Source organism: Martes martes, assembly GCF_963455335.1.
Source record: "Martes martes genome assembly, chromosome: 2".
NCBI classification, from domain to species: domain Eukaryota; kingdom Metazoa; phylum Chordata; class Mammalia; order Carnivora; family Mustelidae; genus Martes; species Martes martes.
In genome coordinates this window covers 55,645,924-55,755,605 of record NC_137889.1, presented here as the reverse complement: position 1 = coordinate 55,755,605, position 109,682 = coordinate 55,645,924, and the positions used below count along the sequence as shown (strand labels likewise).

Genomic DNA, 109,682 nt, shown 5'->3' with positions numbered 1-109,682 from the left:
CATTACAGTGAATGTCTGGCCTGATGTGGTGAGTGAAGCAGACAAGGCATGTGTCCAGGTTAATCAATCCTTCACATTCTCACCTCTTGCTAGGACAAAACCTTCGGAAGTGCAGTTTAAAGTAATAGTCGGAGAGCATTTTTGAATTTTTGTAGAACATTTAGCTGTGATTATACCTGGCTTGGGATGGTAAGAGTGAAAATATGTTTATATTCACTGGACATGCACCTCATGGAGCTGGGGTATGGGTTATTTGGATGAACCTCCCACCCCTTGAGCTCCTAGAACTTGACACACCTGAATACTGAGTGCATAAGAAATAACCATTTGGAAAGCTGCTTTTGGAGTGGAGGGTTTTTGTTTTTGTTTTTATTTTTGTTTTGCTTTTTAATCATTTTCCGATTTTGGAGACTACTCTTCAGATCGTGTCCTTGCCTTGCTTGAAGCTAGAACACCAAATGCTATCTCCTGTAACAACCCAAATAGGTGTGTCATCCCATAACCAAGAACTAGCCTCAGAGCTTCAAAGTCAGGCCTGGGAGGTGGAACCTGGATTCCCAAGGTCTCTGCCCCTAGACACTTCTTTCATTTCAGCCACTGAGGCCTCTGTCCTGCAGCCTCCTGGGGCATGCCACTATTCTAAACCACACTGGGTCCAGGACGATTTTACTCTCCCCTCTAGGGGCTGTGGCATGTTGCTCGCAAACAGACTGTTCAGTAACTGTGAGAACTAAACAACCCAAGTGCAGAGAACATGAAAACAGACCTCATTTTTCCAAGTCCGGTTTGCTTTTGGTCTGAAGCCTGGGAGCGCGTGGGTTCAGTTTTGCAGAGGTGATCTACAGTTGTGCTGGCAGTTACCAGGAACAGAGTTCAGAGAAAGCCTGCAAGGCATGCGCGCTTGGGCCCACCCTCTAGAAGTGGTTGCAGGCCCTTTGTGGGGAGGTCTTCAGATGGACACAAAGAGGGAGCTTCTCCTGCTGAGTGAAGGGTGATAAATGAGACCCCCTTGCCTACACTTCACACACACACACACACACACGCACACGCACATGCACACACATACACACACTCCATCCCCTCCTCTCCCTGTTCTCTGGTGATTGCCTTCTGTCCTACAACTGCGGTGGCCCCCTTTCACCTGAGAAACGAGGATGGGCCCACCTCCACCTATCCTTTTATAAGGATTTTATAAGGTTTATAAGAGGTTTTTAAATAGGGGCACCTGCTGTTCTAATCACGGAGCAGTGGCAGGTTTCTAACCGGTGAAACTGATTTCGAGGAGTTACTCAGAAGAAGCACAATACTAGTAAATAGACCATACTGTAGACCCTTTACAAGGACTGCAGTCTCTCGTGCGGCCTCTTCTTCTTCTTCTTCTTTTTTTTAATTAAAGATTTTATTTATTCATTTGACAGACAGAGATCACAAGTAGGCAGAGAGGCAGGCAGAGAGAGAGGAAGGGAAGCAAGCTCCCTGCTGAGCAGAGAGCCCGACTGGGGGCTCAATTCCAGGACCCTGAGATCATGACCTGAGCCAAAGGCAGAGGCTTTAACCCACTGAGCCACCCAGGCACCCCTCCTGCGGCCTCTTCTTTAAGGTAGAGTTGCTCAAATGAAAAGGGTTCTAATGAGAGACGTAAACAATTTAGACTTCTCATTTCCTCGCTTGTTCTTTTCCTTTGGAACTCAAGAAAATAAAAAATTGGCAATATCTGTTATTCCTAGGGTTCTTGATTATCTGAGACGTTTGAGCTGGGATGGGGGATGGGTATGGTAAGAAAAGACTGAAATAACGGAATCCTCAATAGGCCTAAGACCAGGCCTCTCTGCTGAACAAAACAATAGGTAATGTGCTTTTCATCCTAAAGACAATGCTCTATTATTCAAAGAATCCCCCAGCATTGCTCTAGCCATATGGGTGGGAAACACTTTCTTGGGAGGTCAACCAATGTCCCCCCGGCTCTGTGACATCCTTGACAGCTGTTTCCTGGTGCAGCTCACCTTGCAGATATCCTTAATATGGCTTCCAGCCTTATCACAGCCAAAGTACCCTTCACCCCACCCCGCCCCTGCCATAATTCTCATGATTTGAAACTGTTTTATTTACATGATTATTTAGGCTTTTCCTCATTTTTCACAGATCAAAAACAGAACCACATGTAAGTGACACCTCCATTTTTAAAAGAAGGAAGACATAACTGCTAATCCCTGCTAACAAGTGCCAGATAGCTGATACACTGAGCTGGTTGACCTCCCATCCATGGCAAGGACATGCAATTTGGTTTGCTTTATGATCCTGGTATGGCAATTAGATGGATGGTTACCTTAGGCCATTTTGACTATTTAAAAACAGCTTATGGGTTCTTACTGGGTGAATCACAGGGCCTCAGTGGTTCTAAAAGGGGACCACTGTTGTATACTCCTGCAATGGATTCCATACCCATCTCTATCCATGCTTCTTCCTCAAACACTGAGGGAGGAAGTCTACCAGAAAGAGCCAAAGATGGAACCTGCAATTTCAGAATTATAGTTCGGTTTGGCTGTCATCTAGCTGCATGAGTTGGGGCAGTTCACCAAAAGGCTCTTCCCCTTAGCATCTTTATCTGTGAAATGCTTCGGACCTAGGAGATCTTTAAGGTCCCTTTGAGTTCTAAGCAGTCATGATTGCTCCAATAACCTGAAATTATCCTTGCCATGCTGCCTTTCCTTTTTGTCATGTTGTGAGAATGGTCAGGAAAAGACATAAAGACATTATTCCCCAGATACACAATGAACTCTGTTTAGCATCCAGGATTGGGCCGATGGCTCTGAAATTATAAGAAAGGGACTCACCTCTCAATCTTTTTTTTTTTTTTTTAAGATTTTATTTATTTATTTATTTATTTAAGAGAGAAAGCACAAGCAGGGGAAGGGGCAGAAGAAGAGGGAGAAGCAGAGTCCCTGCTAGGCAAGGAGCCCAAAGTGGGGCTCGACCCCAGAATCCCAGGATCCCAGGATCATGACCTGAACTGAAGGCAGATGCTCAACTGGGTCACCCAGACACCACACCTCTCTCTCAATCTTACATGCTCTTGTTGGTACAGATGAAACCTCAGGGTCCCAATATCTGAAAAGTTTCCTCTGGAGACTCCAGGCTGAGGTTCTACAAATGGAAAACTGTAGCTTTTTCTTGTAACCTAAGTAATGACTTAAAAATGTTTCAGAAGCTATATGTTCAATGAGTATTATGTCACAAAGTAGCCATCCTGGAGACTACTTTTTCTAACGTTGCAGCCATTGTATAAATACATGTTTGAATTCCCTTTAGATTCCCTTTGGACAATCTGCTCATCTCAACCTAAGAGAACCAGGCTATGGCTTCTTAGCCACATTTAGTTTGGGGCCCCAAGTAGAATTACATCGCCTGACCGATTTTTGCCATCAGTCCTTTCTAAATGCCCCTCATAAGGATAGGAATTTGTCATCAGTGACAAGCTACTGAGGAATGTTCTGTAGACTCTGAAAGGGTCTGATGCCAACAAAGGAAGCAGGGGAAGTGGGAAACATTTTTCGGGTCTTCTGCGGCAGCCACACTACAGAGGAAAGCATGCTATGTGTTAGTTCTGGTGCATTTTCTTAGATCCAATGATGCAGGTGTCTTCCCTCACTACACAGCTGCACTGAAGAGGTTTGAGAGGGACCACAGGTCATGGAACTGGAACACACTTCTGAGGCTTCCCGCAGGGTCCTGCATAGAGAACATTCTAAGTAAGTCATTTCTGTAATTTGGGGCAGTGTTTTATTTTTTTTTAGATTTTGGGGGTCCAGACCCGTCTGAAAATATAATAAAAGCCAGACCCACTTTCCCAGAAAGGTACCCATACCCTGAGATTTTGCACACTATTCACTATTTTAAAGGTTTTATGGACTCTGGAAACTTCTCCATACACCCCAGGTTAAGAACTTCTGCTCTCAAGGCTCTGTTGGCTAAACTGACGGGGTCAGCTCCATCCAGGGTATCCTGGCACTGCTTAGGCTCCCAGGAGGCCCTGCAGCCTAAAATCCAGCTACTTCCTCCAGGACAGGCTCACTGAGGAATTCCTGGGAGCTTCTTCCTTACGGCAGGATACAGGTCTGGAGTCTGCGGGAATAGAATGGGGTTACAAGACACAAGCTGCTAAGGATTTGGGGAAGTTAGTATTGCCAATGTTTCCAGTAGATGGCCTGGGAGAGTCAAACTGAAAGAAAACTGAATCCCGCTAGAAGAAAGGATACCTGGATTGGGAGACCAGGTCTGACTCATTTACAGATCATGAGGGGTCTTGGGGATCATCTGGTCCAACCCCTCCTGTCCCACCATTGTTGAGGGAACTTGCCAAAAGCCATGGAGCTGGTGTGAAGAAGAGCCACTCTTAAGCGCCTACCCCTCTAGGGAGGCTTCTGAGACTGGCACTGAGGTCCCATCCTTGCAGTTACTGCACTCACCATGTGGGGGCACCAGTGTCCTCCTCGCCTGTGGTCACCAGACTATAAAAGCCTGATTTTCAAGCAGAGGTCAGCCCAGAAATCATGCTAAAAAAAAGTACCTACTGCTTATTAAGCACTAGTGCAGATCAGACTCTGCTAGTAGCTTTATATACCCACATAACACATGTATATTCCTCACAGTCATGTTTCCAGCGCAAAGAAGATACGACCTCTGGACTTTAAGTAACTCACTGAAGGTCACAAAACTCATATGCCTCTAGACACAGGTAAAACCTCTCTGTGGTTCAGAATCCCCAAACTCTTTCTTTGGCAGTCTGATTCCTCACCAGATTCTACTGCTTTTCTCCTACACTTCCTTTTTCGCTGACTTTGAGGTGGCTGTATATTCGATTTTCATGTTCACTGTAACTGTAATCCTGTTGGAGAAATCAGGGGCACAAAGGAAGACAGAGGAGTTGGTTGCATGGCTCTTAGAAAGCTAGGTGCTGAGGCCCAGGCTCCTGTGGGCTTTGGGGTTGCCCCAAATCCAGGAGACGAATAATAACAACTAAAACATACTGAACTCTATGCCAGGCCCAGTGCTAAGAGATTTATGGGAATCATCTCAATATGTCCCATGTTGGCCCAGTGAGGTATGCATTTCAGTCCATTTTACAGATGAAGAAACTGAGGCACAGAAAGGTAAATTACTTGCCCAAGCTCCGCCCACTGAGTGGTGAGATTTGGACTCAGGTAGTCTGATGCAAAAACAGTATTCTTCACTTCACTGATATTCTATAGATTTACTCTTCTAGGAGTTTGTCCTTCCCCAACCTTATTGTCTTAGAATGATGTTTATATACACTTCCACAGCACTTTACAGTTTACGTGTGTTTTGCATCTAATATCTCATTTAATCATTCATTCAAAGAATACTTATCACTGAGTGTCTGCCAACTGCCTACCAACTGTCAAGTCCTTGCTGCTCCAAGTGCAGTCCCTGGACCGGCAACAACAGCAGCAGCCCCTGGGAGCTTGCTGGAAAGGCAAAATGTTGCACCCTGCTAGAAACCTGAGTCAGAATCATCATCTAAATAAGATTCCCAGATGATTCATTGGCATATTAAAGTTTGAGAAACCCTGCTTTTTGATATTTCCATGATAAATCCATATATATATATATCTCACTTACAACACAAATAGATACAGAGATACTGTGACTTGCTTCTCTTCCCACGGCTGACAATGTGGCAGTTCAACATAAAGAGCTTACAACTGTGCTTTGCACATAGTATGTACTCCCAACAAATAGCTATTAGTATAAATGACGGAGTCAAGCTGTGAACCATTTGATTTCTTAACTCTAGAGTCCTCTGGCCTCTGCAGAGCCTTCTGAGGCATCAGGCATTCATTCCAAGAGGCAGGCAATGATTGTGGCTTTGGCTTCCTTCCCAGCTCAGCCAGGGTCTAGACAATGTGGATTTAGGGCTCCGGAAGCTACTGTTTGTGTACACCTGATCCTAGAGCAGGGGCATCCCAGTGGGGATGTTGTTCTCCAGAAGAGGCCAGATATAGAAAGAGGGAGACCAGAAGGTTCTCAGGGGATCCCTCCTGGAAATTCAGCATCTGCAAACCTCATGCCCTCTGTTCTCCAGGATCCCACTGTGTTGAGGAACTTCAGTACCCCAAACCTTCCTAGACTTCCTGTCCTCACTTCCTGCCCCTATTCCCTTCAGGCCACCTGTACCGCCTGTACCGCTCCCTCTCAATCTGCAGTACACAACCTGAGAAAGAAATGGGCCGTGCTGACCAAGTCCTCCTCCTCAGGACTCTCTCCTGTCCATGGTGCCTGCCATCCTGCACAGTTTCCAGAACACGTGCCCTGGCACTTCCCCAAACATCCCTGCTGTCTTCTTGGAAACCGCTGGCTCCCCATCCTTTTTGGAGAACTAACAATGGAACACAATTATTTGTGAATAGTCTACCGTTTTATCTTTACTACTCTCTGAAACAAAAATTTAAATGTTACTTTTGATAAAGCAAAAGTTGCTTATGACAAAATCAATAATACTCAAATAATATAAAGTGAAAGATCCCACTCTTTAAAATTTTCATGAGAATTTCTTGACAACTTCTTTCCTCTGCCAAATGACCTGAGCTTGGAAGCCGTTCAAAATCAACTCAAAGAAAAGTTCTCATCAGACACTTCACTTTTCTCTATAACCTCATGTCTCCGTAAGACAATAAACGTTCGTTCCAAGGGCGATTTGCCTCGTCTCTGCCACGCGCCCGATCTCTGTCCCTCGGCGCTTCTCCCCCTCTCCCTGGCCCTTTACTCCCTAAGTGCGGCCCCGACCCCGCCTCCAGAGACCCCCCCCTAGGGGAGGAGCCTCGCGCCCTCCCCAGCCCGAGCGGGGCCCCGTCCCGCCCCGCCCCGCCCCGCCTTAGGGGCGGAGTCCCGCTCTATCCCACGCCCCGGTGCGAGCTCTTCCCCGGCGAAGGAGGAGCCTTGCGCCACCCCGCCTCTCACCACTTCGAGATCTTTCCCGGCTCCCCGCTCCCGGGACCACCGTTCCGCATTCATCTGCGGGCGGAGAGTGCGCGGACGCGGGCCGGCCGAGTCCTCTACGCCCTGCGCCGGAGGCGGCGTGCGGGCCTCGCCGCGGTGCTGGGGCGGGCCGAGGGGCGTGGGCCCGGAGCCGGTGAGTGCAGCCGCCCGCCCCTCGCCGCGGCCGGCGCGGGCGGGGAGAGGGGCGCAGGCCGGGGGAGGCGGCGTAGGCCCCCTGCACAGTGGTGCGCGAGCCGCTGCGCTCGGGAGTGCCCGCCTCTCCTGCGGACTGCGTGCAGTCGTCGCCTGCTGCCGGCGAGACATCGCAGTGACCGGCAGTTAGAAGAAGCGTGCCTTACGGGACTGCACCCCTGCCCCAGTTTTTTGGTTGGTTTATTCACCACTCTGCCGCCCTGTATTTATCCCTGGGAGCCTCCCCCAGTGCCCTTAAGCCTGTCTCCGAGACCCCCCCATCTCCTTCCCTCACCCCGAGAAAGAGTTGGGAAAAGTAGCCATTTTAGTCTCCCAGGGGGAGTGAGTGGTTAACCTCAGAGAAGAGGACGCCCTGGCGCCCCTCTTCTCCGCCACTAGCCAGCCTCACTGCCTTTAGCGTCCTGAAGTCCTTTACGCATCTACTCCCTTAAGGCTAGGGCGGAGACAACTTGCTGCCCGCGTTTACATCTCCGTGAGTGTACCTTAAATGTGCCCCTCTGTGAAAGAGGTTTCAAGGATTAGGTGCATTTCAGATGAAAGGCTTTCCAGAAGCTTCCTTTTTGTTGGAGAGGACCCGGGCACTGAGAGCTGGCCGAGGTTAAAGTAGGCTGCAGTCAGGGGGTCTCCTTGCAACCCAGCACTTTTGTCAGTATGGGCTCTCTAGTGTCTTGAAGATCTGACTGGGGGAAATGGCACTACTTTTTAGCAAATCTAAAGCACCACCAGGTGTAAAGTACACATTATTGGATGTGCTCCTAATTCAGCTGTGAGAAGGCGTGGATATAGTAACAGGCATCCTCGTTTTAGAGATACTTAATTGTGTTTTAGAATTGCTGAACTACGGGATAGCCACCCCCCTGCAAGGTATCCACGTAGTCCTTCAGGTTTTCATCATAACTTACAGAGTCTAGTGCCGGGAGCCGGGTGGGGGGGTGGGGTGGGGGAGACAGGTGGTTAAGTAGTGTACCATAGGTGAGGGGGGCGGGAAGGGACTCTGAGCTTCCAGAAGCCAGGGTGCACACCACTCAGACTCAAACATGTCAATGCTTTATGCATAAACTCTGAGTGAACTTCGATGATTGGGGGCAGAGATAGATGGGGTCACAGATAACCGTACATCAGGGTTAAAACAACCCCAGCTGTTTTCAGTTCCCAGGGGCGATTATCTGCAGTCAGGCTGGAGGTGGCCTTTCCATGCTCTGAACTAACATGACCCCGTGTCTGCACTTGTCATGGTCCTGAGCTCCGCCTCCTCATCACATACACAGTGCCCCTACTAGTGGGAGTGGTCCTGGGAAGTCAGTGGCTTCTTTTCCCCGTTTCTGCCTGTAGGGATGCCGGAGGGACCATCTGTGAGGAAGTTCCACCGCTTGGTCTCCCCCTTTGTGGGACAACAGGTGGTCAAGACAGGGGGCAGCAGTCAGAAGCTGACCCCTGCCAGCTTGCAGTCTCTGTGGCTCCAAGATACGCAGGTGAGTTCCTCCAGACTTGTTTGACACCTCAGGTAAATGGGCGGGCTCCATCCCTACATCCTGTGATTCCCTTAGAATTTGTCTCAAGACTTTGGTCTTGAGATTACTTCCTGGAGCCCAGGGCAACCACTCGAGGACCCCCACAGTGCTCATCCCCTTTAGGTCTGATGTTTAGGTTTGATGTTAGCCAGGAGTGGGCATTGCAGTGGCATGTGGAACTAGATAAAGTACCCTTTGCACGCATGAGCTGTAGATACTGATTCAGAGAGTCTGGAGTGGTTCTGGTCATCGAATGTGCTTCTATGGTTGGGAACTAGCAGGGACGGAAGGAAAGAGCATAGCCTTCTGATCTGGATTCTGGTGGCCTCATCCATGCCCTTAGCCAGGCAGAATTGCCTCCAGGGGCTCCCAGGGCTTCTGTGGTCTGGTTTGTGCCTCTTTAGGCCTGTTTCTTCCCCTGTCCCAAATCTCTCTTCCAGTCCTGTCGAACTCTCTGGGGCTCCTCCACCAATCCTTATTGCCCATGGTTTTGATGTGCTGCTCCCCTGCTTGGGCAGATCTTCCTTTTTTCCCCCAACTCTGCTCCCGTTCTCATCCTTTCACGTGACCATGGTAATTCCTCGTCTTCAGGATTCAGCCTCTCCATCACATCCTCTGAGAAGCCTGGCCTGCCTGCTCTGAGGGTGGGGAGAGACTTCTCTGTGCTTGCTGGGGACCCCGTACTTCCTCCTAATAGATCCTTATTGCTGAGTTTGTCCTGCTGGTTGAGTGGAGGAGACCAAGCAACAGGGTAGATGCATGCCCTCACCAGTATTGTATGCCTAGCACTTCAATGAGTGCCGGCTCTTAGGAAGCAAATATATGGTAATTGTCTGTAGAAAAAATAAATTAGCTCTGCTGTTTAGCTGTGAGCTCCTAAGCAAGTTGCTTAATCTCTTAGCTGTAGTTTCTGCAGTTGTAAAATGGGGATAAATCACTTAGCAGTTACAATTGTATTAAACAGACTTTGTGTCTGGCACAGGTGTTCAATAAATACTGATTCTCTTTTTCCCACCTTGTCCTTCGCACACACCTCGTGGGTTATAAAACCATTCTTGGTTAGAACTGAAAGAGGTCTTTTAGACCTTCACTTACCTTTTCTACCTTTGGAGATGGGGGCTCAGAGGGAGAACACTCCATCCAAGTTGATGTCGCTTGTGGGGGCCCAGGTATGCGCTCCTACCGGGAGAGTTTTTGGACTCCTTGACCAGACTGCTGCAAGCTTGGCAGGGGCAGGATTGGATCCTTTTATCTCTGGAACCCCAGCACTTAGCCCGTGCCTGTTACAGAGCTGGCTCGCAGAGATTATTTATGGAATGGCTGAATGGACAGACAATGTGTGGATGGGGAGCCTTGAGATGGAACTGGGAGCTGGTCTTCTAGTAAACCAAGGCAGAGATCGGTGTTGTGGGAGCCCAAGAACCCTGAGGGACACAGCCTTGAGGAACTGCCTGTCATGTAGGGGGCTAAGTTCTCATCGCTGTGCTCCCTTCTTTGCACTTCTGCCTCCTAAGGATCTGAGAGTTGAATTTGGAAAGTAAGACCTGTATCTACAACAGGGGAAACTATTAGGTAACAGTGAATGGGAAGGAGGGGAGCATATGACTAAGGCTCATTTGAGGGCCTCAGCAGAGAAGAGGTGCCGGTAGCCTGGAGTAAAAAACTTCATAGGGTTGCCTGGGTGGTTCAGTTGGTTAGGCATCTGCCTTCAGCTCAAGTCATGATCCCAGGGTCCTGGGATCAAGTACCACATCCGGCTCCCTGCTCTGCTTCCCCCTCCCCTCTGCTCCTGCTCTCTCTCTCAAATAAAATAAAACATAAAATAACATAAAATCTTTAGAAAAAAAAAAAAAAGAAGGCTTCATGAAGGAGGTGAGATTTGAGTTGGACCTTGAAGGATGGAGGATTTAGATTGACCAAAAGGAAAACAAAGGGCATTTCAGGTTTGTGAAGCAGTTATAGACAGGCAGCTGGAGATAGAATGAGCACACTGGGCTAATGAAGGAGGGAAGAGATTGGCTCCACTCTGTGCCACCTGTTTTTTCTGGCAAGTTCCTTCCATGTCTTTCCAGGTTGGTTCTCCAGTTTCTATATTAGAATTGTGTTTGCTTACTCATAACGAATTTAGAAGAACAGCTTATTTGTGTCTGGAGTGTGTGTTTTTTTTTTTTTTTTTTTTTTTTTTTTTTTTTTTTCCTCCCTTGACATAATGTCAAATCCAGAGGAGGAAGTCCAGAATGGTATGGGAGCAACCCGAGATCACTGGGCACCAAGCTCCTTCCGATCTCCCGTCCCTGGGGTGTGACCCTCATTCTCATGGTGGTAACAGGGCAGCTGAGATTCCAGCCTTTACATTCTAGGCAGGAAGAAAGAGGAAGGAAAGGAGATAGGGCAAAAGGGACCTAGAAGCTGGTTCATCTGTTTTAAAGAGCTTTTCTGAAAACCACATTTGACCACTCCTACGTATGTTTCACTGGCTGCCCCATCTCTAAGGGAGTCTGGGAGACAGAGATTTTTTAGCCGAGGATGTTGAAGCACCCTAAATCAGTAGCTGAGGTTATTGAGGTCCCTGTAAATTGATAGATTTGTTAGTAGGGAAGAGGGGAGAGGGATATTGGGAAGTAGTCAGTAGTCTCCCTGCACCTGGTCCATTATCTTCTCCTGAGAAAAGAGTGCATGGGGGATAAGTGTTGAGTCCTTACATGGCTGTTAATGTTTCTATTCCATCCTAGTTTGGGCGGTGTGGGAGCTCTCATCCACCCCTCCTACATACTTAGACTTTTTTTTTTTTTTTTTTTTAATACTTAGACTTTTAACCAGTCCTCCAACTTTTAGAAAATATAACAGCTTTATTGAGATTAGACTTTTAACCAGTCCTCCAACTTTTAGAAAATATAACAGCTTTATTGAGATATAATTTACATAACATACAATTCACCCACTTAAAGTGTGCAGTTCGGTGGCTTTTAGTGTCTTCACACAGAATTGTACAACCATCACCACAATCGATTTTAGAACATTTTCATCTCCCCAGAAAGAAACCTTGTGCCCATTAGCAGTCCCTCCCCATTTCATCCTTGCCTTCTGCCTCCAGTCCTAAGCAACCACTAATCTATTTCCTGTTTCTATAGATTTGCTGTTTTTTTTTTTTTGACATTTTACATATATGGAATCATACAATGTGTGTTCTTTTGTGAGTGGCTTCTTTTTTTTAAAATTAATTAATTTATTTGTTAGAGAGAAAGAGAGAGAGAGAGAATACACAAGCAGGCAGAGAGGCAGGCAGAGGCAGAGAGAGAAGCAGGCTCCCCACGGAGCAGAGAGCCTGATGCGGTACTAGATCCCAGGATTCTGGGATCATGACCCGAGCCGAAGGCAGCGGCTCAACCCACTGAGCCACCCAGGCGTCCCGTGAGTGGCTTCTTTTACCGAGCATAATGTTTGCAAGGTTTGTGTAGCACATGTCAGAATATCCTTCTCTTCAAATACTGAGTTTCCAGAGGGAACGAGTGGAGCCTTCCTCATCTGTATGCCCCTCTGAACCTAGCACACTGCCTGGCACATTGTAAAAGCTCAGTTAAGGGTCAGCTAATTGAAATAACAACAATGTCCCAGGAATTTAAAAGAGGGACAGTAGAAATTGCTGTAGTTGGAGAGAACACAAAGATGTCCTGACCTAGGCATTTTTGACCTGGTAGATCTTGAGGGGCATTTGGCATATATTTTCATCAGCATTATACCAACATTGCTGAATTTCCATCAGGAAAGTATTTTCTGGAGTGAAATCTATCATGCCCACTTAATTCTTTTTTTTTTTTTTTTAAAGATTTTATTTATTTATTTGACAGAGATCATAAGTAGGCAGAGAGAGAGGGGGAAGCAGGCTCCCTGCTGAGCAGAGGGCCTGATGCGGGGCTCGATCCCAGAACCCTGAGATCATGACCTGAGCCCAAGGCAGAGGCTTTAACCCACTGAGCCACACAGGTGCCCCATGCCCACTTAATTCTTGCTCAGTTTTTTATGTAGCTCAGTTAAGCCATTCCTAATATGTGGCAGCAAACTGCTGTGCTCACATTTGCTGATGAGTTATTCTGGAATTATTTAGAAAGGTAATGCCTTCTTTTAAGGAGAGGATTTCACAGACTGCTACAGTTAAAATTTTTATACTAATTGACAAATTGGAGATCATATCAGAACTATGATCTCTAAGTATGTACTTTTGGAGGCCAAAAAAGTAACGCAGGCATTTCCATTGTTGATGCCAGGGGTTTTGGTTTTAAAAGGCTGCTGGAATTTCAGAACATGCAGAACAGGCTCATCCTGGAATCTGGACTTGCATATTACATAGTAGGGCTAGCTATGAAAATAGATACAAAGCACATAGAGCATTCTTTTATATACATTTCCTGTTCTCATCCACTTTTCTTGAAATCGTTTTCATTTGGGATGAAGTTAATTCTTTTCCTTTGTACATTTTATATATATTTTACGGTTTGATCCATTCATCAGTGTTTGTGTCGATATTCAGTTTCTATTGATTGTTGCTTTTTTTTTATTGTGAGTTCTCTTGTGGCCATTTTTTCTACCAGATCCAATTTCAGTGAGTGAGAGGTGCCAAATTCTACAATATATAAAATACGTTGTGTATTTACAGCATCTGAAATGCAGTACTTTAGCTGCCATCCATTAGTGTATGGGTGTGTGTGTGTGTGTGTGTGTGTGTGTGTTTGCTGCTTATTTCTAACAAAGAAAAAGTATTATGAATTAAATACAGGATGACAGTTTGTATTTATTTCTCAGCTAATTCGTGAACACATCGGGAGCATTTCCCCTCCCTTATTCTAGGGTGGTCCTGCTCTCTAGCATGAATCTATGTTACTGCTCATCCAATTCTTGCTTTCAGTCACTTTGAAAACCATGTGCTAACTGCCTATACCACTGGAGCAAAGAGCCAAAGGCAGGTCCAAAATACTCAGCTTGGGAAAGCTTCCTCGAAGAGGCAAGAAGGGATAAGTTTGCATTATAAACATTGGCATATACTTCTTTAGTCTTTCCTTTTCTGGGTCTGTAAGGCTTAGGCCATTCAGGCTCTTATAGCACACCACCACAGACTGAGTGGCTTAAAACCAACAGAAATTTATTTCTCACAGTTCCAGAGGCTGGAGGTCTAAGATCAGACAGCCTGGCAGTTTTGGTGTCTGGTGAGAGCCTGCTTCCCGGTTCATAGACAGCCAGCTTCTTGCCTTCTTCATATCACATGGTGCAAGGGGCAGGGGAGCCCCCTGGGGCCCCTTTTATAAGGACACTAATCCCATTTGCAAGGACTTCACCCTGCTGACCTGATTACCTCCTGGAGGCCCACCTCCAGATGGCATCACGTTGTGGGTTAAGTTTCAACATACACATTTGGGGGGGAGGGGCACAAACAAGTCCATAGCAAAGACTGAGATCATGTTTGGTTTTTTTTTTTTTCCTAGGTCCATGGAAAGAAATTATTCCTTAGATTTGATCCAGATGAAGAACTTGGTTCCCTTGGCAACATCTCACTGCCAGAGTCTCTAGAAAAAGGAGAGAGGAAGGAAGAGGCCCAGGACCAAAAGCAGGCCTCGGGGCCCAGCAGCCAGAAAACCTCTCAGCCGTGCTCTCAGTCCCTGGAGCATGTTGCTCCCAGTGGAGACCGTGGTTTGGAGGGTTTGTGGGGAGATGCTGCTGTGGGAGCTGCGGAGAGGTGGCTGCAGGTCAGCTTTGGTATGTTTGGCAGCATTTGGGTGAACGAGTTCTCCAGAGCGAAGAAAGCAAACAAGAGGGGCGACTGGAGGGACCCCATTCCAAGGTAATGGTGTGGTTGGGCAGGCTCTGGCTGTGGCTCTGCAGGTCTCTGGTGTTTGACAGGCCCCCTGTGTGCAGGCTTGGGGCTGGGCTCTGTGGGCTCACTCAGATGGCTGTCCCACCGGCTCGCCAGCAGCCCGAGTCCTAGAAGAGAGTACCCGTGCTAGAAAGGAGACTGTGCCTGCATCCAGAGAGGGCTGGAAACATTCTGGGGCAGCTTAGAAGAACTTTCCCAACAGGCATGGCTCTTGAGAGTGGGATGGCACTGAAGGATGTTTTATGGCTTGACGAGTGCACTCTGAATTCAGGGACAGAATTGTCTTGGTTTTCATCTGCCAGTGGTGGGAAGAATATTTTGGTGTGTAAAACTCAGTCCCTGTTCAGGATTGTTACCTCCGTGTAGATTTCCCAGAGGGGTCATTGCTGGTCACTGAGAACGAACATCCTCACAGCCTTGCGTAAGTGCTCCTTTAGCTGAATTCTTTCTTTCTTTTTTTTTTTTTTTAAAGATTTTTTATTTACTTATTTGACAGATCACAAGTAGGCAGAGAGGCAGGCAGAGAGAGAGGAGGAAGCAGGCTCCCCGCTGAGCAGAGAGCCCGATGTGGGGCTCGATCCCAGGACGCCGGGATCATGACCCGAGCCGAAGGCAGAGGCTTAAACCACTGAGCCACCCAGGCGCCCCACTCCTTTAGCTGAATTCTTAACTAGCTTCATGTTGTTTGTATACTTTTTATCAGTTTGTAGAAGCTTTTGCATATTGCGTGTTAATCTTTGTGATATGTGATGCCAATGTTTCAAGTCTACCTGTGTCCTTTGACAGTGTTTGTGCCTTTTGGCATTCAAGATTTAAAAACTTTTTAGGGGCGCCTGGGTAGCTTCGTGAGTTAAGTGTCTGACTCTTGGTTTGGCCTAGGTCACGATCTCATGGATCATGGGAAGGAGCCCCAAGTCGCATCAGGCTTCACGTTCAGCAGGGAGCCCCCCTGAGATTCTTGCCCTCTGCCCTCCCCCCACTCATACCATCCTGCTCTTTAAATCTAAAACTTTTAAACATTTTTATTTGTTTTTAAAGATGTTTATTGAAGTATAGTTGACATCAATGTTATATCAGTTTCAGGTATAGAAAATAATGATTCAATAATTCTAGACATTACTTAGTGCCTACAATGAATGTGGTCATCATCTGTCACCAAACAATATTATTACTGACTATATTACTACATAATAATATATTATTATTTATTATATATTGTTTATTATTATATATTATTATAGAATAATATTATTATTGACTATATTCCCTATGCTGTACTTTTCATCCCTGTGACTTCCTTATTTTATAACTGGAAGTCTAGAACTTTTTTTTTTTTTAAAGATTTTTATTAATTTATTTGACTGCGATCACAAGTAGGCAGAGAGGCAGGCAGAGAGAGAGAGGGAAGCAGGCGCCCCGCTGAGCAGAGAGCCCGATGTGGGGCTCAATCCCAGGCCCCCGAAATCACGACCTGAGCCGAAGGCAGAGGCTTAACCCACTTAGACACCCAGGCTCCCTGGAAGTCTAGATCTCTTAATCCTCTGTACCTATTTACCCATCCTCCCACCTCCTGGGATTTTAAATTTTTATATAGTCAGTGATCAGTATTTTTTTTTTAAGATTTTATTTATTTATTTATTTGACAGATAGAGATCACAAGTAGGCAGAGAGGCAGGCAGAGAGAGAGGAGGAAGTAGGCTCCCTGCTGAGCAGAGAGCCCGATGCGGGGCTCCATCCCAGGACCCTGGATCATGACCCGAGCTGAAGGCAGAGGCTTTAACCCACTGAGCCACCCAGGTGCCCCCTGTGTGATCAGTATTTTTCACAATAGCTCTTGCGTTTTCCCTTCTTGCTAAAGAAGGCCCCTTCTAGCTAAAAGCCATACTATTCCATCTTCCAAAGTTTCATAGTAGTATGTTTTTATGTCCAGAACTGTAGTGTTTATTTATGGTATAATTTAGGGCTAGAAAGATGCTTTGGACTGTAAAGATAACTCAGACTGGATTAAGTGGGGAGACTTTTTTGGCTCACATAATTGGAAGTTTTGAGTGAGGGTGGGTTTTGATGTTGACTCAGTTCCCCACCTTGGGCTTCATGTTCTTGTCACTCTCCTGGGCCTTTTCTGATATGCTGGTTTTGTCCTTAGACCAGTAGCAAGAGTCTCTTTTGCAGTTCCAGGCCTTCTGTCTACACATGAAGAAAGAAGAGGGGAAGAGATAGTCATTTTCTAGAAGTTCAGATGAGCAAGCAGAGCTTTCTCAGAAAATCCCAGCCAACCTCTTATGGCCTGAAGCTGGTTCACGGGCTGATTGCTAAATTAGTCACTAGCTAGGGCAGTTGAAGCCTCAACCCTAACTAGGTTTTCTGAATTTATTGTCACAGAGTTAACACATATCATTCTCTTATTTTTAAAATCTCTTTTTGTGAAGTTATGTCTGCCTTTTCCTTCTTTATGTTTTTTATTTTATTTTTTATTTTCATTTGTAGGCAACAAGAAACCTCCTGTTTCTTAATTAGGCTTACCAGAGTTTTATCAACTTTGTTGGTCTTTCAAATAAATAATATTAGTTTTATATACTCTATACAGGAAGAGTATTTTCTGATTTTTCAGACGTTTGAGTGGGGTCATCATTTTGTTGTCATTTTTTTATTGGATTGTGATCAGGATATCAGTCTGTAAATTTTCTACTTTGGGTGTATTTGCAGTCAAACACATCATGGGTCTTTGCTTACGTTTTATGTACATAAATGAAGACAGTATGTTCGTAAAAAGTAAAACCTTATATAACTATTAAGTACAGGTTATTGCTTTGGTAATTTAAACACTCTCTCCTTGCTTATTGTTTGTTTACTTAATATGCCAAACGTGGGAAGAGGAGCATTAAAGTCCTCTAGGGTGATTGTGGTTTTATAGTTTCTCCTTGTCTTTCTAGTGTGTTTATGTGTTTGCTGCCCTGTTGTCCAAAGCATCAAGGTCTCTGACTTCTTTGCAGCTTTTTAAAATAATAGCATACCCTGGGGTGCTTGGGTGGCTCAGTCAGTTAAGCATCCGACTCTTGATTTAGACTCAGGTCATGATCTCAGGGTTCTGAGTTCGAGTCCTGTGTTAGGCTCCACACTGAGCACGGAGTCTGATTAAGATTCTCTCTTCCTCTCCCTCTGCCCCTGCCTTCCACCTCCCTCACTCTCTCTTAAAAAAGAAAAAAGAAAAATAAAATAATAACAGACCTTCTGTTTGCCTTTGGTCTTGAACTCTGCTCTGCTTGATGGTAATGATGCCACTCAGTGTTTGGCCCACATAGTCTTTTTCCACTTAGTGTGTGCTTTACAGGTGTGCTTTTTCACTTCTTTTAGGTATATTTCTTAAAAATGGCGAGTATCTGGCTTTTGTATCTCTTTAAACTCAAATTCCTTGTTTTGAAATGAGGTGACTATGGTATTTGGATTTTCTTCCATTTGCCATTTTATTATACCTAGTTTCTTTTTTTCTGTTGGATTTTTCAAGTTTCTGTCTTTCCTCCTTTCCCCCCACCATCTTTTATTCCTGTTGAGTAAGTGCAAGTACTGCTATTCATCTTCTTTCTGTTGGTAATAATGTTCCCTTTAAATTAGACTCATTTTTTTTCTTGGTTAATAATGACCAAATGTTTAATAACATTAAACTAATAACATGTCTCCCTTCTTATTGAAACTGGTTTTTTGCTCCTTTCCTTCATCCTTCTGAGAGGAGGCCTTTGAAATAGTTCCACTTCACCACTTCTTTTGTCTTGTTGTCCACCCTATTTCCTGCGGGAGTGAGGGGAGGGGTGAGATAGTTCAGAATTTTAATTCCAGATTGTTAACTATATAATATTATTTATTATGTGTAATTAAGTTAATTAATATTAAATATACATTAACATGTATATCTTGTTTTTTTTTAAAGATTTTATTTATTTATTTGACAGACAGAGATCACAAGTAGGCAGAGAGGCAGGCGGGGGTGGGGGGTGGGGGCTGGGAAGCAGGTTCCCTACTGAGCAGACAGCCCAATATAGGGCTCGATCCCAGAACCCTGAGATCATGACCTGAGCTGAAGGCAGAGGCTTAACCCACTGAGCCACCCAGGCGCCCTATCTTCTTTGTTTTTATTCAATTTTGCAACCCTTTATTTTTGTGTGCGTAATGCTGATTAACAAGTCTATTCAGTAAAGTTAGAATTCCAGTGAAAAGCTGTTTTTTGTGAAAGCCTCAGGGCTCCATTGTATGTCAGACAGCAGGAAGTAGCACTGAATTTGGTGTGAGACTTAGTGACCTTATTTACAGCCTCCAAGGAATCCTCCTGGGTAGCGATTTTTCCCAGTGGTCTGATGACAAGCATACCAGCTTCTGTGCGGATGCTTCTCATCTCAGCAGCAGAGTGATTTGGACACAGTCACTCCAACAACTCAAATCTGACATCTCTTTCAACACTCATTGAATGAGCACAAATCTCAGAAATGTGGGTCCGACCCTCTAGATCAGGTAAGCTAAATGCAGTCTTTCTGCCCAGTCCCCCTGACCTCATCAGTGCCAGCTCTGAAGTGTCAGGTCTGGTGGTGGCCACGAGCCCTTTCGTCTTACCTCGAGGATCAAAACTGCCCAGTTGATTGCTCAGTTTCAGGATCATTCTCTGCACTTCATTGTCTCCTTCAGCCACATCCTTGAAACGAGCTCCTGCAGAAGCATCCATTTCACTGAAGGAGATAAGGCAGGCTTTTTTTTGTTCTGGTCATTTCAAGGAGTTCCTGAACCATTCGAGCCCCCTCACCGACATTCTTCAGTATAAGTTCAGATCCAGTAACCTGGAAAGCAAACATCAGTCCTGTTAGCAACTGCCCAAGCACAGAGTGTCTTGCCTATACCTGTGGACCAAGGAGCAGCCCACCCTTGGGAGGCTCAGTGTCAAGGTTAACAGACCTGTCTGGATGAAGTATTGGGAGCTCAACTACTGCTGAGAGTTTCTGAATCCGTTCCTTAGAGCCAGCCACATCACTGTGTGTGACATTAGGTTTTTCCTCCACCTGCATCATGGTAGCTGTTGGATCAATCTTCGGAGGCAGCAGAATATGAATTTGGTACTTTGTTCTGTCCACGCCAACTCTGATTCCTTCTTCAGGGCCAGTAGATGCTACCTGATCACTGAGCTCCACCACAGAGTTGGCGAACTGCTTCACATTGATAATATACTTTGGGTCCTCCAAGTCCACGCTGATTATCTTTGTATACCTCGCAACCCTTAAAGGCTGTTCAGTCTGCAGTGTTTGCTTTTCTGTAGCCAAATCCCTGAGTGCTGGTGGGTCAGGCCAGTGAGCTCGGTAAGCTTCTTAAGACGTTGTCGCATGTCATCTTCAACCCGCTCTGTCTAGAGTCAGTGCTCTGACCATACGTGTTCAGCAAAACACTGTCCCCCTCATCCAGAGTTAGGCTTCTCATCCTCCTCCTCCTCTTTGTTTTCCACGGATCAGCACTGAGGTAATCTGGCATTTTAGGAGCTCCAAGTGCCTCAGCTCCTTAGTGATCACACAGCACCTCTCTCGCTTCCAGTGGTCAACAAGGGTATCTTCTGATTCCAGAATTCCTTCTTAACGTGCTATAGTTCTCAGCTGTGCTATCGTCCAGTCCTCTAGATCTCTCACAATACATATTATGCAACCCAGGGCTGCCCTTTCTGTCTTAACCCTTTTCCTCTCCCCTTGGCTTGAGGTCCCTGCTGATCTCATTTCCGCTAGGCATTTATTTTTCCTTGAGTAATTACCTCAGATACTATGGTAGATGTGTCTCCGAGGCCTTTTCCTCTGAAGTTGTCCTGTTAGGGGTACCTGGGTGGCTCAGTTGGTTGAACGTTCAACTCTTGGTTTCAACTTGGGTTGTGATTTCGGGTTGTGGGATCAAACCCTGATTGGACTCTGCTCAGCACAAAACCTGCTTGTCCCTGTCGCTCTGCTCCTCCCCACAATGACACACCCGGGATCTCTCTCTCAGATAAATTTAAAAAAAAAAATTGTCCTTTTGTTTCCACGCCAGAATACCACCTAGGTCAGTTATATGGATATTTCCCTTCAGATATGGAGTCTGGCTGATTATCTGCCCTTACATAGTAACCCATTGTGTCTTTATCAAAGATCAGAAAGTTTCTCCTGTGTCCTTGGAATTCAGGAAGTCCATGGGCATACGGGTGGGTATGTATTTCTCGGTAAATCTTGACAGGACTGGGAGCGGTACCTCTCTAGTATCCATTTCTCTGTCCTTTGCAGCAAACTCTGCTTTTGTGCTGGTAGCCACACCTCCTGAGCTTTGAGACTTCTGTAGGTCATGTTGTCTTTAGTGAACATGTATGGCCCTGATCAGAGAAAATGGAGTGATATATATATATGTTTTAATTACTGCATTTAGCCCTGGGAACCATCCCTTTTCTCTCTTGGGGTCTTAGCTTCTTCCCTGGGTGAATCTTGACTGTGGAGTGGGAGCACTATGGACGTGTGATTTAACTCTTGAGTGGGAGCTGTATGTACGTGTGCCCTGAGCCGCATGCACTTAGGACCTTTTCTTTCTTCCAGGTTGGTCCTGTACTTTGGTGGTGGCGGCTTCCTGGCATTCTATAATTGTCAGATGTCTTGGAGCTCTTCCCCAGTGGTCAGACCTGCCTCTGACATCTTGTCGGAAAAGTTTGATCGAAGACAAGCGTTGGAAGCTTTGAGTCAGGAGCAGCCTGTCTGCTATACCCTGTTGGACCAAAGATACTTCTCAGGCTTAGGTATGAGTGATGGGAAAGGGATGAGACTCACCACCTGTGTGCTTGAGGCAATCACTTAATCTCTTTAGCTTCACTTCTTCATTTTTTAAACTAAGGGAGTGAGGGACGCCTGGGTGGCTCTGTCCGTTAAGCAACTGCTGTAGGCTCAGGGCGTGATCTCAGGGTCCTGGGATTGAACCTCACATCAGGCTCCCGCCTCAGCGGGGAGTCCGCTTCTTCCTCTCCTTCTGTCCCTCCCCACCACTCATGCTGTCTCTCTTTCTCCCCCTCTCTGTCTCAAATAAGTAAGTAAAATCTTAAAAAAAAAAAAAAAGTAAATAAACTGAGGGAGTTAGATGTGGCAGTTTCTAACTTCTCTCCTGGCTTCAGAATTCACATCCTAATTACATTATCATCTGGAGTCCGCCCATGGCCACATCACAGAATAACTTCCTAAAGGGCAGGAGTCCTGTCTTCTTTCTCCTTGAATCCTCCACTGCCTGGTGCAGCGCCTGGCACACTGGAGCTACTCAGTCAGTATCTGCTGGGCACCAGAAGCTGTGCAGTTTACTGAGGGAGAGCAGTGTGTTTGTTAATGGGGCCTCTCGGGCAGATGGGGCTGCCTGCTGGCAAAGCACAGACGCCTCAGGCCTCCGTCAGGATCTTAAAAGACATGGGTAAAGAGGCAGCTTCCTTCCCTCTGTTCAGGTGTCATGCACAATGAAACCGTGAGCATTTTCCAGGGGGAGGGAAAAGGAGCTGAGCGATCTGAAAACCAGAAAAGCTAACTCGCAGAACTAGAAGAACTGATTGCTCTTACTACCTCAGCAGAGGCCTTAGTGCCCTGTGACTGGCTGCTGAGGCAGTCGAGGGAACTGATGACAAAATCACCTCATATCCAAGGCCTACTGCTGGCACAGCTCCCCTCAGGAGCAGGGAGGAGGCCCGGGGCCTCCCCAGACAGCGGCCTTGCATTTTCACATTAAGACTATGGGAGCCCCTGTGCCCTGAGGGAGAAGGAGACCTCCAGAAGGAGCCTTTGGGTTATTTTTAGCAGGACCTCACGCTCTACTAACTAGTCATTGTTACCAACAATATTAGTAACAGCCGACATTTTTCGTGTGACTCTTAATGTGCTAGTCGTGTGGCTTCAGCCTTCCTGCTATTCTGTAGGATAATGACTCGTTAGTTTTCCCTTTCCTCACACAAAGAAGCCAAAGCAAAAGACAAACTGCTGGTGTGTGGTACGGCTGAGGTAGGAATCTAGGTTTGCCAGGGAATTGTAGAGAAACAGTTGTGTGTGACTAGGGGTGTGATTATGAAGCCACTGCAAAGAGCAGTGATTTCATTCATCCATTCATCCCACGCAAGCTGAATGCTTGCCTTCTACCGAGTTCAAAGTCTCACCTTCAGGAAGTTATTAATGGCCCAGCAAGCATGGGCTCAGTTCACTGCAATTTCAGATAGATTATGACAAATGCCTGGTAGAAGTTAAAGAAAGTGCACCGTTGGGACATTTTGAAGAGTTATTGATTCTGGAAGGAGGGGTCAAGACTGGCTTCACCAAGAATGAGGCAGTAGTAGAAAAATAATGAAATAATACCTCCTAAATGATTTATATCTCAGGCATTATGCTTGACATTTTAAATAATAGCGGCTAATATTTATTGAGTACTCTCTGTGTACTAGCCACAGTGCTCAATGTGTGTGTGTGTGAGAATTCTCATTTACTGCTCACAAAAGCCAGGTAAGCAATCCCTATTTTACAGGTGAGGAATGTGGAGCTTATAGAAGCTAAGGAACCTGTCAGGGTCACGTAGCTAGGGTCTGGTTGAGTGGGGCTCAGATGCCGGCAGTCAGCTTCCACAGGCTGTTTGGATAACCTCTTTCCTGTAACATGGGCCACACACAAGTTTTATTTTGTTTCGTCTCCACAGCAGCCTTAAAGGTAAGTATGAGCAAGTCCAGTTGGCAGACAGGGAGGTGGACTCAGAGTAGGTGACTTGCCCGAGAGCCCGCAGGCCGTGAGAGGGTTGGCCCCAGTCATCCACAGGAGCCCTCCCACCGCCATCGAGCCAGCTTCCATTTGTTTTGTCAGTTTGTGGATGGGGCTCATGACCGAGGTGTTCTTTCTCCTTCCCTTGTCCTCTCCCTGCCTCCCCGCAGGGAACATCATAAAGAATGAAGCCTTGTACAGAGCAGGGATCCATCCCCTTTCTCTCGGCTCGCTCCTCAGCCGTCAGCACCTCGAGGCCCTCGTGGATCATGTGGTGGAGTTCAGTGCGGACTGGCTTCAGGGCAAGTTTGAGGGCAGACAGCAGCACCCGCAGATCTACCAGAAAGAACAGTGCCCTGGGGGACACCGGGTCATGAGAGAGGCGTTTGGGCCTCCAGGCGGCTTCCAGAGGCTCACATGGTGGTGCCCTCAGTGCCAGCCCAGGTTGTCTCCTGATGAGCAAGGGCAGGTCCAGCTCTCCTAGGGGACGCCCGGCCGTCTTCACAGAACCTGGCCCTTGAGGGGCTGTGATTCCTGAATGTCCAGAGGGCGGGTGTCGTCAGTGCTTGGGCTTGGCTACAGGAATAGAGGGTGGGGGGATGGGTGTCAGGACTGTTGTAAGCCGTCTCACTGGACTTAGGTTGAAGGCTGTTCCTACGGGGTTAGATGTTTTTTTGCTTCTCTCATTTCCGTTAATTCTTCCATCTAATTCTGCCATTGTGGAAGATGAGGAAAAGTCAGGACGGTACAGGGAAACACCTCCCAGTGGGGCATTGAAATGAAAGCGCCTGCAAAACAGCTCTGCCTCCACGTTGCTTTGTATGTGCTTGGTTTTGTGTTTGAATCCTTGGTTGGTTGTAAGGCTCTCCATTTGAGAAATGGGACAACAGAAGTCTCTTTCTTCATTCCCCTAGGGGGATCCAGGGTTGAGGATGAGTCGTGCACGAGAGGAGGCTGAGGCTGACTCAGCCTCCTGCGTGGATCCTTACCCATGGGATGGAGACCCCGAGAGAAGGGCCAGAAGAGGAGAGGGACCAGGGAATTGGCCACCTTCCTGCTGTGCCCAGTGGGCTTTAGAAAAAAGCTACTTCTCTCCACAGTAAGGTGATATTTTTGTGACTGTTGGTGTGTTGAACAGTGCAGGAATCAAGGGTGGCAGAGACACACTGTCAGGTTGTTAGCGACAGCCAGAAGAAAATAGGACAGTGACATGAAAATAAATCTCTTTGTTATTTTCTGTTGTCATCTTTATTTGGCGGTCAATGCTCTCACACCGTGAATAACAGGGCTCCCAGTGAAGGTGGCTTTGTAGGGCTCGCTGAGTTGGCCTGATGGGTCCATTTAAAAGGAACAGGGTAGGGAGGGGGTGAAAACACACCTGCTCTTCTGCCCATTGGTGTCCTGCTGACTTGAAATCTGGCAGAGCACAGGATTTCCTCCTGTTGGACCAGCCTCTGGCCTGCAGCAGATAGTGAATTGCATGAGCAAAATTGAAAACAGTGGCTAATGTTTCCATCTTCCTTTACTCTCATCTCTCTTACTTCATCAAGATTTGTTACTGGGGAAAGCCACTTTATGGCAGACCTATAACCTGTAGAATAGTTCATCTGTACTTAATACTTCCCAATGGAAAGCCTTTAGCCTAATTCTTGCTGTATCATCTGTAGAAATCCCCATGGTGATGAGTACTCTGTCACCGTGTTTTATAGATGAGGAAACTGACCTCCAGACTAGAGGCTGAGGAACTTGCTTAAGATCATATGGTTAACAAGGCTCAAGGGCACGCACTTATCACCCACCACTTTGTGTTCTCCTCTGTATCAGGCCTCCGTAGCTGTGCCCCAGCACCGCCCCAAGCGCTGGCTGCCATCACTGGGGGGATGTTCCTGAAAGCAGCCAAGCTTCCTTTGTTCCATCTTCTCTGCAGATAGGCCCCTGGGAAGAAGCAGCAACTGTGGTGTCTCATAGGTGAAGGGTTCTGTCATCAAATAATGCTCTACCCCCTCTCGGAGCTCAGTGGGGCTCATAAAAGCCTCCAAGAAATTCTGCAGTAGAACAAAGTAAAACACTTTGTGTTTCTAAACCTTATTTTACCATGAAACCCATTTTACCATTTTACCTTTACTCTTCTTTAGAACAGTTCTTATATCGAATCTAAATCCTTCCTGCTTTGTTAAGAATCTTACACACTGTACCTCATTTCTCTCTTTTACTTGACAGACATGCCAGTTCTTTGGGCCTTAGGTTATGTATGCCTAAGGAAACGGCACGGTCTGGGAGACTTAAATGACGGAAATTGCTGCTCTTGCAGTCCCGGAGGCTGGAAGTGTCCCCTCAAGGTGCTGGCAGCTTTGTCTCTCCTGAGCTTTCACTCTAGGCCTTGCAGCTGCCTTCTGTGCCCAGACCTTTTTCTCTATGTGTAGGCACTCCTGGGGCCTCTGCCTCTCCTACAAGGACACCAGTCCTATAGATGGGTTAGGACCCCATGCTTATGATCTCATTTCACCTTAATTACTTCTTCAAAGGTCCTATCCAAATATCCTACATGGTAGGCTAAGGCTTCAAAGTCAGAATTGGCTGGGGTGTGTGTGGTGAGGGTAGTAGACACAATTCAGTCCATAACAGGATACAAAGGGGTTTTGGAGAGAATCTTCAAGTTTTCAGAGGCCATCTCTCTGCACTTTTGTTTTTTTAACTTAAATTAGTTGGTAAAAGCCTACTTCCAGACCAGATAGTCTGAAAATCCTATTTGAGTGATAGATTGCTATTTGTATCTACAAGAATATATTTACTCGTGTGTGTGTGTGTGATGTGATGTGATGTTAAGATATATGTGGGGGGGCACCTGGGTGTATGTACACATACACACATGGGTGTGTGTACACACACATACATGTGTATCCTTAATTCTAATTGAACTTTTAACCCATACAGGGTAACAGAAGTGTGAAATGTTAGGCATAAGCTGGGGCAAAGATGGTGTCCAGACCATTTCCTCTAAGTCAACATCTGATCAGTACAGTGGGTCCAGAGTACAGGAGCAGAATGAGATGGGGAAGGTCTGGAGACATGAGGGGAGGATTGGGTGCCATGGCCCACGCCTGTGTCTGCACCCATTGTTTTGGTAGAGAAAGAAAGAGAGAAGTGCTATTGCTGTTGTTGCTAAAAGTGCTAGAACTGGAAATAGCAGTGGGAATGGAAAGGAGGAAGGGTATAATGGCATCATGGGGTCAGGCTCCTGGGTGAGCTGGGAGTCGGGAAGCCGAAGATACTCAGGCCTGGCACTCACGCTAGAGGAGGCCAGCTGCTGACTGACAGGGGAAGTCAGCTGGGAGCCGAGCAGGTTCTGTGGGGGAAGGTGATCAGATGTGAGGCATGTTGAGCTGAAGGTACCTGTGCGGCACCCCAGCTGGGGGGAGAGCGTAGTTAGGACATAGACTGGGAGGCACAGATTTGGGAGCGTTCCTCATAGTGGGATGGTCAGTGAGAGAAGGTTAACAAGGGCCGTCACATGGCATGAGAAAAGATGGCAATCACTGTGGAACCATAGAGAAAGTCTTGTGCTTAAGTGGCAAGAGCAGAAAGGGAAGCCAGTCAATGAAAGATCAAATGTAACAGGAGGAAAAATAAGCTTCAGGTAGAAGTGAATAGTCCATAAAAATAAGTTTCAGGTAGAAGGGAATAGTCCATAATACTGGCTTATGCTGAGTTGAAGGAGAATGAGAAGAGGCTTTTGGATTTGTCAGTCGATCACATTTGAGGTCATGATCACCTCCAAGAGAGCAATTTGTGCAGAGTGGCTCCAAGTCTGAAGGGACTGAGACCTGCATGGGAGCTGAGGAAGTAGGAGCGGTGAGGGTGTTCTGCCCTTCAAGATGGCTAGTCCTGAAGGAAATGAGAAAGAGGAGGTCAGGGAGGAGAATCACTTATTAAAGGGTGGTTATAACGTGAGGATTTGTGTATGAGGTGTTGAGAGCAAACAGTAGGAGGGCGAGAGCACGCCAGCGCCACCAAGATAACTGGGCAAGCACAGGAAGACAAAAATAGATCCAGAGAAAATTCGCTGAAGGTGAGGTCTTTTGAAGTACAGAGGAGGAAGGGGAAGGTTTGTAACAGCTGTCCTGGGAATTTAGAGCTGCTTAGGGTTCCAGGGAAGGGTTATAGAGTCACACTGGGGATCCAGGCTAGATTGCTTCACCTCCCAACTTTCTCCTGCAGGATCCAGTAGCTGAGGATCAAATCCAATGATACAGATGCTGTATGAACCCCTAGTCAAAAGTGGTCAGGGTAAGAATGGTAGGAGGCCAAGAGGGTGAATGAGAATATTTACTATTGAAAAATTTTATTATTATTTTTAAGTTACAGATATCAAAAGATTCAAGTGATATGAAAGTTTACAGAACAGAGCATGGAAGAGTAACTCTCACACCTGCTTCATCCTCTCAGGAGCAGACTTCTTCTGATTTCAGGGACTTAATAAAGTTTATAGAGTGGGGGAAATAGAGCAGCTAGCCGCTGAGTTGTAGGGGTTGTTGTTGGGACCATCAGAATTAAAGCGGAAGTACACAGACCGGGTTCTGTGTGGAAGAAATGTAGAAACAGAAATGTGGATAGCTGAGTGAAACCACAGCTGCCGTGCTCCCTTCTGAGATTTTATCCATCATGGCAGGAGGTGCTCAGAAAGTTTCAGTTAGTCCCCAAAGGAGGGAGGGAAAGGAGGCATAAGTGGAGTGAATGAGGGAGCTAGAAAAGAGGTAATGGGTGTGTGTGTGGAACAGTGGGAATTACTCAGATTGTCCATGTGCCTTCTGGATGGAAGGAGAGGTCTTTTGCTTGGCAGAATTACAGGAGAGGGATGGGATACATAGAAACAGGTTTCACTCAGAAGTAAGGAGAGGTGAGATTTGTACTCAACAGATTCTAGGGGAAAGATTTATTTATCTCCTGAACTTGAGTTTTGTGATAATTGATATGGTGAAAAACTTGATATTTAATGTTAGGTTTCAGTGGCCCTAGCCATTCAGTAAGTATTTCTGATATGCCTCTTAAATGCTGGGTCTGGGAACACAAGGAGGAAAAATACAAGAAAACCCCTACACTAACAGGAGGGGGTTGGCTTATTACCAAGAGTGTTAAAAGTCTTTCAGTAGGGGGCCACCTGGATGGCTCAGTTGTTAAGTGTCTGCCTTTGGAGCAGGTCATGATCCCAGGGTCCTGGGTTCGAGACCCATTTCTGGCTCCCCGCTCAGTGGGAAGCCTACTTCTCCCTTTCCCACTGCCTCTGCTGGTGTTCCCTCTCTTGCTGTGTCTGTGTCAAATCTTCAAAAAAAAAAAGTGTTTCAGTAGGTTAGAGAAAAAATAGTGTATGGGGTGGGGAGGATGTAAGTGTGCTCTGAAAGTTCCAGTTCAGGGGTGCCTGGGTGGCTTAGTCAGTTAAACTTCTCCCTTCTGTTCAGGTCATGATCCCAGGGTCCTGGGATGGAGCCCCACATCCTGCTTCCTGGTCAGTGGGGAGTCTCCCTCTCCCTCTGTGCTCTAGCACTTCTTTCCTGTCTCTCTCAAGTAAATAAATACAATCTTTAAAAAAGTTCCAGTACAGTCCCAATATAATCAAGTGTGTGTTTTAGATAAATTACTCAAGTTGTCACATGGGAGTGCATGAGGAGAGATGGGAAGTGGACTTGAAAAATAGTTTGGGAGAGAAGATAGGGCTTAAACCAAGATGGATCAGAGAGGAGAGATTAAGAGGAAAGAGGTTTGTTTCTTAGGCTCCATAGACTTGAATGATTTCAAAGGGGGCAGGTGTAGGAAGAGAAGGGAGTTAGGGATAACAGCAGGATTTGATAATTAGGCAGCTGGGACGCTGTTAGTGCCATTATCTGAAGAAGCAGTTTCAGTGGGGGGGAGATTTCACTTATGGACATCATAACTTTGGAGGACATCAAAGAGGAGGAAGTACTGTCAGTTCGGTAAATACTCATTGTGCCCCTAGTATGTGCCAGGCACTGTTCTAGATGCTTGGGGGTACGTTAGTGAACAAAATAAAGATGTCAATCACTGAGCTTACGCTCTAGCAAGAAGAAACCGACACTGAATATCATGAGTGCATTTTGTATTATATTAGCACGTGATAAATACTATGGGGAAAAAACTAGAACGGGATTGGGAATTAGCAGTGGACGTGGGTGGGAAGATCCAGCTCCGGGGGGGGTTGGCGAGTGGAGAATCCCCGCTCTGCCAGGAGTCCGCTTCTCCGTTTGCTCGCGCGCGCTCTCAAATTAAAAAAACGAAACTAAAAACCAAAAAACAAGGGTGGAGATATAAATTTCCGTATCATACACTCTTTATACAGGGGTAGAAACGCTTCAGATCCATTTTGGGGATAAAGTGGGGTTCAACACATTGAAAGAGGTCCTAGAGTTTAAATTCTAGGGGTGAGGTAACTTCGCCCAGAGAGAAGGGAAAAGCCTTGGGGGCTGTGAAGCAGGAAAAGGAGGGGTGTTACTGCTGCACCAGGTGCCCGCTGTCCTCTGCGGCCGTAAGAGCCGCGCGGAGGACTTTTGCTCCCGTGTTGGTGGTTAACGCCGACAACTCGGTGGCGGGGCCCTGCCGGCTCTTAAGAAGGGTCCGCAGCCTCGCGCGGACAGTACAGGAGGGGCGCGTCACTGAAGAGCTAATCTGGCCGCAGGACAAACACGACTACACACGTGGAGGGATTACTGACAAAATCCTCGCGAACTCTCGCCTGCTGGGCTCACGCCAAAAGCCCACGCGCAACGGGACCAGGACTCACCGCATATACGTTACGGCGCCGGGTCTGGGTTCGGGCTCCAACTGCTACATAGGGGAAGCGGAGGAAAAGGCCCACCCCCGTGGAAGCACCAATCCTGCTCTACCGTCCTTTTCTCTTCTCCAATGGGCGTTCAGGGTATGGTCGTCACGCCAGCCTCATCCTGCAGCCGATTGGCCAGCGTCTTCCTCGTGCGAGCGGTCCTAGCTAGTCAGAGCCCGTCAGCCCACCCCGTGAGCCCACGAGAAGTGGCGCGAGAGCTAGAGACCCGTTGAGGTGGGCGGGGAGTGGGCGTGGCGCCCGCTTGGGCCCGCCTCTGCCCCGCCCCAGCCGTCGCGCCTCCTGGGTTTAATCCGCTGAGTTCCTGCAGGTGTCCTCCAGGGGTACGGGAATTGAGCACCGAACCCCGGCAGCCGGCCGCCTGCTACCAGCATGGAGTTCGTGAAGTGCTTGGGGCGCCCCGAGGAGTTCTACAACCTCCTGCGCTTCCAGATGGGGGGCCGGCGGAAGGTGATACCCAAGATGGACCAGGTGGGACGAGCATCCTTGCATCCTGGCTGGGGCGGGGCGGCTGCGCGCGGTCCCCGGGCGTAGAGCCTGGCCGGTAGGTCCCACAATACAGGGCGAGGGGCGCGGCGAGCGGGTGCCGGAAGCCTCCTACCCTAGGGGTAGCAGACACCCACCCCTTCTGGCGGCCCCACCCGCTCAGCCTGGTTCCGCTCCCCTTACCCCATATCCGGCCCAGCTGGCCGACGTCCCTTCGGCGGGCCTCTTCTTCCCTTCCTCGCCCTCCCTCAGGTGATGGTCTTGATGCTTAAAATGTTTCTCTTCTTTCCAGGCGTGGGTTGTCAGGTGTCTTTTCGTAGGTCCTTCTGTCTTTGAGCATTGGTATTTATCAGTGTCTTAATAGGTGGTTGCAAAATTGAGATCATATGGGTAGATTAAGTGGGAGAGGACGTGTGAGAGCATATCACGAAAGGTATGAACTATGCAAATATTGCCCCAATACCTTTTCGGGAATGAAACCTTGCTTGCTCATCCTTCAGTTTTCGGTTACACCTCTTCCAAAAGCTTGCCTCACTGTCCTGCAGTCTGATCAATCCCAATTTCTCAGTGCGTCTTCGGTTTTTTTTATAACACATATTTACACTTCCAAGTTCTTATTAGTTACCTGTATTCTGTCGATTAGCAACATTGTTGGTCGCTTGAAGGCCAGACTTGGTTTTTATTTACTTACATTTCATCTGCCCCATTCTTGTGTCCTTTGCTAAATGAATGCTTACAGTGGTATCTATTACAACAAGAAAATGATTCTTAAGTGATTATTGAATGAATAGATACATTCAGCCAAATCCGTGGGTTATATCAAAACTTTAAATTCTTTTCTCTGATGGGAACATCACAAAGACTATTCTTTGTTTAAATATACTCTTAATTGGTGTCCTTTATTAAACCACTTTAATTTCCCATCAGAAAAAAATTCTTCTCTTTCCCTCATAACTTGGGATCCTTCTCATCTTCAAGGTCTAGCTTCAGTGAGTGCCACCTCTATTCACCATTCAGTGGAGATTTTTGGACACCTGTTCGGTGCTAGATGTTATGCTGGCTGGACCATGGCAGGATGGCATGTATAGACAAATAAGACCTACAAAGAGCTCACCATCTTGTCAAGTCAATAAAACATTACGATTGTTAATAGAAAATTCAGGTAGGCACCATAACAAGTTACCTGTGAAACTCCCTCCACCATTTTCTCCGGTACTACTTTGTAACAGTCCCATAGTCTTGTATTGTGGTTATTTGTGTATTGGTTTTATGATCCCCAAATCCCTTTTGGATTTAAGATTCTATATTTGATTCTGGATTTTTAAGCTGTTTGGATATAGGAATCCTGTTCGATGTCCCTTTAGTGAATTAATGAATAAAAGGTGGGTGCACTACCCTCAAGAAATCTCTAGCTTTTTAAACAAGTGAAACTTAAATAACTGTGGCAGAATATAGTAAATGCCATAAGGAAATTTCCAGTAGGGAAAGCTCACTGCTGGCTGGAATAGGGGATTCGTCTTTTGGGGGATGCCTAAAGGAATTACAACTAAACATTGCTCTGTGCCATGCTCAATAGATGTTTAATCAGAGATTCTTACTAAGAGTTTTTGGAGCGTTCTTGAAATTGTTTGCAAGTATTTATGTTACTGCACATTTGTGTGTTTTGAGGAGAGAACAGTGTCTACTGTCATCATATTCTTCCAGGGACCTGTGACCTAAAATAGTCACTGCTTTGTAATCCAGTTTGTACAGTCTCCTGAACACCTCCTGCGACAGGTAGTTTACTGCCTCTGGAGACTTGCCCACTCCGTCTGCAGACAGTTTTGGATTTTGGAAAGTGTTACCTTACAGTAAGCTGACCTTTTTTCACTCTGTTCTTCCTCTGGAACCAGAGTCCAGCCCTTGTTGTGTAATTCAGCACTTGCCATATTTTAAGAGAACTCTCATATTCTCTCTGAGAATACTGATATTCAAGCCAAATGTTCTATGTTCTTCCTTTAGTTATCATTATCTGTTGCTCTTTCCAGATCATTCACCAACCTGGCGTCTCCTTTTAAAGTCTAGTGTTCAAAGTTGAATGGTGCTCTTTCAGTGTGACCTGGTCATTTCAGAAATTAAAATTTCTTTCTTATGGATGCTGTATAAGACTGCTTTCACTTTGAAAAGTATATTTTAATTATAAAATACTTCAAGCAAATAGAAAAATAATGAAAATACTCTAACCAATTTGTGTCTATTTCCAAGATGTATAGTGTTTGCTATATTTGCTTCATCTTTTGTTTTTTCTTAAGAAATAAAATGGCCATGTACAAATAAAGTCCTTTTTTCCGTCCCCCCTCCCCCCTCCCCACTACATCGGTGTTCCCTGTCTTTTTTAGGTAACCTCTTCATGCTGTGGACTTAGAATTGTAGTCAGTCAGAGCCCTAATTGCACTTGTCTAGGATGATTTCTTCCATTCTGACACCCTGCTGAGAGACTTTTAAAATCTAGATCTTTTACCTTTTAGGTAAAGGGCATCACAATAATGGCTAACATTTATTGAGCTCTTACCTATGTGCCAAGCACTATTTTACATACCTCTTTGCATCTATTATTTAAACGTCCCAGTAACCTCATAAGGAAGGTACTATAATTTTTAGCATTTTGTAGATTAGAACAGAGGCATAAGATGGCTAATTAACTGCCTGAGGTCCAGTTATTCTGGGACAGAGCCTGTGTTTGACCCTGGCTGTCTCATTCCAGAGCTCACTGTCTTACCCCCATCACGTTGCTTGTCATTCAGGTGGTGGACCAGACCATACTAAATGAGCACTGTTCAACTTTGACCACTAGACTTTAAAAGGAGAGACGCCAGGTTGGTAAATGATTAAGCAGAGGAGACACGTTGAGTAGAGGATTGTCCAGAGTCAGCTAAAAATCGACAACACTTCCATGTGACGGACACAGAGTAGAAAATGGCCACCCTGAATATGTTCATAGTCCTGTGGAGAATCAGTTTCCAAAGGTCAGATAACCTAGGCAGTGCCAAGTGGTCTTTATTTATTTATTTATTTATTTGACAGAGAGAGAGAGAGCGCGCACGCGCGCGCACACAAGTAGGTAGAAGGGCAGGGTGGCGGGGGTGGGGGTGAGGGGGAAGCGGAGCAGGCTCCCTGCTGAGCAGAGAGCCTGATGTGGTGCTCAATCCCAGGACCCTGAGACCGTGACCCGAGCGGAAGGCAGAGGCTTAACCCACTGAGCCACCCAGGCACCCCAGTGCCAAGTAATCTTCAGTACACTTTGATTTCAGAAAATTTTAGTGAAATGAGAAATGTCTCCAAGTGAAACGATTTTAGAAAACACAGGAAAAGCGCTTTGTAAGTTATTAGATTTAATTTAGTTGGGGAGCCTCCTCAGTTGAAAAAACTACTGTGGGCCAAGTTACAGAGGACTGAGCATGCCCTGAGCAAGTCATAGAGGACTGAGCATGACTGAGCATGTATGGAGTGAAGAGAAAAGCAACCTGAAGTTGAAGAATACAAGCTAGAAGTATGAAGTTCGTTGAGGACATGTGGGAGTCCAAGAGCTGAGGTGTCTAATCAGTGAAGCAGGTAATGGTTAAGAGCAGAACAGTGACTTGATGAAAGAAACATTTTTGGAACACAAATTTGACAAGTGAGTGGGATTAGGAAGAAATTATATTGTGAGTAAGACTAATAAAATTAATAATGATAATAACAGTGTCCTAATAATAATAGCGCTTATTGAGTTTTTATGTTTGTCAGGCCCTATGCAATGCTCTTCAAGTCTTTTATCTCCAGTGTATCAGTTGACTTTCATTGAATAACAAACCATGCCGAAACTGAGTGACTTAATTCTGGAGATTGGGTTTATAACATTGTGAATGTATTTAACACTGCTGAACTGCACACTTAAAAGTGGTTAAGGTAGCAAATTTTATGTTCTGTATATTTTTCCATAATTAAAAAAACAGACAATTCAGTGACTTAAAATACCAACAACTTGAGTTCACAGTTTTCTGGGAGAGCTGGGGAGTTCTATGGTCTGGGCCAGTTTGGTTAATTTCTTCTGGGCTTGCTCAGCTGGCTGGCCGGGTTGTGGCTGGACAGTCTGGTATTTGGCAGACTGTAGTTTGGAGTGGCAAGGAAAGATTGGTGTTTCTGTGTTTCATCATCCACAGGCTAGCCCTGGTGTCTTCAGGCCTTTGCATGAGTCACATTTGCTGCTGTCTTATTGGCCAAAAAAAGTCACAAGGGAACCCACATGCAGGGAGGCAGAGAGAGAGAGAGACACCCCCCATCCCTTGATGGGAAGAGCCACAAACTTTTGTGGCCCTTTTGTAACTCATCACACTTAGTCAATCTTGACAACAACCCTAAAGTGACAAGCACTATTATTACTCTTCTTTTACAGATTAGCAAACAGTGATATAAAATAATGAGATAACTTGTTCAGCTAGTTCTAGGATGTTCTAGATTCTAGGATGTTCTAGTTCTAGGATGCCCACCCATGCTATCTGACAACCTCCATGCTCCCTGTTTGGAGGCTGTCTGCAATGAAGAGCTCAGGTTTGACTGGCCCCAGATCACTGATCAGATCCCAGCGCCATCACACGTGCTCCTGGCACATCGCAGATACCCTTTAATTCCTAGTTCCTTTCTTCCCTTCCCAACCTGGTTTATAGTAGCTTCCTTCCTTCTTTCCTTTCTTGAACAAATACGTGACCACCAAATGCATGGCAGATACTAGGTGCCGGAGATAAAAGAGTGAACAAGAGGGGCAAGACCTTGCTTTTATGAACCTTACTTACATTCTAAAGGAAGACAAAATGGAAAAAAAAAAAACAAAAACAAAAACCAAGTACAGTTGACCCTGGAACAACATGACTTTGAACTGTGTGGATTTACTTATACATGGATTATTTTCCCGCTAAGTATAGTACGGCACTGTAAATGTATTTTCTCTTTTTATTTTCTCTTTTTTTAAGCTTTATTGTAAGAATACATCATTATATAACATACAAAAAACTATGTGTTAATCGACTGTTTATGTTATCGGTAAGGCTTTTGGTCATAGTAGGCTATAAGTAGTTAAGTTTTGGGGGAGTCAAAAGTTATATGCAGATTTTTGGCTGTGCAGGGGTCCATGTCCCTTATCCCCACATTGTTCAAGAGTTTACTGTATATAACGTTTCGGATGGAGGTAAATACTACAAGGAAAAATAATAGCAGGGCAAAGGATCTGAGTGTCTAAAGTCAGGATACACAATTTGTAGGGTTGTGATTTGGGTCCAGAGACTTGACTTCTCTGACTCATTCTCCTCTCTATAAAATAAGACTGTTGGAGAAAAGGGTAGCATTGGTTACCCCTAGAAACTGAAAACTTTCCACACTATAGTCTCTTGATTTTTTTTTTTTTAAAGTGAGACTCTTCTAGCTCTAAGATTTGATGAACAGTACAGTACAATATTATTTGTTTTGTTGCTCGCAGTTTTTCTGAGTCCTAAAACCCCTAAGAGCCATTAAAAAAGAAAATGGTTGAATAGAGGGAACATAGGTTCACACATTTTCTTTTGCTTAACATGATCTTAGTTTCTCTCTCTCCCAATATTTTACTTATTTGAGAGAGTGAGCCGGGGGAGTGGGGGGAAACAGGGAGAAGCAGACTCCCCCTTGAGAAAGGAGCTTGATGCCAGGATCCATGCAGGGCTTGATCCCAGTACCCTGTGATCATGACCTGAGCTGAAGGCAGAGACTTAAAACCAGTTGAGCCACTCAGGTGCCCCCTTAGTTTTGCTCTTAGGTAACAAAGAAACTGGGAGGAAATGTGCACTTAGCAGATATTGATGGCTGACTATTTCTTTCACAGAAGGATTTGGCTGTAGGAATTCAGGGTTCAGTAAACTTGATTTCTACTGAGTTTTTAGGAGCCTATTCATAAATAGGGGCATGCTGGTGTGATCACCCAGAGGGCACATCATGGAAAAAGCAGGTGTTTTGTAATCGTGCATTTCTGGCCTCTATTAAGTCTAAATCCTGACTCTTAGCTAAATAACTTTTGGTAACTTAACCTCCAGGAGTTTCTTCATCTATAAAACAGAGGTACTGATCGCAGTCCCTGAACCACGATTTTCCAACTCGGAAATGGTCTGAAGATGAGAAATTTTTTCATAAATCTGGCTCAAAGTCATTTGGCAGCAAAACTGCCCCTAATTGAAGTGATCCTGGCTTAGTATAAATATTTGAATGTTTTGCTGAAGAACTATTAACAATTAATTATGGAATATTACTTCATAGCAGTTGGCTGTATATGCATCTTACTGCCTATTTTCTGAAGCACTAAAAATTCTGAATTCTGCTATACATCTGGCCATGAAGTTTGAATGAAAGTGGATGTAGGTCTGTAATATCTTCCTTAAAGGATTCTGTAAGGATAAAAAGTAATATTTGTATTGTGCTTGGCATGCAGTAGCTGTCCAGTAAATGGTAGTTATTAATCTTACATAAATTTGGTTAAATTTGTGGGTTTTTTCCCCATTCTGAGGAATCTGCATTCAATTCTGAAGGAAAGCTGTGGGAATGGTTGATAGCTGTTCACCTGTGGACTTTTCCTGGGAGTCCCAGTCCTGGGAGTTCGGTCTCACACTTTTAGCCACTGCACACTCTTCCTCCAAATGCCTTTCATCCCTGTTTTTCTCTCACTTGAGAGTTCTTGGGAGCGTACTTGATGTCAGACAACAGTGGAAAACAAAAGGAGGCTCTAGAGACAGGCAGCTGTTAGCTCTAGTCTTTTTTCCACCCCTTCCTCCCTGCCAGCCCATGGGAATCAAGCAGTGGAAATTTTCATAGTGAGTCGAGTTCTCCAGTGCTTAATAGTTATAGCTTCCTGTATCTTCTTGGTAATTTGAGGACATTATTGTTACAGAGTGAGGAACTGAAGCAAATAGGTGACAGGAAGAAGAATGTTGAGGGAAGGAGACTGGGAAGGGATTTATTGACCTGGCTCACTTTAAGAGTGGAGGAGGTGTGCTGATAGGAAGGGTAGTATTCTTTAAGGTTGTTGCTCTTCAAAAACCTGTCCAGCTTTTATAGGAGCTTATCGTTAGATGTCAGCCCCTAAACCATAAGTTGTAGCTGAGGATTAAAACATTTGGCAGTGCAGTGAAAGGAATCACTCTGGCCTGGTAACAACAGTTTCTGTGAAGAGCTGCCATAGAGCTCAGTAGTTGTTTGTTACTCTGTTTCTTTGACTTAACTGCAAAGCCTGAAGCCTGGCCTCTCCATACTTGAGAGGGAAGGAGTTGGTGAAGGGTTTTTAAACACTCTCAATGGGAGTGGGGGGGGGCGCCTGGGTGGCTGCGTTGGTTAAACATCTACCTTGGGCTCAGGTCATGATCCTAGGCCCACATGGAGGCTCCCCGCTCAGTGGGAGTCTGTTTCTCCCTCTCCCTCAGCTATTCCCCCTACTTGTTCACCCTCTCTCTGTCAAATAAAGAGAATCTTTTAAAAATGAATATGTAAATACTCTGAACATACTCATTTATTCATCAAACCTTCACTGAGTATATTTGTATGCCAGACACTGCATGAAATGATTTTACTAATATGGTGCCCAGTAAACATTAATTTTTATTAATCTTTTTTTTAATTGAACATGGCAAGAAAATGAAATTCTCATGATTATATATTTTTTTTTAAGCTTTACTCTTGTTAATATGATATGCATCCATGATAGGAAATTGAGGAAATAATACACATAAAAAAGAACATGGGCCCACTAGGGTTCAGGATTCACTGTTAACATTCCAAAGTGACTGCGGTATTTCCCACGAGTGGATATGCCATTAGGTATATTTTTAACCACTTCCCTGTTAGATATTTCAAATGTTTTCTTTTTCTTAAAAAGAGAGGGAGGGAGACCAGAGGTTGGCTGGATACACAACTCTCTACTTTGCACTCAGTTTTCCTCTGAACCAAAAACAGCTCTAAAATTAAAGTCTGTATAAAATACACAGCAATTCTTTCAGCTATGCTTGCTTTGAAACTATGGCTTTTTTTTTTTTTTTTCCTGGAAAAAACGATTTTTGTTGGGGGCTCTTGGGTGGCTCAGTGGGTTAAAGCCTCTGCCTTTGGCTCAGGTCTTGGTGTCAGGGTCCTGGGATCTAGCCCCACATTGGGCTCTCTGCTCAGCAGGGAGCCTGCTTCCTTGTCTCTGCCTGCCTCTCTGCCTACTTGGGATCTATCTGTCAAATAAATAAATAAATAAATCTTAAAAAAAAAAAAACGATTCTTGTTTTCCTTAGGGAGGAGTAAAGTTCAGGAAGCAGCTCATTACAGCTTACTAATTTGAAAAAGAAAGAGGATCAGAAATCTTAAAAGTAATACCTTTCCAGAGGATAGAAGACGTTTAACAAAGCCAGAGGTGGACAGTAGTTAAAGCAGTAAAAACGGTTTCTGCAGAATAGTCATTGCAATGACTCAGTATAGAAAAGGAAAGAAAAGAAAAGAGACCTCAGTATAGAACTGGGCTCAGTTCTGGGCGCCTGGGTGGCTCAATGGGTTAAAGCCTCTGCCTTCCGCTCTGGTCATGATCCCGGGGTCCTGGAATCAAGACCCGCATTGGGCTCTTTGCTTGGCAGGGAGTCTGTTTCCTCCTCTCTCTCTGCCTACTTGTGATCTCTGTCTGTCAAATAAATAAATAAATAAATAAATCTTTAAAAAAAAAAAAAAAAGAACTGGGCTCAATTCTGAATACAACAAGGAAAAGTGGGAATTTCTAGCCAAGGAACAGGGGTCGGTGGATGGAAAAGATGAAGATGGAACATCTGGGTTTAGGGACTTTCTCACCACACGACCTAATCTAGTGGGATTCTTGCCAGAGGCAGACCAGGGTGTTGGGATGATGGGGACTGAGGAACCCTGCCGGTCGGTCGAGGTGATCAGTAGCAGGATTCTTGCTAAAATTGAGCCATGCAGGTGTAGACACAGAAGTAGAAGAGTGGAGGGTTCAGAGGAGCCCGACTCAAGTTTGGCGAAGGAAGGATTCTGGCACCAGGAGGAAGAGCCAGCTTCTCGGAGTGGACTGGGCTTTGCCACCTGCCCATGGGTTCCGGGGACAAGGGGAAGACGTGGAGGGAGGCACGGGTGGTGAAGGGGTGGCAAGCAGGGGGGAAAGGAGGGCGGGGTTGACCTCGGCCCCTGGGGGGGCGGGGCCGGCCAGCCACAGGCCAGTTGGGGTGGAGGGAGAGCCCGCCCCGCCCCACGGGGGCGCCTCCCAGCCCGGCTCGGGTCTATGGAGGAAAAACTCTGCTCGGGCCCTACGATTCCCATGGCCGTGGCTGCCTGCGGCACCAAGGCCATGTCCCTGTTCAAGCGGACCTTTGTGCTGAGTCCAGCCGCGGCACCCCGGGGCACAGGCACGGGCGCCGGCTCCCCGCCGCGCGGCTGCCCCTTGTCTCCCGCCGCCTGGACCTCCAAGGACTGGCCGCGGGGGGAGGGCGTCTGCGGCCGGCTGCGGACCCCGCCGGCAGCCTGCCGCCGGCCCCAGTCCCACTCCTGCTCCTCCGCATCTCCCACCTCAGTGTGTCTTCTCTGTCCCCAGGACTCGCTGAGCAGCAGCTTGAAAACTTGCTACAAGTATCTCAATCAGACCAGTCGCAGTTTTGCAGCTGTCATCGAGGCGCTGGATGGGGAAATGCGGTGAGTGGCCAGACAGCTCCTTTTCACGTGGGGGAGGAGAGCTTTTCCTGGGGACCTTGAGCTAGTCCGGGACGTTGAGCCACTCAAGGCTACTTTCTGACAGCCCCTAGCATTGTAGTGTCTGCTTGTGGCTCATCTAGAGCGTGCCCCGCCAGAGTGAAGGAAATGTTCTGGTTGGAACACCCATGTATTTACTTTAGAATGCCCTTCCAGGCACTTTGCCATCTAATAGTGTCCCTCTGGGCCCTGCTCTTTCAGGGAAGCGGGGAGGAAGGGGGGTGGGGGATGGTGGTGTTTATTGACTCTTTTTTAGTCCTGGCAGCTGAACTCTGAGTTCTCTGAGTAGGTCATGAATTTTTCTTGGCTTCACTATGCTACTTTGCAATTCTAGTATATGGGGTTAATTCTAATAGAGTTGCTTTTTGTTGTTGTTTTAAGTTTTATTCAAGTAATCTCTATACCCCACCTGGTGCTCAAATTTAGGACTGCTCTGGCTGAACCAGCCCAAGTTGCTTGTGGGCAGATTGCCTACATGAACCTGGACCAATTGCCTTTGTGTATGATAGTAATAATACTGAGAAGTTATTGTGTTTTTTTACTTTATTTTTTATCCACAAATATACTAGTTCCATGTAAACACTTGGCCTGTTGATCTTTGTACAGTTGTTCTACGTTCATTAAATGTAACTCATTTTGGGAATAGATGTGACATCCAGCTGGCAGGGTTTTTGTTTTGTTTTGTTTTGTTTTTTATAAATAAACCACTGAAGTCCATTGCTCCCATCTAAGAAAGGAAAACTAAGATGTCTCGTTGTATACAAAAAGCTTTGGCTATCCTTTCATAGTTCTTTAGAGGTAGGGTCCTAGTAGGGTTTGCATAAATGACATGTTATTTTGAAATAAATATCTTGGAATGTTTGTTCTATTATATTAATAGTTCCTCCATTTTCACAGCCATGCGGTATGCATATTTTATCTGGTCCTCCGAGCCCTGGACACTCTGGAAGATGACATGACCATCAGTATAGAAAAAAAGGTTCCACTGCTACACAACTTTCACTCTTACCTTTATGAACCAGATTGGCGGTATATGGAGAGCAAGGAGAAGGATCGACAAGTGCTAGAGGACTTCCCAACGGTAGCGGAATTACGAATCTCTTCTGCCTATGGTTGTGTGTATAACTGATGATGTAATTGTCAGCCAGCCCTCATCCCTGTAGAGAACTGTAAAATCAGCAGTGTGAGGGCAGTGTAATCTAATGTGATGGGTAAGAACTCTGAAGCTACACTGCCTGGGTTGGAATCCCACCCCTTCCCCTTATTAACTGGTGTGGAGTGTTGCGGCCTGTGTAAACCTCAGTTTCTCCATCTATAGTGATAATAATAGTACCCACCTCGTAGTATTGTTGTGAGGTTTGAAAGAGTCAAGACAGGTTAGAACGGTATTAGCTACTATTACTGTTACCAGTATGTTGCCTAGAAGTCCAGTGTTTCTTCCTTTGGAAAGATACATTTCTTTTCTTTCTTTCTTTCTTTCTTTCTTTCTTTCTTTCTTTCTTTTTTTTTTTTAAGATTTTTTTTATTTATTTGACAGAGATCACAAATAGGCAGAAAGAGAGGAGGAAGCAGGCTCCCTGCTGAGCAGAGAGCCCAATGCGGGACTCGATCCCAGGACTCTGGGATCATGACCTGAGCTGAAGGCAGAGGCTTTAACCCACTGAGCCACCCAGGAGCCCCAAGGAAAGATACATTTCTAATTCCAGTGTTGTAAAACGTGGAATCTCAGGCTCACTCACAAAACCTGTTGCCTGTCTAATCATAGCCTAGGTGTAGAGAGCTGCTGGCTTCTGGTACCCTTAGCCTGGTAGCGTGGATATGCTCTTTAGGATGGGTCCAGCTTGGGGGAGGACCAAAGAGCAGGGTGATTGATCCTCTGCCACTTACAGCTGTGTGATCCCAGACAAGTTCCCAAGTTTTTCTGCCTCAACTTCCACATTTGTTAAGTTAGAGCTCAAAGGATTGATAAGTTCATATGTATAAAGTACTTTGAGGAGTGCCTGCTATATACTAAGTATTCTATAAATATTAGGCGTTCAGTCCATTCCATTGGACTAAAGTGGGTTGTCATTAAAACCTTGAGTTTTAGAAAATGTGACTAGGTCTCTTCTGGAATTTGCATGTCTTATCTCATAAATAAGTGCTTCCTTTTTTTTTTTTTTTAAGCGTTTATTTATTTATTTAACAGAGATCACAAGTAGGCAGAGAGGTAGGCAGAGAAAGAGAGGCGGAAGCAGGCTCCCTACTGAGCAGAGAGCCTGATGCAGGGCTCGATCCCAGGACCCTGAGATCATGACCTGAGCCGAAGGCAGTGGCTTAACCCACTGAGCCACCCAGGCGCCCCTAAATAAGTGCTTCTTTCATATCGTATAAATAAAGGGTTGATTTAGTGAAGTCTCATGTTCTCTGACAGACCAAAGAAGCCCTTCCTTTTGTACACAGTTGCCAGAATTTGGGAGGAAGAATTGTCCTCATGTGGCTGTTGCTACTGAAACAGATCTATATTCCTGAGCAAGGAGGGCTGTAGTCCACCCCATACAAAAGAATGTTTGAGAGACTCCTTTGGAGGAATGGCTATTTCAGATTACTGAGAGCATGTCTTTGGTGTCAAAGACAAAAATAAAAGACAATAAAGTTCAAACCAAAAGAAAAGAAATCTGTGAGAAGTAATTACGTGGAGCTGATACAGTACAATACAATAGAAAACAAGAAAAAGGAAAAAAGAACCTGTGAAGAATAATTAGGTGGGGAATGAGAGTACTCACCTAGAGAAGGTACCAGTGATTTGGCTCTCCTAGGAGACCTCTCATGACCTGAGCTGAAGACAGATGCATAACTGACTGAGACACCCAGGTGTCCTGATGTCTATTCTCACTTAAAAAAGTTATATTCTAGGTATTCTAGCTAGAGCCTCCAAAAAAAAAAAGAAAGAAAGAAAGAAAAAAAAAACTAAAACAAAAACCCTTCCACACTATTTTCGAATTGAGTAGATTCATAACAATTAAATAATTTCTAGTTGTGGGATAAATGTCATAGGTATTTGAAAAATCAAGGCAGCCCTATCTACTCAGCAAAAATGAAAGAATATGAAAATGTGTGAATGTCAGAATAATATGGGGGGATATAGCGAGTAAATGTTTAGATAATATTTCAGTATGCTTAGAAAACCAAAGTGGTCTTTATAAATATTGTATTCCAATGAGAAAACAACAGTTTGTTCAAGCAAATTTCAACATTAAGTCGATCCTTTCCTATGTTGGGTGGTAAGGTGAGAGAACAGAGCCTCCCCTGTGGAGAGCAGAAACTTGCTCTGCCAGAATAGAAGGGAGCAGAGTGCACAGACCAGGCATCACCATTTTGCTGGTGTTGACTTTTTATATCCTTAAGAATGTGAAATATACAAAGCTGTGTGTTGGTGAGGATGGAACTTCAAATCAGAGGTCCTTTCAGCCTGTCATTCCTATTGAGATAGGAATATATGGAAAATCATAGTGTCTTATTTTCATTGGGAAAGGTTTGTGCACCTGCTGATCTATCCCAGCATCTCCTTGAGACAAGATGCACAGTTTGAAGAGTAAAGCAGTGTCCTTGGGTTACGCGTGCCATCAGTTTCGGGCGAGGTCCTAGGGCAGAACAGTTAACTTGGCCTCACTCACACAGTACTGCTCTTAGACTGAGGTAAGAATGGCCCGCCCCTCCCGGCCCCTCACTTTAGAGGGCCCCACTCAAAGGGGTGAGGGGTCCCCAGTGCCATGGGAGCGTGCCTACCCAGATCTTATGCAGCTCCCCTTCTAGATTATATTCCAGGTATGTGGAATTCCTTGCCCTCAACTCCCTGAGCCTGCTTTTCGGGTTTGCAGTCTTTTTCCTTAGGCCTGTCTTCTCCAGGGTGAACTGTGCACCAGTGACCCTGCCTCTAGGCCTTCTGGGTGCTAGACCGAGTTGGGAGTGGGAGGACCAGGCTGCAGACCAGAAGCTGGGGATTGCCAGTCTCTCCTCTGTTGTCTTTTGGAACAAAGCCCCGAGGGAGATTTAAACTCACACCTGAGTCCTTCAGGTTGTGGTGAAGGTCTTTGTAAAAGCAAGAGAATAGTGCATACTGTTTAACAGATTACTAGTGTGACTGATAATTTCAAGATTTTGAGCCAGTATGGTGTGTGGGCCTCCGTTTGTGCTCTTGTCCCAGGTCCCACAGACTTTAGGCATAAGCCTAGACAGAGTGTTCTCACCAAGTGAGCCTCTCCCCAGTGTGTGTGCATTGAGATTGAACCTGGTGTTTTATGCTTTGTGGTCATTAGTTAGTATCATTTGAAGCCAGGCTTTCTAGAACTTTTCACTGTATATTATGGATTAGGGCTTATCTTTTTCGCCTGGTACTAGTGGATACTAGTGGTCTTTGAGACCTACCCCAAACACAGCTTAAAGAATAGCATAGGGTTATTTTAAAATGCTAATAGTGGTAATAACATATATTTATTGAGCTATGAATTAGTTATGAAACATATTTCACTATTCATTCAATGTTTGTATTGTTTTATGGTAATGTAATTTTAACATTTAGCCTGATAGTAGGGGAGACACTATAACTTCCTGATAGAAATTTGGAAATTGATGATAAAAACGGTGGCTCATCTCCTCTGTAGAATGTAAACTGTACCAAGTTTAAGTTTCTGTTCCTTTCCAGGCTGTGTATCCCCAGTGCCTAGAACAAAGCTTGTTACATAGGAAGTGCTTGGTGCATGTTTGAAGGAATGAGTCTTCCCTCTCATGAGGTTTGTCTGAAATGGGGCATTCTTCCTAAAATTCTTATGTTTATGTCCACTTTATTTTGAAACATCTCATTTATTATCTATTGGAAAGATGAGTGTAGAGTGAGACTTTGATTTTCTTTAGAAACTTTAGCAGTTTTTAGACCCTTCTGTTTTAACAATTATAACATTTCTGAGCTTATTACGTAATATGTAGAAAACTAGCATGACCTAGGTGTTAGGCTTATAGATGAATCATCTGGGAGTCTTAATGAGTTCTACTGTTATTTTATCTTATGATCTGTATGTACCATGTTCCCAGTGTAAATACATATTTCTTTTTTTTCTTTTTTTTTTTTTTGTGTGTGTGTGTGTGATTTCCATTTCCAGATCTCCCTCGAGTTTAGAAATTTGGCTGAGAAATATCAAACAGTGATTGTTGACATTTGCCAGAAAATGGGATTTGGGATGGCGGAGTTTTTGGATAAACACGTAACCTCTGAACAGGAGTGGGACAAGGTCAGTGTTTACAAGCTGTGTTGGTGTGTGGCGCGTAGAACAGAGCTGGCAGCACGTGCTGTGAAGTTCAGAGTGAGGAAGAAAGTTGTCTTTCCAGTTCCAAGATTTTTGGTTTTACAGCCCACCTGTGTAGCTTGAATGTCTCATCATAAACACTTAATAAAGGGGCTTAGAGTTGAATACTTGAAATAATCCATGCCCTAGGGAATTTGCCATTAAGTTAGGCCAAAGTGAATATAACCTGTCCCAGATGTACAAACATTAAGCTTCTAGAATTACCTCTGACTTGCTGTGAAATTTTAGATAAATGGCCAAATTACTTAATGTAATATAGAGATAGCCAAGGTTTTCAAATCTTCAAAAATGTGGTTTTGGTTATTTGCTTTCTTCCATCACTGAGTATGTGTGTATGTGGACACACCTTAGCATCTGAATCAGTCGCCAGTTTCAACTTAGCACAAGATGACTTTTAAACTCTGTGCCAGCCTGACCCCATTTGTTGAGGAGAAGTAGGTACCACTTAAACTGTTAAATTATATGTGTGTTTCCTTTCCAACTTTTTGAGTATCCAGAGGTACTGACTTAGGATCATGGGTGTGTTGTGCTGAGGAGTGAGTAACTCTCCAATACTGTACTTCTTCCTTTCCCGTCATCTCCTTACAGAATTAACACAATGGGAGAAGTTCCAAGTTTCTCAACCTCCCTCCCCCAGTTCATATGGCAGTTAGAAACGAATATGTGTGGGGATTAGCAATGGGAGACTCCACATGGGTGAAGTGGTCTTCCTTGGGAGGCAGGGTAGCTGGAAAGGGCAATGAGAGCAGATGATGTGGCAGATAAAATTATGATGACTTTTATTTGGCCTGAGTTTACTCCTGAGCAGCAGCTGCGTAGGATATGGCCAGGGTAGGAGTTAGGGGACAGGGAGAAAGTGCCTGTCTAGACAAAGTGACCTAATTGACCACGGGGACTAAACTAAGCATCAAAATACTGGATAGGAAGGAGGGATGTTGCCCATTTTCTGTAGGAATGATGTTTGTGAGACTTCTTCATCTCCTCAGTGGAAGCAAAGACATTTTAAACATCTGCACTATGTGTGTATTTTGTATCTTTAATAAAGTTTAAGTTAGGATCTCAGAAGAGAGTTGACTACATGCATACTCCCTGGGTGAATGTAGGTTCAAAGTCTGGCCTCTTAATCCTTTAGTCCTCAAAACTTGCTGGCAACATCTTTGCGGCTGCTGGGTTATGCTCTCCAAGTTAGCATGAGTGATGCTGCTGCTGCAATTACCCATTTATGAAATTAAAGCTAAAGCTGAAACTCCTCCGGGCCGGGGATCAGCACTGGATAGCTGCCTGGTGACTCCCTTTTCTGCTCTGCAGACCTATTCAGGAGACTCAGTGATAGTTTGTTGAGTATAATTTCTGATTAGATGAAATTCAGTACTTTGAGTGATTCTCCCCACCTTCAACTTTGGAGGAAGAGGACTACTTCCAGTCTAGGAATATTTCTATCCAAAGAACTGTTATCTTGAAATCTCCTTTTCCTAGGGCAGTGCCAAGGACGTACTGATGTTTTTAAATTTCTAGTAATTCTTTTTAAGTTTCTTTTAGCTGTCCACAGCTCATTTCTCTATTGTAGCATATCTTTACTCTTTCCGGAGTCTTCCATTCTTAGACCACATTTTGAGTGCTTTCTCTTTGCCATTTCATTGTGCCCTTTGATTAGTCTGGCTTTGCGTTTCTTTCATCCAGAGGCCCTCCTTGGGTCTTTCCCAAACATTTACCCTTGCTGTTGTCCACCCCGGAGTGCACCTTCTTTAACTGCTCTTCACCTCTTACAGTGTGTAATGGACATTCATTTCATGAGAGTATTGCATTAAGTTGTTTTGGAATACTCTTTTTAAGAGAGGAGAGCTTTGGCAAACTACTTTTACAGGAAAAAACTTCTTTGACAATCAAGAATGACGTTTACCAAGATCTCTTTGGAGAAAAGGCAGTTTCAGCAAAGTTGTTGGAACCCGCCTTGTAAGCCAGACCACCTGGCTTTGAGTCCTTTGCCTGTAACTTCCAGATGAGTGATCTTGGGTTATTAATTGACCGAATTCTGTCTGCCCCAGTTTGCACATCTGTAAAATGGTGGTAGTAATAATACGTGCCTCATAAAGGTGTTTGTGAGGACTGGATATGCAGAGTGCTTTGAACAGTGGCAAGAACAGAGCTGTGGTACTTTGTCCTTCTATGTAATGAAGATTTTGAGACACGGCAAGATCTTGAAGTGTCTTCAAGACTAAGCTCCACTTACTATTCTAGTTTCTATTAGAATGTTCCTTATTCCCTCATTGCCTTCACCCTCAATTTTAGATATCAAAAAGCTTACTGTACTAGTTTATTTTTTCAATGACCTTTTATTCTAGGAGTAGTGCATGTCCACAGTCGAAATATGGAAAAGCAGGTGAAAAAATAAAACCATCACACCAGCCAGAGATCAGAGGTCACTTTGGTTAAATCTTTTGTGCATATGTTTTTTATTCCTTACATGTACATAGTGCATGTTTGTGTTTTTTAATCAAAATCAGATCTTGTACATTCTGTTTGGAACCTGTTTTGGGATTTTGTTTTTTTTGGCTTTTGGGGTCTTTTTTGTAGCCAATGATCTCAGATGTTTCCATTGTAGTAAGTACTTCATTGTTTCTTACAGTACTGTCACTATGTCGCCGGGCTGGTGGGAATTGGCCTTTCCCGTCTGTTCTCAGCCTCAGAGTTAGAAGACCCCTTAGTTGGTGAAGACATAGAATGTGCCAATTCTATGGGCCTGTTTCTGCAGAAAACAAACATCATTCGTGATTATCTGGAAGACCATCGAGAAGGAAGAGAGTTTTGGCCTCAAGAGGTAACGGATGTAGGAGATTTGAGAAAAATAATTTTAAGTACTTTCTGAAAACAAAACAAAACAAATCTTTCAGTTGCAAATGATAGAAATGTGAACAAACTACCTTAGACAATGTAAGAGAATATATAAAACAGGTTAGGATTTAGTTTGCTTCAGAGTAGACTGGCTAAATCCCGGGGTTCAGACTATGTATAGTAATGCACACACACACACACACACACACACACACACACACACGCTCACACACGCTCACACAGAGGCTCTATCCCCGTCTTTCTATCTCTTGGATAGGCTTTCTCCAAGTGGTGGATGTAACAACTCATGACTCACAATCTACTAGCTTCATAAAGAAATTCTTAGGAAGGCCCAGTTGATGGGACATGGATCCTGTGCACAACCCATAATCAGTTACCGTGTAGCCAGTGGGCTGAGTACTCTGGCCAGACCTGGGTTATATCTTCCCAACACACATAGAATGGATTCCATCCCACCCCCAACCCCTGCCAAAAAGGATTCTATGGCAAGAAGGAGGAAGACCATAGAGAGGGAGAGGCAAAAACTACAGAATGTTCATTATAAGAGAAGAGTTGATCTTTGACTTAATTTTAAAAAAATAGGTAGTCAAGGAAAGCCTTGGAGGTTGGCTTTATTCAGAAGGACAGCTAGAAAATATTAGGACTATGTCCTGATTTTACTCCAGCATTTGTCTGTTGCTTTCCGTAAAATGATTTCCTAAAAGCAAGTGCTTTTAATTTTTTATTTTTTTTATTATTTAAATATTTTATTTGTTTGAGAGACAAAAGAGCGTGAACAGGGGAAGTTGCAGAGGCAGAGGGAGAAGCAGACTCCCCGCTGAGCAGGGAGCCTGATGTAGGCCTCCATCCCAGGACCCAGAGATCATGCATGGCCTGAGCTGAAGTCAGTCAGTTAACTGAGTGAGCCACCCAGGCACCCCAACCAAATGCTTTTAAAGTGAAAAAAAGGCAGGTGACAAAGTAGGGAAAATATTTGCAACTTATACGGCAAGTACGGGACTGATATTCCTAATATAAAAACTGCTAAAAGTCAAGACCAGCTACCTTATAGAAAACTGGGCAAAGAGATAATAGATTATTCACAGAAAGAATGATTTTTTTTTTTTGAAAGAAAGATCCTTAAACAGCTGAAAAGATGATCAGTGCCACTCCTAATAAGAAAAATTCACATAAAAACAACCCTGGGCTGAGACATCCTAGTTTGCCAAGCTTCCCAGGTGACTCCTATGTGGGCAGGGTTGCCAAAGAGCTCTTGACCACCCTTCCTGGGATGCCACGGCTCAGCGAAGGGAAGGTTTGTGTGAGGACCCGCAGTGAGTCAGGGGCCACCTGGAAGGGCCACTTGAGTCTCTGGGTCCCAGCCGGGGCTTGTCCCTTGTCATCACACTGCCTGTCACCCAGGCACGTTTCCCCACCATGGGTCATGTGCACCAGCTCTACGGGTCTGCACACAGTTTACTTCCTCTTCTGTAATATTGAATAGCTGTTAGACCACAGGACAATGGTGTGAATAAAGTGAGATAAACTTTGGCCAGGGTGCTTACTAAATGTCAGTCCAAACAGCTTAACCAAAAAAGAGAGAAAAGAACCCTGAGAGACTATCCAGCGCTGGACTGGCAAAAAGTCGTTAAGGTTGGTATTTTCTAAGAAAAACTGGGGACACAGGCACTCTGTGGCTGGGGAGAGTGTATCCTGGTGCAAACAACCCTGAGTGCTGGCAGCTTGGCAAGTGAATAATATGGGGGCTTAGTGGTGCAGCTTTGTTTCTAATAATTACAGTTTATAAGCAACTGAGATGTCTGTCTATACCGGACTGATTGAACGAGCTATGGTATATTCCCTTGGTAGAGCACGGAAAGAACTATACTACCATGGAGTAATCTCCAGGTTATATTATTAAGTGAAAAAAAGCAAGGTGTACAGCAGCGTAAACATACTCAACGCAATAAAATGTGTACAGTAATTATACTGAGAATAATATTGTTATTGAAATACTGAAACTGTTACAGAAACACTGCAACATACAGCAAATAGGCAGTTGTGTTCATATCAGTCTGGGAACCAAGATTTTCAGTCATAAATAAAAGGTACAAATATAAAACTATTAATAAAGTTAAGCAAAACTCCCATAATCCTAAACTGACTTGAAAATGTCAGCATGAAATTCCTGATACAGATTCTCTTTAAAAAAAAAAATGTCTCGCTCTCTCTACCAAGAGGTGTAGAAACAAACCAGTAATAATGGGTACTGCTGGTGTTCCAGCTTGGTCTTTTAATACTATTTTCCACCACACAGAATAGTGGGGGTAGGAACTGGGAATATACTGTCGTGCCAGGAAGTGAGGGAGCTATCAAAGTACAAAGTATAGGGTAAAAGGGTATAGGGTCCAATTTAAAGGTGCCTTCACTGACCACATATGGGACAATTTGAATATCGAAAAGAATAAAGACTGCAATGGGTTGAAACACAGCAAATGTGTTTAAATCTAAAGAGAAATGAGCATCTGCCTCCTGAAGGATGGTGTGCTCTCTTATCGAGAGGCACACAACGTCTGATCTTTGCCCACTTTTGATGTTAGCAGTCATTAGGCTTCATGTCTAGCTCTGTTCATTTATTGGGGATCAAGTCCCACATTGGGCTCCTTGCTCTGTAGGGAGGCTGCTTCTCCCTCATCTGCCACTCCCCCTGCTTGTGCGCTTTCTCCCTTCTCTCTCTGTCTGACAAGTAAGAAAGTAAGTAAATAAAATCTTAAAAAAAAAAACAAAAACCCATCACTGATTGGGTTTAATCTGTTGTAATTATTCTCACTATTAAAGCTCAAAATTTCCCTCCTTTGGTCAGGAACAGGTTCAGGTTGGCTCCTGAGTCCTCACGAGGGGACCCTTAATACTTTGATAGCTTCCTTGCCGTTTGGTATGTACAGATGTTCTAAGCTCATTTTGTACATTTCTTGCCTGAGCACTGGACTCATCCAGCTCCTAGGAACCCCAGGTAAGACACCTGGGCCAATGGGAAATAGTACCCAGCACTGCACTTGGCACTAGGGACAGTCACTGCTCTTAGGACAGTCGCTGTGTGTGTGTGTGTGTGTGTGTGTGTGTGTGTGTGTTTAGTTTTAAAGCTCAAATATCTTCTAAGTTTATGTTAATATTTCCAGTTCAGGGATTGTGACATAACTTCCTCCTCTGTATTACATTTCTACTTCATTTCTTCCTCATCGAGATTCATAATTCTCAGGGAAATCAGAGATGCTAGAATTAGTATATGCCATGATTACTCATTTGCTTTCCTCCCCCTGCATTACAGATCCTTCAGTCTCACAATAGAGATAATAATGCAACTACCACCAAAATGATTCTTGAAAATAATTGAAGACTATTTTTGCATATGCTATACTAATTTCCAATTTTTTATGATTGTATTTATTTCTGAATTGTCAGATTAGATGGCCACTGATACTGTAGTATCTCCCTTTCCCCCTTCCTTAGTCTTAGTTTAAGCTCATCTTAAATTAAGGTGAGCTTATATTGATGTCTGTAGTCATTTTGGTTGTCTGGAGCTCACACACTGATAGATAGGAAAAGCCCATGAGAATAATAATTCCTCATGTTTATACATATTGGTAATTTGTGACTTTGATATTTGAAAGTTAGTTTTTCTAGATAAAAAATTTTTAGCTCACATTTTGGGTATCCCATTTTCTTCCACTTTACAGACTGTTAAAATTCTAAGGATAACTTAATTTTCTTTTCCTTGTAAGTTATGGGTTCTTTTTCTCTTCTTTGGTGGTTACTGCCTAGATCCGTTATCACTGGAGATGCCAAAAGGTGATGTCCTAAATTCTATCATCCTTTCTGCATTTTTTAGCAGGAATTTTGGATTTTGTAAAAATGGTAGTGGTGTTGGCCAGTCTTTATTGGGGGAGAGTATAAAGTGACAATAACCATTATTCTTTGGGAAACTTAAGAATGACTAAAAATGAAATTAAGTTCTTTGCTAGCTTCAGAGACTCCTTTAAAAATATCATTAAAAATTGTTAAATCAATCACACTGTTGGAGTTGAAGATGTTATTTCACTTTTGAGTTACTAAGATCCAAGGAGGTAATGTTCTCATTGTGTAGACTCAGCTCATTCTCTCCCAAGACACTTGTTCGGCAGCATTCTTATCAGAATTGGGAATGTCATGTTAATCATTCATGACTTTGAGGCCTGACCATCTTCAGAATGTTTAACAGTTAGCTTGCAGTACCCTTGTAGCTGATTTTGTAAGGAGACTAATGCCTTCTGGAATAACAGGAGTCCTCTTTATTTGAAGTCATCGAAGTATTGCTTAGTACATGATGTAACAACTGTCCCTAAGGGACAGTTTCCCAGATATTTAACTGACTCCTAGGTTGTGATCAGACCCTGACTGGTCATCACAAATAGCCCCTTCGTGGAGCTTGAAATGGACTTGATCTTGGTGAAAGATGAGTACGCAGCTAAGAAAAACTTCACTGTAGATCATAGTTATTATTGATGAAGATTCTTTCCGGTTGCTTGTATGTTTTTCACTTATGTCCGTGCTAACTTACTTTTTAAGGTTTGGGGCAAGTATGTTAAGAAGTTGGGCGATTTTGCTAAGCCACAGAACATTGACTCGGCTGTGCAGTGCCTGAACGAACTTATAACCAACGCACTTCACCACATCCCAGATGTCATCACTTATCTTTCAAGACTTAGAAACCAAAGTGTGTTTAATTTCTGCGCTATTCCACAGGTAGGCAAGGGAGCTATTCTTGTGTATGAGAGGCGGAAGCTAAAAGGACTGGCATGGTGGTGCTGATGGGGGTGGAGAGAATGCATTTACTATTTTGGTTTGCTGTATTCAGGAATATGGTTCCTTTTAAAAAGATGACTTCAGTCTGTTTTCTTTTGCTGGGTGGGAAGGCAGGCACCTCCCCTCTGCCCCACAACCACCATACCCAGCTCAGCCTCCTTAGATCCTTAGTCTCACAATTAAATCTAAGGCTTTGGCTTAAGTTTAGGGGGAGTGCTGGGTAAAATATAAGTGAAGGTTTATCATTACAGAGTCTTACTTAAGGGCCCTGTTTCTGCTGTCCTTTTTCCTAAACTCGGGATAACAGAACCTAATCCTATGGACCTAGCCCCTCAGTCCTCTGGTACTTAGGCTTTTTTACATGCTTTTGCCAATTATTTCAGTTTTTAACTCAAATACATGAAACTCATAGGATTTAACTGATTTGGAAACTTGGGTTTTTTTGGGTTTTTTGGGAAGATTTTATTTATTTAAGAGAGGGAGAAAGAGAGAGAGCACGAACAGGGAGAGGGACAGAGGAAGAAGGAGAGGGAGAAGCAGACTCCCCGCTGAGCATGGAACCCGACACAGAGCTTGATTCTAGGACCCTGGGATCATGACCTGAGCCAAAGGCAGATGTTTAACCGACTGAGCTACCCAGGCACCCCTTGATTTGATCTTTTAATGACCAGTCCTGAGTGGTTGTTGCAGCTAAACTCTGCATGCTTGATTTAGGTCCCCATTTATCCCAGAAATAATTTGCCATGGAGCATGGGAACCATTCCCCTTCCCATTTGTCCCCCCATCCCTCTGTGCTTTGTTTTTCATGTATAATGATTATGTTCGTTGTAGGAAAAATAGAAAATTCTTTGTAGATACTATTTGAGATACATTTTTTGGCTCTCTAACTCATTACTCTAGCATAGAAAAAGATGTATGGACTTAATGGACTTTTTTCCAAATAAAAAGGAACTTTCGTGATCAAACCAAAGAATCATTTAAGACACAAAGACCCTTGATTCTGTATATTGTTGGGGAAGGGAGGAGTGGGAAAGGTCCAAGTTTTGACATGCTTTCTTCATGGGTATTTTTTCTTGGTTAGTTCCATCTTAGCCCTTTGGCATTTTCTTATCCTACAGAACGTTTTTTTCACCTTTTCAGAATGGTGATTGCTTAGAGTGCCATTTCTTTTTTCATGAAATGAAATGAATTTGTGTTTTTTCTCTTCTTCTCTCTCCCTCCTCGTATCTTTAGGTGATGGCCATTGCCACTCTGGCTGCCTGTTACAATAATCAGCAGGTGTTCAAAGGCGTAGTGAAGATCCGAAAAGGGCAGGCAGTAACTCTAATGATGGACGCCACCAATATGCCGGCGGTCAAGGCTATAATCTACCAGTACATGGAAGAGGTGGGTTCTTATTTAATGACCTGGAGAATTTGTGTCTCTTTTTAGGATTTAAATACTGTCCCTCTTTCAAGAGTTCATATTTGGCTACTAGATGATCCTAACAACTCACGGTGTTATGGTATAAAGAGACAGGAGTTGGTGTCCTTTATTAGAAAGAAGTGTGTGCACGGGTTGCTGATCAATCAGAGCCAAACGGCCCCCTGCTGGGAAGCTATAAATGGAGCAAGCCTTTAGGGTGGAGCCCCTACGGAGGATTAGATTTTTTTTTTAAATTTTTTAATTTTTTTATAAACATATAATGTATTTTTAATCCCCAGGGGTACAGGTCTGTGAATTGCCAGGTTTACAGCACTAACCATAGCACATACCCTCCCCAATGTCCATAACCCCACCCCCCTTTCCCGACCCCCCCTCCCCCCAGCAACCCTCAGTTTGTTTTGTGAGATTAAGAGTCTCTTATGGTTTGTCTCCCTCCCGATCCAATCTTGTTTCATTTATTCTTCTACCCCCTTAACCCCCCATGTTGCATCTCCACTTCCTCATATCAGGGAGATCATATGATAGTTGTTTTTCTCCGACTGACTAATTTCACTAAGCATGATACCCTCTAGCTCCATCCACGTCATCGCAAATGGCAAGATTTCATTTCTTTTGATGGCTGCATAGTATTCCGTTGTGTGTGTCTGTGTGTGTGTGTGTGTGTGTGTGTGTGTATACACACACACACCACACCTTCTTTATCCATTCATCTGTTGATGGACTTCTAGGTTCTTTCCATAGTTTGGCTGTTGTGAACATTGCTGCTATAAACATTCGGGTGCACGTGCCCCTTCGGATCACTACGTTTGTATCTTTAGGGTAAATACCCAGTAGTGCAATTGCTGGGTCATAGGGTTGCTCTATTTTCAACTTTTCGAGGAACCTCCATGCTGTTTTCCAGAGTGGTTGCACCAGCTTGCATTCCCACCAACAGTGTAGGAGGGTTCCCCTTTCTCCGCATCCTTGCCAGCATCTGTCATTTCCTGACTTGTTAATTTTAGCCATTCTGACTGGTGTGAGGTGGTATCTCATTGTGGTTTTGATTTGTATTTCCCTGATGCCTAGTGATGTGGAGCACTTTTTTATGTGTCTGTTGGCCATCTGGATGGAGGATTAGATTTTTTTAAGGGGGAAGATGACATTCGAGGCCAACCAGGCTTCATGGGTGAGCAGAGTGAAGCTGAGGCTTGTGCATGCTAATGCAGTATCTGACAGAGTACATCTCCAACCCCAGGCCAGGTTGCCTGACACCCAATCCAGTACTTTTCATTACGTGATAGGCCTCAACTGAGAAACCACAGTAGGGAATTGCAGCAAAGGAGAACCATCAAGTGGCAGCGATTTGTCAATTTTCTAATGCAGATCTCATTTCAAATGCCAAAACTACCCTAAAGACAAAACATACTTGTTCAAGTCAGATCTCCTGCTGTGGAGGGTATAATCCATGACTAGGTTCAAAAAACTTTTTCTTAGAGGCTAAAACTAATCACTAGGCCCTAGAGCGGTGGTTCTTAACTGAAAGGGCTTTTGCGCCCTCCCCCTCCCCCACCCCAGGGGACATTTTGCAATGTCTGAAGACATTTTTTTGTGATGGTCACACTGGTGAGAGGGGTGGCCACTACGTTCTGGTGAGTGGAGGCCCTGAGATCCTTGGGTTCTTACTAAAGATTGAACTACTATGGAAATACATGAAACATGAAAGACCTTCCTCCTTCCTCTCTCCCAGAGAGAACTACTGCTGCCAATAATTTTCTCCCTCCTTCCTGTCCTCTGGTTACACCTTTACAGGGATATGATGTGTAGTAGTGGTCTCCCCTAAACAGAATTCTGCAAAACAGTGATTTCCTCTGATTTCTGTTGCATAGTGCACATTCTCCTTGGAGTTCCTCCCTGTCTTCTGACAAGCTTTGGACCTCTTCATTTCTACCAAAGACACCGATAGAAGACATAAGAGCAGGGACCCTGGGTGGCTTAGTCGATTAATCATCTGCCTTTGGCTCAGATCATGATCCTGGGGTCTTGGGCTCGAGCTCTGGGTCCAGCTGCCTGCTCAGTGGGGAGTCTGCTTCTCCCACTTCCTTTGCCCCTCCACCCCACCCTCCCCATGCCTGCTTTCATCTCTCTCTCAAATAAATCAATAAAATCTTTAAAAAAAAAAAAAAAAAAAGAAGACAGAAGACCACATTAAAAAAAAAATCCTAAAATTCTTTTAGTGACTAGGTACAGTGTTTAGCCATTGACCAAAAAAATTGCTGCTAATGAGACTTGGGGACAGTCTAGTTGACCGTATCGCCAGCACTTACTCTGAGCTTGCTGCGTGCCTGGCATAGCAACTGACTAGGTGGGTACTATTAATATCAAGGAAACCTGAGGCTGGAGCCATAATTTGGGCCCAGATCTGGCTGACTTCCGAGCCTGTGCTGTTCGCTACAATCCTAAGGGGTTTGGATTACCCTTTCCAAAGTGAGTAGTACCATAGTAGTCACTTTTCCTCCATTTTTTATAAATGACAAACCTTTTATGTAATATGTAGTTCAGAGAAGATTTATTTGAGTCGAGAGGCTGCAGCAGAGGGTGGGCCACAAAGCTGAAAATAGTTCCTGGCCCTTTAAGAACATTTGCAGACCTCCGATTCAGGGAGTCAGTTGTTTAAAGCTACTCCATTGAAACTCAGTGTAATTTGGGGGACACATTAACGCTTGAGTTGATTTGACTGAGAAAAATCTCTGAAGACTTCCGAGTCTGAAGGAATAAAATGTAGTAATGGTTTTGATATCAGCATGAATGAAATTTCAAGTTAACTTTTTGTATCAAGTCCACAAGTTGTCTGGCTTTTCTTTTTTTTTTTTCTTAGGATTTTATTTATTTTGAGAGAGAAAAAGAGAGTGCACATGAGTGAGGGGGAGGGGCAGAGGGAGAAGCAGACTCCCCGTCTAGCAGGGAGCACAATATGGGACTCCATCCCAGGGCCCCGCGATCAGGACCTGAGCTGAAGGCAGATGCTTGAATGATTGAGCTACCCAGGCATCCCAGCTGCCTGGCTTTTTGCTGCTGTCCAGATACTAACACTGATCAAGTCTGTCCTTCGCAGGAAGACAGGCAGACACATTTATTCTGTCAGGTCTCTGGGCCTAACAGGTGGTAACCAGAATGCCCTTACAGGGGACTTGAAGGCTTTCCTCACGCAGCTCTAGTGTTTAAAGGAACAGAGTGACAGCCGACCGTTGCAGAGTAGGTGGGCTCCGTTCCTCATGTCGTGGGTCCTCTGGAGCAGCCACAGCTTCAAACCACTCTGATTACCTGTCAGCTGGTGAGAAGCTCCACCAGCTATTTTGGGACAGAAACAAATGCTGAGGCAAACAGCCAGAAACTATTATTTCTTTCTCTGCCAATGCTTACTGCTTGGCGAGGGCGATCTTTTTCAAGCTGGCGCAGCTTCCTGTCTCACCCTGCGCTGTGGTTCGTCTAGAGCATCACCCTGCCCTTCAGGCCCTTCTCGTGCTCATGAATCACAAGTGTGGTCCTCCGGTCGGCAGCATCTGGGGCCCCTGGGCACTTGCTAGAGTCTCACCGAGCCCCAGACCCACTGCATCAGAATCTGCCTTTACAAAGCTCCCCAGGTGATCACCTGTGAACAGAAAGTCTGAAATGCACTGTTGCACTCCCCGTCCTCTCCTCCTCAGCTGGCACTGCCTTTTCACTGTGGGAGGAAGTGCGAGATTGTGTTTTTTGTGGCATGAACCCCCTCCACTCCTCCACTCCACTCCACCTCTCCTGGGTGAGCCTAAGCCCTCCTGCTCCTCTCTCTTACCCCTAGATCCGCTGCCTCTTCATCCAAAGTCCCCTCCTCCCCCATCATTCCTCTAGTTGGTATGTGCGCTTAGGCCACTCTGCTTCCAAAAGGGAACAGGTCATGACTCTGGCTTGACTTTGCTCCTCTCTACCTACTCCCCTCCCCACTCTCCCTCACAGTTAAGCTTCTCGAAAGATATGTATACTTCATGCTATTTATTCCCATTTTTTTTTAACCCACCTCATGCTCGCTGGCTTTTTTTCCTACCTTGTCATGAGACTTCTCTTACTAAAGTGATTTGATGACCTTCTAATGACCAATTTTGAAAACATTCTCCCCAGTCCCACTATATTGACCCTGTGGATCTTTCTTACCTTAAAAACCCTTTCCTCTTTGGGCTTCTGTGACTCTGGCCTCTAGTTTAACATCTTACCTGTCGACTCCTTTGCCTTTCTGGCTTATTATACTGGTATTTCTGAGTTCTGTCTTCATTTGCATTTTTTCTCACTGCACAAAAGCTTTCTGGTATTCTCTTCAATGGCCAGGCTTCTTTCTCCACTACATGCTCGTCAGTCCTGACTTGATTAGTCCAGCTCAGGACTTGGTCATAAACTTTTTCTTTTTTTGATTAATGATATTACCATTCACCTAATCACGGAATCCAGATAACCCAGGCTCCTTTTTATTCTCTCTAACCCTCATCCATATGAAACTCCACATCCTGCCTATTCTACTTATAAGCTTTCTTACTTATCAGAATTTTGCATGCATTACTCTCTGACCAAGCAATTCTAGGACTTTATGTACAAAATTAGCTAGAAGATGTGCAGAGGTGTTTGTTGTAACATTGTGTCCTCAGTCCTTATTGGGAAGGAATTGATTAAATTATAGTACATTCACATTATGCAGTTTGTGTTTAGAAACAGAATGACATCATTTTCTAGGTTCTGGCATTAAGAAATGTCCATAAAAAATTACGTGAGTGAAAAAAGCCAAATTGCAACATAATCTATTTATAATCTATTTTAAAAATAAAATTGTGTATAATTTTATATGCACAATGTAGTCATATGTTTATATGTTATATAGAATGATAGTCATTTTTTTAAAAAGATTTTAATTTATTTGACAGCACAAGCAGGGGGAGCAGAAGAGGGAGAAGCACCTCCCTGCCAAGCAGGGAGCCCAATGTGGGGCTCAATCCCAGGACCCTGGGATCATGACCTGAGCTGAAGGCAGGCACTTAACCAGTTGAGCCACCCAGGCACCCCTAGATAGTCATTCTATGTAGTATATAGAATATATAATACGTATATGCATTTTATGTGTTTGTATATAGTTATATATGCACATGGCAACTGTTATAAAAGTAATTACACCAATTTACGATGTTATTATATTATTATAGCAGACATTTATACATTTCTATATAGAGTTTTAGGGCATAGTGAGGAAAGGTATAAAAGTAACTACACTAGCCTATGGCTGAGAGAGTAGAGTAAGGGAATTCTGTTTTTTTACTTTGTATTGCTTATTCGTTTTGAAGATCTTACTTGTTTATTTATTTATATTATTTATTTAATTATTTTTAAATATTTTATTTATTTATTTGTCAGAAAGAGAGCACAAGCAGGGGGAGTGGCAGGGAGAAGCAGGCTTCCCGCAGAGCAAGGAGCCTGATGTGGGACTCGATCCCAGGGACTCTGAGATCATGACATGAGCCGAAGGCAGACGCTCAACTGACTGAGCCACCCAGGCGCCTCTGAAGATTTTATTTATTTGGAGAGAGACCGGGAGCATGCCTGCAAGCAGGAGGAGGGAGCAGAGGGAGAGAGGGAGAGAGAATCCCAAGCAGACTTCCTGCTGAGTGTAGAGCCCGATGTGAATGGCTGGATCTCATGATCCTTGAGATCATGACCTGAACTGAATTCTGGAGTCAAATTTTAACTGACTGAGCCACCCAGGTGCCCCTGTATTGCTTGTTTTTTACAACTGTGACTCCATCATCTAAAATATTTATTGAGAGAGGGGTGCTGGGTTGGCTCAGTTGGTTAAGTGTCTGCCTTGAGCTCAGGTCATGATCCCGGGGTCCTGGGATCCAATCTCATATGCCGCTTCCTGCTCAGCAGGGAGTGCTTGTCCCTTTCCTCTGCCCCTCCCCCCAACTCATACATATGTGCTCACTGTTTCTCAGATAAATAAAAATCTTTTAAAAAAATTTAAAACATAAAATTTTTTAAAAAGAAAGTAAAGAGGAAATTGTAGTTTCATCCCAGTTTCTGTTTTTCTCTAAAGCTGTTTTGGTAGCATAGTATTAGATATTAGATATTATTTGCATATTTCTGTAGGCTTTTTTTTTTCAATTAAGTGAGCTCTGTGCCCATTATGGGGCCTAAACTCACAACCTCAAGATCAAGAGTCACATGCTGTCCCAACTGAGCTAGCCAGGTGCCCCTGTAGGACGTATTCTTTTATTTTCTTGTTATACTAGATTGTAGCTATGCCCTTTTGGTGGAGAGGTAGGAGGCTGGCAAGAATATATGTCTGTGGAAAAAAATACCCGTTATATAATGAGAATTTTGGGAAAAATTTATTTAAAAATACGCCTGCTCTGTCATCTTCCTTCTCTTTGCCTCCGTCTCGGCTCAGATCCTTGTCACTTCCCACCTGCATCATCTCTTAGCTGCTCTGTCAGTTTGAGTCAGTGGCCATTTGAGCAGGACCTTCTGTGTGCCAGGCACGGAGCTGGGCTGGAGTCAGACCAGTAAGATGTGGTGCCTTTGAGACTTGCAATCAGGGAGACTCATAGAAGTAGCTGAATTCAGTGTTAATTGAGAAAGTAGGAGTATGTGCAGGAGGGGCATGTGGCCCAACCTGGGGGTTCAGGTTCTTTTCTTTCTTTTTTTTTTTTTTTTTTAAGATTTTGTATATTTATGTGAGAGAGAGAGAGCATGAGATAGGGGAGGGTCAGAGGAAGAAACAGAGTCCCCGCTGAGCAGGAAGCCCCATGCAGAACTTGATCCTGGGACTCCAGGATCATGAGCTGAGCCCACAGCAGACGCTCAACCAAATGAGCCACCTGGCGCCCCAGGGCAGGTTTCTAGAAGACTTAACACCTAATTTGAGACTTGGGCAGTGGACAAGAATTGGCCAGGTGAAGGAGCGTGACAGGGGCATTCCGGGGGTTGTGGGGGGATGGTGTGAGTGAAGAGGGGAACAGAAGCGTGCAGATCATCACACGAGTTGTTCCAGGTGGGCAGCGGCAGATGAAGCTGGAGGTTCAGCGGGCTCAGGTCATGGGTGGCCTTGTGCTCCATGTCAGAGCTCAGACCTCACTCAGCAGCCCATGGGGAGCCAGTGGGGGTATCAAGCAGAGATTTCCATTTCTTTGGTGACGTGTGGCGAGCAGGTGAGTGGATTCAGGGTTCAGTAGAGTCAGAGCTCAGTGTGGAGGCTGGTCATAGCTCAGATGAGAGGCATGGAGGCCTCACCTTAAGCTGTAGTTGGAAGCATGGATGTGAGGCCCGGGTTCAGCAAATGTTCTGGAGTTGTGGAGGAAGTAGGAGGGCCAAGAGGCACCGAGAGAGGGTTCTGGGAGGACTACTCTGGCTCCCAGCTTCTGCTCTCCCCTTTCCTCGTCCAGCCTGTGGTCCACCCCACAGATTCCGTCTTGTTTGGCTGCATCTGCCCCGTCTTTTCAGTAGCCTTTTCCCTGCTGTCAAACTCTGAGCCGTCAAACCCTGCTGACATTCCCAGGCTCCCCACCCCGCGCCCAGCTCTGTGTGAGGTGCCAGGGAGGTGCAGCTCGATGCGGTGGCTCCCCGGCGGCAGGGACTCCCTGGTGCTCTCGCGGACAGGCTGCAGAACAAAACCGGCCTCCATGGACAGTCCTGCCTTATTAGTGGAGTGACTTTGTGTTATTCCTTCCGTGTTCTCTGAGCCTGTTTGCTCATTGGTAAGAGGGACATAAAACCTCCCTGTGTAGGGTTATTGTAAGAAGTAAATACAGAAGGTGTTTATAAAGTTCCTAGGACTCACGAAGTGGCACTTATAATTTTCTCCTTTCTTTGGCAGATTTATCATAGAATCCCCAGCTCAGACCCATCTTCTGGTAAAACCAGGCAGATCATCTCTACCATCAGAACCCAGAATCTTCCTAATTGTCAGCTGATCTCCCGAAGTCACTACTCCCCTCTTTACCTGTCATTTGTCATGCTGTTGGCTGCCCTGAGCTGGCAGTACCTGAGCACGCTGTCCCAGGTCACAGAAGACTATGTGCAGACTGGAGAACACTGATTGGGTCTTAGTCTGGAAGCTCAAGTTCACCATGAAATGGATTGGCCTTTTCTTCAAGAAAAAGGATATTGGTACCCCCTCTCCCCCCTTTTTCCCCTCCTGCTTCAATCCCTGAAGGAACTCTGTGGACTTGGGACTTTTAGGAACTGTGACGTGCAGTCAAGAAGCTAAGAATAAAAGGGAAGGCTACCTCACCCTCAGCAAGCAGGCCCTTGTGCGCCGTGCTCCCGTCTACACACCGTGGCCGGCAGCAGAGGGCCCCTCACTGCAGGTCAGGGGACGTGGTGGCCTATGGGGCTGCTGAGAGATCTTATCTAGTGTGAATCCTAGCTAGAATTATAATTAAATGTATTTAATTTGAAGCAACCTTGGAATACATGTCCTTGTACAAAGTGAAGTGAATTTTCTCAGTTGGGTTCCCATTTTTCTCATTTTGTTTCCTTCAGTTGATTTGAATGTAGTAGACGTCCATGCTTGTGGGTCTAGGCAACGGCCCCAGGTTTCCTAAGAATGCAGACTGTCTTCTGCCCACGAAGGCTAAGGACTGACTGCTGGGGGTTCTGGAATCGCTTCCTGGTTTAAAAGGAGGTTAGCTTTCAGAAAGAAACTGCAGGATTGCTTTGGGCCCCATTGTAGAAGACTGGCCTCCAGTTAAGGCTGACTTTTTAAGAAGACATCATATCTCAAGATGTGTTTGTAATAAACAACTGAATTACTTTGCATTTGTTGAGGGCAGCTCATTTGAAAGCCTGGGTGCACGTGGCAAATAGGAACACAAGAATGGAGTTAGTGATGGAGGGACAGATAGCCATCTGTGGCCCCCACAGAGCCAGCCAGAACAGGACCAGGAAAAAGGATCCAACTGCCTGGGCCCTGCACGCTGTGCCTGCTGGAAGTGAGCACACAGCAGCCTCGCCGCCTCTGCCAGCTTGTCACCTGCACTCCCTCTGCTGGCCTGCTCTCAACTTTGGCCAACTCTTCTAGCTGCATGCAGAAATCTTAACCATATCCAGGGGTTTTGTGGGTTTTTTGTCTTTTGTTTCTTTTTTTTAAAAATCACCAGTTTCTACATGGAGGCCTCGAGATAGGCAAGATGTGTTTTCAGGTGATGGGCTGGAAAGCCGAAGGGCATTTAGCCTCACTCTTCTAGCATTGCCGTCTGCCTTTATCCCCACACAAGCCAAGGGGGCGTGAGGCACCCTCCTCCAGTGACTTACTGCGAATCTCGGCCTGGGCCGGGGAGGACATGGTCCCTTCGAAGGGTGTTTGGAAAAGCCCCTCAAGCTGAGGAATCACTGGTGTGGGGCATGAAAGTACTTTCTAGAAGCCATTCATGCTCTCGGTGTATGTAGCCTGCTCTTCTGCAGTCCATTGTGTGTGGTAGTTTAATCATTGAAGCTGGCAGTTTTCCGCGGCAGGAATGCTGGCCTCCCGTGATTATACACATACACCGATTTCCTCCGTGTCCTTCGCTGCCACCAGACACAGTGGCTTAGTTTCAGTACACGGCACCTGCAGTGAACTGGTTCACTTGAGGCACAGTCCTGGACAAACTTGTCACCATGCTGAAGCCAGGCACTTGCGACACGGAGTACAGCTCTGAGCTGGGCTCCTAGCAATTTAAGCATCAGAACTTGGTTTGAGATTCCAAGGTAGGTGGTTAGAAATGTGTGTAGAAATGATGGATGAGTTCTCTACAGCCTGTGTAGGACAGAGGACAACCTGGTGAGTCATGGTCTGAGGTGGTTTTACTGGAAGGTTTCTTTCCCGGCTCAGTGATGACCTGTGGGACTTCCTAAGCTTCTGTATGGTTTAGAAGATCTAGGCCCCTCCCAGCTATAGCGTTATGTGACTTTTACTATCACTGACTTGTGCAAAGTCTTAGCTCTTGTGCCCACTCCTGGGTGCTTTGGAAGATCATTTTCCTTCTAGAGTTCTCTATTAAAATTGCTGGGTAAAATACAGGGTGACCAGTTCAACTAGAATTTGATGCCCTAGTTTTTTGTTTTGTTTTTTGTTTTTTTTAGTATAATTATGTTGCAAAATTATTGCACAGGATGTATTTCTACTAAAAAATTATTTGATCTGAAATTCAAATCAGACTGAGCATCCTTTGTTTTTGTTGAATCTGGCAACCCCACCCTCCGCTCCACACTTGAATCAATCAGATACATTTTGTCTCTGGCTTCCAGTCTACTTGATTTTTACTTACAGAGGAATATTTTAGCTTTTCCTCAGAGTATCTGACGCATCTGAAATCAGGGCTCTAAATTTAAAAACTCCGTCACAACGGACAGGAGCAGCAGCCCGCTTTGCACATTTTGGGAGCTTCTAGAGCTCCAGATAGACCTGCACACATGCACACCCATCTCCGTTTGGGGAAGTGCTTGGAGCAATTACTTGGAAGCCCCATTCTGTCTGAACCATTTCTCTGGGGCTGGCACGCACGTGTGTGTTGGGGGAGGAGAGGAGGCTAGCCATTTGTTAATTAATCTTAGCAGTTTGGGAAGCAAAGCTCTAAAGCCATGGTTCTCCAACTTAAGCATCCAAACTACCTGAAGGTCCCAGATTGCTAGGACCGTTTGTATCTCAAACCCCGAAACTGGCGTTTTTAACAAGTTCTCACGTGATACAAATGCTGGTCAGGAGCCCAGTTTGAGAACCATTGCTCTAAGGCCTTACTTCTCAAACTTTAATGAACACGTGAACCAGCAGGAGTCTTGTTAAATTGCAAGGGCAGATTCAGAGCTCTGGCCCAAATTCCGCATTCCAAGGTGCTAGGTGTCGGCCCTGCTTTTGGTCTGAAGCGTAGCTATCTGACACATTTTCAGAGTGGAAAAGCAACTATGTGCCCAAGCTTCGAAGTCTAAACTACACCCACACCCTCTTCTGGGTAATGAACAAAAAGGCCCGGTGCCTTCCCTTGACTGAATACCTCGTTCTGAAAGGCACCTGAGAAAAGCGTACTTGATGAACTGAGGTGACAGGGTGGTCAATGAGGTAATTTGAGGTTTATTTAAGTATTGACATTGATCCCAATCCCAAACAAACATTGCTGGTTTTGTTTTCTAACAAAGGCTCCTAAGCCAGGCGTGCAGACGCCCTGTGGTTCACCTGGGTCCTCGTGGTCCATGTCCCCTGGCTTCCTGGCTGAGCGCAGGGTGGACATGGGGCCATCCAACTGTTAGGGCGCAGGTTGAATTTGTCAACTACACTGAGGTTATGAATGTCTTCCAGTTGGAAATTTAAGAATAAAGTGATTGCAAAGTTGTGGCTTTTGGCCTTTGTATTATGCTAGGTTTCACTTTTAAGTTTTTCATTTGAGTCCGGCTTTCATAAATTTTCCCTTCCATATTCACCAGGTATTTAAGAGCCTAGCTGATGAGGCAGTTTCTGATCCCTAACTTCTAATTTCAATCAGAAGTCAAACATCCCATACTTCCAAACTAGTCCGGCCCTCAGCTGGGAAAGAAGTTAGGTACTGACGTCCCAGTGGGATGGGAGTAATTTCTTCTAGTTTCCTGTTCCCTCAAACACTAGTATACTTCACTGCTTGGGATTCTTAACCAGCAACAGAACCCAGAGACAGGGGAACTCAGAACAGGGCACACAGGCTCTGCTTCCACCCCATCCCAACATCGGCAGGGCCCAGGGCAACCTGGCCCTCCACTAGGACAGCTGGCTTCTGGCATCACCCACACGCCACGCTTGTGTGAGTCCCCACATGGGTTACTGCTGGCTTGGGGCTGGTACAAAACGGACTACAACTATGTTCTTAGCTCTTGAAATTAAGCAGGGGCACAAATCATTGGGGCTTGAGACAGTTTAAGGGATGAATTATAGAGCAGGGCTGATGAAAGTGACAGGGAACGACGAAGAGAGAAACCATGGTTTGAGGTAGGAGTTCCCTGATTTGAGTTTCAAGGACACCCGGATCCAGGAAGACAGGAATCTGCGGGGTAAGGACGGACGGACCGCGGCATCCCACCAGAACACAGACTTCACGTTAAGGGAGAAAACGTTTAATTGGCACAGTCATTCCTTTCCTGATTGAATTAACAGTGAAGCAGTGATTTTTATAGTTAAAGCTGGTTTCTCCCAAATGAGTGTCACTATTAGGCTGGGAGGCCAGTCAGCTCACGCCCAGCCGGTGGTGTTGGAAGGACAGTCTGTGAAGCGAGGACAGCTCTCCCAGCTGTTCCTCTTTCATTCACATGATCAGCTGAGGTGCACATAAAATAAAATGTTTATTTAAAAAGGAATCATGCCAAGGACAAGACCAGAGGGTCTTTGCAGCAGCACCGCAAAGCTCGTGAGATGCAGGTGCCCTGGGAGAATGGCTTTTTCCCAGGGCTGGCCCACTGGTTTTCTTTTCAACCTAGCCCACAGCTAGCGAGCTACTTGCTTAGAAGTACCACCGCTGGTGGGGGACTGGTCTTGTTAGGGACTCCATTTTCCATTCCTCTGGAACGCCTAACAGACCTCTGGGTCTTGGTCTGGCTTCTTGGTGAGTGCGGCCGGGGAGGACGCAGGGGCAGCAGGCACTATGCGCAGCACTAGTCTAGGGGGGGAAGGACTCACTTCGCTTGAGGTGGAGGCTCACATGGTCTAGGTGTGCACGGGGACTGCAGTCCACCCAACGGGGTGGGAGGTAGCCAGGCCTTGGATGTGTCTCCTTGGAAGACGGCTCTGACAGTAGACACGAGGTTTGGCCCAATCCCTCAGGCCCTGTCTAAAACCTCTTGTATCATATCTGAACTCAAAAGAATAAAAGACATTCCTACCCTCCATCTCCTCACCAGCCCAACTGGCTATGTTTAGGGAAATAGTGCCCCAGGGCTGGCAGAACTAATCCCACAGCAGATTAGATCTTTTTCCAGTACTGGTCAGTGCATGGAATACCAGCTACAATTTCTGATTCAATTCCACAATGATCCTGTCCTCTGAGGATTTTAAAGAAGCCTGGAAAGCAAAAAGGATATGCTTTAAAAGTGTGCTGAGTTACGAGCCTTGCCAACATACTCAGACTTACTCCAGGAAGACCCAGGAGCAAGAGACACCAGCCTAGCCCCAAAGGAGTCACCAAACTAGCCCCAAGGTGCTCTCCCGACCTGTTCTGTTCGCCCAGCAGCCCAGCTCTGGACCCCACTTCCATGTGACCCCACATAAGCAAGCACTGCATCCCAGGCATGGGGGAACTGTAAGGGACAAGCGCCTCAAAGCCATGGCCTGACCCCTACCACCCCTTCTCAGGATCAGCGTCTGCCCTCATGGCAAGGGAACCCCTGGGAGGTCACTGCTGAGCCCCAGGCCCAGTGTTTGGAGCAGAGCAGGACAAGATGACCACCCCATCCTGGCCCACAGACCCTGTGAGCAGGCAGGGAGCCGCCACTCACCATTGTCGCCCCAGTCCGTGTTCCAGGAGTTGCCCACCAGCCAGTAGGGTGTGCCATTCTCCACTCCCCAGCCCAGGATGCGGACAGCGTGGCCTCCCATCATTTCTCCAGTGACGTGCTGGTACACGCCTGAGAAAAGGACAGCCCGTTCAGGCAGAGACCAGGCTGCTGCCCCACTTCGCAGAGCACCCCTCCAACCCGGCTGGCCCACCACGCCCTCCCAAACAAGGTTAGAGAGTGCCCTGATGTTCTCTCAGAAGGCTCCAGCGGCCCGCACGACATGGGGCAATGATTTCAATAGGTTTTTGAAAGCCCAATGCCCAAATATGTTGAGTAAAGTGGAGTCCAACAAAATGTGCTCATTGCTTGCCTTGAAAACTGAAGCTATAAATTTTAATTTAAGCAGTAAATTTAATGTTACCATTCAATTCCAGTTACCTGTTCTACATGCTAGGACTCCACGTGAGGATTCATTTGTCAAAAGGGTTCTGTAACTTAAGTTTTAAGGTTCTGTCCTGGGAAGCACTCTACAGAGGTGAAGTGAGAGGGAGGCCAGGGTGGTGGCAGCCGGTGCTGACAGAGAAAGCTCACGGGGCCTGTGCAGCAGGCGATCCCCACACTGGTGAATCCCTCTGTCAAATTGGAAATGCACCCCTTTAAATTATAGGGAGGGACGACTGTTAAAAACAGCTAGCTTTATAATCTCGTCTTCCAGAATTATCTCCCTTTATCCAATGGTGTTCCCTAACTGTGGATAACGCTGAAATATTTGAGCAGGCAGAATGGAGACAGCAGGGCCAGCCACAGACACTGCCAGAGAAGGGGGGTTTCTAAGGCAGCCCTCAGGCCAGGGGTGTCAGGATCTCCAGGGTGAATTCCCACAGCCTCACGCAAAGCCAGGTGCTTCCTGTTCCCCCGTCCACGCAGAGCGTGGTTTGGGACTTCTGGGACTTCGCCAGCACAATTCGAGGTCTTCCTCCCTGATCTAGTCCTGTTGGTTCCCTGGAACCCACACCTCCCCTGCCCCCGCTGCCATCAGGGGGGCCAACACGCACCAGACTTGTACATCAGGAAGTCAGAATACACGGAGAAGGCCGCCTCTACCGGGCCGTTCTTGTAGATCTCCGCCATGATCTCCTTCTCGCTACTGGACACGCTGTAGGAACTGCATCCTGGCAAATGAACCGGCCGAGTGGGTGTGAGGCATGCCCCCCGCGGTGCCATCGTCAGCTCCTCACTGACTTATGGGGAGCCTCCAGGTGAAGCCTGCATTTTGGGTCTCACCCAGACCAGGGGTCATGGAAGGCTTCCCTGGGGAGGAATGAACGATGGCCCCAGACCCTGAAGGGGAGATGTGGGAGAGCACAGCTCTGCAGTGGGAGGGGCAGTGAGCATGAGACCCCGGGAGAAGGACAGAGCAGTGCCCTGAAGGTTCTAGGCCAGATCACTCCCCTGTAAAACGAGGGGTCCCTCCAACCCTAAGGGTCTGTGACTGACACAACAGAGATCCTGGGGCTGGATTCGGCATGGAGACAGGCAGAAAACACAGTGTGCTGCTCCCTCTGACAAGGTCATGACCTATCCTTCCTCCTGTGTTCCTGGCTCCAAGAGTCAACCGCCCTGGCCTCTCCCTTCCTCTGGCTCAGGAAGGGTGTCAGCGGGTCCCTGGCCCCGGGGTGCTGGGCAGCGCGGGCCCCACCTTACCATAGTGCTTGTCTTCTTTGTAGGATGGGGTGTAGCCTGGCTCGCAGATCTTGCTGCACTTGGGGGTATCCCCCTCCCCTGTGCATGGGGGCCGGGAGCCATTCACGTGGTGCTCACAGGGAGGGATGGAGTAGGGTCTGCAGCCTGCGGGGGCCCAGCAGAAAGGAAGGATCAGCTGAGAGTCTCTTCAGAAGCCCCTTGAGGGCAAAACTGCAGCAATGGTAACAGGGGTCAGACGTGCAGCACCGACACCTGCGAATTCTGCCCTGGAGGGAACTGCCTCCGATTCCTACTGGAGTTTTCCACCTCCCGACCTCAACTCTCAATCCTTACTTTATAATGCAAGCAGAGACCATTCTTACTCAAGGCTTAGAAAATCCATCGGCCAGATATGGGCTGATGGCAGACACTCACCGACATGCGAGTCATAGAGGCCACCGGAAACCAAGCCTTTTTTTGTCCAGAAGTTCCAAGCTTCAGCAGGAAAGCCCCCATTACAGCTAAGGAAAGAGCCACTTATTAAATTCACTGTGCGAGAACTTCTAAGCTGTTCCCAAACCACACTGCCTGCTGCCTAAGATTCCAGGGTCCTTTACCGATCCACCAATGCCTTCAGCAGCTGGCCTAAAAGTTCTCCTGGGTCCCAACCAAGCCCACTTCACCCACCCTGGGAGAGTCACTTCTTCCAGGGAAATCTCCCCAGCTCCTTGGCCTGCCCACCACCATCCTCAAAGAGACAGAAGGACCCTCGTGTTCATGTCTACCCTGAACTAGGCTGTCACACGGATTCTTAGTCAGCACACTGCAATTCCCTGGTGTTTTAATACAGGAAATGCTAATGCCGGGGACTGGGTTAACTGGAAGGAGAGGAGGCCTGGACACTTATTTCACTCTCAGGTATTTCTAATCCACAGTCATATCTGAGAACCACGGCTGTAAAACCAAGGCCAGAGTCGGCAGAAAGACAGGCACCCACGGTGGGAATTTCGTTTCTGCAACCAAGCTGGGGGCCCATCATTCCTCACTACAGAAACCAGGCGCCAAGGTTATTACATTCCATGATCAAGGAAAGGCAACAAGGAAAACAAGCAGGCTGGAGATCAGAAATGTCCCCACATATCCTGAGCCCATGTTTGTTGTGCCTGGACCGCACCACCCATATCCCGGGCGGCATCAGCCTGGCTGTAGGCAGCTCCTGGAAGGCAGCAGTCCCACCGGGGCCTGCTTCCAGACTCCCCGGGTCGCCAAGCTATCCCAGCAAAGGGCCGTTATAGGACCTGGAATACCACTCCTGCCCTCAGGGAGGCCTCAGCCTGGGGACTCCCACGGTGGGAGGGGCCGGGCTGACTCACCCGTCCCCACACTGGTCGCCACAGCAGGTGAGCATGTCCTCGGCAGACACCTCCACGCTGACGTGCCCATTGGTGCGGATGCAGATTCGGTCTGAAATGGCTTCCACGGCCCCAAACGCCTGCAGGAACGAGCCCCGCCCGGGTAAGCCGCAGTCCTGGGCCGTGGGCTCTGCCAGGCACCACGTCGGAGGACCACAGTGGACCCCGCAGACCTTCCGGGTGGCTAGTCTCCCCCAGCATCAGTGAGGGTCCTGGCACTCAAGTTTGCCTCTAAAGCGGGAGACCAATCTGCCCCAAATCTCTACCTGCGCACTCAGTTCCCTTCTAAGACGTGGTTTTTGTTAACATAAAGCAGCTCATACAGGGGACGATGACTGTATGATTTTACCAACAGGAGGCAGCTCAACTGGTCGGTAAGAGACAGAAAACAGATGGTTCAATGTACACCATGTGCACTTTACCACAGTTTGAAACAAAATTAAGACAGCTCACTGATACAGAGGGGTACTTCATGGAGCAGAGCAGGGCTCCAAACGGCTGGTATTTGCTGATGGCCTTGGAACAGTGTGTCAGAGAAGTAAGAACAGCTTTCCCACCCACACATGGGCCACCCATTCTTCCACCTCATCTTTGCAGTAACTCATGACCACAGGGATCGTCATGATTTGTATGTCGATGGAAACGGACATGCAATAAGTTTCTATAACTTGCCTAGTCACCTGGTGATCTGCTCTGACACCTGCCCCCCACCCCCATGGCTTGGGCCCCTCCCAGCCAGCAGGGCCTCACCCAGCAGGACCCACAGGAGCCCTGGTCTCGGATCTCTTTGATGGTCGGGCAGTTAGGCCACTGCTCCCGGGCATCGAAGCTTTCAGGCAGAATCATGTTCTCAGCAAACCAAAGTCTAGATAAAGGAAGGCCTCCGTGACAAACTCGCATCTTACAACTCTCCCCCATCCCTACAGACACTAGCCCCTGCCACCTGGGAGGGAAGGCACGAGGAAGCCAAAGGTGACATCTGTGGGCATGTCTCCTGGGAACTTTATACAACCAAACCAGGAACTCTACCATTTAGCACATCTTGTTCCCTGTGTTTCTTGCTAGTCTTATTTATGGGATATTTTTCAGGAGTTTGGCCACAAGATCTACATAATTGTGTTTCTTACTTCCCTCACTACCACCTTGGGTCTGCCCAGGGTCCCCACAACATTTTTTTTTTTTATTTTATTTTATTTATTTGACAGACAGAGATCACAAGCAGGCAGAAAGGCAGGCAGAGAGAGAGGGAGGAGGAAGCAGGCTCTATGCCAAGCAGAGAGCCCGATGCGGGGCTCGATCCCAGGACCCTAGGATCATGACCCGAGCCGAAGGCAGAGGCTTTAACCCACTGAGCCACCCAGGCGCCCCTCCCCACAACATTTTTAGCATCTTCGCCATTGTGTGATGTCCCGTAACTATTCCATCCACATTGTTAGGTATTTCTAATGCTTCCTACAAGAGTAGTATCTACTTGAAAATGCCCATTACAGAGTTCTCTAGAAAAAATGGAACACTGATGGCAGATCAGATAGCTTTTCTCAGATTCTCCTTCAATTCCTGAAGACTGGATCCACCAGGTCATACAGGGCAGACCTGGGGGCGGGCCCACTGGGCTCTGAGACATGTGGAGAAGCACAGTAGGAAACACGGCACTGGGGACTGAGCCCTGTCAGGCAGTCTCGCAGCTCCGAGGGAAGGGAGACCTCCACATGCCAAGGAAGCGTTCTTACTCCCTCTTTCCCGTAGTCCCAAACCAACCCCTGCTGTTCCTAGGGCAGTGGGGCAGGTGCGGCAGCATATCCATCCCCAGGTAGCAGGCACTTACCTCTGGGGTGGCTTCGGCCCACCCAGGAAGGTACCACACAACTTCTTCAGGTAGCTCCGGTCCACATTGTGGAAGTTGTGTCCAGCCTGCAGGAGAGTCCCAGCCACAGCAGTCAACAGAGGAAGTGTGCAGGGGTGGGGTGCATGAAGGCCTAACAGGGCCAGGGGTCCCGTCCAGCTCAGGAGAGCAAGGGGGTTGGGGGACTGCAAAAGAAATGTGTCTCCCCAAATTCATGTTGAAACCTAAACCTCAAGGTGATGGTACCTACAGGTGGGGCCTTTGGGAGGTGATTAGGTCACAAAGCTGGAGACTTGGTGAATGGGGTTAGTACCCTAACAGGAGCTGTGAGAGCTGGCTTGCCCCGCCCACTAAGTGAGACACTCCCCTAGAACCCAGCCATGCTGGCACCCTGAAACTGGACTTCCAGCCTCCAGAACGCAAGCAATGCACTTCTATTTATGAACCACCCAATCAGTGGTATTCTGTTACAGCTGCGTGGACAGCCTGGGACAGGCATCCTGCACAGCAAGTGAGGCCCTGCCCCAAGGGAGCCACCCAGGGGGCACGCAGCTCCCAGACCACTGGGTATCTTCTCGGATCTGCTACACTTGCTGAGGTCCAGAGAGACCCTCTATAGCCCTGAACATGGCTCATTCTTCATTCCTGTAGGCCCTCGCCTCAGGGCTGGGCAGAAGCAGGGAGCCGCCTGATGGGCCTTAACAACTACCAGGACTGGGGGACAGGGGCGTCCGGGGTCTTCCCTGCTGTGAGCACTTCCAAAGTTCGTTTATCCCCCGTGCACACGCACACAGCACGGGGCAGGGGGGTGGAGGGAAGGAGCAGGGAGGTTAGCATGGTCTGGAGTGGCCATGACTCTCAATCAGACCGACTCTGGGACAGACCATCCCACGGCTGCAGCTGCAGCCACCACCCCTGGGAGGCAGAATGCATCAACTGAACCCCCGGGGGAGGGGCGCGCACAGAAGCGGCCCCCACAGCTCACCTTCCACGTAGTGTTCCGTTTGTTAACATAGTGGACCAGCTCATCCGACAGCGGCTGGAAAGGCGGCCTTCTCTGGGCACCGGTCAGCACCACCAGGCAGCTAAGGGTGGCCAAGAGCTGCCACATTTTGGAAGCTAGATCTTCAATTCACCTAGAAAAGACAAGACATCAGGATGCTCCAAGTGCGTAACGTACACAAGGGGGCCATCTCAGGCAGCAGGGCTCTGGGGCCAGACACAACCCAGGAGTCGAAAGCCCCGTGTTCTCCTGGCTCCACCATGTGCCCCCTTCTGTTCCTCAGCGTCCTTCTCTGTGAAGCCCGGGGGTGGGGGCCGAGAGCCCTCAAAGACCAACAGCGCCCATGAGCTCCCAGGCCCTGTCTCACCACAGTCTCCATATATGCCCGTAGCACAAAGGGCCCTGCTGTGGACTGAATGTGCGTCCACCCCAACCCCCACCCAAACTCATGTTGAAATCCTAACCCCAACATGATGGGACTCGGAGATGGGGCTGTTGAGGGTGATTCTCATGAGGATGGGACTAGAGTTCTCACAAGAGACCCCAGAGAGCTCCCTCTCGCCCTCTGCGCCAGGAGCACACAGCAGGAAGGGGGTTATCTGGAAAAGCACCCTCACCTGACCATGCCAGCACCCTGACCTCACACTCCCACAGTGTCCCCAAATGAGAAACAAATTTCTGCTGAGCAGTCACCCCATCTGTAGAATTCTGTCATAGCCGCCCAGGGGGGCGGAGACGGGCTGTGTGCGCTTCTCCAGATGCCGGGGAGCAGGGAGAGAGTGAGCTGGGGGCAGGAAGGCCCCTCTGCGGCTGTGGCCTGGTAACCAGCGTGCTGCCTGGGTCTCCTGGAGTCCCCTGAGCCGATCTCAAGCCGGATTCATGCTCTGAGACAGGGCTGTTCACTGATGTGCGGCTGTCTGGGGAGCTGTGGGCCTGGGGCCAGCCCGGCCCTGCTGTTCCTCATAACCCAAGGCCAAGGCCACAGGCAGTACTGAGGACTACATCCGAAACCCGTCAACAGACCCATATCTCCAGGCTAAGAGGAGTTCGGGGCCCTCCCTGCTAGTGCCAAACTGCCTCTCACTGGGTTTGTCAAACTGGGTTCAAGCCTTTTCCAGGCTAGTGCTCTGAGAGAGTGAACATTCTTAGGTGATTAGGTCCCAAGGGGAGAACCACTAAGATTAGAAAAATGCAAAATGAAATCTATTTCACAAGCTACATTTGGGATATAAAACAAGCATAAACAGGGAAACAAGCAAAAACAGGCTGATGAAGCCCAACAGCACCAGGGAGGGAGAGCTAGTCTGGCCAGTGGCACAGGTCTGGGACTTTCTCTGGTTTTTCCAGTCAGCCAAGGGCTCTGTTTCAAAGACAGTCCTTCCAGGAAGGGAACCCATCACATTATAACCACAGTCCTTAGACTGGCCGGCAAGTCAGGAGACTGGCTCCACCTCTGAATCACGCTCTTAGGCAAGCAGCTCTAAGGAAAGCAAGGAATGTTCCGGGTGCCACAGTCTGTCCTTCCCCCTCACCCCTCTGCCAGGCCTTGTGGGAGACCCATGTGGGGGGGGGGGCGCAGGGGCGGGCAGTAGTTTCGGGGACTGGAAGGGGAAGGGTTTCCTGTCCCTAACCTCAGGGGCTTCCAGAAGGACCCACCTCCTTCCAGGTCACAGCTGGGCCTGCTGCCTCCCACAGTGAATTATAGTCAAGGCAAGATTTAAACTTGACGGCTGCTTAAGCAATAACTCATCCCAAAGGACAGAGGTGTGACAACAGCAAACAGCTCTGGAAAAGAGCAGGAAGAGACGCCTGCCTGGCCCCTGGGGTAGTGGAGAATGTATGCAACCCTGCCTGACACTGGCCCGGAACAGTCCGATCAACAAAACCATTCAGAAGCTTAGGGTTCGTGGCACCGGTGGGAGACGAAAGGCCTGTCTCAGGGCATGTGCCCACACCACTGGCTCTGCACTGCGGAAAACATAGGAAGGCCAAATGTTTACACCTGATTTCTCACACACAAGTGGTATGCGGAACAAAGATCTTGAATAAAAACACATGAAGGAAGTAAATGCACTTTAAAAACTGTACTATCCAAATGAGAAACACCTATGATCGACAAAAAGAACCTTAAAGAGACAGAGCTTGAATACTGAAAATAAAGCCTCTCTTTCTAGGAGAAAAACAAAACAAGATAAAAAGTGGCACACTGACAAAACAGTACTTCCATGTGCTTAGAGCTTCATTTCCTTAATATGCAAAAGGTGCTTAACAATCCGAATAAAAACAGAATAGAGAAATGGCAAAAGGACACACAATTAAATTACAGAAAAAGTAGTACAGGGCACCTGGGTGGCTCAGTTTGTTAAGTGTCTGCCTTTGGCCCAGGTCATGATCCCGGGGTCCTGGGTTTGAACCCCACATGAGGCTCCCTGCTCAGTGGGCTGCCTCTCTCCATCTCTCATGAATAAATAAAATCTTTAAAAAAAAAAAAAAACGACAAATAGCCATCAGATATCAAAAGTACGTAAGCACAGGGAAGTACAGATAAAATAAAGGGCTTGCAAAGGCTGGGCAGCTGGCCGGTCCCTGGCAGGGTCAGATATGGGACGCAGCGACGCAGGGTTGCTGAACCCCGGAGGTAGGCCCAATCACGGAGACGATGGCCAGGACATTTCTATTACTTTTGCAATCTGCACGCCCTCTGACTCAGCAATTTGATATTTAGAAATTAACCCTACTGGCCTCAAATTCGAAGATACAGAACAGGCATACAGATGTTTACTGAATATTCTCTGTATAATGAAAGACAAGAAACAAAGCAGGTGTCTAATAAAAGAATAACTGTTAAGTTACAGTAAATGATTAACAGAAGACAAAGCAGCCATTAAGAATGAACTAGGTGAAGTGAATCATATTGTCCTGATAAAGTAAAATATGCCCAACACACGCGTAAGTGGAAAAAAGCAAGTAGCAGATGAGTCATGGTAAGCGTGTGAGCCCAGGAAGCAACATACGTACCTCTTACCGTTACCACATGTAAAACATCAAAAAAGTATTAAAGTAGTATGTGTGGCGGGCAGACTTATTTTTCACTATCCTTTTAAAAAAATTAAATGAACATTCTATATTCAAAATTTGGCTCTTTTAGGAAGAAAAGCAGCTAGGACTACCCAAAAACCTGAGCCCCCAAATGTACTTCCAACTGACTCCTAGTCAACAGTGAGGCCTTCTCCTAGTGACTTTCTGCTCAAAACACTTAACCTACTCGTTTTCAGTGCCTTACAGGGAGGCTGGCGCTCCCATGACCATATCAGGGACCCACATGGCCTCTCTCATGGCAGGTGAATGTCTTGCCGTGTCCTCACACCTCGGAAGGAGCAACAGAGCAGAGGTCTCTCTCATAACATCTTCTGAGCAAAGCAGCAAAGCAGTCGTGTTCCCTTCCTTTATCCTGATACCCTCTGACTTATACTCGCTCGGCACCTTCACATTTCCCCACGACAGGAGAACCTCATGAACGAACACTGGAGTGTGGGCTCCAGGCACACGGGCAATCAGACCCACGCCAGCAGGGCCAGGCCTGGATGATAAGCCCATTCAAATCACAGCCGGGAGGGCTGCCCTCCCCGGCTTCCACCGTGACCCATCAGGGGTCCGGGAATGTGGCAGGGTGCCGAGGCAGCCACAGGGAAATACTCCCCACAGGTCACAGAGGGGCATCCCACAGTGATCCCTGGGGGCTCTGCCATCTCCTGAGATGTTAAGTCACGAGCAAGTGGGGAAGGGGAGCAATTCCATGGTAACTTGGACTTGAAACAAGCTTTCTCTGTTTTTTTCTCATGGCAGAGAACAAAGAGGCACCACCCATTTCCCAGACAGTTGTCTGTTTCTGTGCCGAGGGCTGTGCCATGGCCATAGCCAAGTCAACTCCCAAGGCCGCGAGGCCCCCGCAAGCGAGACTTTCATGCACTTGCCCTCCTTCTCTCGGTTCCACAGGTCCTCCTCCATACTTCCTGTCAACGTCATTCTCCCCATCTTAACCCTGCATCAGGGAGAACCAGGGACCCCAGCCAACTGCAGAGCCATTAGCTTGGAGGTCAGGAGCTCAGCTTGAACCCCTGACTCCAAGTCCCACTAGCACTGAGCACCCCAGGCACAGGGCGGTGGCTTTGGGAGAAAGTCTGGATTCGGGTTCAAGTAGTGAATAGGCTGCTGTGGCCCATGGCCAGGATGAGCACTGGGCTTGGAGTCAGGAGACCTGGGTTCAGATCTTTCCCTTACTGTGCACCCTTGAGTACCAACCTGCACTGAGCCTCAGCTGTAAAAGGGGGCTCATGACCCTTCTTTTTACCAGGTGGAAGTCAAGAGTGCCATGATGGCACCTGCTCTATAGCAGGAAAGCAGCAAAGGGCTGCTCCCTTGGGCACCCTCAACTCCCAGGTCCCACCAGCCACCCTCCTTTCTTCCCTCCCTGCCCCCTGCATCCCCACTTCTAGCCTGTGCCAGGTAACTCCCATTCACTCCAGGCGTGCCCAGAGTACCTTTACATCACAGTCTGAATTAAAAATGAGGTTCTAACCTCAATTAACCTCCAACTGGGCTTCCTTTTCTAGAGGCCAGGAGACTGCTGAGCCCGAAGACTGTGAAGTCAGATTTCTCCTGCTAGAAGGGACAGACGCAGATGTCCCAGGAGCAGTGGTGACCACCCCAGGGAGTGCCCGGCATCTTTCTGCATCTACAGAATCATGTACAGTGGACCAGCTACAGCGGCTGGCTAATGTGAGCTGTGCTCTCAACAAGCCGGCCATGGGTCGGTCCTATGGCCTGCGCTTGAAACAGAACCAGCTTTCGCTTCCCCTCTTTGGGGCAAATACTTCCCTTTTGTCAGTTTTGTGGTTTTGTTTTGTTTTGAATTACAGGACAGAATGAACAGAAAGTCCTTATTCTGTGAGAAAAGAGGGGCCCAAACTGGGTAAGAACAGTTGGAAGTCACCAGACTCGCTTGCAGGGCGTGGACGGGCAGAGGGAACAACTGTGGGCAGATGGTCCCTCCAAACCTCAGGCAGCTGGCCTTCCTGGGGGGACCTGGGGTGCCACCACACCCCTCTGGCCCTTTGCCAAGCCAGTCTCTGGCTATGAAAAAACAGGCTCTGGCACTTCTTCCCTTTCCAGACCCCTACAGCACCCGACGGTTTCTATGGAAGCACATGCCACTGAAGTTCTGTAGAATGTTGTCACGTGCGAAAGGGGCCTGTGGCCAGCAGATCATATGAACCCCCCTTACAGCATAATCATTCCCCAGACGACTTTGAAGCCATTCCCGGGACTCGGTGGACCTTGGGGCTCTGGAAGAAGACGGAATGGATGGAGGAGAGGAGCCAATGCTGAGTTGCAGGCTTTGGTCCTGATACTCTCCAAGGACATGACAACAGTTTGAGCTGCAACCCGAGCTTGATTTTTACCAAAGCATCCTTTTGAGGCTGTAGAGCCCTCGGGGAGACTGCATTCTCAACCTGCCCCAAATCTAAGGAGACGGGACACAGGTATGTGAAATTTCCAAGTAAGCCCAGCCGTGATCTTCTGGGCAATACAGACACAGATGACTGGGTCTCTGGCACGGCTCTCATCCCCTCCTCTGCTCGGCCTTGCCTGCTGCTGCTGTTCATGCACCGTGGGACCTTCTCCACAGCTGGCTCTAAAAGACCCCAGGCTGAGGGCCCCAATTCTGCCCATGGAATAAGGCTATATGCCCTGCAGATCAGCAGCAGAGTGCCTGCAGACAAGGGGGCAGGTGGACAGGCAGGAGCGCTGGCAAGATCGAGTGGGACCTATTTAGAGAACTCGGCTGCAACTTTCTCTCTCACATTCAAGGCAGCTGTTCCTGAAGTTTCGGCTGCTTTGGTGCACCACCTACACATCAAAACTAGGCAGCTCTTCATTTCCTCCGACGGCAACTTGCCCAGCTTCGCCTCCGTGCTGGGGCGGCGCCATGGGGGCTGACACCAGTGCCTTCATCTCGGATCGCACCAAAGGAGACCTTGCCTTTGAGTCTGAATCACGGCCTTGATGTTTCCTGTTTCTGCTCGTAATGGAACGTGTCTAACTGCTTCATGGCTTACAATCCTCAAATTAAAAATAACAAAACCAAAAGGGCTCCTCATCACCATCTGCCTCCTTAGAGCTGTGAGGATGAACAGGCACCAGCTGGCTCTCTGCGGTCTAGAGCCAGACTCCCTGCAGCTGAATGCCCCCGGGCGACTACTGTGTGACCCAGAAAGGGCACCCACTGCAGTGGGCCAAAGCTGTGTGGCTCACAGCTCCGCAGGCCCCAGGGGGATCTGGGGAAGCAGTGAGAGGGACCCGGCTGGGGGTGCCCGGGGGGCTCAGTCGGTTAAGCATCTGCCTTTGGCTCAGGTCATAATCCCAGGGTCCTGGGACTGAACCCTGCCTTGGGCTCTTGCCCAGCGGGAGTCTGCTTTCTCCTCTTTGCCCCTCCCCCTGCTTGTGCACTCTCTAATAAATAAAATCTAAAAAAAAAAAAAAAAAAAAAAAAAAAGGCAGCCCTACCTGCCTTACCCACCTAAACAGTTTAGGTCACTCACAGGAGGTACTCCCTCTGCCGCCCACCTTTCCAACCATCTGTCCCAAAATCAGGGACTAATTCCCACCAGGCTGAGCAGGGCAGGCCAGTCAAACTCCTCTCCCAAAGTGCCTGGAAACCATCTGGCTACAGTTCCCACAAATGGAACTCTGCTTAAGATCAGCCATAGCAGCCCACATCCTGCAAACAAGAAAATTATGACCTTGGGCTTCAAACAATGGACCCCGGGAGGGCCCTGGGCAGGTGGAAATCTTTGTATTGTTGAGAAAAAAGAATTTGGGCAAACTTCTGGAAGCTTCTGCTCACAAGCTTTACTCATGGACTCAGATACTGACTTGCTGAGATGCTAAAGGGGGCATTACATTCTCAAGTCTTGGTTTCTAAAACAGGCATACCACCTGGATTCTGAAGGACCCTAGCACTACTTTATACAAGCTGGCGGAAACCCTTGGAGATTGAAATGAGATTAGTGTTCCATGCCTCCCCAGCTCACAGGAGCACTGCGGCTCTAATTCGATTGCAGGCTAGATCCCATCTCCCTGCTGGCTGGGGGCTCAGGGGGCGGAGACACTGGCAGTGACAAAAGCAAGCAACAGAAAGACGCTGCCTCCCCAGCTTGGTTCTGGTTCCTCTCTCGAGGCCCCACGAAGATGTATGCACCTCAAAAGGCTGCTGGGATGGAAGGAGATGGTCTTTTTCAAAGTGCTTTCCATGCAGCCTGGCTTAGAGCAAACAGCCCCGATGATGAACTAACTGCCACCAGGAAATGGCTGTGTCCTCACTGGTGCGGGGAGCGCACAGCGCTCTACCTACAGGCTGGTCAAGCTGTGCCATCCCAGACTAGTCTTTTTCCCCCCTCAGAAAAATTATGATCACCCTACTTCTATTTTTTAAAATATTATTTGTCAGAGAGAGAGAGCGCGCACAAGCAGGGGGAGCAGCAGGCAGAGGCAGAGAGAGAAGCAGGTTCCCCGCTGAACAAGGAGCCTGATGCAGAACCCTGATCCCAGGACCTGAACAGAAGGCAGCGGCTCAACAGACTGAGCCACACAGGCATCACCACCCTACTTTTAGCAATAAGTCCTCAAATAATGGTTCATTCTGCTACCTTGACCAGCAGAACAAAGCACTCCCAAGCACCCACAGGGCTCAGTGGAGGAAAAGATGGCTCCTAGCTGATGTCTGACGATGCCTCAACCCCGGAGTGGCCACAGGCCTGGGCTGGCACCACCTTCCCAGGTCTTGTGCAAGCCCAGAGGCTGAGTGACTGGTGTATGTGTAAGCACACCCCACTCCAGCCCAGGTCAGAAGGTCACAGAGAAGCCCAGCCCCTGCTGGGTCCCTTGGCGGAATAACTGGGTTGTTCTCAGTGTTTTAGACTGGATCAGTTTACTATTTTGGTGGTATCCATCCCATCCTCCTCCCCTCACCCTTGCTAGTGACTAGGTTATCTTGATGACCAGACTGAAGTGAGTTAAGAGCCTGGTAGAGACAGATAACACTGGCAGGCAGCTTCCTGGGCATCCCACAGTCCAAAAAAACAATAATGCTGGAAAAGGACCTCTGGCTTGTATCGAACTTGTTTTACAGGTGAGAGAAAGTGGTGCCTGAGAAAACAACACGAGCGAGCCCGGAGGAGTGTACCTGAGGAGGGACAGACAATTATGAAGAGATCAAACTCTAAAACTCCACCACAATTATTTTAGTGACCTCTCTCATGTCACAAGCTTGCAGGAGCCACAGTGTTCTCATCTGTAAAATGGAAGAGTCAAACTGCACTACCCAAAACTCACAAGCATTCTGAAAGTTAAAAAAAAAAAAAAATTAGAAAAGGTTATCTAATTGCAGAAGTCCAGATACCTGTTAGGATCTAAAGAAAGCTCGGTGAGTTCTAGCTGTTAACAAACACATTAAAACTACAAACACAGTCAGCGATCAACAACAAAAATAGAAATCCTCAATCACCAATGATTTCTGAGAGCAAAGAATTATCTGAATTCCTGGTCATCGAAATGAAAAGAGCAACACCATTTCAAGCCCATCAGGTGGGTAAAAATTAAAGTCTAGTAATACCCGGTGGTGGTAAATGAGGAAAAGGGACCCTCACCCACTGCTGGCAGTACACACTGGTAAAACTCGGACAGCATTCTATCAGCAAAATGGAAGACGCACACATCTTACGACCCAGGAGTTAACTGGACTTCTCCTGCTTTCGCCCTAGAGAAACTCTTGGGAGTGCCAGAGAGACACCAGGATTTACTGCCCTGCCTACTGTGAACAGTGAGAAAGTAAAAACAACCTGCCCCTCAGTAGACACTAGACCTCCATGTATCAAGAATAACCCTCATAAACAGAAGCGGGAAAGGATACGGATGGCATAATTACAGTTACATCACTTTTACTAACAATTGTTCAGGGACTGATACAAAGTAATAAAAGCACCCCCCAAAATGTGCAAAAGAATTACAAAGAGATAAGATAGGAGCTACCTGTCCCTCAGGAAGACCAGAAGCAGGCTCTGGAGTGGTCATGAGGCTTGCAGAGCAAACAAGCCAGAACCGGCCTCTGGCCAGGAGGAGCTGTGTCAAAGAGGAAATGTACTTCCTGGGAACCCCACAGAAGCCTGAGCTGTGTGAGCCCCAGATGGCGGGAGGGGGGTGGGGATGAGGCTGGAGGGTAAAAATGAGACAGGTTAAGTCTAAATATATACGGGCATTTGATCCCTTGGTGGGATATGAACATGAACAGCCACGGAAAGACCCAGGACTTACTGCCCACCCAACCTCAGGCAACTTCCGGAAGTGTGCTCGGAGCTTAAACCAAGAGGTGATGAAGGACACAAGACCAGGTGTAGACACTGCTGACTGCCTCCCAACATCCACTGAGTACAATATACACCTGCATGTGCCCAACTACATGCATCAACTTGTCACCCCCACTACCTCTCTGCACATGAGGCTGAACCATATGAAAAGTGCCTGATTTCCTTCCTTCTTGATCTAGAAAAATTCCCAGTTCTTACCATCTTTCACATTTTCCTTATGTCAAACTATCTAAAACAGGCAGCAGACACCATGAGCCCTTACTCGGAAATAGGCTAGTCCTATCCTCCCAAGGACAGGGAAATTCCACACAACCACAACTCCGTAAGACATTTAAGAAAATCACCCAGCAGACGCCCCACAACTCCCCTGAATGTGCTCTCCCTTGCTTCCCAATCCAACTGCCCAACAGGAATACAAAATATCTCTTACTCCTAAAATGTGCTCAACTTCCTACCCCCACGCCCAGATCCTATAATTGAGGAACAAACCAACCAGCCTCAGAGAAAGGCCTCAATTCAAGCCACTGAATCAGCAGCACGTGGACAGGTTCATGGGGCCAAAGAGCTTCCACCCTCACCACCCACCCGACCAGTCCAGAAACAGAGATGCCCTGACCCAACAGCAAGGGAGTTACTAGAGCCAGGGCTGGGCTGGCTTGTGGAGCCCCCAGATAAGGGATCTACACCTTTCCACCGCCGAATGGCAATACCCCAGCTCTGGGACAGATGCCCAAAAAGATTTGAGCAGAAGCTTTCTCCAGGGTACCTTCAACTCTCTCTCTGGGAAAGTCACACAGGGTGTGGGTGTGTGTATGGGGGAGGGGGTGCAGCTCAGCCCCTTTCTCTATAAAGTTCAAGGGCTCTAATCACCATCACCAGTGCCAACAGGAAACAATTCTCAGGGTGCCTGGCTGGTCAGTCAGTAGAGCATGTGACTCTTGATCTCACGGTTGTGAGTTCAAACTCCACAGTGGGCACCGAGCCTACTTAAAAACAAAATAAAACAAAACACCGAAACAATTCTCCATTATTTAAGGATGTTATGGAAGAAAAGCAGCCCTTACCCAACCAGACACCCTTCTAAACCTATTCACCTTATCATTCTGAATCTACAGATTCAAGGGGATGAATGCATTCCAGCTGCATTTGTGTCTAGTGGAAGCACCCGAAGATCAGTTTTTCTAAGCAAACTAAAGAGGCCAGATCTCCATTTGAACCACTGGGTGTGAGGGACTGGCAGAGGATGTGGGGCCTGGGTTAGTGTCCTTATCCTTGCACAGCCTGTTGGCTTACTCAGTGCCAGGGAAAGAGAATGACCTAGGCCCACTAAGGCAAATGCAATTCACATCTACCTGGGTGGCCTGTTGAGCCCCCACACCTCACCCCTCACTGCTACCCAGATGCTGCCTCTCCCAGCACTCCAGGGTCCTCAACCGAGGGAAGAGGTGGTGCCCCAGAGACTGCCCTGCTTTCCCTTCTCCCAAACAGTCCTGGGCCTATGGAAGGCACTGTCTCCCTTCCAGGACACTCGAGAGGTAGGGAGTGGCATCTTCTCCTTCCAACCCAGCCTCCCAGGGAGAGAGCGACTGGGACTCCCAAGCCCTTTACCTAGTCTCCTAACCCCTCTGCTTAAATTTGTCCTCCCATCAGCGGGTTTAACTCATCCTGGGGCCTCCACCCTACTCCACCCAGTTCCAGGTTCCAGTTTTCTGGTTTCTATTTCCCGGGGCCCCCAGAATTGTGCATGTGGTTCTGTGTAGAAAGTTGCCCAAGCAAACCCTTTGGAATAAGAAAACACCTGTAGGGAGGCACTATTTCAGCAATTTCCTGAGGAAACTGAGGCCCCGAAGCTCACAGGGGGCTGGGAGCTGGATTCCACGCGAAAATCACCAGGATCCAAGCCAAGCGCTCCCCGCAAGCTCCTCCCCCGGAGCTCCCCCGCACACTCCCCAGCTCCTCCCCCGCTGCTTCCCAGGCCCGATCCCGGAGACCCGCGGACCTTGGGGGTCGGGCTGAGCCCACCTGGGGTGGAGAACACAGCCCTAGGAGAGGGGGCCGGCGGGCGCCTGCTTTCTGGTCAGAGTCGGGGTGGTGCCGGGCTGCCCGCCTGGGGTTGTTTTTTGGCTTTTCTCTCCCCAACGACTTTTAGGAGCGTGCGAGCTGCCACCCCTGCCCGCCCCGCTGGGGCAGCCCGAGGGTCCCCCGCCGTCTCGCCCCCCCGCGCCTGGGACTGGCTGGGGGCGCAGAGGGGCCCCGGCCTGCCCGTCCGCCTCCAAGGTCACTTCCACCGCGGCCGCGCCGCGCTCGGACCGCCCGTCCGCACTCACCGAGCCCCGCAGCAGAGAGCCTGGGCCTGCAGCCCGCGAGCGCGCAGGAGCAGCCGCCACCACCGGTGCCCGAGCAGCCGCCGTAGCTTCCCGGAGCCTGCCCCGGCGCCTATTTACCGCGCCCAGCCCCGCCCTGCGCGCCCGGCTGACTCGCCACGTGACTGCTGCTAGCCCGGGGCCGGCCCCCAGCCCTCCGCCCTCCACCCTCCGCCCTCCACCCCCCCCCAACGCCGCCTCCGCTACGGACTCTGCGCCCGCCTCTGCGTCGCTGGGGGTGGGCTCCCGGCCCCGGGAAGAGGGGCTCCCAGCCCTGTCGGCGGCCTGCCTTACCGATGGGGGCCAGAAGCGGAGGGGAGATGAAGGTGGCCCTAAGGGCTTCCATCCAGCCGGGACAAATTCCCCAGGGGCCGCCGCCGCCTGAAAGCAGCCATTCAAAGCCGGATGGATCCCTTCTTGGAGGAGGGGATGACTGTCCCTTATTTCGTTCATTCGGAAACCACTGAGCTGGGGGTATCATGATAGCAGGTCTCCCAGAAGACCCTGAACAGGCTCCTTTAGCGTTGATATTCTGAGAGCATGCCTATAAGGTCCTCCAGTTTTGTAATAATAAATGGGTATGAATTTCAGGACCTGCGTCAGGATGTCTATAGAGAAGGGCCTTAGGGGCAGAAATCTCTTTGGAAGAGGTGTGCCAGACCTGTCCTAAAGGGGGCACGCACAGCAAGTACACTATTTTCCCTGGAGTTTATTCGGAGAGTGGCTAGGGAGGCTGATGGAGATGGTGGCGTGGCTCAAGACCTTGATGCATCCGCAGGTTTCCGATCCTTCTGACAACTTTGCAACCTAGGTATGATCCCAGTTTTATTCGAGAGGCTCAGGAAAGTCTAGGATTTTATCCAGGTGCTCCTGGTAATAAGAAAGCTGTAGGTCTGGTGGATTCCAAGAGGTTCCAGGTGATGTATTTTTTGAGTAGTGCTCCAGCTAAAAAGGAGTTTTAGGTAAGTCTTTAGTGCAAAGAAATTATTTTATTAAAGCAGGGGGACAAGACCCATGGGCAGAAAGAACTGCTGCCCCAGTGTTTTTAGTTGCAACTGACAATATGCTTTGGGGTTGGGGGAAGTAAAGAAAAGGGAAGTTCCCAAAGGACTTCTATAGGCTAAAGAAGACTCACAAGGTCCTGGAGGCCTTGCTATTGCCAAGTGAAGGTGGTTTTTCCCCTCTAGCAAAGCATTAAGATGGTTGGGAGCTTCCTGGAGGAATGTTATAGTCTGCGGATCTCAAGTATTTGTCAATATGGGCTGCAGGCTATAAGGACATTTAATTTTTTTCTACATTTCCTTCTGCCTTTGTTTCCCCTATTACAGGCTGCTATCTGATGCATCTTGCAGCTAGCTGTTACACAGTCCCTGTGCCTGCCAGGGCGCATCAGAGCGCTAGCTAGACACATGTACTTATACCTGTTTGGTCCCAATTAAAGAAAGGAGTGGAAGCAAGGAAGTCTCAGAATCTGCCCATGGTTACTAAACCCTCAACTGAGTGGGTTAGCTGAGGAGCTCGCAAGTGGGGAAGAAGGCTGCAGGTCACGATGGTCCCAGCTGCAAGCTCACCCAGTCGTATGCTGAGAACCGTGGACTCTAGACTGCAAATCAGTGTTTTGACATTTCATCTCCTACATGGTGTCAGTCATTTACAGACCCCGTAATGGTGCTCATAAAAGGAAACCCCAGTGGGGAAGACACACAGAGGACCATGGTCAAAATCTCCTCATCATAACAGGAGGGCTGAGTACTTTACATTTATCTCCTTTTTATGAAATTTTGAATGAGTGCTATTGGAGAGTGAGAAGTCATGTTTTTGAAATAAAAGAAATAAATACTATTTGAGTAGAATTCAACCCTTCCTGCTACATCTAGGACTGCTTCATGGAGACAGGAACACACTGTATAACTGACTTGTTTATTCTCCTCAATGCCCTCACTGGATCTTAAACTCCATGAGGACAAGCATTTTTGCCGATAGTTAAAAAGAAAGCCACAGGCCCAGGGAAGAGTTGTTATAGGATTGTGGGGGTACTTGTCTCGCAGAGTTAAAGAATGAATCTTGTGGACCCAAAAGGGTGAAGTGAAGTGAAAGTTTATTAAATGAAGGAGATAGCAGAAAGGAAAGAAAAAAAATCTCTCTACAGTGACAGGGGTCCCAAATGGGATGCCACTGGGCGCTTTTACTGGCAGTCTTTTATTGAGAATTGACAGGAAGCTTGTAGCCTTGAAATTCTTATGCCGGCTTCGTTTGAGCAAGGACTAATGATAACACCCTTAATGGCTCACTTCTTTGAGGTCTGGTCATTTTCTGAGATTACAGTATAGCTCCCCAAAACAAAACAAAACAAAACAAAACCCAAAAAAACCCCCCAAAACTCCCTGACATTCAAGGCCAGGTGGTCTGATTTGTTCCCTTATCTCTGGTTTTGCCCACCTCAGCACTTCTCCACATCTGGGGTTTCTGTGAGCCTATTTGGGATTTCTGTGAGCCTGGTCACGTAGCCCCCTGTGTGAGCCTAGTCAGGGAGTCATGGGCCTCCTATCTTTCCCTGCCTATACCCTCTTTTCCTCAGAGTCACTTGCCCCCAGGACAGCAAACCAAGACTTACCTGCAGTTTCTGTCTTCCCAAGAATGGAATTTTAAGCGAATGAATCCAGAATTTCTGGTCAGCATCAATGAGGTAATCCGTCACATGGGTCCTTTCCATCCCCCCACTCCCCAAGGAAAATGGCATGACCCTCTGCCTTTCTGGCTAAGGGAAGGGAACCTCACCGGACAAGTCCCTTCTTTGGCTAGTAACTTTTGGCCCCAACCTCTCTCCCATTAAAACCTTCCATTTTGTACAACTCCTCAGAGTTCCCCTTATTTGCCAGATATGGGATGCTAGTCAATTCATAAATTGCTTAATAAAGCTCATTAGATCTTCACATTAACTTGGCTGAATTTTGCTTTCAAATGCTACGCTGTTATTTCCACATCCCCAGCATGTAGCAGAGAGCGTGGCACCTTGTATAGAACGAATAAACATTTACTGAGTGAATGTGTCCTGTGCATGAAGTGGGCCTTGAAGGTTGAGTAGAATTTCAGCTTAACCTGCCAGGTCTGAGGTCAGGGCTCAGGGAATACCCCTCAGAGCTTACGGAAGGACCTGGGCCTGTATATGCTGAAGCCATTTGCCTGCTGAGCTTCTGGAAAAGAGGCCTGGGTATATACTCAAAAGAGATGAAAACCTCTGTCTTCACAAAAACTTGTACTGAGATGCTCATTGCAGCGTTCACAGGATCATCAACTGTTACAGGATTTACTTCTCCTTCAGTGCCCGCAGTTCTTGGTCACGCCACTTTGAAGCATGAAGAAGTTAGACCAGAGTGGTGGGCAGCAAAACAAGGTTTATTGAGCCCTATCAGGAAGTTCCCAGAGCGGGAGGGGACCTGAGAGGGTTGCCACCACCTTCTTTGAGTCTAGGGGTTTTTATGGGCTTGTGGGAGGGCCATTTCAATCTGATTTATTCTCCCTGCACCTGTCGTCCAGTCAGGCTTTTGTCATCTATCTATCTATCCGGTAGAAAATGGTGGAGGGTTCCCTCCAGGGTGGGTGTAAAAATCCTTTTAAGGGGAGAGATGTTTGTCCCTGCCTGCCAATTATCCTTCATCAAAAAGATGGAAAAACCCAATGTCCACCCACTGATGAACAAAACGTCATACATCCATGCAATGGAACATTTTTCATTCATAAAAAGGAATGAAATACTTGGGCATGTTCCAACATGGATAAACTTTGAAAACATTTATGCTAAGTGAAAGAAACCAGCACTGAAACCTGACCAGCTGAAGCCAGGGTATTGATGATACTGACCCTTGCTGGCCCTGATGACTTTGACCTAGACTTGGGCACCATAAGATGACTTTGCCCCAACCCCAAGCTGTATTCGCATTACACCAGGTCCTTCATGAATATGTATGTACCCTTAGCTTAAAACTGCCTGGTTCCACTGTGGTTCAGGAAGACACTGCTTCAGGAAGGATCCCAGCTGTTCTTCTGCACTTGGTGCAAGCAAAACCCTTCCTTTTCCTAGTCTTTGGCTTGGTTGTATCTTTTGGCTCAACATCCACCAAGAGGTGAGCCCAGTTTCAGGTAAGTGTTTTAGCAGCAGTCAGTTCTTTCTCCCAGGTGTGGACCCAACAGTGACATCTGATGAGGGAATCCCCTCTCGACCTTCTCTTTCCTTCTGATTAGCGCTGGAACCTGGAAGTTCAGATTTACCTTCAGGCTCTGAGTTGCAAAGACCTTACAAGATCGGACCAACCGTCTTATCCAAACTGATTTAAAACGACAGCAGCAGGACAAGAAGGTCCTGGATCCAAGGCAAAACTGGAACAACACGGAGCTGTATTCACGATCTCCAAAGGAATAGGATAGTATTTAACACAACAGAACAAGTTAACTTTTTTTCTTTTTGACAATCTGTTTGGCCAAAGACCAGAGGAAGGGGAATTAAAAAAAACAATTGATCATCTATTATATAATATGTACCTTGTAAAGGATATTCTAGGCCTGGGATGTGGGAAAATTCCTTCCATTCTACAGATGAAGGAAAAGGGACTCAAAAGACATATTGGGGCAATGTATTAGGGGTAGAGCAGCTCATAACACAGCCTCAGGCTTTCTCCAGCTTCATCAGGTGAGAGGAGTGGCCACCACTCCCACACCTGCAGGTCTGAGCATCATCAGTGATGGGATTTCAGGAAGGGACGGAGGGTTTGTTTTTTTTCCCCCGGCCAAGGTCTTGTGTGTTCAGGAGATTGCTGCTGAAATGCACACAGGTAACCTGGAGAAACAAGTGCCCAGGGTCCCCTGGAGCACTTTGGACTAAGAATTGCTCTCCCTTTGCTGGGGCTCCGCTGTAGGCCAACTGTCCCTCTGCCAGGGGGTTGGGGGTAGGAGGGGAAGGTGGTTCCCTTCCCTGCCTGCTTCGGGCTCTGGTTCCTACTAAGGCGGCATGGGAGGCACTGCCTTGCCTCAGGATCCACATGCTTCATTCAGCATTCTGTCTCAGAGGTGGGGTCTCAACACAAAGGGGTGCAGTTGAAGCTGAAGCTGCCTTGTTGAGAATGTCCCCTTTGGTGTGGGTTCTCCCATGCAGTCTGGTGGGTCACAAAGAGTGTTCTCTCAGCCCCCAGCCCCAAGCCTGTGATTCCAAAACCCTTGCCTCAGTCCTTTGCACGAGGAGGTGGACAGAGTTTGCAATCTCCCATGCAGAACTGTATGACTTGAGATCAGTGACTCAAACCCTCTGATCTTCAGATTCTTCATCTGGCTAACGAAGATACTTGTGTTTGCCTCATATGATTGTGATGGATGGAGTGCCAGGCATTCTGTTTCCTCTCCATTTATATCCCAAACCCCAGCAATGACATATTCTTTCAAATCTGGGAGCTCCCCAGGGACATAATTGGCTCTCACTGGGTCAAACAGCCCATTTTGGGGTTATTATTTAAGCAAGGCAGAACTCTAACTGAGATTAGAGCTGCACCCAGAACTCCTTATCTCCAGTGGCAGAAAAGACCTTTGGAAGGTCTCTCTGGGCCCTTCATTCTTCTTTCAGACCTTTCATGGTCCTGAGAGCTTCATTTCCTAAGACCTCTAGCAGGTGGAAAGAGGCAAGTGTTTGGAGGAGGATTTCTCTCCTCCCTTATCCTCTATCCCCAAGTCATCCAAACCCACAGGGTCAGAAGCATCAGCTTCTAACATGAACCAGAATCTTCTGAGCTTCCTGAAGTGCCCTAATGGGAAACAGCTGACAACACTCCTTTGCACAGGTATCTACCTTCTCGACACGTTGTTTTTAATTGAGGTGAAAAAAAAATGGGACCAGAAAAACCTGGGTTTGAATCCCAGTCCCACAATTACTTTACTTCCCCCAGCCTCTGAACAAGTTGTTAGAGGAATAAATTTAAATTAGATTCTGTACGGGATACTAACCACAGTGCCCACTGTACATGCTTAGTGATGGGAAGCCCCTCCCATTTCCTACTGTCCAGAGCCAGATTTGTAGAAGGGTCTGGTTTTATTAAAAACACTGACAACACCAGATGTTGGCGAAGATGTGGAACAATGGGGGTAACTGTACATCATTAGTGGGAGAATAAAAGGGCGTAGGCACCTTGGTTTAAGAACACTCTGGCAGGTTTTTGTTTTTGTTTTTTTTTAAGTAACAAAACTAAACATACCCTTGCTCCATGACTCAACAATTCCATTTTTATGTGTTTATCCAAAACAAGTGAAGACATAAGGCCACTAAAGGACGTGTACAAGAGTGTTTATAATGCCTTCCTTCAGAATAGCCAAAAACTGGAAACAGCCCAAGTGCTCATCTGCAGGAAGATGGATCAACCAGCCCCATTGGTATTTAACAATACTTCCCAAACTGAAAAAGAGGTCAAATGACTTGCTGTGCACAGCCACAGGATCTGTCTCAAACACATTATGTGGAGTGAAAGAAACTGTAAGAAAAAAAAAAGCATACTCTATGATTCCTTTTAAATAAAGTTCTAAAGCAAGCACAACTAATCTGTAGTGGAATGAATGTTATAATAGAGGTTGGCTCTGGGCATGGTGAGGGTGGAATTGACCAAGAAGAGGCATGACCACTTTTTCAGAGCGTTGCTCATATTGTACATCTTGATAGGGGTTTGGGTCCACGGGGGTGTGAATGAGACTGACGCCATCTTGGAAAAAATCAGCCATATTGACTGGTCTGTGACCTGAAACCTCCTTGAGCACAACTCTCTCTCCCTCATTCTTTCCTTTTGTTTAACCATCCTTAAACACACCCTCAGAGCATAATGTCCTTGATCTACCCCGGAGATATGACCGTGACACAAACCCATTTTTAAACATTCTCTTTTTGGGGGCATCTGGATGGCTCTGTCAGTTGAGCATCCAACTCTTGATCTCAGCTCAGGTCTTGATCTCAGGGTCATGAGTTCAAACCCTGTGTTGGGTTCCATGCTGGGCATGGAGCCTAGTTTAAAAAACAAAACAAACATTTTCCTTTTGGGTGATGCCCCAGCAAGTAATCCCGGTCTCTAAGGGCTATAAGAGTCTTAAGGGAGATGTGATTTCAGAGAGATCTGGTCTTGTATTGACGCAAGACTCACTTCTTTCCTAAGTTCCCCAAATACATCACTTCTCATCTAGATGAACTTATCAAACTTTTTCTTCCATTATAGGGCTCTTTTGGCCTTTTGAGGTCTTTTTGCATATACCTCCTTTCCCCAGAACAACAGATGTATATCACTGTCAATGCTCAGGTTTGTGAATTTCATCATTGTAGACACATTTCACATGAAAAGAAACCACTGTAAACAAATACTGGATTCTGGTTAATGATACGGATGCTGAAAGGGAAGTTACAGACATCTGCAATGTACTTTGAAATGCATTAAGATGATGGATGGGATGGAGAAAACGAGGAAGGGATGGGAAAATGGATAGGTGTGCAATAAAGCAAATGCAGTGAAATATTAATGGTAGAATATTGGGTCCACATACCAGCGTTCATCATAAAATTCACTGTAAAATTCTTCCAGTTTTGTTGTCTTTGAAATTTTTCTTAATATCACCTTGGAATAAAAGTTCTGGTCTTAGAACCATATGTAACAAAGTGTAATATAAGTTGGAAACAGCTCCACCAAAACTATATTTAAAAGGTAGGCTCAGATGTCTCTTTTTTTCGCTGTGCACACACAATCCCTGGTGTCTCTTTTTGTGTCCTAATCTCCTTTTCTTCTCTTTTTTTTTTTTTTTTAAAGATTTTATTTATTTATTTGACAGAGAGAGATCACAAGTAGACAGAGAGGCAGGCAGAGAGAGAGAGAGAGAGGGAACAGGCTCCCTGCTGAGCAGAGAGCCCGATGCGGGACTCGATCCCAGGACCCTGAGATCATGACCTGAGCCGAAGACATCAGCTTAACCCACTGAGCCACCCAGGTGCTCTCTAATCTCCTTTTCTTATAAGGACAATAGTCAGATTGGATTAGGGCCCTCCTAACCCCAATAGAATCATTTAACATAATCAGGACTACCTTTAAAGACCCTGTCTCCAAATGCAGTCACATTCTGAGGTCCTGGGGCTTAGGGCTTCAAAATACAAATTTTGGGGAAAGGCAATTCAGCCTCTAACACTGTCTTAGAGGACAGGGCTATTTTGGACTTTCCCGGAAGAGGCAGGCTTATTGGCAACTCCAGAGGAAAAACTGGCTGGGGACATTCCTGACTATACGTTTTTGAACCAAGAAGCGAGCAGAAAACAATGTGGGAGTGAAGACTAGTCCTTCTCAGCAAATGTTAATGGACAGTCTATTACGGGACAAGTGCCCTGCAGGGTACTGGAAATTAAAAGGAAACTTTGCTACAAAACACATTGGGTTAGGTTGCACACATGTTGGTAATCAAAATACATGTCCTTGAAGACAAATGCAACAGCAAATGAACTTTCCTCTATTCCTTTTAAAAGTGTCTTTGTGTTGGGACGTCTGGGTGGCTCTGTTGGTTAAGCCTCTGCCTTTGGCTCAGGTCATGATGCCATCATCCTGGGATGGAGCCCTGTATTGGGCAAGGAGGGGGGGTGGGTCCTTGCTGAGCAGGGAGCCTACTGCTCCCCTTACTTGTGCACTCTTTGACAAATAAATAAAATCTTTTTTTTTTTTTCAAAGAGTATCTTTGTGTTGTTTCCTGGTTTATAATCAGAGATAGTATTCAGGTTTTTATACTACAAACAGATAGCTTTATCATTTTCACATAAGATACTGGTTTGGTTGCCTTGATGTTTAGAGCTGACCTTCGATTGTTCAACTGTCCTAAATGGTAGGACCCACTTGCTGCCTGTGGCTCTGGTCGAGTCAGAGCTCAGTAGTCCCTGTTAAGAAGGACTCTTGGAGATGCATTAGTCAGGGTAAGTAATGCCAGGTTCTATAACAAATAGACCCATCCCAACAACAGTTCATTTCCTTTTTTTTTTTTTTAAAGATTTTATTCATTTCTTTGAGAAAGAGAGAGATCATGAGTAGGCAGAGAGGCAGGCAGAGAGAGAGGGGGAAGAGAGAGGGGAAGCAGGCTCCCTGCTCAGCAGGGAGCCTGATGCAGGGCTCTATCCCAGGACTCTGAGACCATGACCTGAGCCGAAGACAGAGGTTTAACCCACTGAGCCACCCAGGCGCCCCCAGGTCATTTCTTTCTTTCTTTTTTAAAAAAAAAAAAGATTAAAAAAAAAAGATTTCATTTACCCATTTGACAGAGAGAGAAAGAGACAGAGAAAGAGAAAGAGGGAACACAAGCAGGGGGAGTGCGAGAAGCAGGCTCTGCACTAGCAGGGAGCACGATGTGGGCTCGACGTGGGGCTCGATCCCAGGATCCTGGGATCATGACCTGAGCCGAAGGCAGATGCTTAATGACTGAGCCACCCAGGCGCCAACAGTTCATTTCCTACAGAAGTTGGAGACTAGTGAGGGTTGGCTGGGGGGAGGTGCTCTGCCCCCTGATGTCACTGAGGGACCCAGGCTGCTCCCTTCTTGTTGCAGGGCTATCTCCTACACATGGACACTGAGGTCCCTGCCAAAGGAAAGGGAGAGAATGGGGAAAATGTCCCTGTCCTCTTCAGCATCCTGGCTTATGGGCAGTATACAGTGCTTTCACATATATTCCACTGAAGGAAACTCTCCAGGTAACAGGGCTGGGAAACACGGTTTAATTGTGTGCCCAGGAAGAAGAAATAGTTTAGGTGAGTTCTGGCGGGTGTCTGCCATGAATTCAAAATCCTGGTTCCACCGCTTCCCAGTTGGTGGCCTTGGCCTTGGACAAGTTCATTAAACTCTCTGGGCTCTTTTTTCCTCATCCATAGAATGGCCGTGATGATAGGGGTGATCTCAGGGTTGTTAGCAGAGCAAGGGAACATCTGACTCAGCTTGGGCTGCTCTAACAAAATAGCATAGACAGGGTGGCTTAAAGAACAGGACTTTCTTTCTCACAGTTCTGAAGGCTGAAAGTCCAAGCTCAGGGTGCCTGCAGGGTGCTGTGTGGTGAGGGCTGTCTCCTTGGCTTGCAAGCGGCTGCCTTCTTACTGTGTCCTCACATGGCCTTTCTTCACTGCGGACAGGTGAGGAGAGAGAGGAGGCAGCCTCTCTAGGGTCTCTTATTCCCACGACCTCATCTAAACCGACTTACTTCTCAAAGGTGCTATCTCCAAATACTGCTCCATTGGGGATTAGGGTTTTGACACAACTCCGTCTGTGCCAGAGTCAGTACACGTCCAGCCCCGAGTGCCCAGCACAGAGGGAGCTCAGAAAAGAGCCTGCTCCAAATCAGAAGCAGTGACAATAATTTATACTCTTACGGCTTCTTACAGTTTACAACACGTTCTCACCCTCAACCTTTTCTACTTGGAGCCTCTTAGCAGCCCTGTGATGCAGACTTTTTCCAGATAACAAAACCAAGGAAAGGCTGGGCGATTTTCCAAAGTCACATGCACTTAAGCAGCTAAGCCTCCTGACTCAGAGCTATGTTCTTCCTGTCTCGCTTTCTGACGTCATAGTCACTACTTTCAGTGACATGTGGTCCCCTGGACCCATTCCAAGGCTGCTGAGAAGCTTGACAAGAGGGTCTGAACTAGGAGAATGGATGAGTCTACTTTGGGTTTCCTACCTTGGGCTCTCACGGAATGTTTCAGAGTATTTTTTTCCCTAGGCGCTAAATTTCCCCCTAGGGACAGACCTACTGACTTAGCTCTCTGTGAAAAGGCAGCTCCATGCCCTCCAGCAGGGAGTACTGAGTGTCCAACTCCCGAAGTTACCAGGAGGGGTCACAGTAGGGAGGTACCCCAACTTAAGGTTTCCCCATCATTTGTGGCCCCGCCCATGATCCAAAGGGAATGTTAACAGTGGACTGTTTCCCTGTAGATGCATAATCATGGCTCAGGCTCATTTTAGACATCGGTGAGATGGGCCATAGAGAATGACCTAATTTCTCTATAATTTTATAATTTTTTATTTTTAAAAATATTTTATTTATTTACTTGACAGAGAGAGAGAGAGAGAGCGAGCGCACAAGTGGGCAGAGCGGCAGGCAGAGGGAGAGGGAGAAGCAGGCTCTCTGCTGAGCAGGGAATCCAATGCGGGGCTCGATCCCAGGACTACTGGGATCATGAACTGAGCCCAAAGGCAGCTGCTTAACCAGCGGAGCCACTCAGGAGCCCCTCTCCATCATTTTAGAAACATGGACTCATTTGCTATAGAGAGCCAATAAGTACTTTTCAAAAATTAAGTGATCATTGAAGAAGCATTTTTATTTTTTGTAAATTCTACTTTTGCTTGAGAATGTCTTCAGACTTTTAAATTTAATTTAATTTAATTTTATATTTATTTTATTTATTTATTTGAGAGAGAGACAGAGATAGTGAGAGAGAGTCCTAGTGGGGAGGAGAGGGGGAAGCAGGTTCCCCACTGAGCAGGGAGCCCGATGGAGGGCTTGATTCCAGGACCCCGGGACTATAACCTGAGCCGAAGGCAGGCGCTCAACCGACTGAACCGCCCAAATACCCAAGGTCTTCAGATTTTAGAAATCCATGGTAAGACATGAAATCCTTTGTTTCCTCCAGACATTTACCTGTGTGAGCTTTCCATCCTTGGTTGTTTATCTAGGGTTATGCATAGACGAGACCTCCTCTAATTGATGTGTGTGTTCGTGAGTAAACGTATAAAACATGTTTCACATGTTAATCATCTCATTTGTGTGTGCCAAGGGAAGTCATGGCTCAGTCATCAGGGGATCAGGACGGGGAAGTTGGTGAATTTTGTACCGAGAGCTAAGAATGGGTTGGACATTTGGTGGGGGACAGGGTACAGCGTTAATCTCAACTCGGTTTGCTGCCTTTCATTCAGGTAGACATAGTCTTTGGTCCAGAACAGGAGCTTCCTGCAAGGTTGGCCAGGGTTGTGGACTCCAAAACCTATAAAAGAACAGAGCCTTCTGCCAGCATTGGGGAGCTGACAGGTAGGAGGCAGAGCTGTAGTGTGACAGAGTGAGTCATCAGAGCGAGCACTGAGCCAGATGTAGGTCAGGTGGCCTAGGGCAAGAGGACAATCTTTGCTCAAGCCTGAACCAGGCTTCCTGGTGAACCAGCACATCAGCTCAAGACCACGGGACAGGAGAGAACCCCTGGTCTGAGTATCTGAGATTAACCTGAGTTAGTCAAAGCAAAGATAGCTGTACTCTGGGAAGCTAGCTGTTCCTTTTGTGCTTTTCTATTTTTTGTTTTTGCTTTAGGTTTTCAGCTGGGGCTTCCCCTTTCTTTAGATCCAGGTAAAACGAATGGAAACCTTCTGTTTTCATGGCCCTTTGGCTGTTTAAAGCCCTCCCTTTAATGTTGGCATGTCTATGGGGGACGAGGGAGTGCTTGCTTTTTGAGGACGGAAAACTCCTCCTCATGCTTGATTTCTATGCACATCTGCACAAATCCTGGCGAGTTTAGCAGACCCTCTGGGAAATTCCTGAGTAGGCAGTGAGGACAGGCAGGAGGTTGCGGAGAGGTAGAGAAGGGTTTTATCTTGCAGAAATGCCTCCAGAACCTGAGGCATCTCCTTTCAGAAAATGTTCTTTCGTGACCCCCAGCTCTGCTGGATTCCATTTACTCCCACGCTCTCCATCTTTCTGGCTCGCTTGCTCCTTCCCGTATCTCTCCACCTTCCTTTCAGGGCCCAAACAACCCTTCCCTTCCCTGTGTCCTGCACAGTGTCCTCCCGGTTCTGTGGAGTCCCATAAGGTTCCTCTCCCCCCACTTGGCTGCATCAGTTAGAGCTCCAGGACCAGCCACTCTATATTCGCCTTTCAATTTGACTTCTCTGGGGAAGTTCCTTTTGGAAATTCCGACCTTGCTCAGTTGAAGTAAGCAGGTCAGGGCAGGATTGCTGGTGGGATTGTGCATACCTAGAGAGCCAGCATTGTGCTAGAGAGGGGGCGTGCTGGCTAATAGGGCATCCAGCTATTGGGTCAGGAGTGGGGAGTCGGGGGCACAGCTCCTTCCCAGTTCGTACAATGGTTTTGCTGGTGCTGCTGAAGCTTTCCTGGGAGAGGGGACACACCTGACACATCTAGACCCACCTACCCAGACAACAAACTTGCCCTGAAGTGGTTTTTTTAAAAATTATTTTTATAATAGACTTTATTTTTTTTACGGCCATTTTCAGTTCACAGCAAAATTGAGAGAAAGGGACAGATGTTTCCTATATCACCCCTGCCTCCTCTCCCCTGCCACAGCTTCCCCTACTATCAACATCCCCCACAGAGTGGAACATTTGTTACAGTGATGAACATCGACACACTGTTAGCGCCCAGATTCCAACAGCTTACATTGGGGTTCACTCTGGGTGGTGTATGTCCTTATACGTCCTTATATCCACCAGTACACCCAGTTGCTTCACTGCCCTGAGGATCCTCCGTGCCACCTCTTCATGCCCCTCTCACTTTTGCCCCAGAGTTTTCATTTTACAAATGTAGGTCAAGTTTGACCTTCGTTCATAATTTCATATTCATGTTTGTGTTAATGTGAAAATGACGCAATCTTTGGATTTGCGGTGTTTATCGTATATTGATTCTGCTCACTGTGTGCCAGGCACTGTACCGGGCACTGGGAATTGAGGGGCAAGCCTGACTCGGGGGGAACTTAGGATCTAAGTGGAGAGACGCATGTTAATCAGTCAGCCCGCCAGCAGAAAACACCAGCACTCTGGCTTTTATCTAGAGGCTGTCTGCCTCGAGGGGTCTGGTAAACCAGGTTAGCAAGAGCTATTTCACTCTTTTCCCAAGTTTTTCTGTAGCTATTCCAACACGTGGCTCCCAGGGGGCACTTAGTCCATGTTGGCTGAATGAGCGAGTAAAGGGATAAATGTGTGGATTATAAAGTTTGACTCTGATTTTCATTTAGGAGTGTGACAATTAATTTTATGTGTAAACTTGTCTCTCCTGAGGGATGTCCGGGTGGCTGGTAAAACATTGTTTCTGGGTGTACCTGTGAGCGTGTTTCTGGGAAAGGCTGCCATTTGATTTAGGTGGCTGAGTGAAGAGATCAGCCCTCACCAACGCAAGAGGGTGTCGTACGGTCCACCGGGACCTCAATGGAACAAACGGGCAGAGGAAGGCTGCCCTCTCTTGACCTGGGACAACCATCTTCTCCTGTCCTCGGACATCAGAGCTGCTGGTTCTTATCCTTTGGACTCCCGGACTTGCACCAGCCCCTTCCTGATTCTTGGGTTTTTGACCTCGGACCGAGAGTTATATCACGGGCTCCCCTGGCTCTCAGGCGATTGCACTTGGACCGAATTCTACCACAGGATTCCCTGGTTGTCCGATTACAGCACATTGTGAGACTTTCTGGCCCCCCCATAACCGCATGGACCAACTCCTAGAATAAATCTCCTCTTATCTCTCTAGCTCTCTTATCTCTTGCTCTCCTTCTCTCTCTATAGATCTATCCTGCTGGTCTCTTTCTCTGCAGAACCTTGCCTAATATAAGGAGCTTGGTGGTACAGCCAGTCTGGAATAGAGATGAAATCCAGGGAATAAATTCTGAAATGATCTTCGGAGATGATTTAGCTTAACCTCTTGATTGGGGCTTGAGGAGGATGATGCCTAGAGAAATAACACAGACGAGACGAGAACCCGAGTTCTTGGGAGGCACTGTGGCTCCAAATCCACTGCCCCAGCTGTCCATCCTTTCAAGCACACGCGGATGACTGGCATCACCCTTGATGTAGATGTCAACAAACGTGACACGGGCATTCACCTGATAGAGATCATCATTGTGCTGGTGTTTCTAGAGCCAGAGTTAACCAACACTAAGGTTCTAGTGTGGAGCCTGACTACTCCCCCAAGCTCTGGGCTGCCCGTGTCAGTGCGGGTCAAGGGTGTGGGGTGGAGAGAGATGGGGTGCTAGGAACAAGGGAAACAGCTTGGCAGGAACATGCTCTCTGTAAACCATCTTAGGATGCCTCCTGACTGGGTTCCCATTTTATTAGGCGGATGATGAGGTTGCCATCCCTGGAGGTCTCCTGTCTCTTGTGGTGAGGCTACAAAAAGAGACTTCAGTGGGCTTTTGGGGATGTCTTCCTAGGGGTCTTGGGAGCAGCACTAGCGGGCTGCGCAGCTGGGTCTCTCTGTGTCATTTGGTTTCCCTCAGTGTGAGGCAGGGAGGTGGGGAGGAAGGACAGGCTTCGGGGAGCCGGCCCTTGGGCTCTGTGCCTTTCTAGCTGGTGTCTCCTTGAGCAAGTCACTCAGCTTTCTAAGTCTCACTGTCACACTCTGTGTCCTCCACGATAGGGGATAGTATTCACCTCAGAATATGGATGTCAAGTGACCAGCATTGTGCTTGGTGGATGGAGGTTGTAGGTGGTGGTTTTCATCATAATTCTTGGAGAAGGAGCCTGACTCTCTGCTGTCCATCAGAGAGGGGGTTGCGATCAGCGTTTGTGGAATAGCATCTCTCTGGGAGAGTACGAGGAATGCCTGCTCCTCTTCTGATCTGATTTGATTCGATTGAGTGTTCGGTCCTGTTGGACGCCGTGCGACTCTAATACCATGAGAGGCCCGGAAGGAACACTCCCTGTCAGTCTGTTCTCAGCTCTGCTGGTCCAGATGACCTTGCTATGGGTGGAGGTAAAACACATGCGGGAGATTAAACGGAGTAGAGCCCCGTCCCCTTACGTCCCGGCAAGAAATCCCTTCCATCCGAGCATCTTACGTTGATTGGTCTGGTGCAGGATCAGTTTTAGAGTATTTTCCATGAAACGTTAGTTTTACTGGGCGACTTGATGTGGTAGAAAGACTACAATACAATGGATTGTAATACCTAAGCCTGATAGAAGACAGGTTTTATATTTACTCTGCAAATCGTGCGGTACACAGGCCGGATATAAAATCCTGGCACTGCTGCTCCCTCACTGTAAGAACTGGGGAGAATTTAACTGACTTCTCTGAGCCTCGATTTTTTTTGCCAAATAAGGAAAATGATCTGAGAAGTTATGAGGACGAAATGAGATATCCTGGGGACAATGCTCTGCAAGGGCTACCCCCACAACATAGCACAGTCTGGGGGGAGGGGTGCTTCAAGAGCAGAAATGAATTTTCTGAGTTCTGAGAGCGACACCTCTGAGATGAAGGTGTCTGTACATTTGGTTTCTCCTGAGGTCTCTCTCCTCGGCTTGCAATGGCCGCCTTCTCTCTCTGTCTTCATGTGGTGTTTCTTCTGTGCTTGAGCACCATGTCCCCCAGTGGTCCATCTTCCTGAGCTTATAAGGACACTGGTCATCTTGGGTTAGGACTTACTCTAATGACCTCGTTTGAACTAAATCACCTCTTTCAAGGGGCACCTGGGTGGCTCAGTCAGTTAAGCATCTTCCCTCAGCTCAGGTCACGATCTTGGGTTCCTGGGATGGAGTTCTGCATGGGTGTTTGTGTGGGGGGGGCTCCCTGCTCAGCCAGGAGTCTGCTTCTCCCTCTCTTTCTGCCCTTCCCCCCTCCCTGCTCATGTGCACACATACTCTCTGTCAAATAAATAAAGAAAAATTTAAGATAAGTAAACAGAGGCCCTATCTCCAAATACAGTCACATTCTGAGGTACTGAGGAATAGGGCTTCCTCATAGGACTTTTGCGGGAACACAATTCAGCCCATGACACCAGGTGAAGCTTCTAGCCAAGTAAAGGCTCCCTTTGATGCTCCCTATGAGGAGACCCGGACATTTCTTTCCCCAGCCTCTTTCTCCCTGCTCCTATTCTGGAATGTTTCTGTGGTTTGCGAGTTGGTAATTACGCAGGGGGTGATAGCGATATTTTTCACAGAGTTCAGTAGTAAAAGCCGATTAATGGCCGGAAGAAAAACATGAAAAGCCTGCTCAGCATTGCTCTCTAAGCAAAGTGTCTACCCTCAGGTACTTTTCCAGGGCTAGTATTACTGAGAAATTATTTGCTAGCTCGGGAATATGCAGAAAATGTGTCGAGACTGGGTCGAAAATATGCTGTGGTCGCCACACACCTCTTGTGCCTTTTGTAATGGGCCGTTTGCTGCACGACCGAAGAAAGGGTGGTTTTGTGGATATTTATATACCCACATAAGTGGAGGCTCTTTGGTGAGAAGGTCTCCCTCAGTAGCATTATTATTCACACATATAATTCTTGACAGAGTCTAAGTAATCTTAAAATGGAAAGGCACTTCAAACACGATTGCATGTACCAGGTACCACAGCGGATATTGGGGATAAGACTGGCTCTTGACAGGCTCTCTGCTCTCCAAGAGGTCAAATTTCTTTCTTTCTTTCTTTTTTCCCCAGAGATTTTATTTATTTATTTATTTAATTTTATTTTATTTATGTATTTATGTTAATTAATTAATTAGAGAGAGACAGAGAGAGAGAGGGAGGGAGAATACAGAGGAAGAGGGAGAGGAAGAAGCAGACTCCCTGCTGAGCAGAGAGCCTGATTCGGGTCTCGATCCCAGGACCCTGGGATCATGACCTGAGCCGAAGGCAGACGCTTAACGACTTAGCCCCCCAGGCATCCCAAGGGGTCAACTTTCTACAACATCCCACACACACATTGTCAGAAGTTTACAAGGCAATAGCACTTTACACACATAAGCTGAACCAGGTATCGCTGGCCCAGTGCCTGCTCATTTGGGGTGCCGGGATCCTTGCTACCTCACAAGGCCTCTCCATTTTCTGAATCTCTTGGTATGGAGTTGGATCTCTGCCCTACCTGCCCCACTTCTCTGGTTTGAATGTCACTTTGTGCCCAGGCGAGGCTGCCATATCCTTTGGTGAAGAGCCAAATGGCCTCCACTCCATCAGCCCATGCCCCTGGGATGCAGTTCCCAGACCTGACGTCATCCTGGGTGGGCCTCTTACCATTTGCCACCATCTTCCTAAACACAGAGCCTCCAGAATGGCCCCAACTATGCGGTAGTGTAGCATCTGGAAGGTAGAACAGGATGGAGACTGCAGTCCCCAAAAAATCCAAGTACCATTTCCTCCGGGGACAGTGAAGTCACAGATGGTTTTTCTAAGGGCAAGAGCCTTTTTCGGAAATTTCTAATGTTCAGACTCTTTATTAAGTCACCTGACTTCTCTGTCCTCCGCATTAGGGTGGCATCTCATCTTCTTTATTATTATGAATAATAATATTCATTTATTTATAAAAATGTTGACCAGCTAGGGAAAGTGTGGTGTTGTAAAAGCCCTGTCCTAAACATTTCATGGATTTTTTTTTTTTAAGATTTTATTCATTTGTCAGAGAGAGAGAGAGAGCACAAGCGGGAGGAGCAGCAGTCAGAGGGAGAAGCAGGCTCCCTGCTGAGCAAGGAGCCCCCTGTGGGACAGCAAATGCCTCAGATCCTTCCAGGATCAGCATGAACAAAGTTTAGGGAGGAGGGACATGGTGCAGCACATCCTTGAAGAGTGCGGGCTGTGGCGAGAATGTTGGACCTGGGGGTGGGGGTCAAGCACCAGGAAGGAGGAATGATAGACTCGGCAGCCTTGTGAAGTTTGTTTTCAGGGTGCCCTTTGCTTCAGTTGCTTTCCCTCTCTCCATCTCTGCCTGGACTTCCAGGCTAAGAATAAACACATCTTTCTGCTGAAGTGTTTATTGATCCCTGCAGCGGGCGGGAAGTGCTCTTCTCTCCCTCTCCTGAGGCTTCTGGAGTCAGTTCTCGGTTCTCTGTGGTCCCTTGCTGGCAGCCTGTGGTTATCTGGTGGTAAGCACCCTGGGGAGCCCCAGGACAGACAGATGGTGCCCTGCTCATCTCTGTCCCTTCTCAGGATCATATTTCTGACCCTGCCCATGAGCATTTCGGCACCCATGGTGGCCTCCTTCCTTAATCCTTGCCTCCCCAGATCCCTCAGGCTGAAGTATCCATGGTCTGCCCCTTGGCCAGTCCCAAGAGGCCTTGGCACTCACTGGGCAATGAGTTCATTATACTCTGACCTTCAGGTGAAACTAAGCTGGGGCCATTGTCTCGTCTTGACTCCTCACCAAGGTTTGTGCTTCCCTCTCTCAGGACATAGGTCCGACAGAGAAAGGAGCAAGTGCTGTACCTGCAAAATCTCTGGCAGAGCCCCTCTGGGTCTATACAGTAGGCTTGCTTTTTAATGTTTCAATTTGCATTTAAAAAATCAAAGCACTTGCCTCTAGTTATTATAACTATTATAACTATATATTATATATATTATATATATTATAACTATATATATATAATATATATATTATAACTATAACTATTATAACTATTATTATAAACGAAGTAAGTGATAGAGTGTCTGGGTGAGCCCCCATTTGGCCCTAGGGTTTGGGAAAAAGGGGCTTGAAAGTTACTACCCAGTGGCTCCCCCAGACCCAACAAAGTCACCCTGTGGCCAAGGGAGGGCCGCCCAGTGGTAAGGAAATAAAGGGAACTCTAAATATTTGGTCTAGTTTCTGTCTCTTAGTGTCTAGAACCTTCTTTACTACCATAAACAATATCAGGTTGAGGCCTAATCTAGTGAGATCGGTTATGCCTCGTTTGCTCCTGAGTCTGGAGTCCTCTGCAAACCCCAGCCTCCAGCCCCTCTGACAAGAGCAAGGTGCACATTGCTCACCTTGGACTTCAGAGGCCTCCTGATGTTTGCTCTGCCTCTCCCCTTTGAGGATCAGGTGCTTTCCTGAAGATGAAAGCTGAAAGCGTTAAATGCGTGCATTTGCTTCTGTAGTCTGCTGTCATAATCAACCCCAAGCCTTCCTCATTTCTGTTCTTTCTTCTAAGAAAGCTGTAAAGCTGAAAGGGCTCCTTTTGTTGGCCCCCTATCCTACCCCTACCCTGCCTGCTCTATTCTCACAGGTCTGTGTCACATCCATATCTTTCTCATGCCTCCAGAATGCACTGAACAGCTGTGCAGATTGCTCACTGCGCAACCCTGGCAGGCACCATTCACAGGGGCAAAGGCTCAGTGGGCCCCTTCCGTATTTCATACACTTTCTTTGTCATGTCAGAGTCCCTCGGAGACTTCTCTGAGTTCACAGCTCTGAGTTCCTTTCCCCATTTTTGAGAGAGTCTTGCACAGAGATATATTTCTCTATTATAAGAAAAAAAGTTCATTACGACAAGTGGTAATTAATGCATATCTCAGCTTGGGGAATGGTGAGGAGAGGGGAGCCATGGAGCACACAGGCAAATTCTTGCCATGCAAAGGATGGCAAAGGAATGTTGCCATATCTCCTGGTTTACTAGATGGAAGTAGAAATCTGGATTTTTAGGGGCATCTGGCTGGCTCAGTCAGTGGAGCTGAGGACTCTTTTTCTTACCTTCCTTAAGTTTTTTTTTTTTTTAATTTAAAGTCGATTATCAACCAATAGTGTACTATGAGTTTCAGAGGTAGAGTTTAGTGACTCATCAGCTGCATGTAACACCCAGTACTTATCACATCATGCCCTCCTTAATGCCCATCACCCACTTACCCCATCCCCCACCCACCTCCCCTCCAGCAGCCTTCAGCTGGTTTCCTAGAGTCAGAGTCTCTTATGGTTTGTTTTTCCCTCTGATTTGGTCTTATCGCCTATGTTCATCTGTTTTGTTTCATAAATTCCACACATGAGTGAAATCATATGATATTTGTCTTTCTCTGACTTATTTCGCTTAGCATACTACCCTCTAGTTCCATCCACTTTGTTGCAAATGGCAAGAGTTCATTCTTTTTGATGCCTGAGAAATATTCCATTGTGTATATAGACCACATCTTCTTTATCCATTCAACTGTTGATGGACATCTGGGCTCTTTTCCATAGTTTGGCTATTGTGGACGTTGCTGCTATAGACATTGGGGTTCATGTGTCCCTTTGAATCACCATGCTTGCCTCCTTTGGATAAATACCTAGTAGTTCAATTCCTGGGTTGTAGGGTAGAGTGGAGCCTGAGGCTCTTGATCTTGGGGCCTTGAGTTTGAGCTCCATAGTGGGTGTAGAGATTACTTAAAATAAATAAATAGAATTAAAGAAAATGAAAATGGATTTTGTATTTTTCCTGTTTTATTTGTTTATTTTTTAAGTTGTTGGATTTTTATTTTAAATACAAAGAGCTAGCATTAGGGTGGAAATCTTGGATGACCCATTCAAGGTGGCTCATTTAATCCAATGTAATGAAGCCGATCTTCTTCACGTCCTGACAGAAACACTGGTGGCACATATTGAGGCCATATTTCTGGATCAGACCCCGAAGGTCTGAGCAGACGCAGCAAGAATTCGAACCCTGGTGGAATTTTCTTGGATAGCTCCAGCAGAGCAGCTGGTGACCCACCTTAACTTTCTCAGATGCAATGAGGCAAAAAGGGAAGAGCTCCCAAACACACGTGTTCTTCAAATTTTGGGGGGGCAGGGAGAAGACACAGTTTACCCAGAAGGTGGTGCTCACAAATGAAGCATAGACTGTGCGGCTGACTGGTTCCGGGGAGTGAGGGAAATCTGGATTTTTAAATGAAGCTTCCAGCTTTTAAATGTTGGCTCAAGGGCGCCTGGGTGGCTCAGTTGGTTAAGTGTCTGCCTTGGGCTCAGGTCATGATCTCAGGGTCCTGGTAACAAGCCCCCCACCCTCATGCCTCGGGCTCTTTGCTCAGCTAGGACCCTGCTTCTCCTTCTGCCTCCGTGGATCCCCTGATTGTGTTCTATTTCTCGCTCACTCTCTCTCTCAAATAAATAAATAAAATCTTAAAAAAAAAAGAAGTTGGCTCAAATGAGAAACAAATAACAGATGGGACCAAAGAAGAATGATTGTGAACTGTTTTTGTCCTACAGGCTGCAGTGATTTCTGCTGTAGTGATTTCTGCTCTAAATCCCAAAGGGGAAAATTGTCACAGAGAAAGAAAACTGTCACCAGACGTTCTGCCGTAGGGGATGGAGACTTTTTTGGGCAGCATCTTGCAGCTTTGAAAACTATCTAATAGGGGACACCTATGGGATGAGTGGGATTTTCCTATTATGATGGCACTTCCCCCACCGTGGTTCCAAATTTCCTGGTGAGCATGTCTTTGTCCTTATGGCAAGGCGGCAACATTTGATTTCCGGGTAACAGTTTGGATACAGTGGTGTGCCCTTACCTGTCATTAAACTGACATAGTTAGTAGTGGTAAAGAGCCCCTGAGGACTCTCCCCAGTATTCAAGGCCTCTTTGGAACCCTTTAAACTAATGAGTACTAAAGAGTTACTATTTAGCACAGCAGGAAGCCTCCAGGCTTCCTATTTACCTCCAGGCATCAAATTGGTCACTAAGTACTTTGAATATTATCCACATGGTTTCTATTTTTATATTGAGAAAGGAAACCTAGAGGTTTTCTCAGTTTTGCCCATGACCAGCCTTCTGCCTGGTGACTGGTAGATCATCAACTCAAATCTTTGTTAGAAGATTTTATTTATTTATTTGCCAGAGAGAGAGAGAGAGTGCGTGTACACTCGAGCACAAGTGGAGAAGCAGCAGGCAGAGGGAGAAGCAGGCTCCCCACTGAGCAAGGAGCCTGATGTGGGACTTGATTCCAGGATCCTGGGATCATGGCCTGAGCTGAAGGCAGACGCTTAATTGACTGAGCCACACAAGGCATCCATCAACTCAGGTCTTACATGGGCTCTCTCTTCATGAGAGCACATGATTTTCAGATATTTAACAGCTTTGCGTATGAAGTTTTGAAGACCAATGTAGTCCCCAGGTCTTCACAAAAGGTAAAGAAACAATGCTCTGGGTCAAAGGACACAAGTAGGGAAGAGCATGGTGTGTACACGAGGTGGTGGCCCTCCTTTTGTAAGGCACTGGTAAAGAACAGACATGCCCCTGGGAGTCTCTGCCTTTTCAGAATGGGTCTCAGAATGAACATGGAGCTGACCTGAACCATGGGTGCACACTGTAGCCTGGAGCAAGTCACTGAGTTAAGCCCAATCTAGATCTGCCAAATGAGTCAACTTGAAAACCAGTGAGCAAGAGACCAAATGCTTGTTGTTACCCGTCACCAAGGTTTGGGGTGGTTTGTTATGTAGCATCATTGTGGCTGTAGCTGACTCATACAGAAGTTGGCTAGTATTTTGATGTGAGTCAGATATAAGTTTGGCTTGGCTTCTGTTATCACCTGTGTGATCCTGACCAAGTTACTTAACTTCTTACTGCCATAGCCTGGAGCTTATTCGTGTGAACATTAAATGAGACTATCTGTGTAATTTGCTTAGCGTATTATCTGGCACACAGTATCTTGTGAATATTCTAATTCATAATAATGTCAGTTGGTTATTTGAGGAGAAATGCACTCCCATCAACCTAACAACTATCCTCACTTTGCATATTTCTTTCCATTCTTGCCCACATGAAAATGTATTTTAGATCCTTGCAATCATAATGGACATAGCCATCTCCACTTTGATCAGAAATATTTCCCTCTGTTTCTGTATAGCTTTCATGAGCTCACATTTTTACTGTGTATAGAAGACTTGTAGTGAAAGACCACAATTTTTTCATGAATTTATAATAGTTCTAGTTTAAAAAAATGT

The 109,682-nt window shown here is 46.7% G+C and overlaps 3 protein-coding genes and 1 pseudogene across 6 annotated transcripts; 2 read left to right on the top strand and 2 right to left on the bottom strand.

The window, feature by feature from the left end:
- The first annotated feature begins 6,924 nt into the window (after positions 1-6,924).
- Positions 6,925-24,573, top strand: NEIL2 (nei like DNA glycosylase 2). 2 transcript variants are annotated; one of them, XM_080796145.1, is made up of 5 exons: positions 6,925-7,150; positions 8,542-8,681; positions 14,198-14,553; positions 21,165-21,361; positions 23,507-24,573. In XM_080796145.1, exons 2-5 carry the CDS (start codon positions 8,544-8,546, stop codon positions 23,818-23,820), a joined length of 1,005 nt encoding a protein of 334 aa, XP_080652271.1. In that variant the 5' UTR covers positions 6,925-7,150; positions 8,542-8,543; the 3' UTR covers positions 23,821-24,573. The 2 variants fall into 2 exon arrangements, with proteins under 2 accessions (XP_080652271.1, XP_080652272.1); XM_080796146.1 differs by lacking the exon at positions 6,925-7,150 and adding an exon at positions 7,243-7,383.
- Positions 18,767-20,040, bottom strand: LOC308338995 (26S proteasome regulatory subunit 7-like; annotated as a pseudogene). The gene has a single exon. The product of its transcript is annotated as a 26S proteasome regulatory subunit 7-like (transcript).
- A 5,888-nt stretch (positions 24,574-30,461) lies between the features above and the next one.
- FDFT1 (farnesyl-diphosphate farnesyltransferase 1) lies at positions 30,462-63,678 on the top strand. Of its 2 annotated transcripts, XM_080796143.1 has the most exons (8): positions 30,462-30,657; positions 40,274-40,371; positions 41,326-41,509; positions 45,567-45,695; positions 48,397-48,588; positions 53,208-53,384; positions 54,678-54,830; positions 62,737-63,678. In XM_080796143.1, the coding sequence occupies exons 1-8, from the start codon at positions 30,559-30,561 to the stop codon at positions 62,956-62,958; spliced, it is 1,254 nt and encodes a 417-aa protein (XP_080652269.1). In that variant the 5' UTR covers positions 30,462-30,558; the 3' UTR covers positions 62,959-63,678. The 2 variants fall into 2 exon arrangements, with proteins under 2 accessions (XP_080652269.1, XP_080652268.1); XM_080796142.1 differs by lacking the exon at positions 30,462-30,657 and having other exon boundaries at positions 39,912-40,371.
- A 3,286-nt stretch (positions 63,679-66,964) lies between these two features.
- CTSB (cathepsin B) lies at positions 66,965-86,189 on the bottom strand. Its single transcript, XM_080796144.1, has 10 exons — positions 86,048-86,189; positions 74,278-74,428; positions 73,275-73,360; positions 72,200-72,314; positions 71,411-71,529; positions 70,473-70,558; positions 70,059-70,202; positions 69,410-69,526; positions 68,355-68,483; positions 66,965-67,920 (listed from the first exon to the last, which is right to left on the bottom strand). The coding sequence occupies exons 2-10, from the start codon at positions 74,401-74,403 to the stop codon at positions 67,823-67,825; spliced, it is 1,020 nt and encodes a 339-aa protein (XP_080652270.1). The 5' UTR covers positions 74,404-74,428; positions 86,048-86,189; the 3' UTR covers positions 66,965-67,822.
- Positions 86,190-109,682: the final 23,493 nt, after the last annotated feature.

Coding starts and splice junctions, on each gene's coding strand:
- NEIL2 (XM_080796145.1), top strand. CDS start 8,544: ATGCCGGAGGGACCATCTGTGAGGAAGTTCCACCGCTTGGTCTCCCCC. Junction 14,554..21,164: donor TGGAGGGACCCCATTCCAAG/GTAATGGTGTGG, acceptor TCTTTCTTCCAG/GTTGGTCCTGTACTTTGGTG. Junction 21,362..23,506: donor AAGATACTTCTCAGGCTTAG/GTATGAGTGATG, acceptor GCCTCCCCGCAG/GGAACATCATAAAGAATGAA.
- CTSB (XM_080796144.1), bottom strand. CDS start 74,403: ATGTGGCAGCTCTTGGCCACCCTTAGCTGCCTGGTGGTGCTGACCGGT. Junction 72,315..73,274: donor GGGCCGAAGCCACCCCAGAG/GTAAGTGCCTGC, acceptor TCCTTTATCTAG/ACTTTGGTTTGCTGAGAACA. Junction 68,484..69,409: donor CTTCCTGATGTACAAGTCTG/GTGCGTGTTGGC, acceptor TCCTTTTCTCAG/GCGTGTACCAGCACGTCACT.
- FDFT1 (XM_080796142.1), top strand. CDS start 39,965: ATGGAGGAAAAACTCTGCTCGGGCCCTACGATTCCCATGGCCGTGGCT. Junction 48,589..53,207: donor GAGAGTTTTGGCCTCAAGAG/GTAACGGATGTA, acceptor TTACTTTTTAAG/GTTTGGGGCAAGTATGTTAA. Junction 53,385..54,677: donor ATTTCTGCGCTATTCCACAG/GTAGGCAAGGGA, acceptor TCGTATCTTTAG/GTGATGGCCATTGCCACTCT.